Raw genomic sequence first — 108423 nt, forward strand, 5'->3', positions numbered from 1 at the left:
CAGACCATGCACAACTGTGCACGCCACGGTGAAGAGACTTTGCACCACTGTAAGCCAACGGCCAGCCGCATCTCTTCCACCCTTGCTGACTTGCATGCCGTGCATAGGAGGATCCATTCACGTAAACCCGATACCCCCATAACCCCATCGCACTCACACGGCACCAACCATCATCCACGGTGACTCCACATTGTCCAAAACACGCCGAAGCCACCATTGAATACATCGGACGCACCTCTGTTTTGCACTTCTGAAACAGAGCAACCGAACCACTGCTTCGTCGGAGTCCACCACAGAAGACATCGAAGCACCACTCATGGTGCCAGAAGCTACCGACCAGCTCAGTTCCGTCGCACCCACTCCTTCCCGGTAAGCCCACGACCGCCGCTACCCTCCTCTCTCTCTCTCTCTTATGTTTTCGGTAATTAGTTCTCTCTCTCTCTCTCTCTCTCTCTCTCTCTCTCTCTCTCTCTCTCTCTCTCTCTCTCTCTCACAGTGTCGTACCACCCTGCCCAGAGACCCCGTCACGTCGCCTTGTTTTCCGGCCGCCCAGAATTGCTGTATCGCGCCGCTGCCCTCAGTGAGTTTCGACTCTATCGCTCGTCCCTCTCCCAAGCCTCTGTTCTCTCCTCTAATGATACATGTGTTTTAAGCGTTCAGGTGTTAATTGATAATATTACATATATGCCCTTTTATTTAAATTTATCTAGTATCTTGAATGATTGTTTTAAGTATAATTACATTTGTAACTTTTACAGATTTTAGTGATTTTTAAATAAACTTGTATTTTAAATTGAGTTTGTTCTTATATTATTTCAACAATTTTTTTAGTAATTTTATGAGGCTTAATATTAATATTTTTAAGGTTGAAGTTTTCCTTAAATAAATATATTAGTTAAAGGCTCATTTTATACTAAAAATGTTTAAAGAATTTGGAATAGATTTTAAAGCAAAATTTTGAGTCTAATATTTTAGTTAATATTTCCTATGTCAAGCTAGTAAGATTTAATAAAATTACTATGTTAAGAATTTAATGGAATTTATTAGATTTCTTATAATATTTCTTAATTATGTTAAGAAAGGAAAGTTATTTTAAGAATTTAAGTTTTATGAATTATTGTATAATAGCTCGAGTATTTGAATTTCTACTAAATTATAAATTAGTATTTTATGTAATTTAAATACTAGGAATTATTGATTTTAATGTTAAACAAAATATTTGTTTGACTATCTTTTACAATTCCAAATTTAGTTAAGTAAGATATTAGTATTTATTTATGTATTTCCAAACAATTTAGTGATAGTTATTTATTGTATATAGGTCTCAAGTTACGAAGTATTATTCAAGAAGAAACGCATCGAGGTAAGTAATTTGATCATAAATTAGGATCATTACAGTTAGCTTATATGTATGTATATTTTAAGCCAGTTCATTGACAGCCATTATTTATGAATCGCCCATGTCATGTGCAAGCATGTCATCCAGCATAGCATACGATCATGCCATTCCGCATTATGTTTCAGATTCAGAAATTATAATTATATATGTAATATGTCATGCATCTCATGTGTATAAGACACGTAAGCCATCTTAAATTCAAGTGTAAGATAAGTTCAGATCAGTTAATAAGATGGCCATTCAGATGTATGGTACCAATGCAGTTCAGTTTCAGGGTGGTGTGCAAGCCACGAACTCAGTCGTGGTCCACCATAGTATGCTAGAATACTATCAGCGGTTCCCCTTGCTGCAGCGGGATGTGGGGCCAGTGCACAACCTTGCACACAGGGTTAAGTGTGTTGGCCAGTCGGATAAGTCAGATAAATCAGTCATACATAGCATAAGCATTAGCATGAACAGACATGAATTTTTAAGCTCATCATGAAAGTTCTTATGAAAATCTTATGTTTATTACGTTTACGTTGTGATAGATTTCCTACTGAGTCATCGACTCATTTTAGTTATTTTCATATTTTTAACCACCCAGGTGAAGATGATGATTACGATCAGGCAGGCCAGGAGTAGAAAGAGCATTTTATTTTTAGTTCAGACTTTCTAGAATAAAACTACTTTTATGACAAATTTTAGTCAGATCATTCCTTTAATGTTTTTAGAAAACATTTTTAATAGACAGTTTTTCTACAAAATAAATCCTATTTTCAGTTATTAAATATGAGATTTCTTGTCAGGGTTTATTTTATGAAAAACACGTGACACACCTAGCCTACGGGAAGGGGGTGTTACAATTTGGTATCAGAGCCGGTCGAGAGATTCTGTGGACTTTTCAAAAAAAAAAATCTTTTATAAATTTTTTTAAATTAAGTTACTTAGGATGCTCCTAGCCTGCTCGTGAGTAATCAATGTTTGTTTTTATTTAGGGTTGAATACTTTATGGTTTTTACTAGTTAGAACCATCATTGTAGTTATTATTTATGTGAATACCGAAATATTAGTTCATGGTTACTTTAGATTATGCCACCTGACTCTAGGAATTTCATGTAGCATGGATATCTTGAATGTTATGAGAATTATGTGTACTAGAGTTACATGTCAATTTGGTTATGACAATGTAATTGATTGAAGGAATGTGAAGTTGGGAAACTTTTACTTTTAAGATTGATAGTGTATCTAGCTCAGGAGAATGGATGAATATGACTTATATTTGATGGAGCCTTATTTAAATTAGGGAATGTAATTAGTTGGTTTTGGAGTTAAGGTGAAAATTTGCATATGGTGATTGGTATTCATGACTATTGATGGAAAGTATATTATGTTCTTTGAGTAATTTGATTCTCTCGCCTAAAATGGATGGTGAACAAAAGATCTTTGGAAATTGTCGTATCACGGAAATTTTTAGCATTAGAGCTATTGAAAAAAAAAATGTGAAGTCAATATATTTTTGAGGTAAGAGAATTTAAAGTTTACGTGTAGAAGATGATTTAGTATACGTATGCTTGAGACATGCACATTAAAGTTTTTATGGTTAGGTTGACAATTATTAGAGAATAGCACCAGATGCCAATGTTTGATCTGGAAGTTTAATTGATGTTGTTATGCTTGTAATTGGAGATGTAGGCCCATAACCATAGGCACATGATCATTGTGGTATTTCATTTTTGAGAATTTTAGAATTGAGATATTTTATAGACTTTGAACTTTGGAGAATTTTAAATTGCTTTTTATTTGAGGTTATTATTATATGAGGAGATTTATTTATCATTTTATGCAAAGAGTTTATTTGAGTGATATTATCAACAGGTTTTTATCAATCTTGTTGTCAAGGTATACACTTTAGGCTTGTATGGTACTTCTAAAGCGTGTGATCATTGATAGTAAGTGCACGAGTAAAAGGATTAAAAAAATATGAGAGATTTAGGATTTAATAATTGAGGTTTAAAATTTTGAACTGATAGGCTCGACTAAATGATCGAAGATCTAAAATAGAAACATGGAAATAATGTGATGAACAAGTATGTAGGTTGCTTGAGGTATTAGCAAATTTCGAGGACGGAATTTTTATAAGGAGGGGAGTTTGTAACAACCCGATCCTAAGTTTAGGCCATAAATATTATTATTATTATTATTATTATTATTATCAGATTATTAGAGTTTTGGATTTGAATTTAAATCTTGTTTCTTTCTATCCCTACGACTTTCACGGCAACAACTTGCATGGGAGATATACGTTCTCAAACTCATCCACTCTTTTTTTCTAGGGTTTTCCTTTTTGGTTCTCAACCAGCTAGGGAAGGGGGTCTTACAGATTAAGATGTTGAATTGGCTTCTGTCAAAATCCCTTGTATGATCTCCAAGTCATCTAGGATCTTCTTTTGCCCTTTGAACAACAAGATCTCATCTTCACTTAAGCTAAATTGGGCAGATCCTTCGTCTCTGCTAATCTTCCTTTGAATCTCCGATAACTTATGCTTCTTCTGTTGCTCTCACAATTTCTCAAACTCGTTTATCATCAACTATTGTAGAGTGGTGAGAGCCTCCTCTGGTGATTTTTCTTTTATCAATAAGAACCTCATGTCTTCTAATAGTGTGTCCACCTCTGAAGTCTCTTGCTCACCCTTGATCCTTGGCTTATGGCTTAAGGTATCGAAGACTGAGTTAGCCTTACCCGAGTGATACTTAGTCTCACACTAATAATTGTTGATAGTCTTCAACCATCTCCACTACCTCATGTTGAGATTCTTTTTGGAAAACAAGTGCCTCAAGCTCTTATTATTCGTACATACTTCGTACTCTTCCCCATATGGGTAATGTTACGATATCTTCAAGGCAAATACAATTGCTGCTAATTAGATATCATGGGTGGGGTAATTTGTTTCATGATCCTTCAATTGTCTAGTTGCATAGGCAATCACCTTACCTTCCTACATCAAAACGCATCCTAAACCATACTTTGACACGTCATTGAACACTATGAATGGCTTATTTAGTTCTGGTAGTGCCAAAATAGGGGTTGTGGTTAATCGCCTTTTCAGTTCCTCCAAGCTTTGTTCACGCCGCTTAGTCCAAACGAACTTAACATCCTTCCTAGTCAACGTCATGAGAGGGGTTGATAACTTAGAAAATCCCCTCATGAATCTACGATAATAACTGGCTAAACCCAAGAAACTTCTAATTTCCTACAATATGATAAGTTGTTTCCAATCCATCATAGCCTCCACTTTATTGGGGACTACCATGATTCATTTCCCAGTTATCACGTGACCTAAAAACCTTACATCTTCTAACCAGAACTGACACTTACTAAGCCTAGCATATAGTTGGTGATCTTGAAGGGTCCTTAACACTATCCTTAAATGATCCTCATGCTCCTCATCATTTCAGAATTATATCAAGATGTCATCTATGAATACTACTACAAATAAATCCACAAATGGTCGGAACAATCTATTCATAAGGTTCATGAAAGCCATTGGGGCATTTGCCAACCCAAAAGGCTTTACAATGAGCTCGTAATGACCATACCTAATCCAAAAAGTCATCTTAGACACATCGCTTTCCTTAATCCTCAATTGATAGTATCCTGACCTAAGATCGATCTTGGAAAAGATTGCAACTCCTTTCAGTTGGTTGAAAGGTCATTTGTTCTATGTAATGGGTACCTATTCTTAATGTCACCTTATTCAACTCCTGATAATCGATACACATCCTAAGGGTTCCATCTTTTATCTTCACAAACAGTATCGGCGCTTCCCAAGGTAAGGTATTGGATCTAATGAATTCGTTTGTCAATAACTCTTGCATTTGACTCTTTAATTCCTTCAACTCTATTGGGGCCATCTTATAGGTTGCCTTATGAATTGGAACAATCCCTAGTTGTAAGTCAATTGCAAACTCTATTTCCCTGGCAGGGGGCATCCTTAGTAATTCTTTGAAGACTTTAGGGAGTTCTCTTACTATAAGCATGTCCTCAACTTTCTTATGCACTCCTTTTCTTAAGGTCAGGTGCACTAGATAAGCTTCAACTCCTTTTACCAATACCTTCTTAGCTTTCATTGAGGTGATAACTTCAAGAAAAGCACATAGCTTACTTCCTTTAAAGACTCTAGTTTCCATTCCCGGCATTTGAAAAGTTACAGTCCTTAAATGACAATCTATACTTGCAAAGTGCTTAAATAACCAATCTATTTCCAAAATAATGTCGAAACCTAGTTGTTAAACCCAAGATTTCAAGTTTCATATAATTATATATTTACATATGTATTTTGATGACAACAAATGAATTTAGGCATAAAGAAGTCTCAAGCTCAAATTGTTCACACAATGGAGCCAAGCACATCAATGAACCAATCATGAGAAAGAAAGGGTACAAACTCACAAATAAAGCTTTTAGAGTAACTTTGTACATTTGTTAAAAAACTTGAAATTGGATTAAGGCCCAAAATTAATATTTTCTCATAAAGCATCAAATTGCATTTTCCACATGTGCATGATATATTTGAAAATTAAAAATTTGAAATTTGAATTTTTGAAAGATGGTTTATTGTCATCTTTTTCACATGTGCATGACATGATTAAAAGTTTGAATTTTGAAAATTTGAAAGATGATTGATTGTCATTTTTCACATGTGCATGTTTGGTTTGAAAATCTTGAAAAGTGATTAATACTCTTTTTAACATATACAAAAGTAGATGATTTTGTTTGAAAAAATTGAAAAGTAAATAATGCTTCTTTTGTCATATACAAAAAGTGGAAGATTTGGTTTGAAAAATTTTAAAAGTGAATGATGTTGTCTTTAACAATTGCAAAAATGAGAAACTTTTATTTGAAAATCTTGAAAAATGAGTGGTGCTTCTTTTTGACATGTGAATTATTTTAAATTTGAAAATGAAGTCTCATATGCCTATAAATAGCTCAGTTAAGATCTTCAAATTTACAACAAGAGCATACACATACCAATTGCAAGCTTTACAACATTAATTCAAAGCTCTCAATGTCTCTTCTCTAAGCACTGAGCCTTAATCTTTGTTCATTTTGAGAGAGATATAGTTTTGTGCTGTATTATTTTCATTTAACTCATTGAGGAATGTTCTTTGATAACCTACCTACTATTAGATTTTGTATTAGTAAAAATGTGTGTATAACCCTTGTGTGTAGAATATCTTCTACACAGTGAATAGTTGAATCACCACGTGTAAGGTGATTGTAAGTGTAAAGGGTGTTCTACACTGATTCTTTGTAGCAGTATTGCTCAAATATGTAATAGGTTTCTATTTCCAGCTAAATGAGGTTGAATAGCGAATTTGGGAATCCTCAAGTGGTATCTTGAGGCAAGGACGTAGGTAGTAGGGCCGAATCTCGTTAAAATACTGAGTTTGCTTCTCCCTTACCCTTACTTTTTATATTTACTCATGCTTTGTATTTTGTTCATATTTTATATTGTGTATTTGATTTATAATTATCAATTTTTAAATACAAATCAATTCACCCCTCGTGTTAGAAATTTGGGCAACAATTGGTATCAGATCAATGGCTCTTTTGTAATATTAACTATCATTTGAGTTAAGATCTTATAGTTAACATTGCAGCTACCTTTGGTGAATGTCAATCTAGGAGTTGGCCTCCACTATTTTTCGAAAACAATTACACATTCTGGAACGTTAGAATGGAAATATTTCTTCAAGTTCAAGGTCGAGAAATTTGGAAATGTTTTGTAAATGGATCTTATATCCCAACAAAAGTTATTGATGGAGTAAAAGGTCAAAAAGGAAGAAGAAGAATTGGACTGTGAAGACGAGAGATCCCTAACATTGAATTCAATGACTATAAATTTCTTATATAATGCTCTTGATGAGAATGAGTTCAATAGAATAATGATTTGCAAGATGGCAAATGAAATTTGAGATACGTTGGAAGTAACTTCTGAAGGAACTTCGTAAGTCAATGAATAAAAAATCTATATTCATACTCATGAATATGAAATGTTTAAAATGAATGATGATGAATCTATTTCTACTATGTACACTCGCTTTACTAATATTATAAATAGCTTGACAGCTCTCAGCAAGGTCTATTCCAATTTGAGATAGTAAGAAAAATTCTTAACCCTCGACCAAAACGCAGCGAATCAAAAGTGATGGCGATTCTTGAAGCTAAAGACCTTAAGAAACTCCAAAACGCCGGGAAAAATTTACCCTCCCTCTCGTGTTAGTCATCTGGGCAACACTAGTGTACCAAATACAATTAGATCGGCCTCCAAAGTTACTCCTTCTACTTCCAACAGACATCCCTTAACTACCTTAATACAAAATATAGTCTCGACATTCGGCAGTGCCACCGTGATCCCTTGACTCATTGGCTACGTTCGAAGGCTAGCCAGTTTAACTAATGTCGAAGATACAAATTACTGGGAAGCACCCGAGTCAAACAAAGCGCTGGCATTGACATGCGACACCCTAACCCTTCCTATGATAATCGCCACTACTTACTACATACAAGGACTTCCTACAAAGGAAGTTAACTATGACGAGTAATAACCTCATACATGTGATGACGCTAGCTTCCTGTGCTTCCACGACCTTCTCTTTAACTTCAAAAGGGGTAAGTGTGTGAACTATGGCTTATACAGGTTGCCTTAGACCTCCACATCCTCCTCCTATCATTGTTTGTTGCACAGGGATGTATGGGGAAAATCCCAAGTGAAATGTCCCATTTAACCACATTTATAGCACACGTTTCGGGCCTAACATCAATATCATTCGTGAGCTCTATTACAAACGTTACATATTGACATCCTTCCACTAGTTCACAATCTTGGAATGATTAGTGATCACCCAACAGCTCTAGATACGAACTTATACAGGGCTCCCGAACCACTCACTATGCCTACACTCGTTTGCCTCTTCAAAGTTGGGGATATAGCCAACGAATTCCCTTGATCCCGCTCGGCTATGACACCTTATGAACAAGTTTCTTAAAATTCCTAATTTCTAGGCAAGTTACTTGTATTCTAATGTGGGATTGCAACTCATTCTGGAATCAGTCTGCGCTCATGGCATCTGTAGAAATATGGTCAGGGGCGAACCTTTCTAATTCCATAGATCTGGTGACGTATGGTTCGACCATCATATTCCCTTGGACCAAATTAGCAAAAAAAGAATTTGGCGGCATATTGTTCGACCAAATGAGCTTGGGGCTGCTGGTTTGTTTGCACAAAGAAAAAATAAGTTGGGGAGTGCTGGAGGGAGACGAGGGGAAACTTTTTTTTAATGGTTTAAGGGATATATGGGCTGGGCTTTGGGCCTTACTCTAGGTTGGACTTGGGTTATGATAGACAATATATTGCATTAATGCATTATTTAGTTGCTCAATTGGTTTCAAAGTGGATCTCCATGGTTGGTCTTTATAGGATTTAAAATAAAATATGAATTTAAATGAAAAGGAAAAGAGGGAGGGAGAGAGAGAGAGACTAGAAATTTGAGGATTATTTTTGGAGTTGAATAGCTAGGGCCTGGTTATACCAAGCCTATCCGCCCAGCCCGCCTATAATGAGCGGGGTTATACTAAAAATACTAGTGCTGGCAGGTGAAATTTCCGGCCCCTTGCTTGCAAACCCAATCAAGCTTAAGTAACCCACTATATACACACTCTTACATAAAAGAAAAAAAAAAAAAAAAAGCATAATGCAGGATACAAGCAAACATACCCAGGTCCCAGATTATTTTCCTAAAACAAAGAAGTCAGAGTCTCCAATTTCGAAACCTACTTTATTCTTCTTTCCTCTTTGTTGTTCTTCTCAAAGACCCAGAACATGACCTTGGGTCTCTGTCCTCTGATGTTATAAGATAAGATATGGTGCCATCAGAGTACAGTGTGGACCGTGAATAATGAACTGGGCGTGCAATCCGACTGCCCGTTAGGCGGGTACAGACGGACGACGAAGCATTAATGGGGCATAAAGGAAGCTCGTTAACATCTTTATTGTTCTAAATTTGAATTTACACTGCATATTAATCCTATATATATAAAAGATAATTCAAAAATATATAGGGATAATGTCAAATCAATCTTCTTCTTTTTTATGTCAAATCAATTTATAAAAAATACTCAAATCTCATTTGGTCTAAGCCATGATGTTGATCACGAGCTTTCAGCATCCACTAATCTTGTTTGGAACATATATAATATGATCTTTTGTCTAGGAAAAGGTTTCTCAACTACAGTTCCAGGTGATCATGTTTTGGTTAGTTGGATGTCATCACTCAATTGCCAAACACTTGTGTATGGTAAGAGGAAGCCATGCATATAAAAAATGAGAAATGATATTTGTAATTATGAGTGTGCAAGCGTCGTATAGTCGTTTTAAAAAAAGTAAATAAATATAGAATCCACATGAAAAGAAATTAATTTTTTATAAGTGGACCTCACTCTTATTCAAAACGACTGCACGATACTTATACATTCTATGACTATATATAATATTATTCATAGAAGATTAGTATAGATAGAACTTTTGAGGTACGTATTGTGATAGAAGGAAAGTGAGTCGTGTGTATGGTAGAAGGAGGGTTTGTTACAAAGGGCTGCAAGTACTGAAACTTATTGTACAAGTAAATTAATATTCTAGTTAATTGATTGGTTTTATCTTAGATGCATGCAGCTTGAAGTTATGCAAATATATAGGATGAGAAAATATTTTTGAATGAAATCTCATACCTTGGATGGTGGTTAACATGATTAATGTTGGTCTTATTCATGACTTTGAATTGGTAAAGTAAAGCAATTCTTTAAATAGTCAACTGCAAAATTAGGAATATATATATATATATATATATATAAGTTCAACATTCAAGATTCATTGTGCTGAAATATCTTGAAATTTATTATATTTAATTTGGTTTGTGTTTTTCCTTAAAGGCCATTTAAGGGAGCTAGCTAGGGTGCCATGTGGGGTGGAACTTCAATCAAGTCATGTCGGAATTAAATATTAAATTTTTTGTATTTCATGTCGGAATCAACTTATGTCATCATCCTGAGTGGTCTAACTAACACAAACATGTCATGAAAAAGTTTGATAATTGCAAAAGAAAATAAGAAAAATCATAATTAATTAATATTAGGTGGAAATTATAAAGAATAATATTATATATAATCGTAGAATGTATAAATATTATATAATTATTTTAAAAAATAGTGAGATCTATCATTAAATAATTTTTTTTCTTGTGAATATCGTATTTACTTATTTTTTTTAAAAAGATTGTGCAGTGCTTACGCACTCCACGACTGTAAATATCATTTCTCATATAAAAAAGAGTGGAGATCAATGGGCACAACCAAAATTTGGAGATCGTGTTGATATTGATACACTTTTTAAAGATTTTATTTCAACCGGATTGGGAACTTTGGCTGAACTAAAACTAACTTAGTTTAATCTAATTTTAAGATGAGTCTAACATCTAAACATCTAACTCTCAAAGTATTAAACTCATATCAACTCAAAACATCTTCACACGTGAGACTCACAATCTTTTTTAACTTAATAGTTCTTTACATGCGAGACTCACATCATTTTTTAACTTCCCATAAATATATTTAAATTCATATTAACATCTAAATATATCTAAATTTATCTTTAATAATTCTCATAAAACTCAATCCATCATCTCAATTTATTATTATTCGTAAAGAATTTAAGTCATTTTAACTCGTTCGTAAAGAATTTATTATTATTGGTAAGGAATTTGTTCTATTATGTTGACATAGTTACAAACACGTCTGTGCATGCGCGGGTACACACTAACTGTATAGAGTATATTTATTTAATAAATATAGATATTCATATGCCCCATTAAATAATATTGTTATAATATTATTTTTAATATTATTATTATTTTAAAATTTAAAAAAGTTGAATTGAAATTTAAAAAAATTAAATTATTTATTATATTTTATATAAAAATTTAAAAATTATAATAATAAAATGAGATGAAATACTTTTCAAATCTAAATCCAAATGGAACCCAAGACTGATTTTCTATAACACTTGATATTATGGTTTTAAATGCTTCAATTAATCGACGAATGGAAAAGTAATTGTGGCTACTGTTCTGACAAAGACATTTTCTGACAAAGACAACTATACTTCGTATCATAACAACAAATTAGACTTTTTGAGATAAATTATTCATTACAAAAAGTTATTTCTAGAATGAAAATATATCGCCCCCAAATAAGTTATATATTTTAACATATCGTTACCCATTGGAATGAACACAATTTGCCATTCCAACGTTAATAGTAGTCTCAATAGATATGTTGGAGGGATAATTGTATAACTTTTGGGCAGGAAATTTAAAAAAAAAAAAAAATACTCCATTCAAAAAGAAATCAGGAAGTTTGAACGAAGCATATGCTTAAAAGTAATAGTTTTCAATACTTATTTTATATTTGAGTTTCTTGATCACTATATAATAAAATATGCTACGAAAAAAATTATATTATGAATATTGTGTAATTTAATCATTTATTATTTCTAAAAAGATGAAAATGTTATTCATACGATATAATTATTAAAGAGAATAATTAATCTATTTTTTGAAAAAAAAAACCATGTATTTCACTAATTTGATTTAACTGGTATGATAAAGCTGTTTCAATGAAAAAAATGTATCTACTTCGCCTTGAAATCTTGAAAATGATAAGGACAGTAGTGATTGAACAAAACCTAGGAGATTTTATGCTATATTTTTTTTAAAGTATATATATAATGAAATATAATTTATTAAAATTACTATTAATTGGTTAATAATGATTAAAAAATTGTTTTGAAAAATTATGAATAACAGCATGCTGACGGCGAACAAGAAGATTATAACTTAACTGTTCATTTCAATAACGGAAAATGGATGTAGAAACACTTTTAAATGTTGCCCATTATATAATTCCATGGACTAGAATTAGAAACATAGCAAAATATAAAAAAGTAACATGCTGTCCATTTTACATTCCTAGACCCTTAAGAATCTCCTCCATAGAAGCCATACGGGCCGTATATCGCTCACTTGACCAATGATAGATATCATGATTCTCTTCAAATCATCAATCAGACTCGTTCATTGCTCAACAAGTGTCGCATGGTTATCCATGGTCACAATATCAGCGATGTTATTTGTATGTCCAGTTGTTGTTGTTGGTGTAGTAGATCTCACTGAGGATGGAGTATCCATGCCCTCACCAGCCTCTAACCGTTGCTGCCTACGCATGTGGCCCTAACTTTTTCCAATGGTCACGAGGTTAAGTGTCTCGATCTGTGATTGCCGACACTCAGCCAAAGTCGCCTCTACTATTGCAAGCAGAAGTAGTCTAGAGATCATCAGCACATATGCCAAACTACTTCCAGTTAGATACCATGAATCTACTAGGTAATATAATGCATGGGCAAATCAATCAGATAGCCTTTTTCCAATCTTAAAATAAATCTTGCTCAATCTATACTGAGATTCATCTTATGCTTCCTTGGATCAACGTTGTATGAAACAATAAGCGCCAACATTTGAAAGAATTTTTTGCAATCAACCTATTTGATGGCCTTGCTGCCATGGCAAGGAGTTGTATCTTGGACAATCAACCGGCATACTTCTTTGTCAGAAATTTTACCCTCCGTTATTGTCTGCTCCATGAGCTCCTCACTTCCATCCTCTTGCTAAACCAAAAACCAACGAATCTTTATGATTCGTTGATTTCTTTTGAACACAAAATACATCCGATTCTAGATTTTTCGCATGAGCAGGGAGATTACCCGCCATAATGCACAATTCGAATAGAATATCCAGACGAATATGCCTTAATATTGGCTCTAGCGTAAAAGCAATTATGTTCAAACAACTATGACCCTGAAATAAAGCGCACACATCTTGGCGCAATAGATGAAAATATTTTGTGTTCAAATGGGTAAGTGAGTGTTTAAGCGTTAGTCTCATTCTTTCAGTGAAGAAAGTGGAAAATGTCATTGTCATATATATTGGTTTAGTTTAGAAAAAAAAAAAAAAAAAAAAAAAAAAAAAGGTATTGTTCTAATAACTTACCATTTGTTAAGGCAACCCATATTGTCGTAATGTCTTAAAGTAAAAATAAATAAATGTGCCCCAAATTTCAGTATGGGTAGAATTCTCAAACCCATTTGTTTAGGTCTCTAGAAGGTGGTTGAGAGGTAAGAGAAAGTGAGAGATACAAAGGGGACGAGGGATAGGGTGAGAAATACATAGAGATCAAGAGGGAGGGTGAGAAGCACAAATAGATCGATATATATATATATATATATATATAATACAATCTCGAATGGGATAAGACCAACTATCTTGGAGGCTGGTGTGGATGAAGTAAGAAGATTATTTTGCATGTTCAATGTTTTACTTATTTTAAATGATAGTATAATAGAGCATTACCAATGGATAAGAGTGAATGTTTCTCAAAGAGAGACTTGGTAGAGACTACAAAACATATGCATGTGGCATTAGGGAATTTATAAACTTTGCGCAAGGCAGTGCAAACTCGTCTGGATGTATTATATGTCTATGTTGAAAATGCAAATACTTGAGTAGTTACACTTGAAATTGGTTTTGGAACATCTCTATGTCAATGGAATTGAGCAGAGTTACAAACAATGAGTCTTACATGGTGAACCATTTGAAATAGTTGATTTTTTCATTGGTGAGAATGACACAGTCGAGGATAGTGAAATGAATGGCAATGATGATTTAGATAATAGTGACCTGAAAATGTGGAGGAAATCTTTGGTGATATTGGTGCAGAAATAATTGGGGATGAATATACGAAAATGATATGCTATGATAACCTTACTAGTAATGATAATATAAGGTTGAGGGTGGAAGCCCAACAAGAGTTATTTACGAGCTACATGCGACATAATAAATTATAATTTACAGTTAGACTGCTGCATCTAAAGTAAATTTGTTGCATTTTCATAAAGATAGTAAATATATTGTTAGATCTACTTATGGAGGCATTACTGGCAAATAACATATTATCTCTTTTTTTTTTTTTTATGAAGTGAAATAGTTGAAAGAGACCTTGAGTTTGACTATAACATGATCCATGCATGCAAAAATGAATATGTCTTCTTTTGCCAGCAGATGAGAATTTTCAAGAGTGCTTGGTCTGTCATGAATCAAGATGGGCTAATGGCAATCGAAATGTTCTGTAGAAGGGGCCTTTTCCATTGCTCTCGAGATTGCAACGCCTATTTATGTGTTGCGCAATAGTTGTAGATATGAGGTAGCATGGCCTCTAGAGAGTTAAGAATAATACTTTGTTGTCACATCCTACAGATTCCATCCAATAGAAAGAACTTGACGTATAGAACACATGATTTGCAAAGGAATCTCATAATGTGTGATTGTGGATAATTACAAATGGATTCAATCCTTTTGGCAATGAGTACTTCCCATAGCATTTAACCTGTGATTTTAATACTGTACAATCTATCTATTTGGAAGTGCATTAAGGATTCATATTTTATGATAAGTTTTATTATCCCAAGGCTCAGATCACTAGGGAATGATATAGATGTTTATCTTCAACCTTTGGTTGCAAAATTGAAGGAATTGTGGGAATTTGGCGCACATACCTTTGATTTGTTGACATCAACTTATGAAAACTTATCTGGGTGGAACACTGAAGAAAAAATGGCATGTCTAACATGTAATAAGGAGATTCAATTAGAGTGTTTGACACATGGAAAAAAATTGTGTTTTAAAGGCTATCGTCACTATTTACCAGTTGATCATAAATGGCATGGGAGCCAAACAATGTTTGATGGAAAATCTTTATGGAGGTTACCTCTATTAGAGTTGTTAGGAGAAGATATTTTTGATCAGTTACCCAAAATTCCATTAAATTGTCTTGGCAAAGATCTACATGGTAGAAAAAGGAAGCAACAAGCTATAGTGTTAAATTGGGTGAAGAAAAACATATTCTTTGAGTTGCCCCATTGGTCCATGTTGAACTTACTATATAGTCTCGATGTTATGCACATTGAGAACTAGTTGGGTACCCTGATGTCAATATAAGGGAAAACTAAGGATACAATGATCTCGTGTAAAGATTCTTTAAATATGGGTATAAGAAGGGAGCTACACTTGTAAGTAGATGAGAACTCAATTTATATGCATCTTAGATGGTATACACTATCAAGTACTGAATGGAAAACATTTTGTCAATGGTGGAAAAGTCACGATTGGAAAATAATTGGATTCAAAGGTCACGATTCTCATGTGTTTTTACAGCGCTTGTTAGAAGTTGGAATTTGTGGTTTGTTGGCCAAGGATGCACATGTAACATTGACATAATTGGATGTCTTTTTGGAATTTATGCAGTAGAACAATGAACTATTATGCTGGAGAAGATGGAATGTGACATACCTGTAATATTGTGTAAATTGAAAAGTACATATCTACAATCATTCTTTGATATAATAGTCCATTTACTTGTACATCTACCCCGTGAAGCTTTACTTGTCAGACTAGTATAGTATAATAGGTGGATGTATACAACTAAAGTAATTAATTGGGAATAAGGCCTGCCTTGAAGGATTAATTGCAAAGGCATATATTGACAATGAGTGACGTACTTTCTTTTTTGTGTACTTCCGTGGAGTGGATTAAGGTTTTTCAGGCCAGAAAGAAACTATGACACCAAGAATCAAAGATAATTCTCCTTACTTTCAGCTTTTGCACAAAGTGTTCATCCCATAGGTGGGCAAGGTGAATATGACATATATGGAACATAGTTGGATAGAGTGTGATAGTAGTGTTAAATAACTACATAGAAGTAGACAACTATTTGAGGTAATTTTACTATTACTTATAAGAAGTCACTCATATATTATTCATAATCATGCACACTACTACTAATAATAATTGGTTGTATAATACCTTATGTGCAACAAACATATGAATGAGCTAAAAATTCAAGGGTGACATTGATGTAGAGAAAAAGCACGAGCAAGAATTTCTATTGTGAATAAAGGGCTGGTTTTAAAACTCGTACTTCTAAGACATATTGTTTCATTAATTTCTTATTTTAATACACAAATAATTGACAGTATATTTGTTATTGTAAATTGTAGAGATGTATGGTGATAATTCTAAGGCAATCTCGGATGAACTATTTACTTTGGCATGTGGTCCTTCGAGATGTATCATTTGTTACTCTGAATGTATTATGTGACACTAGATGTCACACCATTGATAAGGAAATGAATAGAAGAACGCATAATAATGGTGTCGTGGTTGAAGGTAGTCACAGGGATCAAAACATCGATTTCTATGGAGTTGTCACTAATATAATTGGGTTAAAGTACTTGGGAGAACACATTGTCTGGTTGTTCAAGTGCGATTAGATGTAGGCGATCCAAGATTGGGAATTCATACTGACGAAAATATTATCAGTGTTAATGCATCTCAAAAATTGTATGAAAATGACCTTTTGTGCTTTGCTTGCAAGGCAAATCAAGTTTCTTACTTGAATGATCTTGAGTATGGGGGTGCTTAGCGAGTGTTGCAAAAGTTCTTCCCACGTAATATTTATGACAATATCCCAAAAGCTGAGAAACACAATAAAGAATGAAAAGTTGCATCTAGCGTTGAAATTTATCAAGAAAATGAACCTACTATTTCATTGTTTATAGATTTCTGTCAATAACATATAGTTATACTTCGTAGGGAAGACATTGAGCCTAAAGTTATTGATGTACCAACTACAGAAAGTTGTGAATTGTTATAAGTATCCACTGATGATGGGAGAATGGTCAAGAGAAACTGATACTGATTGACTGTTGCAGGTTAAGAAATATTAATTTGAATGATACTTTAATATTATTTACCCTTGATATTTCCTAATAGTTCAAGACAACTATGCCACCTAAACGTAAAGAAATTTGTTTGTCTACACTTATTCCTGACTCCCCGTTGAACTCACCTAGTGAGGCGAGCATATCAGCATCTCAAGAATCTGAACACGATATGTTGATTAATATTAGTTACATATATTAATCAGAACATGGTATGTTAATTAAGATTTAAAAACATATGAAATGTATTCTTTCATAATTTATTTCAGTCTATTGATTTACATTTACTGCTAGTCATTTGAATGTTATTTTATGTGTTCGAACGCATATATTGTTCTAATTTTTTAACAGACTGCTTCATATTCAAATGGATATAGCGTGTAAATGTAATGTTCTAATAGTTACAATACCGGTATTTACATCATATGGCCTCAACATTCGGATGCATACTGTTATTATTACTATGCGCATTCAATATTCGAACGTCATGTAGTCACTTCGAACAAGTTTCAAACCATTTGAATTGAAATATACTATTCAAATGACAGCCTCATCTCGTAAGTGTTCAAACATGTTTCTATGTTCGAATGCCTCATAAGACATTCAAACGAAATTTAGGGTTATGAAATTTTTTCATCCCAGGATCTTTTACCTATTCAAACAGTCTTTGAACAGGTTAACGAGATTTTGTCGCAAAATAATATTTTTAGGGATGAAATCCCAATTTTCATACCAAAACGTCTTTTGGTATGACCTTTTTGGAACGTAATCTTTTTCATTCCAAAAAGTAATTTGGGACAGAAAACGAGTTTTGTTGTAGGGTATAGGCAATATTATGACCACATTCCAATTACTTGTTAAACAAAATCTACTTAGTTTAGGACTATAGCAATTTTGACTTCTGTAAAGACTAAGGGATGCTTGAGAATGGGATAAAATGAGAAATTTCTGAATAATAGTGAAATAGTTTGTGAATAATAGTGAAAATGTTTGAGTTGTGATGTTTTATGAGATTTTGGGAAATGAGAAAAAAATTTGAATTAGAATATTATAAAGTTAAAATATTGTTAAAATCTAATTTTTTAATCTAATTTTTGTTTTAAAATTTGGAAAAGTTGAATTTTTGTGTGTTTTGTTTGGAAGTTTGGAAAAATTGTAATGATTAGGTAATAACTAAATTGAAAAATATTTATATTGAAATGATGTTTGGAAAGAAAATGAAATGAGATTAAATAAAATGGGATGAGATGAAACCATGCCATCTTCCAAACAAGCGTAATAGTATAGTAGATGATTCATTTGCAAGAAGTCTTGGTTTATATGTTTAAATAAAGAATTATAGGCCTAAAAGTCTTGAAAGAGTTACTGGAAAAAAAAAAAGGAAGGTATTCCAAGAAAATTATGTATTGACACTAGAAAATTACACCCTATGGTCCTATTCCTTTTAAGTTTCAAAGAGCGTGGTGTATGCACCAAGTTTTTATGAAGGTGGCAAAAGAGAGTTGAGTGAGTTCATCCTTCCGCTCCTGGCTTTGTCACTTAGTAGAGTAGGCAGCAAAGTCTTTACCTATCTATGGGATAGGGTTGGTCATATTTTCAAAACAAATGGAAAAGGCTAAAGAAAATACAAAAAAAAGGTGGACTAAAGAATCTTTTGGTCATGTGAACACGTTTTATTAGAGTTGAAATCTAAACTTTGGGAACAATACTATTCACTAGAAGTAGAAGCGAATTAGTAAAGAGAAAAGTGGAGTTTGCATATCAATGTTTTCATGAGGAGGACACTTTCCTAAAGTATAAGTTGAGAGCCACAACTAACGACTTACAACATCAAAGCATAAGATTTGGGGTATAAATTATTACTGTTCGAATTAGGCCTATGCAAATAATCCATAAACCCGATGGACTCGTCTAAAGTGGCTTGACCCGACTCGAATTTGACGGGTTATTATTTGATTGGTTTGCAACCCGACTAGTTAACGGGTTTATATCTTGAAGTTGAACCTGTCCGTATATAAAACCATTTCAGATCTCCAACCCTAGCCGCCCAAAGTAAAACTCTGTCTTCATCATCCCGAAGCTTCTCTTCATTCAGTCATCTTCTCCATTCATCCCAGAGGAAGGTAACCACCTCTCTGTACACACCAAGCAACAAAGACTCGTTGGCCCTCTCCTTTCGCCATCGCCGTCCATATCTGCACACTCTCACTCGGTTCTTCTCCATTTTCCCTAGATCTACACACTTTCACTCGGTTCGTCTCTCTTTTCAAGTGTTGCTAGATTGATGGATTTTTTTGTTTCTTTTTACCGTGAAAATGGTTTATTCTGTTGGGTGTCCTTCATGGATGCGTCTTCGATCACCACTCCGTCGCTTTTCTTGCTCTTGATAAGCAAGCCTAGTTCTTCAAGAAGCATCTTGGTCATTTCAAGATCATCCAAAGAAAAGATATCACAAAACAACAGAAAAAGCAAAAAAAAAAAAAAAAAGGGAAAAAAAAAGAACGAAGAAAAAAAATGAGAAGTTTCAGATTTTGTTTCTTTTTGCCGTGAAAATGGTTTATTCTGTTGGGTGTCCTTCATGGATGCGTCTTCGATCACCGCTCCGTCGCTTTTCTTGCTCTTGATAAGCAAGCCTAGTTCTTCAAGAAGCATCTTGGTCATTTCAAGATCATTCGAAGAAAAAATATCACAAAACAACGGAAAAAGCAAAAAAAAAAAAGGGAAAAGAAAAAGGAACGAAGAAAAAAAAATGAGAAGTTTCAGATTTTGTTTCTTTTTGCCGTGAAAATGGTTTATTCTGTTGGGTGTCCTTCATGGATGCGTCTTCGATCACTCCTCCATCGCTTTTCTTGCTCTTGATAAGCAAGCCTAGTTCTTCAAGAAGCATCTTGGTCATTTCAAGATCATCCAAAGAAAATATATCACAAAACAACGGAAAAAGCAAACAAAAAAGAAAAAAAAAATGAGAAGTTTTAGACATAAGATGGAAAGATGCATGAGAGATATGGTTTTTTCTTGTTCTTCTGCTTGTTAATCTAACGGGTATTTAGCGTAATTCTAATAGATTAAAAAAAATCGATATAGAGAGACGGTTCGACCCTACCCGAACAGCACGGGTTGGGTCAGACTGAGTTCGAGTGCTTTTGCAGCCATTACTGGTCAAGCCTAGCCGAGCCCAAAACCGAAAAATGGTGGTCGGGTTGCAAGCCTAGTTCGAATAGTGAGCGCAAGAGACATCGCGCATTCTAAGCTTGAGAAAGATGCAGCATGGTGTAATTGATGGGGCATGCGTTAGACTTTGACACGTCAAGATGCATATACAATAGAGTTTTTCTATTCAGCAGCTCTACACTACATATCTATTGAAATAAAAATAAAAAATAGGCATGTGGTATAAAACTGCTAAATAAAATTTTTCTATGCAATATCACTGCGGTCGAGATGTAGTTGAATAAAATATGCCAATTGTGGGCCGAATTGGACAAAATGAGAAGTTGTGTACTACCAAGGAGTGGAAGACATGCATCTACCAAGATCGATGTTGTCAATCTACTATGATGATTGTGTGTCCTGCACAAGTACTTAAGGTAACCTAGTATGGCCTTCTGCTGCATAAAAGATGTATTTAACATTCTACGATGTCTCAAAATCCTGCTTATAAATACTAAATAGAACTTGATCCTCCATCTTTGTTTGCCCATTTCCTCTCTCTCTCTCTCTCTCTCTCTCTAAAACTTTGCTAAAGTGAGTCCGGGTGTTCGTTACAATCCTTAGTGACCAAAGTGGAATCAATAGATATATATATATATATATATATATATACACGTTTTTTTGGAAGAGATATAAATATATAAAGTGAATCTCAAAATAACTGGTGAATATTTAATAAAGCTCAAAAAGTTAATTTAAATAATTATAAATATTTAAGATTTATTTTATATGTTTATTGACTTCTTATTTGAGTAAAGTTAGTATAGCGTATTCTTTTTAAGAAAATATATGATCTATAATTAAAAATTAAATTTTTTTAAAAAAAGATGCTATGCTCGCACATTATAAATTATTTTCTTTTGTTTGTTGTTTTCTTACGTAATCAATGATCTATGAGAGAGAGAGAGAGAGCGCCACGTCACACAAATTTCATTTGAACAAGCCAGTATGGCAGGGGAGACCACCTGTATCTTCTGATTGGTCAAGTTTTCAGAGGCTGGTGTTCGTCAAAAACCAAAAGTCAAAAGTCAAAGCATGCCTTTAGATATGCAAGGGATATGACAACCAGCGTCATAGAAGTTGCAGAGAAGGAGTTAAAGCCCACAAGACTCCAAATTCAGGGCCCCCGAAGCTTCGAGTTCATTTTCTCTCGATCTTTTCGACCATTTTTTCTTCTTCGGTCGGTTTCACCTTCTCTCTCTCTCTTCCCAACCCTGGTTTTATTACACTTTCTTTCATTTTCTCAGGCAAAAGAAGCAAAAAGAATAATAATCTCTGCTCAAAGAAAACGCGTTAATCAGCGTTGTTTGCTTTATTTCTGATCTAAGGCCGCATGTTTTGTTGTCTGTTAAATGATCTACAGCTGTTCTTGATCAGAATTCAAATACAAGGTTTGACTTTATGTTGTTTCTCTGTGAGTTTTATTGGTTAAGTTTCTGACTATTATTCTTCACTACGGAGCTGAAACATTCTGTTTAGTTTAATTTAAGTTCTTTATTTCTTGTAAATCCATGTTGGGATCTTTGATTTTAAAGGTTATCTTTGTTTGATCATGCTAAACTTTAGGCTTGGATTAGGAAACGGAATGAGAGGGCTCAAGAGAAAAGAAATACTGAAATTTTTGTAAGTTGCGGTACAAATATTTTGGCAGAATTCAAGTTCTTGATCATGTTCTTCTGAAGTTTATTGAAAGCTATTGTTGAACTTCGTGGCTCCAGGAAGCTTCAGTCATCGTGTCTACATCGTGTATTGCATTTGGTACACCCGTCATGTCTCTGTCTCTCTCAATTTACTTCAGTTTTGTTTGTTGTTTAAGACAGTTGAAGTACTGCTTGCTTTCTAGAGCCTCTTATCGTCCAATCATTTTTGTAGAACATCACAAAGAGGGTTTGAGGTTTTGGAAGTGAAATCTTCTCAGTCCTCATCTATTCCTTCCCTTGTGGGTTTGTATAATCTGAAATAACTGGACCTTTCCTGGTGCCTGTAATAATGAGTTGGAACTCGTAACGTGATTTGAGCTCCCTTCAGTGATCCTTTTGGTGGTAGTTTGAGGTTTTGGTTTGTTGTGGCCCTGTTTACTACTTAATATTTGTTGGTATGGGGGATTTTAGATCTGTACTCCCTCTTTGTGAAGGAGAGCAGCATGTGATTGCTGCAACTCAGCACTTGGTCAAGGCATTAAGGGCAAGTAAAAACCTTGATGATGATCTGAGAAAAATCCTCTCACAGCTTGAGAGCCACTTGTCTGGCATGACTATACTCTCTCCTGAAAGCAGGGGTACAGGATTCAGAGAGTTTGAGCAGCAGTTCAAATGGGCTGAGGAGAAGATCAGGGGTTGGGAGTCGAATCAATCACTGATGTGGGACTCTGACCCTCTGGAAGCATCCGAATATTTGAAAGCCGTTGTTGAAATTCAGACACTGGTGGAAGGCTTACAAAGGTTGTCCATGAGTGGCAGTAGGAAGCAGAAGGAACTTCTTAACCAAGCTGACAGCATTCTGCAGACTGCAATGTCAAGGCTCGAGGAAGAGCTAGTTCACATTCTTGTTAAGCACAAGCAATACTTTGACCTTGGAAACATGTCTTTTCAATATTACGGAAAGGATGTTGTTTATGACGAATCCTTTGTTTCGGTCGAGGACATGAGAATTGAAGAAGCATCCCAGAGAAATAATAGTGGCAATGAATCTGTGGACTGTGTTCCTGATTTGGTCCATCCACAAGTAATTCCTCATCTAAAGTCAATTGCAACTGTCATGTTTGCTTCAAATTATCATCAGGAGTTCTGCCAGGCTTTCGTTAGTGTGCGCAGAGATGCATTAGAGGAGTACTTGGTCATTCTCAAAGTGGAAAAGTTTAGCATTGAGAATGTGCTAAAAATGGAGTGGGATAGCTTGAACTTTGAAATCCGAAAATGGATTCGTGCTTTGAATGTCATCATCCAGTATCTTGCAAGTGAGAAACGGCTCTGTGACCAAGTCTTTGGAGACCTGGGATTTCTTAATCCATTTTGCTTTGTGGAGATATCAAAGGTTTCATTGTTGCACCTTTTGAATTTTGGGGAGGCCATTGCTATGGGAACGCATAAACCAGAAAAGTTGTTTCGCTTGCTTGACATGTACGAGGTTGTGGCAGATAATCTTCTGTATATTGACACTTTATTCTCTGAAGAGGCTGGTACTTGTGTTAGGATCGAGTTCCACAAGCTGCTAAGGAGATTGGCTGATTCTGCAAGGGCAACACTTTTGACATTTGGAAATGCCATTGCGGCCAATGCATCAACAAGCCCTGTTCCTCGAGGCAAAATACACCCCTTAACTAGGTATGTCATGAATTACATCAAGACCCTTCCTATATACTGCAGTATCCTTAATGTGCTTCTCAAGGACCAAAATGCAGCTTCTTCTAATCCAGTTGTTGAGCTGGAGAATGAGCTGGAAGTTTCTTCTATGGCATATTGTCCAATGGCTTGCCACCTTCGGTCCATCACATCTATACTGGAACCCAAACTTGATAGCAATTCCAAGTTATACAAAGATTGTGCTTTGCAACATATTTTCTTAATGAACAACTATCATTACATGGTTGAAAAGGCTAAGAGCTCTGAACTCAAACTTTTCTTTGGTGATGAATGGATCCGAGAGCATATTGTTAAATTCAAGCAGCATGCAACAAGCTATGAAAGAGCCACTTGGAGTTCAGCTCTTTCTTTGCTTGGGGGTGGTAGAGCAGGGTCAAATTCTACTTCAAAGACAATTCTCAAAGAGAAGTGCAGGGGTTTCATTATTGCCTTTGAGGAGGTATACAAGAACCAGACAGGGTGGTCTATCCCAGATCCTCGACTCCGGGAAGACTTGCAAATTTCAACTTCACAGAAAGTAGTCCTTGCATATAGTTATTTCATTGGGCGAAACTCTGCCGATATCGGTGAGAAGTACATCAAGTACACCACTGATGATCTGGAGAAATATATCTTGGATCTATTTGAAGGGTCACCAAAATCACTGCAGAGATCACGCAGCCGTAGGAACTGAAGATTTATATTCTTTACCTCATAGATATGTCATAAATGTAATTGATGTAAATGTTTGTATTATATCAATTGTGCTATAGTCCAAGTTAAATTAGCTGTTAGTTTATTTCCAGTAAACTTGTCTGGTTTTCTGGGATAATTGGGCTAATTTCCTAGGCATGAATATGGCAAATTCTTGGATTATAATAACATGCTGATTTTTATCATATTTCCTGTTTCTTTGAGTGAATATAGACACCAAGAACTATTTATATAGTGTATGCATAATTGAAAAAACAAAAAAGCATGCCCAAAAGAATATTTAAATATTGTTAATTTATACAATAATTAGTAATTAAGTTAAAATGTATCATTTTAATTTAATTATACATTCTGTAGAATTCCTAAAACAAATCTAAAGCAGGTACGTTTGGATCTCAACTCATCTTATCTAATCATTACAAATTTTCTAAATTTCAATATAAAATATAATAAACAGTAATAATAATATTAAAAAATAATATTCTAATAATATTTTTATTCAATTTTCAACTTTTATCTCAACTCAGTTCAACATCAAAACGCAACCTAAAAATTTAAAGACATCCAGAATCCATATCTATTTGATTTTCCCACCATTTAACTCCCATCATTTTATTATGAAAAAATCTGGTTGTAAGTAGATTTGCGAACCAATATTAAGGTGGAAAGGTAGACTTTAATGAAAGGTGTGGATTTGAAAATGAACATTTGACAAAATAGTCTACGTCAATATTAGTGTACAGATTGATCTGCGAATCTGCTTGTACGTAGAAGAGCTCTTTTATTGTTATGTTTTTAGTTCTTAACTATGCTCACCAATTATTTTTTTTATGTTTATTGAGATATAGAAATTTTGATATTTGTTGAAATATAAAACTTGCCCTTAATCAAGATTATAAATATATTCTTACATTTTAAATTATTTGTGACAAAAATTATAGACAATTAATATATGATAGTCAAGACAATATTCTCATCAATTGTGCGAGTTGGGGGACTAGTTTGAACAATACATGATGAACAAACACTTGGCATCCAGAATAGTTCAGGTGGGGCAAAAAAATGCAAAACGTGCAACCTTTGAATGGGCATGGCTTTCTCAAATATACGGAGGAAGACTTCAAGACCTCGACAATTCAATGTCCAGTTGGGTATGCGTTTGACTAATTGGTACATTGAATTTGTTCAAGAAACTTATTTTCTCTTTTACCATAGTAATGCAAGATCCAAGACTCTACAAGTTTATCTCGTTTAGACATAAGATGAGATAAAATAATTTTAAATAAAAGTTAAATAAAATATTATTAAAATATTATTTTTTAATATTATTATTATTTTGACATTTTAAAAAATTAAATTATTTATTATATTTTATGTAAAAATTTAAAAAAATAATTATAATAAAATAAAATGAGATAAAATTATTTCTGTATCCCTGTTCAGCCCTTTAATAAAGGTGAAACTCAACATAAAAATGTAACTTTTTTTTTAGGTAGATTCTATTTTTTCTTTTAAAGGGTGTGTACCAAACATGTACATCCTGGGCCTGCTACATTTTTTTTTTTTTTTTTTTTGGTGGTAGCATGTAGAAGACTCTTGCACAACACATCAGAGGAGCAAGTACACTTTCTTGATACATACCTGTAAGCATATTTTGAAATCACGTAGCAGGAGTTTGAGAAGTAGAGAGAGGCTAATCCATTTTGGGGGTGATGCCAAATGAAGCAGCAACATCAGTGATCAGGTTTCGAATAGCTGGAAGCGTTAAGCCGATAATTAGGGTTAATGCACACACAGTTGAGCTGGGTGTTTCTGCTAATGGTGACCAGCAAATGTTGCTAAAAGCAAGACTATAAAATGTTTTGGATTATAAGGAAGTTCGTTCACGGTAATTTGACAAAAAAATGAGACAATCACAACTTCAGAGGCTACTAACACATTTACCATTGTGCGATTCATTTGTGCATGAGCCTTTGTTACCTCCTCCGATTTGAATGCTGTGAGCCAGGGGCGGAACTGGAGAATCCAGTAAGGGGGCAAAATTAAAAGATCAAAGTTTTAGGGGAGAAGTATTAAATTTACACATAGATTTTATAAAAAGAAGTTTACATAATGATGTGGTTTGATATGAAACGTTAGATTCGTCTTACAATAATAAAGCCCGTACTATCTGATGCACCATATCATGACATATCAGTTTATAAATTTGTTTTTGTAAGATCTATGTGCAGATCAAGAATGCAGTGTTGCAAATTCCATGCCACTGACTTGGAAATTCATATCTCATCTCAACATCCAAACACCACAAACACAAACATTTTTCAATTTCAAAATTTTAATTTTTTCATATAATCATTACAATTTTTCCAAACTTCCAAATAAAATACAAAACATAATTCAATTTTTTCAAATCTCCAAAACAAAACAAAAAAAATTAAATAATTATATTCTAACAATATTTTAACTTTATAATATTTTTATTCGAACTTTCTCTCTTCTTTTTTCAAAATCCTATAAAACATCACAATTCAAATTATTTTACTATGATTTATAAACTATTTTACTATTATTTATAAATCATATCACCTCATCTGACTATCCAAACGAATTCTGAAGACAAAAAATAATGATTATGGGAAAAACTAATGAGGGAAACATTTCAGGCCACTGACTTGGAAAGGGAAAGACTGGAAAAAATAATTACATCAATCCTACACTAGAGACAAAAATTATTTCATCTAATTACACCAATTCAACCAAATAATTACATCAATCCTACACTGGCAATAATTACATAATTCAACCAAATCTCAAATTGACCATGGGTGACAACAAACATAGTTAATCAATTCTGTAATTACACCAAATCAGTTAGCTCAATTAGATGACACAATAGAAACCACAACTCATTACCCAATTAAGAACCCAACTCAGGCAAACATTCTTCTGTATCATACACAAAACAACCAACAGTTCTAGCAATGGCTTCTAGGCCATAAAATTGAATACAAGATGTCAAGCTTGGACAACTTGCAAAACCCATAGGAGCACCTCGAAGTTTAATTCACCCCATCTCCTAAACTTGAAATATAACTTCAACAAAGATATGAGGCCTCATTGGTAAAAGCAAAAAAAAAAAAATATTCATGGCATAATCCGTATATCAAAAGAAACATTAAAGAAATTAAATTTTTGCTTTTCGGTTCAGGGTGAAGTTACTGGCTTCTATTAAATAGTAGCTTTAGAGGTTCATTGAAAATTTTGAGTTTCTTAGTCCCAACTTAGGAAAAATATAACACCAAATACAGGGAATAAGATTCATTAATTTCACAAACAACCACAACAGTTGCTACAAGAATAATAACAACATGCTATCATTATTATCATTGTTTTTTTGATCGGTGCTATCATCATCACCATCATCAGAACAATAATAATAACAACCTACCTTACTATGAATAAGAAAGGGCCCTATCTAAGTCCCATTGTTATAAAACTACAAAAGATTACGTGTAACACCCGGTTATTCATTAGGGTTTTAGAATTTTATTTTATGATGTGGAATCTCTTTACCGGACAATGGACATTACGCTACAAATGTATGTAACATTCCATACTTACGAGAAGGGGTGTTACAAATTGGTTTCAGAGCCCAAATCGAGAGATTCTGTAGACTTTTAGAAGAAATGACTCTAGGATAGAAAATATCTAGGATGACTGCTGGCCAGCTCGAGAGTTCAAGAGAATTTATTTACTACCATGTTTGATGCTTGTTGCCATGTTCTTGATTGATTGTGTGATTGATTAAATCTTTGTATTATTACTTGCTTATTTGCATGAATTGTATTGTGTGATATTAGTTTAGAATGGCACCAACCACAAGATGCAACGTGCACCCTGACGAGTCCGAGATATTTAGAACCTCTTGACGATCTGGAAAGGATTGGAGTACATTATATCTCGAGGAAAAGATTTCCTTGGGAGGGGGGGGGGGGGGGGGGGGGTGAGATTGTAATGCCCGGTTATTCATTAGGGTTTTAGAATTTTATTGTGGAATCTTTTTACTGGGCATTACTCTACGAATGCAAGTAACATTCCGTACCTACAGGAATGGGTGTTACAAATTGATTCAAATGTCTTAATCATAAACTAAGTCCCTGTGAAAATAACACTACACTTATGCCATGTAATACTTAGTTATGTTGTGAAATGCTTAGATTAGGTTATGCAGAGCTTATGTTATGTTGTCATATAAAGCTTATGTCAATATGCCATATTTAATGTCATGTCATGCATATGAGTATTACACGCCACGAAAGCCATGTAGTCAACATGAATCATGATAGGATAAGAAAAGATAAGTAAGAAGTTATAAATGATAAGTTTTAAAATTGGTCTTATGTTATATGTTAAGCGTGGTCCACCGTAAGTATGCTATGATGTATTTGATGACACGGACCTAAGCGTGCTTCACCATATGCTATGATATGATTTCTGTGGGGCCACGGACCTAACCGTGGATCACCATATGAATTAGGCTATGATTATGCGGTGCCACGGACCTAAGAGTGGATCACCATATGATTTATGTAGTCAACAACAATTGGACCAATGCACGTATGTTATGATGGCCACTAAGTAAGTAAAAGACAAGATGAATAAGTTATGCACGAATGATAGGAAATGCATGGAGTCAATCATTCATGCATCCATGTTACTATGTATTGCCATAATTATGTTTGATTCCGCTTATGTTATTAATGAGATCTATATGCTATGTGTATGTATGACAATGTAAGTTTTCAAAATTGAGTCTAATGTTAAGCTAAAGTTAAGTTTACAGTATGATGTGCTATTACTCATTCGTTTCTCTGTTTCTATGGAATCGGAATACACCGATTTCGATCCAAGAGCTATTCTCATTCTCGATTTCATGCGGACACAATGATTGAGAAAATAGGGAAACAAGCGAGTGGCAACTATCTGGGAATTATGGCCACCCAAAGGTAGAAATGCAGCGAGCAATTTGGACCACATATGCTCTCTGAAACAGGAGGTAAATGAAAAGCAACCTGCTAATACGGTGGCTGATTGGACTCCCACTACTAATATAATAAAGAGTTCCTAAGAATAAGCAAACTAGCAACAAGCAAGATAGACACAAATCCTAGTCCAAAGTCCTAAACAGAATCTTTTTCTTTAGTAATTCTGCATCCACACTGCACCTGCCGCATGTAGTCAATGAAAGCATGAGTCACTTACAAGCTAGCACCACTACACTTGTTAGCCATGTAACCATTTCAAACACCTCCTCTGATCAATAGAGCAACCAACCTCAGTTTCCAGTTCCCAACCAATCAGGCTTTCTCTTTGCAACCTTCTGTCTTCCAACCTGTGTCCCATACTCACTTATTTAACCAGAAACCAGCTTACATTTCACCAAATTCCCCTAACTTACAGTGTATCTTATTTTCGGTTCTTTCCTACAGAATGCAAAATCTTAAGTTACAAAACAAAGTGTCAAATCAGAGAATCCCACGCTCAAAAAAATATATCTTGTCAGAATCACTTACCATCAAATTGAAACCAAACTAAAAAATAATGAGCAATCAATTGTGGGAAGGAGCAAATTTAAGTTAAAACATAAAAGGAAATCACACACCAAACTTTCCAATGCTATATATTGTGTGACTGAGTAGCAAACTTTTACAATGTGGTTTATATTCAGAACATCAAGAGGTTCAAAGAACATTCCACAACAAAAGCTTCAAGTAAAAAACGAGTCAAGACATAGAACAATACACCCAATGCTATTGACACAGGAAGAGCTGGCAAAGCTTTCTGATATAGCGCCAAGAGCGCCAAAGTGATTCCCAGACCAGCTATAATTGCAAGATAACAAGCATACACTGTCATAAAATCATACATGGCTGCCCTACCAACCAATACACTGTAGAAGATGAAGTCACCCAACCCTAGTTTGATTGCACCAGAAGACCCCAACCCAATTCCTTCAAGTTCTGATTGCTGTGGCTGAATGTTCATTCTAGGGTCAATTAATGGTGCAGATAGCTCTGCGTCCCTCTCTGGAACCCAGCCTTCTTCAGCTCTAACCAATGTAGCATCGTTGTGGCCACTAACTAAGGTATTAGATTCTGTACTTGAATCTGGAACAACACTGGCATTTGAGGTGGAGTTTGACCCGGAATCCACATTCTCAACAAACACAGAATTGGCGTTTGGATTATTGTTTGACTCATGATCTGAATTCTCACTGCCCCTATCTCTCCATACTCTCCTCTGTGCTACTCGACCCTCTGCACCTGAGCCGTTACAAGTTACTGGCCGAGCCTCATACACCAATGCTGGGATATCCTCATCCCTTGAGATTGCAAGCTCCACCAAGAGCCTTAGGGGCCCAACTGGCAACAGAACTGCAGCAAGATCATACAATGCCATGGCAACCAATAGCACCCAAGTAGTCCATTCAGGCAATTGAGTAAACCAATAAGCAACCAACATCCCAATAACAACTAAGTAGGCTTGTGTCACAAGAATTGCCATTTTTGACATGAAAACAGCCAAAACACCCACAACGGCAAAATTAAACAAAGCCACCACAAACGTAATACAGTCAACAGGAATACTAAAATCTTCAATCAGGAACAATGCAATTTCGCCACCCATGAATCCCAAAACAACAAAAGCAGAAAAACCCATGTAGAGTTTCAAGAACTTAGTGCATCTGAGGTAGAAAAGGAGCACCAAAATAAATGTGACAACAGTGACAACAGCCACAAACACAAGAGAATTCAAAAGGGCACCTACGAATTTATCCCAGGAAGAGTCCGAATTGGTTTCAGCATATGCAATGGTGGCTATGGAGTTGACCGATGCTGAAGTGGAAGATGAAGAACTTGAATCGAGGACAGAGACCAAAATGACCACCATGAACATGCAGATTGAGACTGGTGCTATGATTCTGATAATCTCTTCGCCCAGAGAATCTAGAATGCTTGTGGGTTTTGTGTTTTGGGCCATTGGGTGCTCGAAAATTGAATTAATTTTGGTTCTTGGGGGTGATCTGCTTCACGGCTGTTTGAGATTTGGCAGGGATGCGAAGGTGTAAAGAAAGTTTTCCAGGGTTTGGCTATTTGACCGACTGGTGCCATGGTCAACTAAATCGTGATGATGGGGATGAGCTTTCAACCGTACATCTTGCACGCGTTGAAATCTAACGGTCTAAACGCTTTCCTTTCTCCACTTCATATAACTTTTGTTTCTTTTAGGAATGATTTGGAATTATTGATAAGTTGAGATAATTTCTAAATAATAAAATAAAAATTGAATTATTTATTATATTTTATATAAAAATTTAGAAAAATTATTTTAAAATTTAAAAAAATTGAATTATTTATTATATTTTGTGTGAGAATTTGATAAAATTATAATGATAAGATGAGATTAGTTAAAGTAAGTTGAGATGGATTACGAATATAAACGAAACCGTTATTTTTTTAAGGTTTATTTTATTCCGTCTTATCTCGTATATATGAGGTTAGCATTCCTCTAATTTTTAATTCAACCTCTTTTTGACTTAAGATCCATCAAATTAATTCTTCATTCATATTGTAATATTATCAATATTGTTAGAAGTTGTGCTATACAGAAGTCTCACATTCTTATACATTATTTAAAAATATATAATTTTATTTTTTTATTTCTATATTTCATATTTCAATTCAATAAAAAACATGATGACAAAAAAGTAAAGTAGTGTGTAAGGTGTAGAGCTTATGTTTAAAATTTCTCTTGTTAGAAATGCTAACCTCATATATATCATTTGCTAAACAAATTAGTTTTTTAGAATATTTTTAAAAATGATATAAAATACAATTAAAAAAAACTAATTAAAGTTAAAAAAACAAGAAATAAAAATAACTGAACTTTAATCAGGACCTAGGGTAAATCCCTCTTTTACCCCTTCCAACAAATACATGACAATTCAATTTTCCAATCGATAGTAAAATAAACACACCTAAACTGAATTAATCCCATAAAAACAAGAAAAATCTAAGTTTTGACCACTAGACGCCATTGTTATTTGGGTCTATTTGGGTCTATTTTTTATATTTTATTATTATTTATAGAATTCTAAAATATTTTAAGTGTCCAAATGAACCTTAAACTTTTATAAACAATATTATCCTCACACTTGAAAAAAAAAACATAGATAATTAAGCAATTTACATTTGAATCAAATGAATGGAACTTAGTTGCTCACAAAAATAACTCAATTTCCTTAAAGCCAAGTTTGTTCTATCTATTAGTGAAGCTTATATCACTGAGGCTTCACAAAACTGAAAATACTATTTTTCATCCTAAATTATCTTAGAGTAATGTTAGGTATAAATCTCAAATAAACAAGTCTTGTACAAGTTTTTTGTAAAAAAATGAGTCTCACTAATAAAAAATAACTTTTTTTACACTTTTTTTAAGGTGGGGTCCACTTTTTACAAAGACTTGTATGAAACTTGTCTATTTGAAACTTGTACAAATCATTTCTCATTATCTTATCCTAATCACATTTTATGATATGACAACTTTTAAGTGGTTGTTTATTTAAATATTTAACATATGAAATTACTTAAAATATATCGCAATAGTAATTATAATTTTGGATGACAAAATTATAGACAAAGAGTTGTATCATTCCTTATCATAATTGTGGTTGAGTAACAATAATATAAGAGAGAATGCATAGTTATAACTCTACATCCAACTGGTTGTAGTTAGGGTTGGGCAAAATTTTGAAATTTCTGGCTCCGACGGAATCGGAGTAGTTGGAATTCCGAATAGGGAGTCGGAGTCGATCTCCAAGGAGCTCCGACTCCAACTCCGAAAATTTAAAAAAAAACCCAGATACATATGAGTTTTTTTTAAAAAAAAATAAACAATGTCGTTCTACTTATGACCCCCCCCCCCCAATTCCCTTATTCATTCTTCCTTCTTCCTTCTTCCTTTTCTCTCGCATCTCACGTTTGAAGACTCTAAACCAGTGAAGCGTCTCACGTCTCTCTCGCATCTCACGTCTTTGTTGAGGCCGACGGGATCGACAGCTTCCTTAAGTGATACTGACTTATCTGTAGGGGTTAGAGGCCATTGTATTATCTAGCAGTATCATCAACTCATGTCAACAAGGAATATTATGCATTGTACATCTGAGGTTGAACGATATTTTATGGAAGCTGTCGAGGCACCTAGTGATGTATTTCAACTATTAACTTGGTGGAAAGTTAATTCTACCAAGTATCCAATCTTTTCCCCTTGTAGCCCGAGATGTGCTAGCCATTCTTGTCACTACGGTTGCCTCAAAGTCGACATTTAGCATTGGAGGTCGCGTGTTGGATGCTTATCGAAGTTCATTGTCACCATCAACCGTGGAGGCCCTCGTTTGCACACAGAATTAGATAAGTGAAACGCTCATTGGACTAGATACCGTTGGCGTTGATGCCGAGAGCTATAGGCTTGAATCAGATAACTTTATATGCTTTTAAATGATTATTTAATTATATTTAATGTTTCTAACTTTTACTTTTTATAATTTTATAGATTTAATTGTGAACCCTAACATAATTGCTGATGACTGAGAGTCTAAGACAGACACCCCTTGAGAGTTGGGATGGAGTTGAGAAAACCCCTTTCTTGGTAAGAATGAAATTCTACTTTTACCGTGTTCATTGTTTTTTTTTATCAATTTTTTTTCATTTATTGATTGCAACTTTCTATCTTCATTTCAAGCCTCATCAATTTGAGTGAAATGAGCATTTAATATTTATGTAGTTAACTTCCAAGGATAAGTCAATGTTGTTATTACGTTATAAATGTGATTGTTATAACTTATGGCTACATCATACATGTTATTTAATTTTTAAACCATTGTATTTAAGCTTTTTTTTTTTTTTTATCTTTTTAGTATTTTTTTTTTTACAGGTTTGGACTTGGGTTTTGGTGATCATATTTAATAATTTATATAGTTACATTACATTGTGCTCCATCCGAGCAAAAACTGAAACAATGACCCACCACATGGCACATGATACTCTTATTAGTCTTAATGTCTTATATTTATTTTTAGATCAAGTCGTAGACACACCTACCTCTGTTAATAGTGTTATGTCATGTAATGGATCAAATTTATTTTTGCATATAATTTATTTAACAAAAGAAATTGACCACATTATTTATTTAAGTACTATTATTATTATTATTATTTTAGCCCAATAGACGGTCGGAGCTCCGACCTCCGGAGTCAGACTCCGATTCCATTCAGAGTCGGAGTCGAAGCAAAAATTTCACTCTGACTCCTGTCGGAGTCGAAGCTCGGAAACGGCTACTCTAACTCTGTCAGAGTCGGAGCTTAGCCCTACTTGTAGCTATGGCTAAAGCAAACATTCAAAGTAATGGATTGTTGCTCTTTCCAAATACACGTGACTACATGGGAATGATGAAATTGAAAATGAGGAGTAACACTATTCATTATCATTTTATGCTCACACTTAGTTGCGATTGAGTAACGACGATCTTGAGAAGTTGGCATGGTTATAACTCTCCATCTGACTACTTATAGTTGTGGCTAAAGAGAGCTTTAGAGAGAATGGATCATTGCTCTTTCCGAACACAATGTGACGGGAAAAGATAAAATAGAAAATAAAGAGTAACATTATATTGTTCATTATCTTTTTTATGCTAAAAACCTAGGCTTGATTGTATAATGGTAGTCAAGAGAATGCATAGTTATAACTTGTCATGGGTTGAAGGGAGCTCGAGTTATGGAAGGTAACGAGAGCCAACTGAGTTGAAGTGGACTTCAGTAGATTCAAGAGGGTTCAGAAGGAAGAGGTTGTTAAAGTAGTTCGTCTGGAGTGCAACGCAGTCGTTTTATAAGTAGAGGAAGTTTGTGTTTTAACTGTACGATGTCATTTTGAATATGATACAGTGTTGTCTTTCAATTGTAAAAGTGATACATTGCATTTGGTCTTTAGTTGTAATTGTAATACGCTGCCGTTTGGGGAAGAATATATAGTTGGAGAGAAAAGGAGAGAAGGATTATCGAAGTTCATTTAGAATCATCCTCTTCTTCTATCTTCTCTTATTCTCTCCCTCTCTACTTCTCATTTCTTTCTAATCTCAGGAGATTGACTGTCTTGAATATAGTCAAGAGTTTGTGGGTCCATTACATAGTGGTATTAGTAGTCATGGCCGAAGGCACGCAATCTTATGCTCAATTGGTGGATTTTTTTAATCATCTTAGGCAACAACAAGATCGACAGCAAAAGTAGATTGAAGATACAATTGCCATTTTGGTTCAACAGCAAGAAACTGCAATAATTGATAGGAAAAATCAAGACAAGAGATTTAATGATTTGTTTCAACAAATCTCGAGAATTTATGCTGATGCATCAGCAAGGAACAATGTGGCTAGAAGGAATTTTCAGGATAACCATACTTTTGGGCAGAATGTTGATGTGCATGAAGGTGTGGGGGAAGTAAATCATCGTGACACTTTTGATAGAGGCATTACCAAGGGTATCAAGCTGGATTTTCTCAAATTCAGTGGAAGGAATCCATCTGAATGGATATATAGAGCAAACCAATATTTTTTGTTCCATCAAGTCCCACCTGGTCAAACAATTTTCATTGCTTCTTTCCACATGGATGAAGAAGCATTGGTATAGTTTCAAGATGCTAGTGAAGTTGGGGTGTTCCGTTCTTGGGAGGAATTCATTTAGACAATACAGACTCGATTTGGATCATCTCCATATGATTCTGAATGAATGAACTTACAAGATTGAAACAGGTCAGCACAGTCACTGCTTACGAGGCTAATTTTGAAGTTCTTTCCAACAAAATTCGAGGAATCTCATAAAGAAACCAACTGAGTTATTTCTTAAGTGGTTTACGTGATGAGATCTGACTGCCAGTGAGGATGTTTAATCCTACCAACCTTAATAATGCATTTGGGTTGGCTAAGATTCAAGAACAATACATTTGGAGTACCAGGAGGCAGTGGATAGGTGAACGGGAGAGATGAGAGGAGAACGAGAGAGCTCAGCATGAAGTTGAACGATAGAGAGCTCAACCTAGGAGAGACATTTTAGAGAGGAGAGATCTCGGAGAGGTAAAACTATGAGAGACAAGCCGAGAATGAGTTTGTTGAGAGATCTTGGAGAGATGAGGGCCAGGCCAAGCTCCGAGTGACATGAAGGAGGAGGGGAGGGGAGGGGAGGGATGCGGCACAGCTCTGCAGAGGGAGAGGGGAGAGAGAAGAAAGAAAGAGATGAAAGACTCGAGATGAAGAAGAAGGAAGGGAGGGGAGAGGTTATTAAACCCTAGAGCTAAACGACGTTGTTTGGTGTATTAAACCAAACGGCGTCATTTCACTTATATATTTTTTTTCTATACCTTTGGTGTAAAATGACATCATTTAAATCACTTCAATGAAATGACATCGTTTTACCTATGATATATATATAAATATATATTATATCAGCCGGTTCGAAAGTTTGAACCTGGTTCAGACCTAGATCGAACCGGCCGACGTTGATTTCTGATATTTCCTACCGTCGACCGACCGCTTCTCCACCGGTTTCAACCGGTTCCTAACTTTGGCAGATGGTTCTAGTCGGCGACGATCGGTCCCGTCAATTCCTGTACATCCCTATCTTCGGTCCCATTTGAAACACCTCAGTACTGTTTTACAAACACTGGAGAGGCACCAGTTATATGCAAAGAAGTCTAATTATCAATTTGCTTGCTCAGAAATTGAATATTTGGACCATCTAGTTTCAAGGGAAGATGTGAGAGAAGATCCTAAGAAATTAGAATATATGATTAACTGGGCAATATCTAAGAATGTCAAGTCATTTAGAGGCTTCTTAGAGTTGACTGGTTATTATAGAAAGTTTATAAAAGGTTATGGTCAGATTACAGCCCCTTTAATAGCCTTGTTGAAGAAAGACAGTTTTATGTGGTATGAAAAAGCTACTGAGGCATTTAAGCAGTTGAATTTGGCAGTCACAAAACCACCAGTTTCGAGCCTACTTGATTTTACTCAGACTTTTGTGATTGAATGTTATGCATGTGGCAGTGAGGTTGGTGTTGTGTTGATGCAGAACCAAAAACCTTTGACTTTTTGAGTCAAGCTTTAAAGGGTAGAAATTTACAGCTACCCACATATGAAAAGGAGTTGCTTGCACTGGTTATAGCAGTTAAAAAATGGAGGCCCTATTTGCTTGGGGAGATTATTTTTCATACGTACTAATCACCATAATTTAAAGTTTTTTACTTGAGCAGAAAGTGGGAACACTTGCACAGTAGAGGTGGATCTCAAAGCTAATTGGCTATGACTTCTCGATTGAATATAAAAAAAGGTGTAGAAAACAAGGTAGCTGGATCCTTGTCGAGAAAAGGAGAAAATGAGGAGTCTATATCCTTATCTGCTATTTCCTTTCCTAACCCTTCTTGGTTGCAAGAGCTAAAAAAAACTTATGAGACTGATGAATTTAGCCAACAACAGTTAGCCTTATTCCAAAACGGTGATGATTCTCAAAAGTCTACGTTCAATCTTAGACACGGGGTTCTGTTTAAAAAGAATAGAATTGATGTTTTAGATTCTATTGAGTTGAAGATGAAGATATTGCAATTTCTACGTTCAAGTCCTATTGCATGCCATTCTGGTTTTCACAAGTCACTACAAAGGGCAATGTCAGATTTTTATTGGCTTGGAATGAAGTGTGATTTAAATAAGTTTATTAGGGAGTGTGACATATGCCAAAAGAATAAAGTGGAGAGTATTCACCCAGCTGGGTTGTTGTAGCCCTTTCCCATTCCACAAAGAACTTGGACTAATGTCTCTATGGATTTTGTGGAAGGGTTACCTATTTCAAAAGGGTATTCTATTATAATGGTGGTGGTAGATAGACTATCGAAGTATGCTCACTTCATGGCTCTTAAGCATCCATTTATAACTTCTAAAGTTGCTTCTTTGTTTCTGATTAATGTCTTCAAACTTCATGGGATGCCCAGAAAGGGGTCTACTTTTACCAGTTCCTTTTGGAAGGAATTCTTTAAGTAGCAAGGAGTGAATCTCTCATACACTTCTGCTTATCATCCTCAGAGTGATCGACAAACAGAAGCTATCAACAAGTGTTTGGAGCAATATTTGAGATGTTTTTCAGGTGATAAACTACGTTTATGGTTTGATTGGTTGTCACTTGCTGAATGGTGGTATAATATTGACCCCTTATAAGGCAGTCTATGGTGTTGTAGCTACTAAGCTTCAGGCTTATGTGCCAGGGCAGAATAGTAATCAAGTAGTGAATGAGGTGTTGAAGACAAGGGAAGAGATCTTGAGATGTTTTCAGGTCATAAACCACGTTTATGGTTTGACTAGTTGCCACTTGTTGAATGATGGTATAATACAACCTTTAACTCATCAGCAAAATTGACCCCTTATGAGGCAGTCTATGGTGTTGCATTGACTAAGCTTCAAGCTTATGTGCTATGGCTGAGTAGCAATCCAGCATTGGATGAGGTGTTGAAGACAAGGGAACATTTATTAGAAATATTAAAGACAAACTTGTTGGCTACTCAAGATAGGATGAAGATGCAGAATGATAAGCACAGGATTGAAAGGGAATTTCAAGTAGGAGATTGGGTGTGTTTGAGGTTACAGCCTTATAGACAACAATCAGTAGTAATAAGAAGGAATCTGGAGCTTTCTCCAAGGTTTTTTGGGCCATTTCTGGTAACTCACAGAATTGCGAAGGTTGCATACAAAATTGACATATCATCTAATACACAAATTCATCATGTCTTCCATGTCTCAACTTTGAAAAAGAAATTGGGCCAGTATGTCTCACCTTTATCTACTCATCTTCCAGTGGAAGGGAGCTCGAGTTATGGAAGGTAACAAGAGCCAACTGAGTTGAAGTGGAGTTCAGCAGATTCAAGAGGGTTCAGAAGGAAGGGATTGTTAAAGTAGTTAATCTGGAGTGTAGCACAGTCATTTTATAAGTAGAATGAATTTGTGTTTTAATTGTATGATCCCATTCTAAATACGTGATATGGTGTCGTCTTTCAATTGTAAAAGTGATACGTTGCATTTTGTCTTTAGTTGTAATTCTAATACGCTAGCATTTGGGGAAGAATAAATAGTTGGAGAGAAAGGAGGGAAGGATCATCGAAGTTCATTCAAAATCTTCCTCTTCTTCTTCTTCTATCTTCTCTTCTTCTCTCCCTCTCTACTTCTCATTTCTTTCTAATCTTAGGAGATTGATTGTCTCGAATATAGTCAAGAGTTTGTGGGTCCATTACATAACTCTGCATTTGACAACTTATAGATGTGGCTAATGGGAGCTTTTCGAGAGAATGGATCATTGCTCTTTCTAAACACGTTATTTGGTATGACAAAATAAAGATTGAAGAGTAGTATTATTTATTATCTTTGCATGATAAAACATAGTCATGATGATACTAGTTGAATAACATTATCCGATTACCTGCAACTGTTATTAAAGGGAGTTTTCAATAGAATGGGTCATTACTCTTCCCAAACACATTTAAGGAGCTATACATAGAATATATGCACCATATTGGGTGACAAGCAACATAGGAAAAGAGAGAAGAAACAAGGGGGAATTTAATCCCAAAGGTAAAATAGTATGGTATCAGTTTCACCACACAAATGGTTACACTTATGTTTATGTCACAATCCATACCAAATGATCATTTAAGTAATTAAGAATTTTACAAAAATTTGCCCAAGTTCTTAAATATACATTTCATATTCACTTTGATCATTAAATTGTATTCTTTCCATATTTCACAGCATGGGTAGCAACTCATATTATTCTATAAATAAATAATATATATATTATCTTACCTCCTTTTGAATTGACATTCTCTGTGTTTTCTTTTTATTCATAAGTAATGTTAGATACAAGTTTTAGGTATACAAATCTCGTGTAGGCCTTTTATAAAAAAAAAAAAAAAAAAATTGGACTCCACAAAAATAAATGATTTTTTCTACCTTTCTTCCAATCGAGACCCTCAAGTTTTTATCAGAATTTGAGGGAATCTTTTCCCTTCTCTCAATTCATCAATCGACTTCATCGATTCATAAATAAATAAACACTTCAAAGCAAAAGAAAGAATCAAATGTGTCTCATATTTTTTTTTTTTGCAAAAAACCAACAAGGAAAGTTCTATAAACCATACTCACATTTCACTTTCTTCCGCTATAACGATGTTGCATTATCCATCAACCGTTTATTTTTTTTTTAATAAAAAATGACCGAAGGGTTATAAAAATAACACATTTTACATGGTAAAAGTGAAAGTGAGACAAGAGTATGATTTGTAGTATTATTCAACTACCAAAAGTTCCTAAGTTGCTATCTACACCCTAAAAGGAAATAACTATGTCTCATCATTGCTCCATAAGTGTCAAGAGAAATTGCTTTTATAAGCAAGACGATCTAGAGCCTGACAGATATAATCTTTTCTATCATGAGCCTCAACCCTCATCACCAAGAATCAATATAATTTGCCCATGAGATGTCTAACAAAACTTTTGATCTTCACTATTACATAGATATGCAATATTACGTAAATAAATGTAGATAGCAACACATCTTTTTTTTTATAGATAATAAGAGAATTTATTCAATGCTATAGGCATAGCCCAAGTACACATGAAGTGTACAAGTGAGTACACCTAAATACAAGCTAAAACAAAACAAAACTAAGGCAAAACTTTACAAATATTCTCATCCCTTACAAGGTTCTTCACCCAAAAACTTATAGTGCTAAAGAAAAAAAATCCCTGAATTCCCCCCCTAGAACGTTTGCAATCTTCGAAACACCTCTAATTTCTCTCTAACCATAACACCAAAATAAATACAAGGGGATCATGCTCCACATCCCACTGAACCTTGCCAGCTAGCCAAAAAGTCCACATGCAAAGGCATCACCCATGCAATGCCTACCGTTGCAAAAGTCTCATTCTACTACTTCATCACCACCTCACAATGAAGGAAAAGATGGTTAATAGATTTACCATATTTTTTTATACATAACACCACCAATCAATCACAAATAAGCCTTTTTTTCTCAAATTATCTGTGGTTAATATTTTCTCAAGAGACACTAGCTGCAACTTTACTAGGTACCCTTGCTCTCCAGATACATTTTCAGAGGTATACTTTATCACCATGACTATTTAACACCTTGTAGAAAGATCTCACTGAGAATCTAGATTTATAATTATGCACCCATAGTAGCCTATCCTCTCTATTCTGATCGAACTTCGTATCATATAATTTTACAAAGAAATCAACAGCTTCACACACTTCCCAATCTTGTAAATCTCACATTTCAATGCAACATATTATTAGAAAATTGATAAGAGTTAGCCTCTGTAGCCCATTTGTTTCTAGCAATCCTAAAAAGATTAGGATAAACATATATAAGAGCTGAATCCCCGCACCAATTATCATGCTAAAAAAAAATATTGCTCCCATCCCCGACTTTGAAATTAATGTTTTTGACAAAATCCCTCAATCTCAACCGAATGGACTTCCCACAAACCTCCCTCCATACACCCATTTTACTTCATTAGTACACCAATTCTCGCACATCCTCCCATATTTAACATTCATAATCTGTCTCCATATTATATTATTTTCATTGTTGTACCTCCAAACCACTTCTCAAGAAGAGCTTTATTAAAAAGCTTTGAATTTCGCACTCCCAATCATCCACATGACACTAAGATACAAACATTGTTCCAACTCACCAAATGAAATTTTCTTTCCTCCCCATTATTGCCCCATAAAAAATTTCTGAAAAATCCTCTCAATTCTTGTAGCTACCCCTGCAGGTAAAGGAAAGAGAGAGAGAAAATATGTGGGTAAATTAGACAATGTGCTTTTAATCAATGTGAATCTACCCTTTTTGACAAATAAAGCTTTTTCCAACCTGCTAACTTCCTCTTAATCACCCCATCTCAAATAGAAACTGATTTGTGAGGGGCACCCAGAGGTAACCCAAGATATTTCATAGGTAAAGAAGCTACCTTACATCCCAAAATATTGGTCAGATCCAGAATATTTCTGACTATATCCACCGGAGCAATTTCAGACTTAGTTAAATTAATTCTAAGTCCGGAGATAGCTTCAAAACATAACAATAAGGCTCTTAAAGCTCGAAGATGATCCAAGTTGGTTTCACTGAAAATTAAAGTATCATCTGCGAAGAGTAAATATGAAATAGTAATGCTACCCCATGAAACATCACCCACTATGAAACTCGACACAAAGCCCCTTTCCACAACTGCTTCAATCATACGACTCAAGGCGTCCATAACTAAGACAAATAGGAAATGAGATAAAGGGTCTCATTGTCTCAAACCACAGGAGCTGTTAAAAATTCCAACCTAAGAGCCATTCGCCAATATAGAAAATATGGCTGTCAAAATACAATGTTTTATCCAAGAGCACCACTTCTCCCCAAAACCAGATCTAACAAGCAAGTAGAGTAGAATCCCAATTGACATGGTCAAAAGTATTTTTCATGTCGATTACCTCATCTTTTTTCTACTTCTCGAACACTCATGAGCAATTAAGATCGAATCAAGAATTTGACTTCCCCTCACAAATGCACTTTGAGACTTTGTTATAATCTTATCCATAATCACACTTAGGCGGTTAGCTAACACCTTTGAGATGATCTTATACACCTCATTTATCAAGCTAATAAGGCAAAAATTCCTTATTTCTACAGCACCCGCCTTTTTAGAGATGAGAGCAATAAAAGTGGTATTAAAACTCTTCTCAAATTTCAAGAAGGAATGAAATTCTTCAAAGACTTTCATAATATCATCATTCACAATATCCCAACATGCTTGAAAAAATGCCATGGAAAAACCGTCCAGGCCCGGAGCCTTATCCTTAGACATGCCTCTAACCACATCAAGAACTTCATCTTCCTCAAAGTCTCTCTAACCAATCTATAGTAAGATGATCAATGGTTTCCAAAGCTAGCCCATCTAACTTAAGTCTCCATGAAAATTCTTCTTGAAAAAGCTTCTCATAAAAATTCACAATATGATCTTCAATCTCCTCCTTGTCACAAGTCACATTATCACCTACATGAAGAACTTCAATGGCATTATTTCTTTGATGAGAATTTGTCATTTTATGGAAAAATTTCGTGCATTTATCTTCTTCCTTTAGCCATAAAATTCTGGATTTTTGTCACCATGAAATTTCCTCCATAAGCGTTAATTTTTCAATTTCTGCTATCACCCATTTCTCCATCTCCTTTTCCGCTAAAGAAACTGAACCCGTCATCTCCTTTTCTCCAAACTATACAATTGTTCCATAACAAGTTTTCTATCGTTTTCAACATTATCAAAAGTCTCTGCATTCCATCTCTTCAAGTATTTTTTGAGCTCCCTAAATTTTTCAGCTAAGATAAAACTAGGAGTACTAGTAAAATGATAAGAGGCCCACCACCTTCTTACTCTTTCAACAAAACCTTCATCCTCCAACCACATATTTTCAAATTTAAAGTGTCTTCTTCCACTAATAATGTCCCCACAATCCATCAAAATAGGATAATGGTCAGAAACTATTATCTGCAATCTTTTCTAACTGAGCTACAGAAATAATGCTTCCCAAGAGACCGAAACCAAGAATTTGTCCAAACGGGACCATGCTTTCCTATATGACCACGTGAAATCCCCTCTTGCCATAGGTAAATCAATTAGCTACAACTTAGAAATGAGTTCTGAAAATTAAGACATAGCTTTAGTAATTAACGAGTCCCCTTCTCGCTCATAAGAAAAGCGAGTAATATTAAAATCTCCTCCAAAACACCATGAAAGATCCCACCAACAGTAAAGACCCGCCATTTCTTCCCACAATATACTCCTACTAGAATCTAAATTTGGCCCATAAACACCAGCAAAAGACCATTCGACGCCATCATCCACATTCTTAAAGTGACATGCCACCATGAATTCTCCCACGTAATGATCTACTACTTCTACAACCCTCTTATCCCACATAACAATAATGCCTCTCGAAGCTCCATTAGTGACTAACTTGACCCAACCCACATAATTACAACTCCATAAACTATGAACCACTGATTGGTTAACGACCTTCAATTTAGTTTTTTGAAAACAAATCATTTATGCCTTCAATTTAGTTTCTTGAAAATAAATGAGCCCAATATATTAATTTAATATGTTGTACTCATTTATTATGTGGTGTTAAAATATATTTAAATAATTATATTTACATCTTCCGATAAATTTAAACTTTTAAAATAAGTGATAATTTAACAATTATTCACAACAACTAAACAATTGACAACAATCATATATAGTTGAAAAGAGGATTAATCAAAACCTAATAACTAGAAACTATACATACTTAACATCTCTAGGTTTTACTAATACCAGAATATCAAACTCATTGTCATTAATTGTTTGAATTTAATGAGCAATTAACTAGGGTCGGGCTCTGACTTCGATAAGGAGTGGACTCCAACTCCGAAGCTATGATCGGAGTGGAATTGAAAGTCGAGACTCTGATTAGAGTTGGGCTTGCCCAAATGCCAATGGGCTGCTATTTCGGGCTAGGTAAAAAAAAAAAAAAACTAAATACAATTTAAATAAATCAATAGAATCAATTTAAATCCATAACTTAAAAAAATGTATACAATTTATACATTTAAACTCATTGAAAGAAAAAAAAAATAGATGATTATTAGTAGAACCAACAAACAATAATAAAGCCATAATGAATGATTATTTAAAAAAATACATAAATCCATAATGTAAATTAAAGACATCGTCATGCAAGCAAAAACACCTAATTTCATATAATCAAAAACATTAACACACAATCATGCATGCTACAACACAAGATGTAAATGCACACTCCTGCCAAGTGCAAATAATAAAAATCATACAAGAACACATACTAATGAGTTCTTATTATAGTAGACGAATATTACAATTTACAATATAGGCTTACACCACCACCATCAAAGTGACAACTAAAGTTACAAAGTATTGATATCAAATTAAAAAATAATCCCTAATCCAATTCCTCCAAATCCATAAAATTAACAACTCCAACAAATCCAAATTCATAGTCCCCTCCACCACGACGGTCCATTACCAGGCACGAAGTAACAACTCCAACTCCAAGTATTATGTGTTGTTTTGGAAATTAAACAATTGTAGACATTACACTACTTAAGTAAAGGATAATATTAACAATAAAGTTAACATAAAAGCTAAAGAATTAAATTCATGATTTATCTACTGGACTTCCTTACATAATGCGTCTATCTCAGTCCTCCTCAATTATTGTGGGATTCGCAGATAGGTCTACGAAAACATAAAAATTATAACATAAAGAATCAATAAAAATATCTAATTAGTCAATTCAAAATAAAGGCTAAAAGCCTAAACTTACCCGACTCAAGCTTATAGCTCTCGACATCTTCAACACTATCTATTCCAATAGGCTTTGACCTTAGCCAATTCTGTGTGCATATGAGGGCCTCTACAGTTCTCGGAACCAATGAACTCTGATAAGCATTCAACACACAACCGGAGGTACTAAACACTAACTCTGAGGCAGTCGTAGTGATAGGAATGACCAACACATCCTGGACTATTTGGGAAAGGACTAGAAACTTGGTGGAATTAACCTTCCACCAAGTTAAGATATGAAATGTTTCACTAGGTATCTCGACATCCATCTTCGACTTCCATTAGAGCTCTAATATCAGAGAGCCATTCAAACTCTAATGAAGTGCTCAACCTTATTATCACTGGGAATGTCCGTAATCCAAACTCTACAACTTCCAACTTATATCAAGGGTCAAGAATCGCAGTCACAAATAATAATCTGTTTATTTTCTTAACATCTCCCTGATATTCATCATACTTGGATTTCATCCTCATAGTCATACCATCCTCATAGCCATATCGTTCAATAGTCATAAAGCCCAAAAGCTCCTCAAAGTACATGTTCACAATACGAATTATCAGATATGCGAATAGTGATATCATAAAATAATTTCAAGAACTAAATAAATTACCTCACATTTATCCAATCAAAAGTGTCTAGCGGTTCATGCCCTCTTCTCCTCGTTGTGTCTTCCAACAAAGCATATCTCAGACCTCCATCTTCGACTTCCATCCTTTCAAAGGCTCTCTGATATTTTTGCGCTACCTCCAACATTGTGTATGTCGAGTTTCATCTAGTGGGAACATCCAAAGAACATACTACCACATGGAATTTTTTTAGTTGCTCGACTATAGACTTAAACTTGCCAAGCCTTTGGGGGGAAGCCTTCACGTACTTGAAAATATTGTAGACCTTGAGTATTGACTCATCAACTTCCTTCAGAACCTCATTGACTATAAGACTGATAATATGAGCACAACATCTAACATATAAAAACTCGTTGTCAAGAATTGTATCTTCTTTCGTTGTAGAATTTTGCTTAAACCAATCAATTGCACTGTTATTGACACTTGCATTGTCAATTGTGATGGTCAAAAACTTTTTAATCCTCCAATCGGTCATACAATCATCCAACTTCTTTTCAATGGATGAACAATTGTGATTTTGAATTTTCTTGAACCCAAATATTCGCTTATGTAAAATCCAATTGTTGTCAATGGAGTGAGCAGTGATACACATGTAACTAAGGTTATGGATTGATATACATGTATCAGTCTTAAACAAAACTCTCTGCCTAGTCCTGATAAACGTCTCCTTTACTCTAGCCTTATCCCTAGCATGCATCTTCAAATAGTCTCTAATGACCATATACCATGAAGGAATGGGAAATTAGGGCTTAAGACATTACACATCATTGTCCCTCAATGGTGAGAAATGGCAGCTCATCCATTATAATTATACCTGCAAGCAACTCCCTCAGTCTATTCTCATTATAATGAGGAACTAATAGGTTTTTACTTTGACTACCATCAGTGGTCGTCATTGTTTCGTAACTTAACTTCGCATAATCTTTGGCCACCAATTTCTTGTGTATCTTATACTGCTGACAATTCATAAGATGTTTAATCAAAACAGTCATGCCTTGCTTCTTGGAATGACAACCAAAGCTTTGCCCACAATGGTGGCACCTTACTTGAGGGTTCTCCCAATCATCAGGGATTTTGGTGAAATGGTCTCATATTCACGACCTTTTCTTATAGGTCGTGGTAGTCAATCTCTAATTCATCTTCCTCATTAGAAATAATTTTATCTTCAACGTCTATAGGTTCTTGACTACTTGCACAAGAAGTAGCAGCAATTGTGAATTTAGGAGTGAAACTACTTGTCGTCAGTGTAGGAACTAAAACATCCCCTTGTGGACAATCGTCCGGAGTAGATGTAGCATTCATATCCATATCACTTGCTCTGAAAAAAATTAAGGAACTAGTTAAAATATCATATAAACTACCATAATCTTCAATTGGTAATTAGGTATAACATCCCACAATTCTTTAACTCTAACAACAACTATTAAAAAAAATCAATATGAAAATTAATTAAAAAAACTACAAACCGTGGCAATTAATGTAAGTCATTAACCTTAATGAAATCCAATTAAATTATAGGTATTTACAGAAGTTACCCATGCCTCTTAAAAGGAAAAGAAACTTTCGGCTGCCCTTCTATTGGGGGTCAGAGCCCATATCTGACTCCGACTCCGACTTCGACTTTGACAAAACAATTTGGAGGAACTTTAACTCTGACTCCGACTTCAACTCTAACTTTTTTTACTTCGTTGGAGTCAGAACCGAAGTGGATGCCAGCCGGAATTAGAGCCGAGAGGAAGTTTTTCCTAGCCTTACACTTAACCATGAGCCACCATCGATCTAGACCGTCCAGTTCTAGATATCTAGTTATATTTCTACTTTCTCTTATAAGGAAAAAGGACATGAAGATCTTCTTCAACAACTCTAAAATAGATTATTATACTAGTGCTTTCTTCACGGATGCGGATCATATCCATATCTAACAAATTCACCAGTTGGATTTCAAAACCACAATTATAGTGGTCCCTTTCTTGGCTTGGCCAAGAAACAAGGGCCCCTTTCTTGGCTTGGCCAAGAAACAAGGGCCAGAGTCCAATTTATTGATCCCATTGCCTATTTATTTTTATTTATTCTATTTGGACGCACTATAATGTCTAAAATGAGGTTTATGTTGGGGCCCTCATTCTCACCTCTTGTGTTCTCCTATTTAATTTAATACAAGTTTCTTTTATTAAAAAAAAAGAAAAAGAAAAAGAAAGCAAGAAATGTAGTAGTTACAATCTGATGCATTCCATTGTCCATTTGATCCACATGTCATCAAACCCCATCTTTCTCATCACTGCTTCAACAAAGCACCATTCCACCCCATCATGCATATACTTTTGACATGTTTAATTTTAGAACCATATAACCTCTTCTCCCTCTAATTCATTGTATGCAAGACTTCTTTAATCTATTTGCCAACACCTTTATAGCGAATTTATATAACACATTACGTAAACTAATGAGCTTAAACTCATCAACAACACTGTTTAGAGTAATGCAATATGTGTCTTTATTATATTTTTAAATTCTAATTCTTTTTTAAAAGAATTAGAAGTTTCTTATTTATTTATGTATTTATCCATGTTATTTATTTCTTATTTACTAAATCTTGAATTGTGATGCATGGCACATACTGTTATTAAAAAAAATCAAATCAAATTACACATTAGACGGGAAGATAATCTTGTCAAAATTCATTTAGTTATGTTGATTGGCCAAATAAGATATTGAAAATGAATTGTAATTTCCATAAAGGTAAATGTTAGCTATACTTAAGAAAAATTTAGAAAAAACTGACTTGTCCATGTGCCAGTTATTGATATACTGACAAAATGATTCTTATAAATAAAATTGTAAGATTTTTAAAGAATATATTTTTATTATTATTATTTTTCTCAGAATGTGAGTGGCACCAAACAAAACCTACTTGGTAATTGGAAATACCCAAAATGCTATTTTAGGCTTTGAATGGTGATGTGACCACTATGTATTTTCTTAATATTAGATTTCTTTAAACTACTCATTTTATTATCAAACAAAATATAGGGATAAATGGTTCTTATTCTTTGAAAATAATAAACCTACAATTAGTTTGAGTACTACTATTAGGTCATCTGAAACTTATCACTAAGATGGCCCACTTGACGTGACACTACCAAGTAGTGCCCTGTGGTTATTAAAAAAAAAAAGAAGCACAAAAACTATATTCAAACCAAAAGGGCGTATGAAAATATATAAAAAAATGAAGATAAACTCTAGGTTACAACTATTTTATCACTCTACTTAAAATGAAGGATAATTATATTTAGGGTTGGGCTCCGACTTCGATCGGAGTTGCTAGAATTTCCAGAGTAGGAGGTCTGACTCCGACTCCAACTCTGATCGAAGTTGCCAGAATTGGAGTAGGATGTCAGAAGGCCATTCAGAGTTAGGTTTTTTTTTCCAATTTTATTACCACTTTCTCAGCCTCCAAACAACATCCAAAGATTCCAAATAACATCCAACAATTTTTGTATCTGCACCCTTGCCGCATAGACAAATTGGAAAAAGTGCAAAGAGACTTAAAGAAAGCAAGCATGAGAGAGAAAACAACTCATAGATATTAAGATGCCTAAACAAAATTTTTTAGAGGGGAATCAAGATCATTGACGAAGACAAAATCCAAAAATTAGGATGCCTAGACAACTTGCAAAGCTTGACGAAGACAACCATGATAGACAGACTCCGACTCCGATTGGAGTTGCTGGAATCAGAGTCAGAGGTTGGAGGAGTTACGTTTTTTTTTTTTTTCCAATTTTCTTACCACTTTCCTAGCATCTAAACAACATCAAAAAATTCTCACATTTGCACCCTTGCCATATGGCCGCATTGGAAAAAGTGAGAAGAGACTCAAAGAAAGGAAGGCACATGAGAGAAAAAAACTCGCACAAATTAGGATGCCTAGACAAAATGTTTTAGAGAGAAATTGAGGTCATCGACAAAGATAAGCATGAGAGACTCAAAGAAAGAGAGACTAATGTCGGTTGATGACAAATGAGAAAACAGAGGAAGAGAGAAAATGAAGTAAGATTTTAGTTGAAAGGAAGAGATAAATATATAAGAGGTGTAAACGGTATGGTTTTAAGAGTTTCTTAAAAAAAAGTTTGCAAAATACTGTCTCGTACCTCGGGGGGGAGGGGGGGGGGGTCGAACGCGGATCAGCTTGTTTGCAAAATGCATTCATGTACCGTAGGCCACTCAATTACATATTATTATATTATTATATTAAATATATTAAGTATAAATATCAGAGTCCGACCAAAATGTTCGGAGCAATTTCAACTCGAATTCTGAACTTTTAATTTTTTGACTATCTCAAAGTCGGAGTCGGAGCTGTTGGAAGTTTTGCACAATCCTAATTATGTAAAATTATTTTTAATAAAGTGTCACAATGTATTAATTTAAAATAAACTGTAAAAGAACTATAAACAAATTAATTGTAAGTGTAAGGTATAGTGGGATTCTCCGAACTAAACAATAATTTAAAAAAAAAAAACAACTATTTGGGTGCCTGAACTGTCAAAAACACAAAAGCACGATCCAATCTATACTTCACACGTATGAGACTTGGCGCACAACACCCTCGCAGTTCAAGTATCTCCCAGTCACCGTCACGTCCCTCATCCAACGGCTATCACCCTCCCATATTAAATCCGACAGTCCAGATCTCTCCCTTCCTCGTTATATGATATATCTCTCCCCCAAACTTCATTTTTCATAAAACCCTCCCCGATACCTTAGGGTTTTATAGTCTCACTGCGAAGTAGAGAAGGTACGCTACTAAGTACTCTGCCTTCCATCGATTATGCTACCGCTTCTTCCGTTTTCTTTGTTTCCATTTGTTTGTGCTTTATTTCCCTATTTATATCGCTGCTGATTCCCTCTACTGTTGTCTCGTTCCCTTTTCCATGGTTCGATTTGGTTTACTCGAATCAATCGATTATGTTCACCTTAAAATTTCGCTTTATCTATGTTGATAATCTCCTCGTGCGAGTCATATATCCATGCATGTGTTTGGATACACACACACACACATTTCGGGGTGTGTTTGTAAGTTGGATCAAGCTCTGTTTGGCTCGTGGGGATGTGGGGAAGACACTCTTTTGAATCTTTGTTGTTTTGGCCCAATGGTTTTATTTGGAACAAATATGTGGACTTCTGTTTGTTTTTTGTTGATACGATTTTGGGTAACTTGTTTTCCACATCCAAAAGCGTCGGTTTTGCATGTTTGGTTCTGTGGTGAAAGGAAAATGTTAGGAAACGAGTTACTTTGTGGAGATCAATGTGTCCCTCATTACTCTTCTGAGGATCCAAAGTGTAAGGTGAAGTCGTCCGAGATACCAGTTGTTTTGTTTAATTAGCCCTATTTCATCAAATTCAACATGGCTGTTTTTCTAAACTTGGTAGGCGTGCGGAGATGAGAAAGCTTTTGGCTCTTGCTGTTGACGTTTTATATCTTTGGTTTTTTCCTTTTTTTTTTCAATTGACTTTTCATTTTCAAGGTTTTTGCATACATAGCTGCAGAGCTCATTTCTGATGGCTACGAATAATGAAGCCTATTTATATTTTCTATTGACTCATTCCAGTGTATGGCTGTTTTGACTTGTGGGAACACGCCTTCATTTTTCATTTGTATGCTTATTTGTATAGGCTTACATGGTAGTAAAATCGTTTTATCATCACTAAATGTAGATGCTGATCTATTTTTTAAACCAGAATTTATTTGTATTTGGTGTTTTTTTTTTTTTTCCTAAATATTCTCCAGACAAGTTGACCGGACAAGTTGAAGTGAACTTAAGACCATCTTTCTTTATGTAATAAATAATGGATCAAGAGTAGCATTTTATGATTCTTGCCATACTGAGGCATCAATTTCCTGCATCTTATTTTTGTAGGTTTTTACAATGGCTTTCCTAAGTAAAATTGGGAATATGCTTAGACAGAGAGCGAGCAAGCAGATCAGCTCTGAATTTTGTGCTTTGAAACCGTCAGTCTATCAAGCTATACGATGTTTGTCGTCCATGTCAAGTTCTAAACTTTTTATTGGAGGTGCAACAATACTTCATTTGTAGTTGTAATTGTGAAGTTGTTTCTTTGTGTTAAGATTTCTCATAACTGTCAATTTCAGGTCTTTCATATGCCACAGATGAGCAAAGTCTTAAGGAAGCTTTTGCAAAGTATGGTGAAGTTGTTGAAGGTCCGTACTTACATTTATCACATTTTAAGTTAAGTTTTATGGCATTCTGACCTTGATATCTGGAAATAGGATTTCAAATTTATTGTTCAAGTTCCTCCTGTCTCTTTTTGCACTAGTGATAAAAAAAATATTGTGCATGATGTAATTGCATTTTTTGAAATCCATAAAGAATGACTACGGAAATTGAAATATCTTTTTGAAGGGGGTTTTTTTGTGTCTTATTGTCTTCGGTGAGCGTTTTTCTTCTTTTTTTCTCATGTACACTTGGCTTGCATGAATTTGAGCAATTGGTAGAGGATTGCTGTTTCCCCTTCTGAATTCCCCCATTGTATTTTGAATCATATCCACTGTATTAGTGGTAGACAAGCTTGAATACTGACAATACAGGCTGATTAATCTGGTGGCTTTTGTAGCAAGAATCATTATGGATCGTGAGACTGGTAGATCCAGAGGATTTGGCTTTGTTACATACACTTCTAGTGAAGAGGCTTCCAGTGCCATCCAGGCATTGGATGGACAGGTAATGTTAGTGCTTTGGTGCTCTTTGTATATGGGTGTTTTTGTCTATGACCTGTAGCAGATGAAGTTGGGTTCTTTGGTGTGGGCATGACCTTTTCACTCTACATCTCCGAAATTACTCCGTGACAGCCATTGTTGCCTCCGATGATATCATCTAGTGGCTATACCTTAACTTGCCCTATTCACTTGTAGTGCTACAATGTAACTTTCGTTGCATGCCAGATTTTTCCAACTGCTACCTTCACTTGCGTTTAAGATATTTGAATTGAAAAACCCGGAAGATTGTTGGTGATGTCACAGGACTTTCAAGTTTTAAATTTTATTTTTTTGACGTGGAGATCTTTGAAGCTTGAAAATCCCTGTGGAAATAAAAGACCTTGTCTGGCAAATGTTAGAATTCCTTCCTATTGAGAGACTCCAGGCAGTGCAACTAATCTCTAAACGGTTACTGTAGTGAAACTTTGCCAACTTATAATTCTTTTATCCTCTAGTTTGATGTTAATTTTGGTATTTACCCATTAGTTTTGGCAACGTGTGGGATAGAAATGAATAGTAAATACAATAATCATGAGCCACATGTCACTAGATTCCCCCTGGGATCAAACTGCAATTCAAGTGGGAGGCTATGGCGGTGGGTTGCTGTGCTAGTCTCCCCAGAGGTTTAAGTTCCTTGGGTGAGTCCTAAGGGCTCTGCCGTGAGATGGTTTCCCTGTCCTGAAAAAAAAAAAAATTACAAGAATCATGATTCTGTTCACAAACTCCACTCTGTCTCATTCCCACTAATTATGAATGTTTTATGGATTAGTTCCACGTTTTAATATGTTGAGAATTTTTAGTTGACCCTTTTTTTAACTCTTCTTGATAATGATTTTCCTCCTAGGATCTTCATGGTCGTCGTGTAAGGGTGAATTATGCTACTGACAGGGCTCGCCCCAGCTTTGGAGGCGGCAATTATGGCGGCGGCTATGGTGGGGGTGGCGGCGGTTATGGCGGCAGCGGCGGCTATGGTAACAGTGCTTATGGTGGTGGTGGAGGATATGGTGCTGGTGGTAGTGGATATGGCTCAGGTGGGTATGGTTCTGGTGGGAATTATCAAGGTGGTGGTGGTGGTGGTAACTACAGTGGTGACAGCTATGGAGGTGGTGCTGCTGGTAGTGGCTTTGGTGGAAGTGGTGTTGGCTATAGTGGTGATGGTAATTATGCAGGTGGAAACACTTACGAAGGTGTAAAAAGTGGAGGCTATGGCAGTACTGCTGGAAATTACGGTGTTGCTGGTGGTGATGGTGGTAGTGATAACTATGTCGGCACTGGTAACAGCACTAACATTGGTGGTGGTGGTGGATTTGATGGAGGTATTGGACAGGGGTCAGATGGTATCAATCAATTTGGTAGCAATGAGAGTAGCAGCACGGGTGATGTAGCTGGAGATTTTAACCAGGATGATCCATTGGAAGAAAACCAAAGGGATGATGGTGATGAGAACGGTGATTTCGCCAAAAGAGCCTGAAAAAAGCCTCTGATAGCAGGACTTTTAACTTGCTCGCCACCCAGTATTATGAGTAAACTGTTTTTTGCTTTAGTATTTTAGTCCTCCCCTGTTCTCCACAGTGAACAATTTATTTTATTATTGTTGGATTTGGTTCTGAGATCTTGACTTTGATGCACATTCTAAACTGTGTTTTCCCAAATGAAAAACAAAAGAAACTTTCCAGTAAATAGTTGCCAGCCTAAGCATTGCAATTGCCTCTAGGACCCTCTTTCTTTCTCAATTCTGTTGTGTGCGTGTCTGCTTTTGTTTCTGTATGTGCATTTTGTCTGAAAGGATGCTTTCTGCCTTGCATATGGAGGCAAAAATGTTCATGAAAGGAGATCCATTTTCAAAACATACGTAGTCAAGCGAATTAATAAGCCTGCAACTGCAATTTGATACTCTTGTACTGTAGACACTCATTTGTCAGCAGTTTTCTTTCTTTGAAACCTTTGGCAAACCATGTTACCCTTTGTGATAGGTAAGGGTGATTTAATATTAAAATAGTGTGGTCTATTGTGTGACATTTATTTGTCTTTTTTTTTTTTTTTTGGTATTGTATCAACCTAAATATAGCCTAACGTTATCCTTCATATTGGAAGGAAAGTAGTCCGTTATTTCAATTTTCACTAATCTACTTCTCTCAGGAGTGAGATAGTTTGAGTTAATGTTTTACGAAATTTTGAAAAAAAAATTATGAAGTTGAAATATTAAAATGTAATTTTTTAATATTATTATTATTATTTAAAAATTTGAAAGGGTTAAATTGTTTTTTATTTTTTGTTTGAAAGTTTGAGAAAATTATGATGACTAATTTTTTATTGTATTGTGTTTAAGTGATAAGATTAGTGATATATAAAAGCAAAGCTGTTTGTTCTCTCGTTGCTTCAAATGTAGGATCGAAAAGGTTTTTCCGAAGTTTGATAAAACACAGAATATTTGGATGGTAGGGAGGTAGTATCAAGTTGTTGAGATCATAGGAAGTTGAAAACAACTCAGGGTGTTGCGTAGTCATTGTAAATGAACATGGAAAAACAACACAGCTAATAGTGCTGATTTCAAGTCTAGTTTTTTTTTTTTTTTTTTTTTTTTTAAATTAGGCTGAAAATTTTAATCAAAGTAACAAGAGGAAATAATTGGAAAAAAAGGAATATGGGAATAAATCTTAAAGAATCAAGCGGATTCCAGCCAATGTAAAGATTCCTATATTCTTTAAACTTGATTTTATTTCATTTCAATACTCATTTTTCGTCCATTAAGAACATAACTCTTTGTGCGTTTAGAATAACAGGAGAACCTTTCTTGCTTTTCTCCACAATCTGCTTGATCAATTGCTTCTCAAACTCATCATCCCAATCACTTTTTTCATCTTCACTTAAACCGACGTCATTCAATTCTTGAACCTCAGTCGTGTGACCTCCAAATGATCTCTTCTTGCAAGAAAATAACTCCATAGATGATATCTCATTTTCGATAGCAAGATGTGGCATGGAACCGTCTATGCCAACATTTTGATGGGTGTATGCATGTCGATCCGACATTTTGAAGCCCTCTTGATGCTTATTTTCACTGACCCTTGATTGCAAATCCTGGTATTCTGAATCACCTGTTTTTATTTTTTCCATGCAAGCCTCATTGTATGCATCTAGAGTTTCCCCTGAAAGGTTCACAATTAAAGGCTGGGCCACAGGATTGCATTCTTGAGCAATTGAACTTTCTGGGGTAGAGGAATATCCTCGTTCATAGCTTGAGAATCCATTCCAAGGACTCGTCTGCACTGATTCCATGCGGTTTAACTGTCTCTGGCTATTTTGAAGGGCTGCCTCAAGCTCCTGTACATGTTCTTCGAGTCTAGATTGAATAACCTCATGCAGACGCAGGCTCAATTCTCGTGGTGAAATAGCATAGTTTCCAGAGTGAGGGGTGGAGGTGTCCCCCAAATCTTGATTTGACTTGGGTTGTGCAACAGCTTGGCCATGGATCATATCTGCTCTCAACTCACCTTGAGCAAAATCTGCTACAAATTCTGGATCAAGCTGGCATATATATTAAGCTCTGTCAACACTTGCAGACAAATATTACATGAAATCGTGCAATCTATGCAAGTAAAGAGCAATATCCATGGCATTGATGATGAATAGTTTCTGGATTTGTGTTTCCATTCTTCAAGATTAATGTTAAGCACGTTCCCATATGCGAAACATGGTTGCTTCTGTAAGGAAAATATATCGTGCAAAGGACGGAACCAGCAAGGGGGCCATGGTTATAATAAAACTTGACATTCATCAAGTCAAAACACTAATCTAGCTACAAGTGGCTAATTTTATGTTACCACATCGATTGAGTGCATTTTGGACTGCATATGGTGGGGAATGAAATCAGAATGAAACTAAGCTATAGAGTGGATGCTAGAACATTAAGGGTGTCCTTTGCTTCTCTTTATAGAGATAGCTCTAGGGTTGAACCCATTGAACAAGGACTTAACGAGACGAACCTCACCATATCTTGCACTTCAGTTTTATTTATTTATTTATTAAACTACTATATAATGGAAGATGAATCTTGAACAGATTTTGTGGTGCCAAGTTAAAGTGATTTATTAACCCTATAATTTAGGTCAATAACACTTACAGAAAGGAAACTTGTAGTTATTACTTGAATTTCAAAATCAGAGATCATCTGATTACACTGGACAAGTTATGCCCCAACATTAAGCATTCTGGAAATTTTGAATACTTAAGAAATCTAGAAAATAATTTTTTTAAAAAAGCTAGAAATATCAAAAGAGAGAGTTGAAAAAGGCGTATTAGATTCAAAAGATGAAAGTAGCTTATTGTATCAGCATAATAATGCATTTGCTTCTAAACTTCGACTAAATGGACAGAATGCAGGTTTAAGTAACTTCATAGCAAAAGTTTCTTGGCATATATGTCTTCTCTGAAAGATCAAGTCCAATCCCATGATTGCATATCGAAAAGGGTTTTCTTTTTTTCGAAATAGAATAAAAACAAATATACAGAAAAAAGGCAATGATACAGCTAAACATCCAGTCCAATGCATATGTTGCACACCATTGAGTCGTGAACCCAAGTTATCAACCTGTTACAAAGAATTCAAAGATAAGAAGGCTTACCTCAACAAGATCAGAGAATCTTCTGTCCAGACTAGATTCATTCATGTTTAGCTCCAACCTCTCAAGTTCTGCTTCAAGCTCTGCTTCAATTTTGCTCATAGGTTCTGAGCTCTCCTCTACACTCTGATCATATAATTTTTTACCATCATATTTAGTTGAAATATCTATAGACAGTTCAGGGGAAGCTGCAGTTAGTGTCCTGTCATAGGAGTTGTCACAAGTATCCTGTGATTTATAGCTTTCATTAGCTAGCTCCTTCACTATCATTGAGTCTTTCATATCTAGCTCATCTTGTAGATCTTGGACGAAGTTCTGAGTCTGCTTCAATTTCTCTTTCAGGCTGTCAACTTCTCTTTTATTTGTTTTGAAAGAAGATAATATACCAAAATAAATCCCAAGACAGAAAAGATTTATTCCATCTTGTGACCCTGATGAATGTAAAAGCGTTAGTGCCATGACATTAATTATAATGGCATTATAAAAATACCAAGACAATATGAAATGAAATAAATATTGAAGACAATCAATAAGTGTGATAACCGGCAACCTAATTCACTGGAAGGCCAACACAATTATTTTCTAGCTTAGAGAGTTCCATCAGATATTTTATTGGGACCCTTGTCAGTAAAGGATGCATGTCAATAAAAGAAAGCATTCCCACTAGCTTGCTCCCATCAGCTAGCAAGTGTGTGCCAAAGGCAGATGAAGACTCACTGTCTAGTATGAATGAAAGGTATGTCAAATCTTTGCTGCAGATAGAGCAAGGACCATATTTGCATAAACAGGACATTTTCTAAATTCTACAGCTAGGCATTTTAAATGGAAGAGCAATGCCGGACAGATTGTTGTCACCACATCTGATATAGAATATTTGATTTTAACTGATTAGAATTATTTGGTTGTGGCTTGTCGCAAAATGGCTTCAGGAATTGTTGGGGTTTTAGTTAAATATGAAATGTGGAAAAGACTTGAAGGGATTTGGAGGTTTGAATCCAAGATTCTAGGAGACAAATCCAGCTAAAACAGGAAAAGAAAGAGAAGAAGAACAAATGGACAAATGTCTATGCAAACGCAATCACACCGTAAAAACACTCTGCAGGAAAAACTCTCAATCTCTGAATAAACTGACAGACTAAAAGAGTTTGTAAAGGCTGCCATTTAGGAACTAAGCTGTACTACCATCGGTAGGTCAGCACAATAGAACAATTCTACTGCACGACCTAAGAGACAGAACCTACATCATTTCCAGGCCTCTGAGATTTTGTCTTTTCTTTTGATAAGTGAACATTTGAGTTTATAAAATAAATAATCCCATTCCCTTGCTTTATTGCTAAAATAATTTTCACTTCACAGCATCCAATCTTTCTTACCCAAAAAAAAAAAGGAGAAAAGAAAAACAGCCTAGAAGCAGCTTCAAGCATAGCTATATATGGATTCAATTTTTTTCGGTAAACAACGAATAGGCAAGAGCCCAAGTATATGGGACATATACAAGAGCAACGCTTAAGCGTCCTAGTTTAGTAATACAAGGAATTTATGAAAAGTCATGACATGAAAATCAATTACAAATGACCAATGGAGTAAAGTATTGAAAAAGAAATTTCTGAGCTCATCCATTGACAGCTCTTGATCTTCAAAAAGAAAATATCGATTCATCAAAACCAAAGCATTACCTCTTTATTGCAAACAAATTGCAGAGAAGTAAATGAGGGAAAGAGAGTTTACAATTTAAAAGGCACAAGTGCATTGATTTACTGAGTTCTAAAGATTTCACATATTTGTAAGCCCTCAATATTAAATAAAAAAATGATAAATAATCTCAAATATCTAGAGAAAACGACCAAAAATCCTAAGGTCTGAATTCTGAAGTCCTAATCTACTGATCTTCACAGATAATCACAAGGGTTAGAGCTTCTTCTTCCCAGTGGACTCTCAATGTTGTCTGTGTCAGAGGTGAAGAAAACCGTGGCAATGCAGAGAATTAAGGTCAAAGTCAAGGTGTCTGGTTTACGCCTTACGGTGGGGGGCTTCCAGTTCATCTTCAGAGGAGGTTGCTTCAAGTTCTAAACCACCTTTAGTAATGATGCTTATAGGTCCCTAGGGGAAGAACTTGCCAAGAACTTTTGGCAAGTTCTTCCCCGTGGGGAAAGTCAGAGAGAGAAAGTGTGTACCTGATATTTTCAGACTCTAATAGCTAAGGGAAACTTTTCAGCACAATTACATAATCTAACAAACATCCTAAGGACAGTACCTAATTTCTGCAAATCAGGAAACTAGTGAACTAGGAAACTTCAAACACCATTTTTTTATTAAATAAAAAGACCCAAAACTCATGGGCTATGGCTAATGCACATACCATGATTTTGCAAATTAAAAAACTACCACTGGTAAAAACTTAAAAAAGAAATAAATAAAACTGAACCAGCTTCATACAAACTTATGGACATAAACTAAGATTCTAAGACACAACTAAGAGTCTAGAAAACCTTGGACTGAATTTCTCTGTTATGTCTTCAAATATGTTCTTTCTGGATTATTTTGTGGTCTGCCCAAAAGTGAAAATGGAAAAATGGGATTGGTCTACTAAACATTAACAGTCCTTTCCCTGGTGACAGAGAAATTTCTACTTAAAGGGGATACTCAAAATCTACCAGAAGTATTTATTGTTTCAGGGATGGATGCAAATTCTACATTTGCATTCTTTTCCTAATTTCTTGGGCTTGCCGACTGATGAAGTGTACATGTAAATATAATTTTATGGTGGCAGATTCGTTCCCCTTTTTCATATAATAAAAATAAATAGCTCCGGGGCATTTCCAAGACCATAGAGAAAAAAACAAGACTTAACAATTGACCCTAAATCAAACAGACGTGCCATTCTTTGGGACCTGAGTTTTACCAACAAAAAAAAAAAGACTACACATTTTTTTTAGAGCTGAGAAAAATCTTAGCATTAATAAGAATCAATTGAAGTGAAGATTGCTTTCTTCATTGAATGAAAAAACATTTAGTGGATAATCTATAACAAAATTTCAAGGAAATGAGATCCATACCACCTTGTGAAAGGGTGTTCTTTACACTGACCATTTTGATGGAGCTGCTCAATCTTCCATTTCCATCCTTTCTTGTCCTTTTCATCTGACTCAAGAACTCTAAGGACCCAATTTTCGGTAGTGGAGGAATGCCAGACACATTTTCATTCCTAACCAAACAGGCTTCTTCAAGCATCTTATCTTCCACAAATCCAATTGGTGCACTGAAACAACGATCATTTCCTCTGCCGAGTATTTGGCTTCCAGCAGTACCAAGTAGTGGCCTTGTAGTTGGTGCAGATGGTGATGGAAGGGAACTAAATACATAATTTTCCATTTTAGTATGTTCCTTGTATAGCTGAGCCATAAGACAACTTTCCAGGGAACTTTGGGGTTTAATAAAATGCTCATTGCATTTAGGTCTAAGAGAGCTTCTATTCCTTGAAGAACCATGAAAAGAACCCATCCCAGCAGAAGGACCCACTAATGAATTACCACAATTATCACTGATATCACCACAAAGCCCATTTCCAGCTTCATGCTCTAAAGCATCATTTGTTGAGGTTTTTGGTAGTACGCTTAATACAGAGAGTACATTATGATCTTCATATTTGTCTAAATATCCCAACTTCTCAACATCAAACCCATTGTTGGAAGCCACTTCTGCAGCTGAAGCACCATCTGCTTGGTATATATCTGAAACTCTCTCATCAGAAATCCATTTTTTCTCTGTTGAAACACCATCTCCCAGTTTCTTTATATGTGCCAATCTGTGGAAGGGATGATCTGGGGATTCAGGTTTCCCACAATTAGAGTCCCCAGGAGACAACTCGGGTAAGCTATTAGTATTCTTTAACAGATTTCGCCAATACTTAGCTAAACATCCAGCACTAACAGCAACTGCAACCACCCACAAATCCATTTCCTCTTCCACAGAAAATACACTAACCTAATTCCACAACAGAAATATTCCACTTCGTTTCAATTCTCAGCATAAAAATCCCAAAGCCAACAATTTCCATGAATCCAAAATTGAAAACCCTGAATCTACGAATAAAAAACCTCCAAAACTTGCAATTCAAAATAGGTGCCGAAAACTTAAAGCCACCACTTTCTTAGAAATAAACCAAAAACACAATTCAAGGGAATGTTTTCCTGTGTCTCAGTTTTCAGCACAAAATTATAAGGATGCCATCATTCTTGAAACAGGAAACTATGCGCTAAGCTCAGAATGAACCATACTAAAATTCCAACTTTTTTCTAGTAGTAATCAATTGCAGAAACCAATATCCTAAACCGCGAAACTATACCCAAACACGAACAGCAATCATGTAAAGAACAACAAACTGATGGGCCCTTCTGTGAACAAAAATCAGAGTTCCAATTAAGACCATATTCAACTCATAAGGACCTCATCAAGAACAACCACGACGTAATAGGCTCAATGGGGCTATGTAGTACCTGGAAACCCATAAAAGAATAAACCCCATTTCCTTCTAGAAACTCTCCATATATCATAAAACATCAACAATCCCAAGAAAGTAAGAGGTACCCAATATCCAAGCTATAACCATTTGAACAGCTTCGGTGGTGCAAAACCCAACAAGAAAATCGATCCTAAGCCGAATATCAAAACACCATAAAGTTGATGAAAGTTCTGACGTCCGTAAGAGAAAAGAGAATGATGTGTAAAAGAAGAAAAAATGAAAAAGAAGCAAGAATGTCAAAATGGCTCAGTACGATTCTGACATTCGAAATAAAAAGCTTACTTTTAAAAATCTTACTTTCTAAGACGATGTTGTTGAATCTCGCGGAATCGTGGATTGGATTCCTCTGACGAATAAGGCCCCGTTGCCCCGTTATCTTCACAAAAATACACCTACGGCTACGAGTACGAGTTATATTACCAATTGAAAACGAGGGTTTTAGAATGGAAAATGATATGCTCCGTGAATTTGTCTCCTTTAAGAGGATATTTTATTTTTTATTTTTATTTAATAGTTAAGCAAATGATTATTAATAAAGTTATATATATTTTTTAATAATTAAGAATGTTTAAAAAATATTTTTAAGAAAATTTTAAAAAATTAAATTACATTAGTGATAATTTTGAAGGGACAAATTCATGGAGCACTATTTAAAAATAAATAAAATCACGAAATAACTTTAAAAAATAATTTATTTATTTTTTATTATTTTTTTTTTTGTTCATAAAATTTTACATCGTCTCGTAGAAAATTATATGTGAAGGGTTGGTATTTTTGCTAAACCGAGAGGACCGAATTATTTTTTCATTAAAAAATGAGTTTCCTTGTAAATGTTTTCCTTGTAAATGTTTGGTTAATTTATTTTTAGAGATGAGATGAGATGAATTAAAATTAAAGTTAAAAAATTAAATAAAATATTATTAGAATATATTTTTTAATATTATTTTTATTTTAAAATTTGAAAAAGTTGAATTGTTTATTTTATTTTGTATTGAAAATTGAGAAAGTTATAATGATTATATGAAATGAAATGAGATGTTTTCTAAAAACAAACGAAATTTATTAGCGAGAAACCTTTTGGATTGGTTACATTAAAAAACTTTTGTGAGTTTAATTTTAACATTAAATCAACCATGAACTTATAATTCCATGATAATGTGCTTTGTATTTTCAAAATGGAAAATTTAAAATCAAGTTTCTGTGTGATTTTTCTAATAAATAATATTTATTTAGAGAAAAAACCATTTGTTATCACTACTAAATGGAAATACGTGCTTGGCCACGTACTTGCCACCGTCGAGGTGACCAAAACAGTGGTGGAGTAGCTCGGATTGCCACCCTGACCTCCACGGGGTGGCTTGAACGAAGTAGCCCATATGGTGGCGGCCGCCACTCGGTGACCAAAATCAGCCACCACGATGGGGTAAACTTCTGGCCCCAACAAGTCCTAGAATATGACTTAATTTAGATTTGGATAATAAGTTGAGATGAAATGAAAGTTAAAAATTGAATAAAATATTGTTAGAATATTATTTTTTAATATTATTATTGTTTTAAGATTTAAAAAAGTTGAATTATTTATTGTGTTTTATGTAAGAATTTGTAAAAATTATAATAATAAGATGAAATAAGATGTGTTGATAATATTTTTCAATCCGAACTGAGCCTAAAGCTAGCATAAGTGGCCTCCTCCTCCTCCTCCTCCTACTTCTTCTTTTTTTTTTTTTTTTTAATTTTTGGATTTTTATTGTAAAAAATTATTTTTATATTTATTTTAAAGAATTTTTATCATTTAAATAAATTAAAGTTGCACACGTGGTAGCATATGATTGGGTCGCTTATTTTTCCATTACCTTTGATGGCACTCATTCGGCAATGTGACTTCTGGATTACAAGTTTTGATAATTTACAATGTAACTTGAAACTTCAATTGCTGCATTGTGCATGATCTTTGCTTCTTTCAAGACTTGAAATGATCCTATTATTCTCAACAAAAACTCATGTGAAGGCAATTTGATCATTTTAGACCTTAAAAGGGGACAAAGGGTACACATTACCTTATTAGTTTTCAGATACTAATGAGTTAATAGTATTTTGGGTCAATATCTATTTTCCACTTACATGGAGGGATTTTTTATACTTTGAAAGCTTTTGAGCATGATTCTTGCATTGATTTAGTTAATAGAAACTATTTGGATTCGATCTTAAAGTAATTGAATGGAATTAAAGCATGAATAAACTTTAAATGATATTAGTGTAATTGAAATGTCAGTGTTAATGTCAATTAAGAATACATTGTGAGACTTTCTTACTGCTCATGAACTTATAACTTCGTTTGTGTATTGTTAGGTATAAATATGTTTAGTAGATGAGGAAAGTGCCACATGCGATTAAATATATGGTCACGTGAGATTCATGTGACAGAGGACTGTTAAGGATCAACTATATCAAATGCATCGTATGAGTTTATGGATAAAGTTAACCACCCGTATTCTTCTAATATCGGGGATAGTACATAGAGATAAAAACCCTAAAAGATCATAACCATTATGAAAACCTGACCAACGTATTCCAACAAGATACATATTTATAAAAATAAATCTAAGCAAGATATCCCCACCGAATGGGCGCTATCAACAGCATAATCGTACTCTGGAAGATAATATGCAAAACTGAGTACTGAGAATCATACCTATGGAGATGTCTTGCCATATTAGGTCACCTCAACCTTTATAAATAGCCCACCAAGTACGCACTATTGAGACATATTTTTCATTGGTTATAGTAAGACCTTAATACATTGCATGCATCCCCCACTGGGCTCCTCGAGCTTTCCTTACTGGTTGCAGGTTGTTAGGGCATGTTGTAGGTATACTAAAATTGCATCAACATTTTGGTATTATCTGTGGAAATTTATTGACTTGTTCATAAAATGACTTCAAGATGCCTGCAACTACGTGTTCTAATACGATCCATGGCCAGGAAGAGACTACAATGGAAGAGCAAGTGAGCGACAAGATGGAAAGGAGGTTCATGGAGATGGAAGTCCTGCAAAAGAAGAATGAAGCCTTAAAACGGAGGGATGCAGGGTCTAAAGATGGCGTAGGCCAAGACTGCAACAAACAACTTGATGAGGATTCTCAAAGCAAAGGGAGCTTACTCCGAACGACCAGGAGAAAAAGAAGAGGATCACAACACCCTGCGCAACCTCGTGAACAAGTATGAGAAGATGGTGAAGCGATTGGGAACGTTTTCATCAGTCGATAACTTGCTCACTAGCACTAATCTAAAGTACAGTGTGCGCTTATGGTAGTACCCTTCCCCTTAAAATTTAAAGTAAATCGACCTATATGATGGGTCTAACGACACTGTCGACCATTTGGAAACTTTTAAGACCCACGTGACCTTGCACGAGTTTTTTAGAGAGATCACATGTCGAGCCTTCTCGTTAACCCTTAAGGGCATGGCAAGAAGGTGGTTCAAAAATTTACAACTACACTATATTACAAACTTCAAGGAGCTCGATAAACAGTTCCTAACGCAGTTTATGGCCAATAGGCGCTAGAGACGACTTGCTACATACCTCCTTATCATGAAACAACAGAAAGATGAAAGTCTGAAAGCGTACCTTACTTGATTCAACAAGGAATGCCTAAAGGTGAGCAACCAAGACGAGAAAATAACACTAGCGACACTCCTAGAAGGGATCTGGCCCATAAGTCTATTCATGACGAAGTTAGCAAGGAAAAAACCAACAACTTTGCATGAGTTTATGGATTGGGTAGATGATTTTGTTAATGCGAAAGAAACTATACGAGCGTTGACAGACCCACGAAAATGAAAAGTCAATGAGACAGACAGAAAGGCCAAAGGAAGCAGGGGTGAGGAAAAGAGGAATCAAAGCAGGAAAGTAGCGGGCAAATTGACCGAAAGTGGGAAAATAGCTCACATGCGATCCACTCAAGCACCCGAATGGCCCACTTGAGTATGAGTGTGTAAGGAGACGAGGAAACAAGGGTGAAAAATGTAAATAATAGGAGCAATGAGGGACATGAATCCAGACATTACTGCTCTTACCATAGAACAAGGAATCGCAACATAGAAGACTGTCACCACATCTAGCAAATCATATAAAGAATGCAGGAGGACAGGAAGTTGGGGCGTATTGTTGATCATCTGTCAGAGGGACTGGCAACTAGAAAACAAAGAGAAAGATCACCAAGAAGATATCGAAGAGAGTCCAAGAAGGGAAAGAAATAGCAAGAGTGGGAAAAACCCTCGTGGCAGACAACTGCTACCGCGCCAACCTTACAGTAAGGCCCGAACAATCGCAGGAGGATTTTATGGGGGAGGCGCATTGTCGTTCACCAGGAAAGCACTTGCTTAGAAAGGCATGTATGAGGAAATTTTTGTTGTGGAAATAAAATCATAACAAAGGGGAAAGAGCCTCCCTCATATCCTTCAATGATGAAGATTGCGAAGGGGTTTTGTACCTAAATGAGGATACACTTGTGGTAACCCTTTTGTTTTCCAATTATACCACACGAAAAGTCTTGATCAATAATAGGAACTCGGTTGACATTTTGTTTTGGGACACGTTCATGAAAATGGGCGTCGACCAAGATCGGCTAAGGCTGGCACCCATGCTCCTCAAAGGCTTCTCAAGGGAGCTCATGCAACCTATCAGAGCAATCACATCACCCATCACAACAAGTAGCGGGCTCGTACAACAACCTCAATGATGGACTTTCTAGTGGTGAAAGTCCGCTCATCATACAATGCCATCATTGATTGCCCAACTCTAAACAAGATAAGGGTGATTACCTCTACCTACCACCTAAATATGAAATTTCAATAGAAGCAAGTATCTGGGAGGTTCGTGGCGAGTAGGTATTTGCACGCAAATGTTATGTCTAGGAATTAAAAAAGGGGAAGAAGACTCGAGGAAATATTTCTTCTTAGACAGATCGCATGTAACCAATAAATGATGAATAAAGATTGCTTTTCCCTATGACAATGCTCATGAGATTTCATATAGCAAAAGTCAGGTCAATGCATCATCTCGGCGACCAAGGCTACCGTGACATTGGCGACTGATGTGTGCCCAATCAATTGAGCCAAGCCTAAGTACTGGCTCGACCTTGCGACGAAGGCTACCATGACCTTAGCAACCGACATGCGCCCAATTAGCTAGACTCGGCCTAAGTACTGGCTCAACCCTGGTGAGCAAGGCCACTATGACCTTGGCTACCAACTTGCGCCTAACCAGTTTAGCCCATCCTAAGTACTGACTTGAGCCTAGTGGCCAAGGCCACAATGACCTTGGTGACCAACGTATCAACTCGACGACCAAGGCTACCATGACCTTAGGGATTGACATAAGCCCAATCAATTGAGCCTAGCCTAAGTATTGGCATAATGACCTTGGTGACCAATGCATCACTGTGGTGAATCAAGGATACCATGACCTTAGCAACTGTCATGCGCCCAATCGATAGAGCCCAACCTAAGTACTAGCTCGATCTTGGCGACCAAAGCCATCACAACTGGAACAATCAAGGTTACCATGACCTAGGTGACCAGCGCTCCCCTGACCCTGATAATCGGCGCTTTGCTCAACGAACCGCAGGGTAAAAGCAACAAAAGAAAAATGAAAAAAGTCAAAGAATTTACACATTATCGATTAGTATAAAGCAATCAAGATAAACAAAAAGCCTTTACAAGGCAATACAAAACAAAATGTGGTAGACACCAAGCACTAAAGGAATATGTACATAACATTGCAAGTGTCTTACAAGCTATAAATCTATCAATATAGATCCAAAGCAAAACATTACAAGCCCATCAACATCAAAACAAAACAAAACACAAAGTCACGCGAGGAATAAGACCCAACCTAAGGAGCGGAGCCACTATTTGGGGGAGTGTAAGGCGCCTGGTTTAAGAAGGTGTCCTGCATCAGGTTCTCCCCAAGAAAATTAAGGAAGACTAAGGTTGTCGAGTTATGGAGGAGAGTCCATAGTCCCAAGGTCCTCAAATCTTCCTCAGGATAAGCCAGCAAGAACTTCTTTAATGTCCTGAGTCCAAAGTTGTATCCAACCCCCATGCTCGATCGCGAACTCGAGGGGTTACAAAGAGCTGAGGGGAAGGCAAACAACCTCGTTTGTGGAAAATCTAGGCTTGGCATCAATCTTGTTAACACACAGTTGAGACTACGTAAGTTTCTCCTGCAAAGTCTCAATTATGAGTTAGAGCTTAAAGTGATACATGTCGGCCTTACCAAGCTCCTCTCTAACAGACCTGTACTTGGTCTCAGCTTGGGCCAACTCCCCTTGGGCAACATCGAGGTCTGAATGAAGTCGCCAGTAAGCAAATTGGCGATGAGCAATCCATTGGGCCAAAAAGTGTAAACCCTGCGATGAACAACTTGGGTTAGAGGACGACACATAGAGAAAAAAATAACAAAAACCAATGGTGAGGTTACATAGCAGAGCAACGCTCTCTCACTTCCAATGCATACTTCAATGCCTTCTCCAGTTCAACCTCCAGCATGTCACTACGGTATCATTTTGTCTCCAATACTTCTTCCAAGAGTGTTGAGGCACGGCTAGCCTCTCACTCACATTCCAAGGCCCAGTCCAAATCACTTTATACCCTTTCTAGAGAAGACTTCTCCAAAGCCAAAGTGTGCCAGGGGCCAGATATCTCGACCTGCAAAACGGCAATTGCTGCCTCCTGGACTTGCAAGTGAGAACCCAATTGGGAGTATGCGGCCCCTATTGTTCCTTCTCCATTACCTCAAAAATGGCTTGTCGGAAGAAGGAATGGAAAGACTAAACTTGCTTCTCCAAATCAGATTGGCGATGAGCAATCCATTGGGCCAAAGAGTGTAAACCCTGCGATGAACAACTTGGGTTAGATGACGACACATAGAGAAAAAAATAACAAAAACCAATGGTGAGGTTACATAGCAGAGAATGAAACTACTTAAGTTCTTGAACAATTCAGATGACTAAAGGATCTGAAGAGTCGCCCGTCTGCAAAATAGATGAAGAAAGTTGAATCGGTGAGGGATCAAACATCTCCGGGCAAAGACCATGCTCTAGAGAACTACACCAGGTAAAAGATGGGCCCTTTTTTGGTGGGAGATGCTAATTAAGCAACTGAAGAGGCCATAGCAGGAGATGCCCCTCGGCATGGCGAGGGAACCATGAGTTGATTCCTTGGAAGCTCAACGGAACCATGAGATTCCAAACTAGGAGTAACAATGGGCGAAGCTCGCACATGAGGGAAAAATCCCCTAAAACTTCCTCACCAAGAGTAGCGATGGGCAAAGATTCACCGACATGAGAAGTGGCCACCTCCCTAACAATCTTGAGTTTCCCCACTAGAAATGGTGGCTTGTTCTTATGAGGGTGAGCTAACATCAACTTCCACATCCCTCACCACAATCTCAGGGGTGGAGGGAACAAGCTCTTCCCTGCCAACCTCCAACACTTCAACGGATCCACCCGTCGTCGAAGAGGAAGACAACGACTCAAACCTTTCATACATTGCCTCAGGAAAGGAGGAAGACGTCATGAATTGAATCAAAGTGCTAGGCTCCTTGATTAATTACGAGAGAAGACCATGATGGTTATGGGAAGGTGGGACGACAAAGAACACAATGGTTGAAGCCAAAGAAAAGATGTCATGTGTCAAAAGCATATACAATCGAACAAATCTTGTATTTAACACTACAATAGGAGACATGTGTAACACCCGGACCCAATCAAGCTCAATTTTATTTATTTTGTTTTAGTTTGTTCTATTTTATTTTTCTGCACACGTTTATTTTTCCCGCATGTTTCATTTTGTTTTTTTGTTTTCTTTTTCGGTCTTTATTTCTTAACTCCCGTAGGTTTTCTCTCGTCCACTCCATGCACACACACGACTCATCCGCGCGCACGTCTCTCTCTCGGCTCTCTAGGGTTTTATTTGTTTTATTTTGGTCACCCTTTCATCTTTATATCTGCCCGTTCTTCATCCTCAATAAAAACCTAGAGTGCCGCTTCTTCTTTTCAAGTCTCTGCCTCCTCCACCGTGAGCCCTTCCCCATAGCACAGCTGTGCAGCACCTGAACCACCGCCCCAAACGAGCCAAGCTCGTATCGCAACACAGTTTAACCCGTGGCGCCGCTGCACAAATCACCATTGCACTGTAGTGCAACGCGAAGACAACCGCGCAGCATCCCAGCCACTGCCACGACCGAGCCCAGCCTGAAACACTCGAATCACATTCCCGCACGATGGAAACCACCATGTTTGACGCTGCTCTGCCCTGCACCTCCGCACCAAGCCGCTGATACGTTGGGACGTGAAGGACTCTGTTTTTACACGCCGAAACAGGGGAAGCATCCCCACCGTGAGCCACGTCGTCAGCCCCCTCAACTTCGACGCCACTGCCATCAAAAGATGCCGGAGGACAAGCCTCCACCTTCGGACACTGCCAGGTCGACGCCCAGCCCCCAGACCGTCGCAAGTCTCACTGCCCCACTGTGAGTTTTCGTCCTCTTTCACGCCGAGCTATCTCTCCGTCCCTTTCTCTTTCTGCATGAGGTCTCTCACTCATCTCTCTCTCTCTCTCTCTCAGTGCCTCACCACCGTGACCTTCTTCACCGCGTCGCGCGCAGCTCCTCCCTTGGCGGTGAGTACCTCGCTCCCCTGTTCTTACGGTTTTTGCACCGAGACTGCGTGATGCATTTCCAGTCTACGTAAACTTTTATTTTGCATAGTATTTAAAATGGAAGTACAGTTTTACCCTTATTTTTAGAATGTGTTCAAGTTGATATTTTTGGTCTGTTTTTACGTGGTTTATAAGGGTGGTATAAGAAAATTTTACAGATAATAAATAGGATTTTCAAATTGCCCTTTGGTAGCAAATTATTTTAGTAATTGTGAAATTTTATTTTAAACTTTTAAATTACGATTAAAGCTATTTGTTTATTATTAGTTAACGAAATATTTTTTTTATGAAAGTACTGATGAATTCTTGAAGTGATTGGTAAGTGCAAAATCTTTTTTTTAAATCCTTTTAAAAGAATATTTTTGATTTAAACAAAAGTATGATCATCTACTTATAATGATTTCGTTATAGTTACGCTACTTTAGTTTTATAAGTTATAGTAAGATCTCAATTGTAAATAAATTGGAATTTAATGCTTTAGTCGGAGTTATTATGTTGGATATTGATGAGTTAGAAAGTGATGTTGGTATTTTAGGAATGATGAGAATTTATGTTTTTGAGGAATTAAATAGGTTATTTTATAAGTTTAGGATTAAATATCGAAATACATGATTAATTGGAATTTATGAGAATTACGTGATTATTTTATAGGTGACGGTTAATTTTTGTCGGACGTTTTTTAGGAATTTCGAAAAAGCTAAGAAGTTCAGGTAAGCGGGGTTCATATACTAGTTTTGCATAAAATAAATGAAATGAGGTTGACTTTGAAAATATTCATGTTTATTTTTGAAAAGAAATCTAAAAACGACCTCAGATGTTTGTTCTGCATATGCATAAATTCTACAATAGAAAATATTTTCTGTCATGACTAGTGTAGATATGAGCTAATTTTGTGCATTCTGTTTCTGAACTATACAAAAAGAGCGAATATGAAAGTCTAAACGTTTTGCTTTGAATAAATGAAGATGTTTTGGTGTCTGTTTATTTCGAACACGTGAAATGATCTAAAGCAATTAAGTATTTTGTTTTGATATGATGAGTCATCTGAAAACCTTGGCATGAAGTTCTGATTCTGTATATGATTGTAATCGGATTCCGATGATATCTGTTCTGTTTCTGTTAAGGCACAGCTACGGGTATAATGATGGTTTATAACCCTACTACGGGGGTGAAACATGGTATACGGCCCAGTCACGGGTATAATGGTGGTTTATAACCCTACTACGGGGGTGAAACATGGAATATGGCCCAGCCACAGGTATAATGGTGGTTTATAACCCTACCTCGGGGGTGAAACATGGAATATGGCCCAGCTACGGGTATAATGGTGGTTTATAACCCAACCACGGGGGTGAAACATGGAATATGGCCCAGCCACGGGTATAATGGTGGTTTATAACCCTACCACGGGGGTTAAACATGGTATTTGTCCCGATGTGATGCTAAGAGATGATATGATTCTAATGTTTCAGTTTGGAAATGCCAATGGATTTTCTTTTTGGGAACAAGTTTGTTTTTCTGAAAATTTCGCTCCGATGTTTTGTAACTAGTTTTGTTTATGCATTCTGAAAGAAAATTTGTTATTTCTGCATTCTGAAAGTAAATGTCTTGTTCTGCATACCGAACTTTATAAGTGCTCATGTTTACATGCTAGTATATGCTCTCTGCTTACTAGTTGTTGATAACTCACCCCCTTATCTCCACAATATTTTTCAGATATTATGTTGGTTCAGCTAAGGATCAAGATTATGAGGCATTGAGTGAGATGATTTATGTGTAGTGGTTCAAGCATAGGAAGTTTTTTATGAGTATTGTTGAATTTTGTTAAGAAATTTTATTGTGTTGTGATGACTTGTCATTTTTGAAAAATTGGTTATATTGAGGAAATTAGATTGAATCAAATTTTCTAAATGATATTGGGAATTTGGAGTCTATTTTTATATTGTTGGAATGTGAGTTTAAGTGCTAGGAAGTAACTCTCCGACCCATGTGGGACCGGGGCATTACAACATGTGTCAAACGAGCCTACAGATTATACAATACACGGTGAGGTGAATCATGGGGTGGTAGGTGAACCATCAAACAGAAGGAATGCACAAATTGTGTGTGCAACAAGGGTATAACACATGTCTAGATTAAAGGGAGCAAATTTGAAATGAATGAAGTGGAAAGAGAAGGTAAAAAGGAGTTTAAAAAAGAAAAAAATTCCTGTTGGCAAAGAATTTGCAAGGTAATTTTAGGCATAAATATGTTTAGTAGGCGGGAAAAGAGTCTCATAAGATTAAAGGTATGGCCACATGAGATCCATGTGATAAAGTGCGGTTAAAGGATAAACAATATCAAACACACCATATAAGTTTAGGGATAAAGTCAACCGCTCGTATCCCTATAATATCGAGGACAATCCATAGAGATAAACCCTAGAAAAGTGTAACCAATATGGAAACCTAACCAACCATATCTTAACAACATATAGATCTATAAGGATAAGTTCAAGCAAGATATTTGTCTCGAATGGGTGCCACCAACAACCTAATCGTGCTCCAAAAGATAACACACCAAACTGGACACTGAGAATCATACCTATGGATAGGTCTTGCCTTATTAGGTCACCTCAACCTACCAGGTACATACTATTGAGACATTTTTCATTGGTTACAGTAAGAGCTTAATACCCCACTGACTTAGGCTGCGTTTGGATGTTAAGGCCTCGTTTGTTTTGGAAAAACTTTTCATCTCATCTCATCTCATCTCATCTAATCATTACAACTTTCTCAACTTCCAATACAAAATAAAATAAACAATTCAACTTTTTCAAATCCCAAAACAAAAATAATATTAAAAAATATACTCTAACAATATTTTATTCAACTTTTTAACTTTAATCTCATCTCATCTCATCTCATCTCCGAAAACAAACGAGGCCTAAGTTGAGCTCAGTTCTTTATAAATAGTAGTGAATTTAGTAGTGGAGTGAGTTATATGGGGCTCATCTAAACTAAGTTTAAAGTGTGTTTGGATGTTAAAATGAATTTAATATTTTTTATAGAAAGTTGAAAAAGGTTGTGAGTCACATGTAAAAATATGTGTTAAGTTAAAAAAAGTTGTAGGTTCCACATGTAAGGAGGTTTTGAGTTGAGATGAGTTTAGTAATTTGAGAGTTGGGTGTTTGGATGTTAAACTCAATTTAAAATTAGACTGAATTTAGCTGAGTCTTGCAACCAAACGCAGTCTTAAATATCGAAGGCATCTCCCACTAGGCTCTCCGAGCTTCCTACTAGTTGCAGGTTGTTAGGACATGCCGCATGCATACTTAAATTTGCATAAACATATACGATAAATGAGCCATAGTCTAAGAGGAGTCGAGGATTAAAAAGCAAGGGGTTTTACAAGAGATGGCCAACAAACAATTCTCGATTATGATAATAAGAAGTAGAAGGTGAGGCATTTGATGAAGGTGAGACATTTGATGTGAAACTCAACGTGCTTAATGGGATAAGATTGAGTGATGCAAATAAAAAATTTAATACAACAGGAAGTAAAGAATATACATTTAACACGACGAGACCAAGTCCATGTGTCAAATATCAAAAGTCCCAACCAAGGGATGAGATTAGAAGAATGAGGGAGAGGGACTTTAAGGGCTACATCTTTACTATACTTAATTGCGTTGAATACAAAACATAAATTACATGGAGGTTAGATAAGTCAAATATTATAATCATTGTAAAAATCAAATCAGGACAATAATGAAATCAAATTCTTGGCCTTTATCCTTTGTACCTGAAACAACTGTTACTCAATAAATCAAAGCAACTAATTTTCTTTCTTGGGATCAAGTCTACTCTTTTCACATGACATAATCGACCAGCTCATGAGATAGTTCACTGTGTCATTCAGACTCATGATCAGTCGTTGTCTTCTACTAGGGTTGTGATCGAGCCGAGCCGAGCCGGTCTTTGGCTTGCCGAGCTCGGCTCGATTCAAAATACTCGAACTCGAATTTTTTTTTTCATTCTTTGTTTGAGTTCGACTCGATAAGCTAAACTCTCAACTCGAGCTCGAGCTCGTCCTACAAACAAGTTCGAGTTGAGTTTTTTTTTTAAATTTTTTTAATAAGATTTAATAATTAATAAATTAAATAAATGAAAAATCTAATATTAAATTAATACAACTAACAAGTAGAACCTCTATTGAATTATAAAAGTTTAAAAAGTTTATAAATAATTAATATCTAACTAGTTGATATTTATTCAAAATAACAATATATTATATGCCTACATATATTATTAATATATACACTTAATATGATAGCATATATCTATTTCATATATGGTTCCTACATATTAGTATATGAAATTATTAAATTTTATCGACTAATTATTATACAAATTATAAAATATACTTATGAAATATATCCACTATATAGATATAAGTAATTAGATTAGATATTATATATTTAATTATAAAAGTGGTATGCTTATATTATTAGATACTACATATATATGTGTGTGTGTGTGTGTGTGTGTGTGTGTGTGTATGTATATATTTATCAATATATGAATGAATTTTAACTGAATCGAGCTAACGAGTCGACTCGAGCATAAACAATCGAGCCTTAGCCGAGTTGAGTCGAGTTTTGTTGGGTATATGTCATTTACAATTCGAGCAGGTATCTATTTTCAAGAACAAGTTTTTTTTTTTTTTTTCACGAGTCAAGTTCGATTCAAATTTAACTGAGAGAGTACCGAGCGGGCTATCGGACAGACTGATTCATTTATAGCCCTATCTTCTACTATTTGTGAATCATGTAAATTAGCAAAGAATAAAAGGTTAATTTTCTTGCCTTTTCTAATTCTTCTCATCCTAAAGAATTAATTCATTCTGATATGTGGCCCTATCCTGTTCTCTCCAGCAATATTTGTCATTGCCATATTATTAAAACCTGACTGATACATGTAAGAAATCAGATATTGAGAAAAGCTTAATGATCTCATTGATGCTTTGTATGGCTTATATACACACTGGTGCACCGTCAAAGTAATTACAACTAGTGAATTTAAAACTATACAATTGGATACAAAAAACTAATCATGGAAACTAAAGAGCATGTCAAGCAACAGAGATTATAACAGTAGGATCTGCCTAATCATTTCTATGCTGATTTTTAGTGCTAGAATCAAGTTAAACACCATATGAAGATTGGTGATTAACACCCCCTACAAACTCATGGGAGGTGCTCTAAGCATGAGCTTGTCACGTAAGAAAAGAAACCTTACAGTGCTAAACCTTGGTGAAGATATCAGCACATTACTCAAGAGAAGAAATGAACTTTGTTTGAATTTCATGGCTGAGAACCTTCTCACCGATGAAATGATAATTGACCTCAATGTGTTTGGTTCTTGCATAAAAAATAGGTTTGGATGCAAGGGCTATGATATTGAGATTGTCACACCAAATGGTTGAGGGTCGAGGAAGAAAAATGCTAAGGTCATTTTCATCTCATCTCATCTTAATCTCGCTACGAGGCAATGCTTTTCTTGTTTCTACCCCTCTTTGTTTTTTCGACTCAATATAATTGAAACACATTAAATATTTGATTAAAACCAGGTAAGAAAAAGACTTTGTTGACCCCATAAACCATGGGCACCCGAAGAGCTAGGCAAAAAGCAATATATACTTTCCCCTGAAGGCATTAAGAACCTATCAAACATGCAAAATAGTTTGTATTATTCTTGTGAAATGATACTTACAGTCGTGAGTGTGTAAGCACCATGCAGTCGCTTTGAAAAAAGTAAATAAATATGAGACCCATATGAAAATAAATTAATTTTTTAATAGTAGACCCCACTCTTTTTTAAAGTGACTGCACGATGTTTGCGCATTCCACGACTGTATGTAGCATTACTCATTATTATTTTCATTACCTTAATAAAAATTACAATTATCTAATTGTTAATCATTTATAACCAATGTATAGGACTATGAATGAAACTGTTTGTACAATTGTTCACCCAATACCTGGCTAGTTAGACTTAAACTAAGCTCAACTGATCATGAGGGGAAAAAAAACTCTCGTTAAAGTAAAAACTCGTTCGATTAGTAAATGACACACTTGATTTAACTCAGCTTGACTAAGTTAAAGATCGTTAAAGTCCGCTCATTCATAACCTAGTCGATTAAAACTAATTCAAACAAAGTTGATATATATATATATATATATATATATATTATTTACAAATCTAAAATGTTTGCAATAACAAAAATGATAAACATCCGACTACTGCATAATTTTTACACAAGTATTAAATAAAATATAATTTTTTTCAAATTTCTTTGAGTTTTACTTTGAATTTGAAGTGTTTCAATTAAAAAAAATTATCATTTTATTATGGAGACTTGAAATAATTGTGAATTAGTTGTATGTGTATCTCTTCTCATATAATAAACTTAAAATCCACAAATAAAAGCCTATCAATGTAAGGAAAATGCTACTCGGCCATCGCCAATTGCTAGTTGAGCTTTTTTTTTTTAACATTTTTTAAAATTTTTTTAAACATTTAAGAAAGAAAAAGATATACAAATTAATTAGTGGTTACTTTCTTAAACATTTAAAAATATAAAATATAAAATACACTAACAGTCAAACCCAAGGGATAAATCCAAGGAGCTAACTAGCATTTTCCATTAATGTAAAACCAGGAAGTGATTATCTTCCTGAAAAATGATGTTATTCGACATAGATTGTGTAATTATTTATTTCAAATATATTTTAAATGATTATTATTTTAATAATAATATATTAGATAATTGTCCGTATTTTTATAAAATTATTATTTATCTCAAAAGTTTAAACCGACGAGAAGAAATTGATTTAATTATTTATAAATTTATTCATAAATAAACCCAACAAATAAAATATTTAAAAACTTAAACTTACGAGAATCATAAGATGTGAGTTAACATTGTCTAATAATGATGGACGTAACAGAAAGTAACAAAGCATTTGTTTTGGGGGAATAGCAAATAACTGCTCCTGGCCTGAGATTGAACAAAGATAGAAAGAAATGCCTACAAATATGCAAGGCCTTCCATTTACCATGTCTCTACCATTGCCAATTTCACTTTCTTGATTTCATCTCTAACCTTCCAACATTTCTTGACGTAAAAGTTACAGAAAGGGGGATTTGCCGATTGCCTGGCCATTTGGGCTGGAACCAGCATCATTCTCTTTGGCATTTTGGGATGCTTGCTGTTTCCACCTAAATTTTGCCCTAATTCAAACATGTGTATGTCTTTCACTCTACCCTTTCATTAGTTTCTTTCCTTGATATGTTTGCCTTGTATATATATATATATATGCCCATCTGCATGTTAGCTTGTAGCTTTAAATTCATTAATATATCAAAAAAATTTAATGGAAATAATTGTTTTTCATGGATTGGTAGACAACCTAAAACCAAATTCTAATGACAAGGGATTGCGCCTGAACAGGTCGAGGTAATATGCAAAACATGAAATCGTTTGTCAGGAGGGTGAGCAGAATTCCACCATTTGATTTGCATGATGTGACTACCTGAACCCAGAAAAATCATACATTTGTGCATTTATGCATATATTTGAGTATGTATGGATGGAGGTATATTTGCTGTCTCTGTGTCCATGAGGGTTTAGTGAATACTCTTGTGTTCTACCATCAGTGGCGAAACCCGAATCTTTGTCTTAGGGGACCAGACTAATAGTGCCAGAATATACTAACAAAAGTTTTTTTTATAAGTAGAATATACTAACAAAAGTTAAAGCAATGTATCAAAGAAAATCAAATGAAACCCATTTTATGAGAAGATTGGGGGTTGGGGGGGAACCTCTTCTTGGTTCTTGGTCCATCCTGCATTAAATACAATCTTGAGAAATAATAGTTGCAGTCGTGAGTGTACAAACATCGCGCAATCACTTTGAAAAAAGTAAATAAATGCGGGACCCACAAGAAAATAAAATAAAATTTTTAATAGTAGACCCCACTTTTCTTCAAAGCTATTGCACGGCATTTGTACATTCCATGACTGTATGTAGCATTACTCCTACACCCAAAACACACGCAAATTGGCTGGCAATGTCATGCTTATAAAAAATTTTATTGCCATTATATCATTCAGTTAGGAAATCAATAACAGTGAAAAGATCGTGAATATAATCTTTTACTCTTGTTTCATACCCTCTTCTTTTGACAGGATAAGGCCAGATAATATTTGATAAATCAGACATTGAGGAGACATTGGTCCTTGATTTTCCATGAAGGCAGTTCTTGTGCCCCTGGACAATGTTAGTTCACGCATCATCATTATCATCTTCTGCTTCTGAATCTTCAATGGAGGACACCTTCCAAGTGGATGCACTTGCATCAACTGCAGGTGATACCGTGACCCCAAAACTCAACCACAACAATGGCACTGGACCTTTGGAGCAAGAATCAACACAAACATTATTAATTTTGGAACCTGGACACGAGAGCCAAATTGATGGAAATTTTGAGGCCCTTTCTGACAGCACACAAGCTGAAGCCAATCTGTCCACTCCACGCAAAAGCTTAAGCCGCTCATCGTCGTCGTCGTTGTCCTCCTCCTCATCATCATGTTCATCATCTAAATCTCAATCCAAATCCGAAGGGCTCTTTCATTTGCAAGCAGATGCAACCAATAAGTCCCCCGAGGGCAATGCTAGCCTCAGTACTGAACTTCCTGATGACACTGGCCCTGTACTTTTGGTAGCTGAATCAAACCAGAAGCTTTCAATTATGGAATCTGAAACAGGGAATGCAACGAATGGTGATTTGGGGGCACATGCTAGTACAACAATTGATGAAGCTGATCACTCCAGGAATGAAAAGTCAGAACTCTTATCATCACCATCCTTATCATCTGGGTCAATCCAGAAGCTTTCAGTTTTGGAATCTGAAACTGGGAAAATAACATATGGTGATTTGGGGGCACGTGCAAGTACAACAACTGGTGAAGCTGATCACTCTAGGAACGAAAATTTAGAAGTGTTATCTTCATCATCATCCTTATCATCTGAAACACTGTCTGAAGACTCCTTGGAAATTAGTGCAAATGCAACCACTGACTCCCCTGCAGATGGAAAATGCTCTCCCAGCCTTGACAAGGACAATAGATTAGCTTCAGCTTCTAACAACGGGAATATTCCAGACAACCCTGAGGGCAAGCATGAACAATCTAGTCATGAGTTGGCAACGCTGACACCACCATTGGTAGTTTCTAGCCATAGTAATGGACCAAGCACAACTGACGAGTCAGCAACACAATTTCCTCCTGTGCAGGTGATGGAGAGACCCGGTGATTCTACTCCCGTTACATATAGGATTCCATCTCATGTTTTTGCTAGAACTAAATCTACAGCTCCAGTGGATTGGAGTATCCATTCCAATGAATCGTTGTTCAGTATTCACATGGGGAACATGAGTTTCACCAATGAACAACTCTTCTGGTTAAGTAAATCTGGTGAGCTAGGAAAGCCTGGTGAAGCACCCATATCCGGTACGCTCATTGACTTGTCAAGTAACCAGCCTCCATCAAATCAATTAACCGACATTGCACAAAAAAAATCAAGTTTAAATGAGGGTTCTGGAAGAAATGAAGCAACAGCCACAGAGACAAAGAGGGGCGATACAAAGCAAAATGAAGAAGATGAGACAAAAGAAAGTCCATCTCTTGCTAAGAAAGCGTCTCATTTGTCTAGCCTTTCGACTCATTCAGATGGGAGTACCAAATCTTTCGCTTTTCCAGTGTAAGCTAAGTCAATCTCAATTCTCATTCTAAATTAGCAAAAAAGAAAAAAAAAAAGTAAAAGAGTACATCTTACAGCTTTGTGTCTGAATACTTAGGCTGATGCTTAATTTGGTTTCCTTTGAACTACTTAACATGTATCTATCTTTTTGGTTATTTCTAAGCTTTGGGTGTTTAAATTGTTAATCATCTGGCTTCTCCAAAAAAGACATGGTAGCCGAAACCTTTAAAATAAAGGAAAATGTCATGGCAAATAACCAACTTTGGGGAAAAATGGAAGCATCTACCTATAAATACTTCCAGTCATCCATTCAAATAAAGAAAGAAACTAAAAGAAATACTCCTAATTAGGTTATTGAATCTGCTTTAACTTCATATGTATATATATGTTGAAAAAATAGATGAACTCTTTTTTGCTTTTGTTTTTTTCTTTCTGAAGGTTGATAGGGGATAGAGAAAAAGTTGATTCTATAAAGGTACCTGCCGAGAAGCAAAAGCAACAGCCAGAATTACAGCCACAAAGCTCCACAGTAATCTCGATTATGGCAGCACAGAAGAGATGGCTATCTTGTTTCTCTTGTTGTGCATTCTGTTCTTTAGGACATCGGGTCGTTTGAACTTTTTCCCTTGCACAAAATCTTGTCAGTAATGACTCTACCAAAGGTATGTATATTTGGTCCAGATAAACGCTAGATTCAATCACCATAAAAGTCATGGTAAAATTGCAGTCCTATGTAATGTTTTTGTAGCTTTACAATTTATTTCTCCTTGTTATTCTCCATCATAAAAGGGGAGTCATATACAATCACTCATTAGGGTCGTATGTGAGGACATTTTGTTTAACTAATAGCAGAAACAAGAGGAGTTAGTGGAAGATTAGTCATGGAATCTCCAGCAAAACAATAAGGGTTTCAAACTTTTCAGATTATAGTGAAAGAAAGCAATGTGTTCATGTGTTTACTCTTCTTATTTTCTCCCTTCTCTTCATACGTTGTACTGATGGTGTGAATTGGGGCAAAAATGAGTAATGGAAGGAGTTTCATTACCCATGGTGTGAAGTTTCAGGCATATCAGAATTTGTTGAAGAATAAAATCTGCAATTTATTTTGGAATCTCCTTCATCTGTGTGTAATTGTGTCTAGACAATGAACAAAAATAGTTTTTACAGAGTCAAGTATTCATTTACCCCTTAGTTAGCTATCAAACTTACAAGTTATTCAATGAATATTAATATATCTACTAAGCTAATGAATTTCACTTTAGGGAGTTTTTTAGTTTTTCCAACACATGCCTTTGTTAAGATATAAAATAATAAAATCTACCTCTTTTCATCAGCTTAAATTTTTGGGACAAGTGGTGATTTCACATGGTATCATAACAGAAGTCCTGAGTTCGAACCTTGACTCTACACTCCATCTCATTTAATTAAATATTCCATTTGTTGGGCCTACTCATTGAGGAGAAGTATGGTCCACAAGTGAGGGGGAATATTAAGATATAAAATAATAAAATCTACCTATTCCCATCAACCTAAACTTTTGGGAGAAGTGGTGATTTTACCTTTTGTTTTTTTCTCAACTCATGCATTTCTAGTTTTGTAACAAATATATTCATCACAGGTTATTTAATTTCAGATTAAATTAAAAGAAATTAATGTTATTAATCTTGATCATTAAGATTAGTTGGACATATCATATAAAAGAGCTCTTAGTTCTTCTTCTCTCCACTCAAGCAAAATCTGTGAGATGTCTCTTCACTAACATGAAAACAAAGGGAAAAAAAAAATTTAATAATAAGGGGAGAGGACCTCAAAATGCTCAATCAAAATTTGGAGATTAATGTGCTAATAATTGGAGTTAGGCTAAAACAATTACATATAAAATTTTCCAGATAATAAATAAATTTGGCCATGCTTAGGTCTGCAACTGATAATTATAGGTTTGAGCTTAAACATAAATACAAAATATCCACAATTTATGATTGAATTTACAGCTTCGTTCGTGATAATCTTTTTATAAATTACCAGATTTTCTACATATTATTTGAGATATAATTTAAAAAAAAAAAACCGACAACGAATAATGAATAATAATTAGGATTGAATCGTCAAAAGCTTGTGACTTGATTGGCATAACCCCAGCCTCCAAAATGGAGGTCTGGAATTTGAAACCCTCTCTCCCAATAAAAAAAAAAAAAAAGATTGAATCATTTGATAATAATCAATCACTAATGTGAATTATTGTATTATTCAGATAATTTGAAACAAGATTATGTGAAAAATTTAGATTTTTTTTATATATTTTTTTATGAACCTCATTTCAGTGCAATGATATATTATATATATATATATATATATATATATATATATAAAAGAGGCCAGACCCATTATTATCCTTAAGGCCCAATGGGCCCCAGCTGAGTTGAAAGACAAACCCAGCCCAATCCACATATTCGTCAAATCCAAAAATGATAAAAGTGGAATTTCGACGCCGGAAATTACAATTGGCGCCAGCGCGCGAAATTGAAAAAACCAAAACCACCAAAACTTGGCGCCGAAAAGCACAACTACAAGAATGCCTGAGCCTCTCTCTCCCCCCCATCGTCAAATCGAAAGCAAAAACACTGTTTGAGAGAGAGAGAGAGAGAGAGAGAGAGAATGGCAATTTCCGTGACCCCAAAGGCGGTCTCTACTATACTATCAAACCCGTCGCCGGAATCTTCGTCCGATGTTCCGGATCTCGTTGTCCAAGTTGTTGATCTCAAGGCCACCGGTACTTCCGGTAATCGTTTCATGTGAGTTGTTCTCTTCTTCCCAATCCGCCTGTGCTTTTGTACACACACGCACACGCGTATATCTGTTTTCTGATCTGTGTTGCTTTGGAGCCTCTTCCTTTTAGTACGAATGGAGAAACACTAGCCCTGATCTGGTGATTAGGATTGGTCGGATCCCCGATTTGATAGGTGGAAAATTACATGGATATTGTTTTTATTCGGAAATTTCTACATACATCTGAGTTCTATTAGATTTGAATTTTTAAGTATTAATAATAATCTTTTGCTGAACTAATTGATAGTTCTTTGGCATAACCTCGCGTGAGCGTGTATTTTCTTTGTTCTTCTTTACTGGAAATTTAGGGTTAAGCGCAGTAGCCCCAATGTCTGAGCTGATGATTTTGTGTAATTTTGTTACTAAACTCAACATGTCTAAATAAAGATTGTGGGGGTTGCACATAATTTAAGAAGCTTTTGACCCCCGAGTTATGCGTCCAGGTTTTCAGCTAGCGATGGAGAGAGGAAGCTAAGAGCGATTCTGCCATCAAATATGAGTACTGAAGTGATGTCGGGAAATATTCAAAACCTGGGTCTCATCCGCATCCTCGATTATACTCTCAATGACATTCCAAATAAGCCTGATAAGTAAGCATCCCTTCCAAAAGACTCCCAAAGAAGCCAATGCTTTCTGTCTTTTTAAGTTTCTGCAAGCCTCAGTTAGATACTAATTGTATTGGGTCTGGAAAACTACGTAATGCTGTTTTTCAGATACCTAATTGTCACCAAATGCGAAGTGGTTTCTCCTTCGCTTGAAATGGAGATCAAAACTGAGGTCAAGCTAGAAACGGAGATCAAGCCCGAGTGCAGGAGCGAGGGAACTGGCATTTTGTTGAAACCAAAGCAAGAAAATGAGATAAAGACTGAGATAAAAAGTGAAGGACCTGGCATTCTTTTGAAGACAAAGCAGGAGATCGTTGCGAAATCGGCTGCTCAGATAGTACATGAGCAACGTGAGAAGTGAGTATTGAATGTCATATGTCAGAATGTTAATATCCATTTGGAATGTAGAATTTGAATTAGCACCTACCTTGTGCTATTCCGTCTTCAAGTAATGTGTGCCCAGGGCTTAATGGTTTATGTGCATTGATGTTCTTTCTTGTCTTAAATTCAGTATGGCCCCAGCTGCACGGATGTCCATGACTCGAAGAGTTTTTCCTTTGGTATCCTTGAATCCATACCAAGGCAGTTGGACCATAAAGGTTCGTGTTACAAGCAAAGGGAATATGCGTACATATAAGAATGCCAGAGGAGAAGGCTGTGTCTTCAACGTGGAGTTAACAGATGAAGAAGTAAGACACCAAAATAGAAGACACTTTTACATTTCATTTTCCACTAAATCACGTTGATACAGGGTTTTCAGAATCTCAATTTTGGTAAATATGATATTTTGGTTTCTTTGTTTCAGGGCACACAAATACAAGCAACAATGTTCAATGAAGCTGCAAAGAAATTCTATGACAGGTTTCAATTAGGGAAGGTTTATTACATTTCAAAGGGAACTCTAAAACTTGCCAACAAGCAGTTTAAGACAGTGAAAAATGATTATGAGATGACCTTGAATGAGAATTCAGAGGTAGAAGAGGCTGGCAATGAAGAAGCCTTTGTTCCTGAAACAAAATTTAATTTTGTCCAGATCGATCAGTTAGGTCCTTATGTGAATGCTAACGAGCTTGTGGGTGAGAATCTGTTCTTGGGATGTATTACTCGTATATTAATGATTTTTTTCCTTGTATTTATTGCTATAATTTTTCAGATATTATTGGCGTTGTTCAAAATGTGTCTCCTACAATGAGCATTCGGAGGAAGAGTAACAATGAGACAATCCCAAAGCGTGATATTACTGTTGCTGATGAGACGTAAGTAAATAGTATGCACTTAATGCTACATTCATCTTCTGTGTCATGCTCAAACCAAGAAAATCTGTTTTGCAGGAAAAAGACAGTTGTGGTCTCCTTGTGGAACGAGCATGCAACTAACTTAGGGCAGGAATTGTTGGATATTGCTGAGAAATCTCCTATTGTTGCAATTAAGTCCCTAAAAGTTGGGGACTTTCAAGGTACCATCTATTTCTTAAGCTTGAAATAACTCAATTATTGATGTATCATGTTCTGTATAAAGAAACGGCAACAGATTTCCATTTATAATGTTTTCCTTTATGTGCTGTTTTAGGCGTATCTTTGTCAGCGATTAGCAGAAGTATAGTACTTGTGGATCCAGATATACCAGAAGCAAAGAAGTTGAGATCCTGGTATGTAATGGCCATATGGCTATTGCCTCATCTTCTTGCCTTATGACCATGATTTTTTAACTACATTTTTTTTCCGGGACAGGTATGATTCCGAGGGTAAAGAAAGTTCAATGGCTTCTGTCAGCTCTGGTATGAGCCCATCAAGGAACGGATTGAGGTCAATGTACTCGGACCGAGTCTCCATTTCTCATATCACCAAAAACCCATCCTTGGGCGAGGACAAGGTATTATGATGAGCTCTTCATTGTTAAAAGGAATTTCCTTTTTATTTTTTCAAGTACTTGTAATATTAAAGAGTAAATATTCATTAAAGAATTTACCCATTGAAGCAAAATTTTACTTTTGATGGTTTTAACTTTTTGTGATGGGGCAAATAGAATTCTCTTCTATGGGATTTTGCAGTGTTTTCTTAAAGGGTTCCAATATGGTCGTTGTAATATTAAACAAATTTTCCATGTTCTAGGACTAGACTCGGAAAGTTTATTTCCGCAGCTTTACGTTGGGTTTTCCGTTTTAATAATATCTGGGCTTTGTTTTTGTTCTGGGCAGCCTGCGTTTTTCAGCATTAGAGGATATATCAGCTTCATCAGGCCTGATCAAACGATGTGGTACCGTGCTTGCAAAACTTGCAGCAAAAAAGTGACAGAGGCTTTGGGGTCTGGGTATTGGTGTGAAGGGTGCCAGAAAAATGAGGAAGAGTGCAGCTTAAGGTGAAAATTTGGGAAATTTTATACGACTAAAATCAACATGCATGTAGAATTTTCAAAATTGACTTTCGGATTTACCTTTTGTACTGTTTTTTTTTTTTTTTTTTTTTTTCTCTTTTAGGTACATAATGGTGGTCAAAGTTTCTGATGGGAGTGGTGAAGCATATTTCTCTACTTTTAATGAAGAAGCAGAGAAAATTGTTGGGTGCTCTGCTGACGAACTTGATAAGCTGAAATCCCAGGTAAACTACCAATAAAATCAATCTGACTCGTAAATAACATGTAAACAAAGTTAAATGTTTGGTGACTAGTATCTACATCTCTGTGGTGAAATCTTATAATCATACTTTTTTTCAGATGGAAGAAGAGAATTCATACCAACTGAAACTGAAACAAGCTACATGGAATCCTCATCTTTTCCGGGTTAGCGTTGCTCAGCATGAGTACAATAACGAAAAGAGGCAGAGGATCACAGTCAGGGCTGTTGCTCCAGTTGATTTTGCTGCTGAATCAAGATTTTTACTGGAAGAGATATCCAAGATGAGAGTTCCTAAATAGGGTGATTAAGATTATTAGTATTATTATGCTGCTTTGGTAAAATATTCCTTCACATCAATCTAAATCTTAGGAAAAGTTTCTTAATTGGATGTTGATAAGACTAATCTGTTTTTTGCTTCAAGTGTTGGCTGTCACACCATTGCTTGTAATATATTTCCTTTCAGGTGTATGATATAGGTGTCTTTTTGTCTTCGGATTATCCAGCTATGGATTTCTATCACAAATGTCCTGATATAATGTTTAATGCCTGTGGCATTGCAACTCTTATATCCTTTTTTTTTTTAGGAAAATGATAATTAATTTGACATAACTGAATTTTACCATTGAGCAGTATTGCTTCGAATGGATAAAAATGACTTGCCCTCAAGCTCTAAGAATCAAACTCCACGATGCTGTGCAAATTTTGTTTGAAGCGTCATCGAGAAACCCAAAATGTATAGTTATTTTTTTTAATATATACTCAAACTATCATATTGTCCCATTTTAGGCCATTTGAAACCAACTCAAGTGTTCATTCATCATAAGATATAAACCTAAAATGAAAGCAAGTCTTTGTAGTAGGAGGTAATTGAGAAATACCACTTTAATGGTTATTCTTTTTTATGGTTTTATTGGTTGGTGATGAGAAATTAGTCACCAACCGCAACTTGGTAATGAGTCAGTCAGTCAGTCAGTCATGGGCAACAAACATGTTGGCTCTCAATAGTTGTCTGGTTTCCCTGTGCCTGTAAATATGCTATCATGGCTTTCATAAACACATTTTAGATGCTTTGGTTTGGTTGTAGGCAGGATTTTAATTGAATTCCAAAGTCGATAATGTAATGTAAGCTATGACTGAAAATTCAACCGTATAAAATATAACAAATTTTATTTAATCATATTGATAAGAAAAGTGCTTTATCTGGACCAACATACAAGCTTGAATGCAATCCAATTACAAAACTTTGTACTGATTAGCTCAGCAGCTAGAGGGTTTATTAGGAGTTTGGGAGGAAAACAACTGAAAATTGACCTTGACTTGCCGAGTGTAAGCCATGCTGTTTGTTGTACACTGAGAATTCATATAAAAATGATGATGCCATATAATCATAGGTACACTCTTGCCTTTTCATACCTTTTCATAGGAAGTGACCATCAATGCAATTTTATGCAGTAGCTTAGAAGCTCTATCATCACTATCGTTTAAAGCAAGAGAAGAGGTCCATTCCTGATAATTATTGAGGCTGCCTGTGAAGTCCGTAAAGAGTCCATCAACTCCTATCTTATTAATCCAATATCCATATTCCTGATATGGGTCTTGATGAAAGTTATAGTGTAAGAACTGGTTCTCATTTCGGTAAGTATATGGGTGCACCTGCATTGAAATCACCATGCCAAATTTGCAATTCAGCTCAAGAATTTTGTGAAAAACTATGAAATGTTAAGCGAAAGTCAATTTCTCAGCCAACAAATCTGAAAAAAGAAAATGAGATAAAACTCATTTACAAACAACGGGATCCATACAGATAGAGCCATGCAGTATCAGACTATCAGTATCTAAAGCATCATATTTCTGAAGAAAATATTTAGTTTTTTTTTTTTCTTTTTCTTATTTTACAAGTGAAGATACCAAATGTTAATAAAAGAGGCCAGGGGCGCAAACCAAGCACATAGGAAGTAGACAAAGCAAAACACCTTGTTAGGGAGGAAGGAGAACGAGAGTTCAGCAAATCTACAGCGGATGAGAAGTGTTAAGTGTTTGTCCAATCCTACAGTGATTTGAGCATGGAGGTATTTAACTCTAGTGATGTTCACTCATGATCTTCAAAATCATGGATGTTTCTTTCCTTCCACATACCTTACATTGACACAAAGGAGCAATCCGCCATACCTCTGCCTTTAATCCTGAAGAGGTGGAAGAATGTGGCTTAGAAAGGAAAGCCCTAGCAACTTAACTAAGACGCAACAAACGGTCGATAGTTTCCCAACACTTGAACATTGAGCAGCAATCCATCATCTTACCTCTTTCTCAAATTTGAAAACATGCGGTTAAAGGCAGAGGTTTTTGTGGACAAGGTAAAGAAGTGGTGATTGATCTATGCTATTGGATCCCTAGTTTTGTATTTTCTTGCAAGTTGAGACCTTTAAGAAAAGATCTGAAGAAATGGAACGAGGAGCATGAACACTTTTTCTATTTTATCGGTAGAGAGAGCCTTATAGAAGAGGTGTCATGAGAAGATATTGCTAGAAAATTAGAGCAGATAATCCTGAAGGAGGAAGTGAGCTGGAGACAGAAATCAAGAGTGTATGGTCCAATTTTACAACTGTCTCTTCTCTTAATGGTTCAGCTGGCGGCCAAAATTGGATGTACTTTCATTTGATGCTATTGGGGTGGAGGAAGCCACGTGGATGGAGAGCGAGTTTGAGGAAAGTGAGGTTCTTGAAGTGAAGATTTCAAGGAGAACATTGAAAGAGAGCTGGCACCCAAGACCAGAGTGCTTTGATTTTCTACTGAATGCATCCTGGTAATTTGCGAAATATTCTTAGAGAAGTATATTGAAACTAAATTTAGACCTGAATTAGAAATTTCACTGGCCATACAAAAAAAACCATAAATTAATATCAAACAACGTTCACTACCCAAACCATGCAATTATCACTAGCAACTACCTCGGTTACCTTTTGATATCTGTCAGTTGAGAAGGCATATTAACCCAGAAAAATTGACCAATCCTAAAGTTGTAAAAGAACTTATCCACGACTGATCACAATGAAGAATAACCATTGAAAAAACTTTTCAAAGAATATTGAGTTCTATACATCTTATAATTTTCTCTTGAACGAAAGAAACGCATATCTACAGCTCCATATAGCCATGCCTTAGTTCAATTCATGATATTCTCTCTCTTATGTATCTGAGTGTCGTTAATTTCTGGCTGGACCAATGATAAGTATTGTTCATTGTCAATGCTGTTGTAACACAGCAGTGCAGGCATTTTTACTCAATGGGGAAAAAACGTTCAGGGATCCAATACTTACCGTTTGCTTACAGCATTGGCCATAAGCTCAGTAATTAGGGTGAAAACTATTTCAATATATTAACAATTTTGTCCTGGTTATTCACTGAGTGCCACAGACTGTTTGAAAGAAACGGCATCATTTTTTAACCCTGTTTGTTATTCAACATTTGAACTGTAAATTAAGATGGCAGGCTTTATTTCTTGTGTTCCACTGTTCAGTTTGATGGGAAATTATCAAAGCAAAAAAGAAGCTGGAGAGACTGGTAAACAAATCAATGCAGCATTAAACAAAAATGACTATTGATTGCGAAAAATTAGAATTATTTATATAACTAACCATAAAAATAATAGCTTTTGACAAAAGAAATGTACCTGTAGGTTATGGGAGTGTGCTCGAGCAACAAGATCAGTAGGTGTTTGCAAATAATTATCTTTAACAGGAACCACAGTATCCTTCCAAGGTCCAATGCCCACCACATATTTCCTAATGTAGTCAAAGTACTTATCCGAAGTAATTTCCCAGTATGACTGCACATCATTAATGTCATTTTATTCCCTCAGGAAACCAAATATTGGAAATTTCATCATGGAAGAATAAAACATACTGCATAACCAGGAATTGGTGAACATGTTTTGGATGAGCATTTAAGGTTAAAAAAATGAAAGAAATAGAACATAGATTCTGAACTGGAAAGCCATGATTCATGGCCACACAATGAGTTTTATGTGATGCCAAGTGTCTATCAACTATGGACTCATTACATAACTTTCCTTTTAAGGAAGGTAGAAAATATAAAACCGTATGATAAAGTGTAAGTAAATAGATTCTGCTATAGGATATATGGTTTTTGTAGACATTCATTTTCTGACAAAAGGTAAATATTTATTAAACAAAGCCTGATAGCACTGCTAGGACATTGCTTTTCATTGACAGTTAATAAAACTTACATGACTACACATGTAAATACTCCAGAATATTTTAGCATATGTTCAATCTCGAAAAGGACCTAAACCAAGTCCAAATTAATCCAAAAACTTATAAAGCATATGCAGAGAAGTTAACAAATAATTGTGTTTGCTGTCAATAGGGAGGTTATGCAAGTGAGAATACAAACCTGATCAGTGTCTTGAGTTGGAACAGTAATATCATCAATTAATAAAATCTTGGGCAAGCCTGTCAGATTTGAGGCATATATAAGTGACGTAGGGGCAAACGACTGAATGAATACAGGTTGTGCCAACCACTCTTTTGACAGATATGAACCCTTGTATCCATACTTCTCGAGTGTCTCCACAAACTTGTCTTCAAATCTCTTACCACCAGGCCATTTCACCTGTTGATGGTATCGATTGATATGTTAGGGGAAGAATATTTAGTGTATAAAAGAATGTATAGCAATAAAAAAACCACATCATTCACTCCCCTCTTATATATGATTTCAAATTAATATTAAATGATATATGTAACCAAAATTAGAGTTATTAAATAAAAAGGATATACTAATTAAGCTAATAATTTCCATTTAAAACTAGTACAATCTTTTAATTCCTAACGCATCTTTTTTGTTATCTCAACTCATGCATTTTTAGTTTTCTAACCAATTGATTTATTGAAGTAATTGAATTTTAGAGGAAGTTATTGGGCCTATAAGTTATTGTCTTGAGGGATGGGTTACTTTGGCATACTATACAAAGGGCTCTTGGCACCTCTCTCCACTCAGGAAAAATTTGTGAAGTTTCTTATAACAAACATAGAAAAGAGCGAGGAGTGAGGAGATCAAGGCACTTGATAAAAAATTTTGGAGACCAATGTGATAACACTCTTTTCAAAGGTTTCATTATTGTCTAACAGCACAAAGTATGTTAACTTAGTCACAGATGGTATTTTTATTTACTAAATTTAGTTATTCCTATGTATCGCAAACATCTCCAAGTAGTCTCGGTGAGTTTTAAAGCAAAGAAATTTGTACTGCACAACCACTTTTTGGCAGAATTTAGGGAGAAATTACTCACTTGCTGGTTAATAAATACTGGATTCTTAATCTCTGGATATATTCCAACAACTCTGGGAGCATCCAGTGCAATCGAAATGTACTCTTCAAAAGTAATAATGGTAAATTGTCCTGAGGAATAGAGCACAAATGTAACTAGTTAAATATTTTAATACCTGGCACAACTGAAAGGGAAATATTTCCTTGAAAATGAAAGATAAAGTGAAGAAACAACAATGCCCTAAAATTGAATAAAAAAAACTTGTAGCCTATCATACACAAAGGTTCGATATAAGGATCTAGGCAACCATGACCAAGGTGCAAGATATTCTTCTTCTTTTTTAACTATGGATTATGACTTAATGTGAGGTATAAGCATACAGATTAGATTGTCACAAAGATACAGACATAATGCAAAATTTTGAAAATAAAAGATGGGACAACCTTGGGCTACATATGTTTGACCTCTTTGTTCTTGTAATACCACCAACTTAAATTAAATACCAGTATAATATTTTATTTTAGTGGTTCAACAATATTTTGATATTAAGACAAATCATACAAAAAAAAAAACTTCTAAATAGCACTCTGAATATAATTAACAAGAACAAATTATTTGAAATTTAAATCTAGCTCACTTATCATCTAATTTGCCCAAGGGGCCAAGAGAAAAGCTTAGCTACAAGTTTTAGAATTAGTTGTCAATTGGGCTTCGTCAAGGCAGTGGCTACCAGAGGCAACCCAAAGCCAATCAAGTGTGACTTGTTGTATGATGCACTCTGGGTGCATAATACTATTTAGCTACTGATGCAATACATACAAATAATTGGTTGTAGCCAATGTTACATGATCTAGTGAAATTAAGTAAAGGAATTTCTTCTCTCATGAAATGTAGCAAACTATGAAAAAACATCATTCGGAGCAGAGAATAAATTTTACATGATCTAGTGAAATTAAGAAAGGAATTTCTATGCTAAAAATTATTTATCCAAAAAGAGAAACTAACCATTATATTGTTGATCTCGAAAAGGATACCTCTGTCTCACCCGCAGTGACCTCAGTTCTTTTATTGTGAAATCAACTGCACATAATTAAATTAATGTTCAAATTTTTTGAACTCAAATAAATCTTTATAACAGGACAAACTAACAGTAGGAGAAAAGGGCATTGAAGACAACAAGATACTCGTACAGACACACACACACACAGAATGCAAGTTTGTTGGTAGCTTATGCATTAAGCTTAACCTTTTAGCCAGCTAGACTATATGACGAATCTTCGGAATGCAATGATAAAAGGAAGTTGCAAGCTGAATGGCTTCCATACCAGTAAAAAAGCCAGTGGTGTTTGTCCCTTGGACTTCATAGGTCCTTTTACGATTGGCGAACTCCTTGTGTTGATAAATATCAGTAGTAGCATCGAGTGTAACATCGTGGAAGCATATCAGAACGCCATCTTTGGAAGATAGTATATCTGTTTCAATGAAGTCCGCACCCTCTTCAATAGCTCTCTGCAAAAATAAGTAATTTTTATGGCAATATTTTCCGAGGATAGAGAAGAGGCTCATCAAGTTAGGAAAAACAATGTGCCCAAAACTTTGTTTCCAATAGTGGTTTCTCATAATTAAATTGGCATAGCTGACAAAAAATGAAAAGGATAATGTTTGTTATACCACTACAATTGTAAGAGAGTCTACATCTTATGCACATGAACAGGCATGCGCATGCAGAGCTAAAAGCTCAATTTCACCCACACCCCACACAAATCCCACATTTTATGCATATGTTTTAAACTCTGATTGGTGTGGATTGTAAACTTGTTTTAAGTAACTAACCAACATGAATAAGTTCATTTATAGAAGGTTAAAAAAACCATTTACAGAAATGTGAAATTGGAAACTTTTAGCTCAGTGATTTTATTTCACCTATCAGCATGAACTGATCAACCTCAAAATCACATATGTATAGAATGGTTGAAAAATATAAAAATCTACCAGATGGGCATGCCCACAATTACCATGTATGCTGGAGCAGTTTCTTCAGGAATCTCTCCATTTGAACCTCGATGTGCTATGTTGTATGGACGAGAAATTTGTAACGGCTTTCTAGTGCCCTCAGCTACTTTACTAGGGAGTGGATAGAGGGGCCTTGCAGTGCACCCGACAATGAGCAATAGAAATAGCAATGGGGAAAAGCCTGCCAAGTAAATAATACCAAAATATGACTATACAATAAGCTTAACTAAGAATCAGAAAGAGACCTAGATATAATTGGCATAAAAAATGTGCATATTTCCACACCCAAAAGAAAAGGACTAGTTCTTTGTTGCAATTATCAGAGTTTAAACACAAGGTAACCATAAAATGCTATAAAGGAACCCGATATAGGTTGTAAAATAAAAAATGGACCATGATTTGCATATCCAACATACGGCAAACACAGTTTGCCATGTTATACTAAAATTGGCGTCCGAATGTTCGGAGTGGCACATTTCATTGGCCACATTAAAAAGGGAAAAAAGCAAATTCCAGTTCATACGCAACAACCTTTGTCCAAAAATAGTTCAAATCGAATGTCCAATGTCTGTGCTAAAAGCAACAAGAGAAGATATTGCAACTGCTAAACAAGAACAACAATATCAAAATTCAAAAGCATATCAAACAACCCAAAAACTCAAAAAAAATTTGCAAAACTCAGTAATCATTCATAAATTCATCAACAGATCAAAGAAAACGAAAGATCGAAAAAGAAAAAAGAAGAAGAAGAATGTAACTTAAGGATAGTAATGAAGCTTACAGGGTGAGAAAGCCATGGCCATGGCGTTGACCCTTCTTTTCTCCATCACTTTGAGCTGTGTTCTTCGAGTCTTCTTCGTCAACCTCTTTCTTTCTCAGTCACGTCCCGGACTTCCGAGGTTTTGAAAGATGGTTATGGATTCGTGTGGATTCAAAGTGTGTTAAAAAAGAAGTATATACTTTAAATAGATGCTATTAAAATGAGAACACATTGTTAAAGTCACGAGGCTGGTGGGTTTGAATAGAAGAAGAGACGCACTTCAGGCCGTTGATCTCTTGGAGATTGGAAGCACTTAAGGTGGATATTGGTTTGGTTGCATGAGGTATGAACGTGACTGTTATTTTAGTGTGCTGATTTCGGACAATTTATTGGCCCTGTAAACAGAATGTGAATAATGATTGGTGAATGGTGATAGGGTGGGGTCCAACCTCGCATGAGCAAACTGACAAATTCCCATTGGTTGTTGACTTCTGATTTTGAGTTATCAAAGCCAGATTGATGCTGACGTGGATAGATCATTGTGGCTGGATTACACCAATGAAAGAATCTTACTGCTATTTTGTTTTTGATAATAATATTATTACAACTCATTTATTATTGTTTTATTATTTATTTATTTTTATTTTTTCTATTTAAATTTAAACTAAAAATCTTAAAACATGACCTCCTTACATAATATAACATAAAATAAATTCAATCAATTAACGTAATCATATAATTTAATTAAAAATACATTTAATTTTATAAAATTTGACTCAAAAAGCAAAATAATGTCAATTTTTATAAAATTAATTTTATTTTTTAATTAAATTACGTTAGTTGATTAAATTTATTTTCTTTAAAATTATGCAAGAGGGCCATTTTATGAGATTTTTAATTCAAATTCAAAGAGCAAAAAGAAAAAAAATAGCTCGATAATAAAACAGTAATAAAGGAAGTGTAAGTGTCATTACCCGTTCGTTTTTATTCCTTTTTGGGAGGTTGGGTCAGAGTAGTAGAAATATTACTTTGTGTTAGATCTTAGTATTCACATGAATTTCAAACCTCTAATAAAATAAGGTCAAATTTTATTGGATTTGGGAAAGAGATACTTGAGAATATTCACATGTTGTCCATTGAAACAAATGTTCATATGTTTTTAAAGTTTTCCTATGGTTTATAGTTAGAAGCGCTTTTTCCCAATTAAATTTTGGCCAAACTAAAATTATCAGATACCATAGGAAACATCCATCAGCATTAAAGTGCAAGAAGGATTATATCCTTTTGCTTCTTAGAAATGAATAAATTATAATAATTTTCTATAGTATGTATCCCAATTCACCAAAATCTTTTGCCTAATATAAAATTTTAAATAATTAGATGTTTTGGTAAAAAAAAAGATGGTCTCGTTTGTTTTCATAACCATTCTCAACTCATCTCGTCTAATCATTACAACTTTTCTAAATTCTCATACAAAATAAAATAAACAATTCAACTTTTTTAAATTTTAAAACAAAAATAATATTAAAAAAATATATTTTAATAATATTTTATTCAATTTTCAACTCATTTGCGCCGCAAACAAACAAGGCTAACAATCTAATATTTATCCATCTCTTATGAGGATGCTTAGAGATGGTGTCTCCATATCCCCAATTCCCATATGAAAATATAAAAAGAAAAAGAAAAGCAAATGTTTTGGTATCAATATATTATTGAAGTTGTTTGACAACAACCATATATTTTAAGGTTAATGGTCCATTGACAGTGAAATTTTGTGGGTGAGAGGGACACTTCAATGGAAAGAGTAATCTAACGTATATATAAATTCACTAATAGTCGCTTCCTTAATCATTAAGAAAAAAATTAAAAAATAAAATAAAATACACAAGTGGACACATTTGTGAGTCATACTATCATTTTCCAAAATAAAAACATCATTTCTCATATCCCAAAGAAGACTTGAACAGAATAAAATGTGTTGGCAATGTAAGCACTTTCCAAGAGAGTAAGCACACCCTACTCTGGCATTATCCTTATCTCCAGTATGCAAGCCAAAACCTTCAAATCATGGTGCATTGGCTAATGAGTAGTAGGAACTAAGTAGTGTACAGCATTGAGTAAGATGTATGAGGGTTAAATTTCACTACCCTCATGGTTGAGTTTTAATATAGGCATGAGAAATTTTAGTAGACCGAGGACAACAAAGGTTGATGAGGACAATCTATTCTGACAATGAGATCCAGAATCTGGAAATCTGCTCATCACCACTGCCTGGACGTCTTCATTTTCCTTTCTGGTCATGATGCTCTCCGTCAGCATGATCAGAATTGTTCACCCATGAATACATGGACAAAAGACCTATATGGGTCAGCCTGACTACAACAGTTTAAACATGATGATAAGCTATGATATGATGCCTTGCTAACCTATAACAAAAACATCAGTATTATAAGAAGAAAGGAAAACAGAAAGATTGGGTTCGATTTTATAAGGACTTGAAAGTTTCCTTTAACCAAACTAAAGAGGACAAAAGGCAAGTAACACATAAAAGATTATTACTTAGTTCAGGCTGTTCATTTGGAAACATTTCAAAAGGGGTGACAAAAGCCACCGCCAGTAACTATATAAAAGGACTAGAAGCTGGGGAAGACAGTGATGTGCTTCAGTGGGTTTTTGACATCCTTTCCACCGGCATGCTTGACGAATTCGGCTGGAGAGAGAGAGCTGCCATGGCAAACACATACTATGCTTACTTGACCTTTTGTATACCCATATAAAAACCCTTCAATTCTCTTACCGTTTGGGCCATCTCCAGTGGTAGTCACACTAGGCATCTGTTTCATCACATCCATCCCATTGTCTTGAAAGCAGCCTTTAGAAACTTTAACCTTCTTGGACGGTTTCTTGAGCTTACGCTTAGAAAGTTTCACTGATTTTCCCTTTTCTGTTGCTTCAGGAATAAACACAGGCTTAGTTTCCATTGGATTGGGCAATGACAAGGAACTGGTATCAACCTTTGCTGCAGCCACATCTTTCAGTCCGTCTTGGAATTTATGCAAAACCATGTAAGCAATAACGCAGAAAAGAGAATGTGAAAGAAAAAGATACAGTTCAGCACAAAACAGAGTTTCGTCAAGGACAAAACTGCAGGGATCTCAAGATTATAGAGAGCTGAAGCTTCTTTCTTTGAGGGTTATCACCACACAGGAACTACTTTCAGCATTAATATTTTACACAATATAGAAAAGTCTATCAGATGAGCACTTGTGCATAAATATGAAAATATTTGTTTGTATGCAATTATTACTGGTTTAGATGAGAATGCTAGGCTATTATAGACAATTTTAAAGCTAGGTAAGTTTGCAAGATGTAGGATTGTATGAAGCGAAGCAATGTTTTGTTGCATTCTAAAGTAGCATCCTCTTCCTTATTGCCCATTTTCTTTTTGGAATGTGGAACTACTTTTATTTTCTTCTATGTTAACTTGGGAGGAGTATAGGTTTACCATTATTAGAGTTGGCATGCAACTCTCAAAGTTTTTTTTCCCTTAGTTAGAAAGATCTATAAAACAAAAGCTGTCTTGTACTAAAAGTCTATATATGGTTGCTGTCCAGAGCTGGTGATTTCTTTTTGACATAGGTTTGCCAAGTATTTTACCTTTACTTTAATCTTTCTAATTAGTCCAACATGATTGGTTAAGAGTACCTGCAATTGATCCTGGAGTTATGTTTATTTACCGAAAAACAAATATGTTAAGTACATACTGCCACAACTGTAGTCTCCCTACCACCATAGTCATCAATTCATCAACAAATGTTTGTAAGCCTTGACTCTCTAGAGTCTTCAAATATATATCATTTCCAAATAATTTCTGTCTAAGCAGAAAAAAATTGAGACATCCTAGAAATACTTACCGTATGAAAAGATCATGTTCTTAAATGGTAACTTTCATTTAAACATAAAGAGATTTGAAAGGAGAAGTAAACAATATCCACACATAAATAATTAATATGGAAATCAGTAATAATAAAAAAAGAATGCAAAATGGATTTTGACAATAATGACTAAAACTGGTGTACATATGCATACTTGTTCTGAAAAATTGCACATAGATTCTGTTCTCTCAACAGTAAGACTAAGTATATCCATCTTCAATTATATCCTAACCTTACTGCCAGCAACAATAATTCCGTAAAGCAATTATACACACAGAACAAGCATTTGTACGTGTCAGTGCATGGAATGCTGAATGTTCTTCATGTTTTTGTTCATCTCACTGCCTTCTATTGGTAACCATACTTGTCTGATGGTGGTACAACCACCACAGAAAAGGGAAACTGCAACTTAACCAAAGAGGAAGGCTAACTTTGACCATGGATGATCATTTGACTTCAATTGACATATTGGTTTGCTGCTAAATACTATAGTAGCCTTGTGATTTCATGCTCCTATAAATCTAAGACAGGTCATGACAAGTTAAAGTGAATAATCTTGGTAGATGTGGAAGATTATAAGAAAAAATAACCTTCCTGAGAATAATGTACTTCTAGAAGAATCCACAAGGATTTTCATTAGCAAACAATTGGTTGAGAAGTAGGTGGTGAAGATGGCAGTGGAGATGAAGAGTCCATGGTTGATATAATAAAGGAAACATGTGAAGCAACCAATCTTCTCAAATTACTAGATCCTTTTCTGGTTAAGCTCAAATCAATCATAATAGTAGATAACTGAACGTTTCTTTGTTTGTGAGGAAACTGCTAAAAAATGCCGAACATCATTGGACATTGGAAATCATGCAAACCAACGATATGAGGAATCGTTTTACTTTTCATCGCACTTGGGAGGGCATGCACTTCTAATTTCAAGCACATGCTCGCACCAAATTAATAACTCTAGTACATTATAAAGATAAACTACTTACTTATGTTTGGCTGTTTCCTTTGTTTGTCGAGACATTGCTGAATATGGTATCGTGGATGTCTGTGAGGATAAAATAATCACTTTTGTCGATACGTGGTCGGGATAAAATCGAATCTTGCAGTGACGTTATCTTTGTTTGTCGATTTCTTGTCGGATACGGATTCTCGATGTTCTAGTTATATGTGCATTGGTTCCAAATTCAGCATGACTAACCAATTACCTCAATTTCCCTTTCTTCCAAGTAAAACAACCTATTCTCCTGATTTTAGCAATATCGTTTTCTTTGTTTGTCGATTTCTTGTCAGATACAGATTCTCTATGTTCTAGTTATACCTGCATTGATTCCAAATTCAGCATGACTAACCAATTACCTCAGTTTCCCTTTCTTCCAAGTAAAGCTACCTATTCTCAAGTCTCAAAATTGCCCTTCCAACAAAATTGCAGATTCCTCCCTCATGTATTTAGTAAGATAAAAGTTATATATTCTCATTCTGTTAAGATGTTTTAGCTATGACAGTATATATTCAACTCCAAATCCTAAGAAAGGATAAATTTTAAATGAAAATTTTAGACTAAAAATCCAAACAGAGTGTAGAACTCCATAGCAATTTCTTCAACAGAGGCATATGCTGCTATTATCCTAAACATGATATCTGAAATCAATGAATTTTAAACTAATTATGCTAACAGAGAAGCATATAATTAAAGCAATACCATGATTCATTTCTAATTAATAATTAATATCTTTTATTTTTTAAGGCAATCTCTCTACTTGAAAAAGCTACTATAAGAAGAAAGCAGAATAAAAGGAATATATACCCTTGAGTTTTCGCTTCCCATATATTTGTCCCTCGGCTTTGATCTTTCCAATGGCACGGCAAAGTGCAGGGCTCCTCGCCGCAGAAGCCACTGCCCAAGCAGCCACGTCATACGTCGGCGACGGCGGCACCGCCTTCTCAGCTGAAGGATTTTCTTTCTCAATGGCTGCCATGCCGCCTTTCCTCTGCTTCTCCACCAGACTCCTCTGGGCCTCTATTCTCTTCTTTGCCGGCAAGTCCTTGATCATAATCTCCCTTTGCTTATTCTCCACCGGCAGCGAGCAAGATCTCTGAAAAGATAAAAAGACGCCCTGCATGGCCGAGTTGGGTTCACCGGTGTTTACCTTCTCGGTTATCATCCCAGCGTTCGAGGATGACCGGATTACAGGCTTTTCTTTGAAGTGTTCACGGTGAACTCCACCCAAAGAGAGTCCGAGACTGAGGTCTAGTTTTGGTTTAGCATTGGGTAATTCGGTGTGCTTGGGATTCTTAGACGAGAATGTCAGCATGAGACTTCCTGGTTTTCCATCGGTTTGCTTGGAAAGGTTGGCTTGCGAAGTCTTTCCTTGGTTTGGTTCACCCATTTGGACACACAAAAAGAGAGAGTGAAGAAGGAACTGAAATTCTTCTCCCTTTTCCTCCTGTTACCAAAAAAGAAAACAGAAAGAGTTAAATGCATAAATTTGACATGGAAAGCTCGAAACCAGTACTGCAAAACCATGGCCAGAAAGTGTGAGAAGATGAGAGAAATCAAGAAGGACATGCAAACCCAGGAAAGCTCAAAACTCAGTTTGAAAAAAAAAAAGAAAATAATCAGGATGCCCAACCCGAGTAAAGCAAAACTGAGCTTACACGGTCTTTGCAGTCGATTGCAGCAGCAAGAGCGGACAAGAACAGGGACTGATTAACACACAGAAGTGATTGTTGTTCGACATAAGGAGAAATAGAAGCTATCGCGCACTTAAATACTTACACGGGAGAAAAAAACAAAGATAATACTTAAACAGGAGAAAAAAAAAAGGAGGACAGTTTCTTTTGCTAGCTTCTAGTTTTGCAGACGAAAATTGACAACGCAGTTTGAACATTGTCCACGTGTTGAACAGTGGAAAGGTAGAGACTCTGAGAGTGGACAGTTTCACATGGTGTTCGGTTACTGAAAATAGCTCAGAATCACTGTGTGCGCGCAAGTTGAAGTTGCAGTTGCGCCTCACTCACTCAGGGAGCCATTTTCAGAACATGTCGACTTTCCCAGAGCTAGCCACTGTCGCTTCCCTTGACTGTCGCTGTCGCTGTTTGCGTTTGAAGGTTGATTTTAGTTAATTTCTTTTTGAACAGTATTGATTTAAGATAATAGAATAAATTTTATAGAATATATTTAAAATGAGTTTAAGGTTTCGTTTGATTATAAAAAAAAAAAAAAAATTCAGTTAAGTTTAGCTGAGTTTAGTCTAATTTTAAATTAAATTTAATATTTAAATACTCAACTCTCAAATTACTAAACTCATCATAATTTAAAACCTTCTTATACATAAGATCCATAATATTTTTTAATTTAAAATATCTTTATACGTAGGACCTATAATATTTTTCAATTTTTCATAAAAAATATTAAACTCATCTTAATATTCAAACACACTTTAAACTCATTTAGATGAGTCTCACATAATTCTCTTTACTACTCAACTCAACTGAATTCAGTTCAACATCTAAATGCAGCCTAAATGTGTTTAAATGTTAAGATAAGTTTAAATGTATTTATGAGAAGTTGAAAAAAATTATAGGTTTTACATATAAAAAAGTGTTGAATTAAAAAAAGTTGTGGGTCACACATATAAAGAGATTTTGAGTTGAGATAAGTTTAGTAATTTGAGAGTTGAATGTTTAGATGTTAGACTTAGTTTAAAATTAGATTGAACTGAGTTGAACTCAGATGAGTTTAACAACCAAACGAGACCTAAAAATTTGTGGATAATAGTTAAATTTTTTGAATTAAGATATTTTATCAGATTTTAGAAAATAAGAGAGAAAAAGTTAAATAAAAATATTATAAAATAAAAATATTATTATAATATAATTTTTTATTTTAAAATTTTAAAAAAATTGAATTGTTTCTTTTGTTTTATTTAAAAATTTATAAAAATTATAAAAATTAGTTAATAATTAAATGAAAAAGGTAGGATTTGAATGTCCAAACAATTTAAGCATTACATTCGTGTAACAGACAAAAACAGTTACACTAATTTCTATTTAAAGTAATGTGATATGCATATAATGTCAATCACTTTAATTTAATGAAATCACAATCTTTCTGTATTCCTTAATCTTAAGGTTCAGATTAGATTAAGAAATACTCTCAATTTATCTCATTTTATATAATTTTATCATTATCACTTTCATAAATTCTCATATAAAATATAATAAATAATTTAATTTTTTTTAAATTTTAAAACAATAATAATATTTTAATAATATTTTATTCAATTTTTAACTTTTATCTCAACTCATTTCATCTCATCTCAATTGTAATATTTCTTGTTTGTGGGAATTGTGAAATAATGATATTTTCAATTTTTAACGAAATGGATAATGTTTATTTATTGTAAAATATAGATTATTTTAATCATTTCACATTATCTCATTTATGAACATAATGCGACATAATTATCCTACTGCATATAAAGGAGCTTTTGTCACCAATTTGAAAATTTCCATGTTTAACCCATTGAAAATCAAGAGAAGTTGGTGGCTTTGGTTTAATTAGGAGTTTTTTTGGTAGATTATAGAGAAATCTTAGGAAGTCACCAATTTTACACTTGAAATTTGATTTGTGAAACACCAAATGAAGCTTGAATGTACAATGTAGTGCTATGAAAATTAGTTTATATGACTTTATTTCTCATATTAGACGAGCAAAACTTGCATAACTCGGTTTAGACTCATAAATAAAGCCTGTATAAATTAATCAACTTGGTTGGTTCGTTTGAACTTGTTTTAAAACTCGTAAACTACATGTTATATGTGTTATATGTATTACATGTTAGCTGTAATTTATGTATTTAATTATATAGTATCAATGTATTTATTCTTTATCTTATATATTATATTTAGTTATGCTCCTAAAGTATGTAAAACATTTTTGGTCTAATTTATTGCATGTAATTAGTTATAGAGAAATGCTTGGGTCACAATTTTGGATCCTGAGCATTTCTACCGAGATATTATTTTTTATTTAGTGATTAAGTAAGTATTTTTTAAAATATTTAAAGATATAAATAAATGTATAAATAAATAAATAAAAGCATTTAGCCTTATCAGACCCATCCGCATGCTAGCATGACTCTTAGTTATATTATATATATATATATATATATATATATATATATATATATTTGTAACTATATATATAGTAATAACTATTTCATTTGTGATCTTATATATCATGTATTACTTTTTCTTAAGATAACTCTACTTTTTTTTTTCCTTTTTTTTTTTTTCCATATATATCAACCAACGTTGTTTTAGTTACGAATCAATGTGCTAGACCTTATTTGTCCATGTATCTCTTGTGGAGATTATCCTGCAAAATCGAATTCTCAAAATTTTATTTTATTTCCCGTGGACATCTCATGCACCTCGGAGCTCTACAAGCTTGCTGAGGATTTGACTGGAACATGTGTGACTACTGAGTGCACCGTTCGTTTTCATAATTTATCTCATTTTATTTAATTATTATAATTTTTTTAAATTTTTATATAAAATAAATAAATAATTTAATTTTTTCAAATCTCAAAATAAAAATAATATTATAAAAATATTTTATTCAACTTTTAATTTTAATCTCAACTTATTTCATCTTATCTTATCTTATTTATGAAAACAAACGAGACATTAGAGCCACAATTTGAAAAAAAAAAAAAAAAAAACAGATATTTTTATGGGCTCCGTAGGATTTGATTGCACGTTTGGATGTTGAGCTGGGTTGAATTTTTTATAAATAGTAATGAGTTGAAATGATGGAGTGAGTTATGTAGGGTCTACTTAAAATGAGTTTATATGTGTTTGGATGTTAAAATGAGTTTAGATATATTTATAGAAAGTTGAAAAAAATTATGAGTCCCACGTATAAAGATGTGTTGAGTTGAAAAATGTTGTGGGTCGTGAAAAGAAGTTTTGAATGTGGGATTATAATTTGTTGGCACAAGAGTGGTTCGAGGGTCTCATGACCATCATGAGTTATTCATTTAAAAGAAATTAGCTTAATCGATCATATAATTTATAATAGGAATGTAAATTGGTACGGTCCAGTCTGATTCGGGGATATCATTTTTCCTGGATCGGACCAGACCGACCATCCATAGGGACCAGACCAAATAGGTAGCTATCGGTCCGACCTAATTATTTTTTATTTTATTTCATCCTTTTTTTAAAATAAATTAATTAAAAAAATATATTTAAATTACTAAATTAAAATTAAGTGAATTATTAATGTGGATTATGTAACTAACTCATTAAAAAAAATATTTTATTATAATTATATTTATGATGTTTATAATTACTACTTACTAACTTAGGCTTTACTCTTTAGTATGCATAATTATTAATAATTTCATACATCTTATATATGATTAATGAATATCAAATAATTTTATTATATATAGATTATTCATACTTGCTTGCAACTTATGTATTAAAAAATAATTACCTAATTATTTTAATTAAGTGTTGTGAGGGGGGTAAAACACTAGGGCCCAAAGGCCAGGCCTAGCGCACTTGGATTAGAAGCTAGGGGACAAGAAGGGGACAAGAAGAGTCAGGAGTCATGGGGTCATGTGGGGTTGTCAGGAGGTAACGTGGGTGCAAGGGGGTTAGGAAGTAATGTGGGTGCAAGGGTTGTCAGGGGGCGTGGTCAGACACATGAAACCTTATCACTGTAGAGACGCACGCAGGAAAAGCAATCAAATAAATAGGAGGGTCTGGACAACTTTCGAGGGAGGTTCTTCATCTTCTTCTTCCTTTTTAACCTCTCCACCAACCTGAGAACAGGGAGCTCCAATGACCGATTTTCCTCCAGTAAATGTATATGAACTACCATTGTACAATGAGAAATGAGAGACTCCAAACCATGTAAACTCATGTGTCCATCTTCTCTTATTTTCTCTACGCATTTCATCGCCATGGACGAACGCACTGACACCATACAGCCGCATCGGAACACTGTCGAGGGCTCCTAACAACACCAATTGAGGCCTAAGTCGCCCTTGTGAGCTGAGAATAACTCTTTCTCCCATTCCGGCCTGTTATATGATTTTTATAGCATCAACAAGTGTAAATAGTAGAGTATGTATGAATGTATGATATATTAACTTATATAATAACATAAATTATCTCATGATTTATGATTTATTATTAATTGATAGCATATATTATTTTATATTTTATATTATCAACGATAATAAATTAGATGAAAATTACATTATTAACTTATATATTACTATATAAAAATAATATATTAAATTATTAAAAATATTTTAAAAATATATATAGGAGTTCGGTTTAGTTTGGTCCAAAATTTATAGACCTTGAGATCAGATCAAATTTTTTCGGTCCATAATTTGTGGGATCGAGACCGACTGGTCTCAACTTCGGTCAAGTATGGTTCGGTGGGTTTTTTCGGTCCAGACCGGACTCCTTACACCCTTAATTTATAATTCTTTGATAAGTAGCCAAAAGGGGCAAAAGTTGCGGGATAAGTAGTAAATAGTAAAACAAGATAAGTAGTAGAGAGTAAAGAGAAACGAGTAAAGTAAGATAAGTAGTAGAGAGTAAAGAGACCAGTTGACTGGAGTTGGAGTAGGGACTAGATAACTGGAGTGATAGTGCAAGTAAATAAAATCAAAGCAGGACCAGATAACTGGAATTAATAAAAGCAAGACTAGATAACTAGAATCAAAAGGAAATAATGATAAAAAGAAGATGAATGTAAGGAAATAGTAGTTTATTCCAAATAGCTTACAAAATATTATCAGGAAGGTTGGACAAGAAACATGTGGTATCAAAGAGAGATGGGAGAAGAAGAAGTGTTGTTCTTCTGGAGGCAGGTTCTACTTTTATAGATTAAGGAGGTGCTTTTACAATTATTTCAACAGTACTGAATAGTAAATACAAGTACAATGAACATTGGACTCAATTTGACTTTTTTTACTATTCATTTAACCATAGGAAAGTTACTAAAAAATAAGTGTCCAATTAGAAGGAATCTCTGTCTTTGCAGAAACCATCAGCGAGAATCAATGAGTCATTATTAGGGGTCTTCAGCATTTTTGGTTGGCTTGTACCAACGTCAATAATTTCATCATTTCTAGATAGGGGATCAATCACTAGATAACCTTGGGGTAGTTTCCGGATCATATCCAAATATGTTATCATAAGGATCAGTATTGTCAACAGAGACTTCGGAGGATGCCTTAAACTCATCATCAAAATTATCATTGTCGTCCTGGAATGACTTCTTCAATAAATAAATCAAATTTTTTTTCTTAAATCCTTGGAGAACAGACTTCTTCTTGGACTTAGAAGATTTATATGATTTATCAGATGTAGTAAAGGAAGTAGTAGGTTTAGCAATTTGTTTAGCAGAGGTAGTGGCCTGAGTAATTGGGTATTCATGCAATATTAATTGTTTAACAATAGGAAATTCCTCAATACTTTTGAGATCTGGAGCAGTTTGAGGAATATCTCTGGCAACATTATCAATAACATCCTGTGTGTAGGGATATCTGTCCCACCAATTGATGAACCAATAACGGACCAATATATCTTCATTCCATTCATAACTCTATTTTAAAATCCAAGGAACCTTGTATTTCTTGCCAAAAATTGGAGGAAGTAGGGAAATGTTTTATTATGTCAATTCATTTTGAAAACAGTTGCAAAACACTTGATGACTTTTGAAAATTTATCAGGACATATTTCAGGAATAGGGCCAAATTGGTGCCACCATCTCTGAAATCAAAGAGAGAAATCAGTCTTGAATTTCTTGTCAAAATTAAGAAACCAAGAGTGGGTCATCTCTAAAGTTCAAAATAGCATGAATTTGAACCAGACATCAATGTAATTATAGTAACAGTAAACAATATCAGAATGAGGGAGTTTTTTTGAAGTATAGGAATGGGTTCCCCATTTTTCTTCATTAACAATATTCAAGATGTAGGCATTATGATATATCAATTTGGTTTTATCAATCTTATCATAAATGAGTTTAATAATAAGAGATTCTATTTGAAACAGGATAGCGAAGTAGCATTGAAGGTTTTTAGCAGGATTCTCGAAAATC

The 108423-nt window shown here is 35.1% G+C and overlaps 8 protein-coding genes across 11 annotated transcripts; 4 read left to right on the forward strand and 4 right to left on the reverse strand.

The window, feature by feature from the left end:
* The first annotated feature begins 21591 nt into the window (after positions 1 to 21591).
* Positions 21592 to 24793, forward strand: LOC108994196 (exocyst complex component EXO70E2). Of its 2 annotated transcripts, XM_035687631.1 has the most exons (3): positions 21592 to 21926; positions 22102 to 22293; positions 22408 to 24793. In XM_035687631.1, exon 3 carries the CDS (start codon positions 22633 to 22635, stop codon positions 24568 to 24570), a length of 1938 nt encoding a protein of 645 aa, XP_035543524.1. In that variant the 5' UTR covers positions 21592 to 21926; positions 22102 to 22293; positions 22408 to 22632; the 3' UTR covers positions 24571 to 24793. The 2 variants fall into 2 exon arrangements, with proteins under 2 accessions (XP_035543524.1, XP_018824864.2); XM_018969319.2 differs by having other exon boundaries at positions 22113 to 24793.
* A 5441-nt stretch (positions 24794 to 30234) lies between these two features.
* LOC108994197 (presenilin-like protein At2g29900) lies at positions 30235 to 31753 on the reverse strand. The gene has a single exon (XM_018969321.2). It carries the CDS (start codon positions 31629 to 31631, stop codon positions 30315 to 30317), a length of 1317 nt encoding a protein of 438 aa, XP_018824866.1. The 5' UTR covers positions 31632 to 31753; the 3' UTR covers positions 30235 to 30314.
* A 19613-nt stretch (positions 31754 to 51366) lies between these two features.
* LOC108994219 (glycine-rich RNA-binding protein 3, mitochondrial-like) lies at positions 51367 to 55249 on the forward strand. Its single transcript, XM_018969351.2, has 5 exons — positions 51367 to 51589; positions 52713 to 52866; positions 52946 to 53014; positions 53428 to 53534; positions 54414 to 55249. The coding sequence occupies exons 2-5, from the start codon at positions 52722 to 52724 to the stop codon at positions 55038 to 55040; spliced, it is 948 nt and encodes a 315-aa protein (XP_018824896.1). The 5' UTR covers positions 51367 to 51589; positions 52713 to 52721; the 3' UTR covers positions 55041 to 55249.
* Positions 55250 to 56243: 994 nt separating this feature from the next.
* Positions 56244 to 63095, reverse strand: LOC108994207. 3 transcript variants are annotated; one of them, XM_018969332.2, is made up of 4 exons: positions 63011 to 63084; positions 61248 to 62883; positions 58195 to 58622; positions 56244 to 57097 (listed from the first exon to the last, which is right to left on the reverse strand). In XM_018969332.2, exons 2-4 carry the CDS (start codon positions 62146 to 62148, stop codon positions 56303 to 56305), a joined length of 2124 nt encoding a protein of 707 aa, XP_018824877.1. In that variant the 5' UTR covers positions 62149 to 62883; positions 63011 to 63084; the 3' UTR covers positions 56244 to 56302. The 3 variants fall into 3 exon arrangements, with proteins under 3 accessions (XP_018824877.1, XP_035543418.1, XP_018824878.1); XM_035687525.1 differs by having other exon boundaries at positions 61248 to 62843; positions 63011 to 63070; XM_018969333.2 differs by having other exon boundaries at positions 61251 to 63095.
* Positions 63096 to 78464: 15369 nt separating this feature from the next.
* Positions 78465 to 82407, forward strand: LOC108994162 (uncharacterized serine-rich protein C215.13-like). The gene is made up of 3 exons (XM_018969281.2): positions 78465 to 78726; positions 79669 to 81241; positions 81680 to 82407. Exons 2-3 carry the CDS (start codon positions 79758 to 79760, stop codon positions 81855 to 81857), a joined length of 1662 nt encoding a protein of 553 aa, XP_018824826.1. The 5' UTR covers positions 78465 to 78726; positions 79669 to 79757; the 3' UTR covers positions 81858 to 82407.
* A 1387-nt stretch (positions 82408 to 83794) lies between these two features.
* Positions 83795 to 87784, forward strand: LOC108994160 (replication protein A 70 kDa DNA-binding subunit B). Its single transcript, XM_018969278.2, has 12 exons — positions 83795 to 84033; positions 84511 to 84657; positions 84781 to 85029; positions 85184 to 85361; positions 85478 to 85748; positions 85826 to 85928; positions 86004 to 86128; positions 86242 to 86320; positions 86403 to 86544; positions 86870 to 87030; positions 87149 to 87269; positions 87385 to 87784. The coding sequence occupies exons 1-12, from the start codon at positions 83897 to 83899 to the stop codon at positions 87583 to 87585; spliced, it is 1914 nt and encodes a 637-aa protein (XP_018824823.1). The 5' UTR covers positions 83795 to 83896; the 3' UTR covers positions 87586 to 87784.
* Positions 87785 to 88586: 802 nt separating this feature from the next.
* On the reverse strand, positions 88587 to 95524 carry LOC108994221 (glycerophosphodiester phosphodiesterase GDPD6). The gene is made up of 8 exons (XM_035687904.1): positions 95371 to 95524; positions 94592 to 94770; positions 93902 to 94085; positions 93582 to 93656; positions 92598 to 92707; positions 91700 to 91918; positions 90957 to 91112; positions 88587 to 88939 (listed from the first exon to the last, which is right to left on the reverse strand). Exons 1-8 carry the CDS (start codon positions 95414 to 95416, stop codon positions 88694 to 88696), a joined length of 1215 nt encoding a protein of 404 aa, XP_035543797.1. The 5' UTR covers positions 95417 to 95524; the 3' UTR covers positions 88587 to 88693.
* A 2360-nt stretch (positions 95525 to 97884) lies between these two features.
* LOC108994171 lies at positions 97885 to 106378 on the reverse strand. Its single transcript, XM_018969289.2, has 5 exons — positions 106124 to 106378; positions 101943 to 102050; positions 101092 to 101731; positions 98150 to 98395; positions 97885 to 98076 (listed from the first exon to the last, which is right to left on the reverse strand). The coding sequence occupies exons 1-5, from the start codon at positions 106376 to 106378 to the stop codon at positions 98015 to 98017; spliced, it is 1311 nt and encodes a 436-aa protein (XP_018824834.1). The 3' UTR covers positions 97885 to 98014.
* Positions 106379 to 108423: the final 2045 nt, after the last annotated feature.

The sequence above is a fragment of the Juglans regia genome, chromosome 2 (assembly GCF_001411555.2).
Source record: "Juglans regia cultivar Chandler chromosome 2, Walnut 2.0, whole genome shotgun sequence".
Taxonomy (NCBI): Eukaryota; Viridiplantae; Streptophyta; class Magnoliopsida; order Fagales; family Juglandaceae; genus Juglans; species Juglans regia.

Coding starts and splice junctions, on each gene's coding strand:
- LOC108994196 (XM_035687631.1), top strand. CDS start 22,633: ATGGGGGATTTTAGATCTGTACTCCCTCTTTGTGAAGGAGAGCAGCAT.
- LOC108994197 (XM_018969321.2), bottom strand. CDS start 31,631: ATGGCCCAAAACACAAAACCCACAAGCATTCTAGATTCTCTGGGCGAA.
- LOC108994219 (XM_018969351.2), top strand. CDS start 52,722: ATGGCTTTCCTAAGTAAAATTGGGAATATGCTTAGACAGAGAGCGAGC. Junction 52,867..52,945: donor TTCTAAACTTTTTATTGGAG/GTGCAACAATAC, acceptor TGTCAATTTCAG/GTCTTTCATATGCCACAGAT. Junction 53,535..54,413: donor TCCAGGCATTGGATGGACAG/GTAATGTTAGTG, acceptor TTTTCCTCCTAG/GATCTTCATGGTCGTCGTGT.
- LOC108994207 (XM_018969332.2), bottom strand. CDS start 62,148: ATGGATTTGTGGGTGGTTGCAGTTGCTGTTAGTGCTGGATGTTTAGCT. Junction 58,623..61,247: donor GAACACCCTTTCACAAGGTG/GTATGGATCTCA, acceptor TACATTCATCAG/GGTCACAAGATGGAATAAAT. Junction 57,098..58,194: donor GATTCTCTGATCTTGTTGAG/GTAAGCCTTCTT, acceptor TATATATGCCAG/CTTGATCCAGAATTTGTAGC.
- LOC108994162 (XM_018969281.2), top strand. CDS start 79,758: ATGTTAGTTCACGCATCATCATTATCATCTTCTGCTTCTGAATCTTCA. Junction 81,242..81,679: donor AAATCTTTCGCTTTTCCAGT/GTAAGCTAAGTC, acceptor TTCTTTCTGAAG/GTTGATAGGGGATAGAGAAA.
- LOC108994160 (XM_018969278.2), top strand. CDS start 83,897: ATGGCAATTTCCGTGACCCCAAAGGCGGTCTCTACTATACTATCAAAC. Junction 86,545..86,869: donor CATCCTTGGGCGAGGACAAG/GTATTATGATGA, acceptor TGTTCTGGGCAG/CCTGCGTTTTTCAGCATTAG. Junction 87,270..87,384: donor TTGATAAGCTGAAATCCCAG/GTAAACTACCAA, acceptor ACTTTTTTTCAG/ATGGAAGAAGAGAATTCATA.
- LOC108994221 (XM_035687904.1), bottom strand. CDS start 95,416: ATGGAGAAAAGAAGGGTCAACGCCATGGCCATGGCTTTCTCACCCT. Junction 94,771..95,370: donor GGCCATGGCTTTCTCACCCT/GTAAGCTTCATT, acceptor TTTACTTGGCAG/GCTTTTCCCCATTGCTATTT. Junction 93,657..93,901: donor CACCACTGGCTTTTTTACTG/GTATGGAAGCCA, acceptor AATTATGTGCAG/TTGATTTCACAATAAAAGAA.
- LOC108994171 (XM_018969289.2), bottom strand. CDS start 106,378: ATGGGAGAAAGAGTTATTCTCAGCTCACAAGGGCGACTTAGGCCTCAA. Junction 101,732..101,942: donor CAATCGACTGCAAAGACCGT/GTAAGCTCAGTT, acceptor TTTTGGTAACAG/GAGGAAAAGGGAGAAGAATT. Junction 98,077..98,149: donor CACTGGAGATGGCCCAAACG/GTAAGAGAATTG, acceptor TTGCCATGGCAG/CTCTCTCTCTCCAGCCGAAT.